This window comes from Pseudophryne corroboree, chromosome 3, assembly GCF_028390025.1.
Source record: "Pseudophryne corroboree isolate aPseCor3 chromosome 3, aPseCor3.hap2, whole genome shotgun sequence".
Lineage (NCBI taxonomy): Eukaryota > Metazoa > Chordata > Amphibia > Anura > Myobatrachidae > Pseudophryne > Pseudophryne corroboree.
The window spans coordinates 90453501-90597679 of record NC_086446.1 but is presented as its reverse complement, the minus strand read 5'-3'; the positions used below and the strand labels follow the sequence as shown (position 1 = coordinate 90597679).

General features: G+C 48.3%; 1 protein-coding gene across 2 annotated transcripts; it reads left to right on the top strand.

Annotated features, from left to right (window-relative positions):
- The first annotated feature begins 57437 nt into the window (after nucleotides 1-57437).
- LOC135054832 (zinc finger protein OZF-like) lies at nucleotides 57438-142176 on the top strand. Of its 2 annotated transcripts, none has more exons than XM_063958216.1 (7): nucleotides 57438-57532; nucleotides 67172-67295; nucleotides 67677-67862; nucleotides 68707-68770; nucleotides 83436-83533; nucleotides 83633-83741; nucleotides 140731-142176. In XM_063958216.1, the coding sequence occupies exons 2-7, from the start codon at nucleotides 67224-67226 to the stop codon at nucleotides 141717-141719; spliced, it is 1518 nt and encodes a 505-aa protein (XP_063814286.1). In that variant the 5' UTR covers nucleotides 57438-57532; nucleotides 67172-67223; the 3' UTR covers nucleotides 141720-142176. The 2 variants fall into 2 exon arrangements, with proteins under 2 accessions (XP_063814286.1, XP_063814287.1); XM_063958217.1 differs by lacking the exon at nucleotides 57438-57532 and adding an exon at nucleotides 57554-57634.
- Nucleotides 142177-144179: the final 2003 nt, after the last annotated feature.

Genomic DNA, 144179 nt, shown 5'->3' with positions numbered 1-144179 from the left:
AGATGCATTTTCATAAAAAAGGTGCCCAACGTTAGCATTGAAGCAAGATTTATGAGCACACATCTGTATCCAAGCAGAGGCAGAGGTCACAGTGTTAGTGTCAGTGTGAGTGCTGTGTGCATGTGAGTGGGTTGGTTGTGCAGTAGTGTTCGGAATATGTGTAAGGAGCATTATGTGTGTCATGTAAAAATGCATTCATAATGTATGTGTAATACATGTGTAAAGGGGCACTATGTGTGTCATTATGTGTATAAGGGCATTAATATTGGGGGTAATTCCAAGTTGATCGCAGCAGGAAATTTTTTAGCAGTTGGGCAAAACCATGTGCACTGCAGGGGAGGCAGATATAACATTTGCAGAGAGAGTTAGATTTGGGTGTGGTGAGTTCAATCTGCAATCTAAATTGCAGTGTAAAAATAAAGCAGCCAGTATTTACCCTGCACAGAAACAAAATAACCCACCCAAATCTAACTCTCTCTGCAAATGTTATATCTGCCCCCCCTGCCGTGCACATGGTTTTGCCCAACTGCTAAAAAATATCCTGCTGCGATCAACTTGGAATTACCCCCATTGTGCGGCATATGTGTAACAGGGTACAACCGTATGTGTGTCATTATGTGTATAGGGGCACTAATAATGTGCAGCAAATGTGTAGGGGGCACTATGTGTCATTATGTGTATAAGGGCATTAATAATGTGCGGCATATGTGTAAGGGACATTGGCCCTCATTCCGAGTTGTTCGCTCGCTAGCTGCTTTTAGCAGCATTGCACACGCTAGGCCGCCGCCCTCTGGGAGTGTATCTTAGCTTAGCAGAATAGTGAACGAAAGATTAGCAGAACTGCTACTAAATAATTCTTTGCCGTTTCTGAGTAGCTCCAGACCTACTCCTAGATTGTGATCAGCTTAGTTCCTGGTTTGACGTCACAAACACGCCCTGCGTTCTGCCAGCCACTCCCCCGTTTCTCCAGACACTCCTGTGTTTTTCCCTGACACGCCTGCGTTTTTTAGCACACTCCCGGAAAATGCTCAGTTACCACCCAGAAACGCCCCTTTTCTGTCAATCATTCACCAATCAGCAGTGCGACTGAAAATCGTCGCTCGAACACCCGCAAATCTACTAGGTTTTGTGTTAAATAACTTAGCGCATGCGCAGTTAGCAACAAATCGCAGCATAGCAAAAATTAGCAACGAGCGAACAACTCGGAATAACCCTCATTATGTGTAAAAGGGCATTAATAAAGGTTGTCATAATGTGTAAGGCGCATTATGTTTATAAGGACATTAATGTGTCTCATGTGTAAGGGGCATTACTGTGTGGAATTGTGTATAAATGCATTACTAATGTGTAGCATTATAGAAAGGTCACTACTGTGACGTCTAATGTGAATAAAGAGCAATAGGGTGTGGTGTAATGTGAATAAGGAGTAATTCATTGTGATGTAATGTGAATAAGGGGCTCTACTGTGAGGAGTAACGTTTATAAGGTAAAGTAATACTACTGTGGGATGTAATATGAATTATGGACACTATCGCATGATAAAATGTGAATAAAGTTGTGGTACTGTGTGGCATAATTGGAATTGGGGTTACTATTGTGTGGCCATGCCCCTTGCCAGCAAAAACACACCCCTTTCTGGGCTGTGCGCCAAATGTGCGAACTGTTCCTATTTAAAATATAGGGGGTACAAACGCCAAAATAAGGACTGCTATGGGTGAGGGGTGATGGTGCTGGGAATGAGGTGCAAGGTCAGAGGCGGAACCAGCAGTGGTGCTAGGGGGCACCAGCCAAAATCTTGCCTAGGGCATCATATTGGTTAGGGCTGGCTCTGTACATAGTGATATGTAAATTACTAGTCCAGTGCAGCTTTATTGTTTCTATGTAATAACTTCTGCATTGTTCATGTCACTGTGTGTGCCTGGAGCTATTGTGCGGGATTCCATTATCCTGTATCATATATTGCTATCACTATATTCTGTACTCTGAGGGCTAGGTGTGTCAGGGTCCCATATATACAGTGGTGGCCAGAATTGCGGACACTTTTTGAAATTTAAATGTTTTTCAACTTTTTTTTTTTTTCAAGTATAACAATTTTTTTATTAAAACATTGCTTCACGTTACAGAGTCTGTTGCATCTACAGTTAACAGATACCCATAGATAGTGTCACAACATGATGAAAAGAGAACATCAAATGATCCTTAGTAGGTCCTCTCCTATATGTTACACAATCTCACAGACATCATGTGAAAGAAAATGCAAAACAAAAATATATACTAAAGACCTGTCAGTCTAATCGCAGCAGAGATATGAGGAGGCTGAGGCCCCACGGAATCCCCAACCCCTAATCTGTCAGTACTATGGGAGGATCCCCAATTGCCATTCGTGTTTCAAACCATTCAGTGTTTTTTAGTGAATTTTGGATTCTAGTTTGGAAATCTACCGGAAGGGTAGCTACATAGCTTTCCCAGGATTCAAAAAATTGCTGTACTAGCTTGTCTTTTTGCAAAGATGTTTCTATCCAGTGCATCTGAAATATATGATGCAGCTTCCCTTTGAATAAAGATAGAGTAGGAGGATCCTTATGTATCCAAGATTGTAGGATCGCCTTACGTGCTGCTGCACTAATTGCCAGCAGCAGTCGTCTACCCCCCTTCGTTATTCTTTGTCCAGCTGGGATTATTCCAAACATTGCCCATTCTGAAGTAAAGGGGATAAAATTTACCAGATGCTCCATAGCATAATGGCGTATCAGAAGCCAAAAGCGACGAAGAAGTGGGCACGACCAGAAACAATGCAATAGGTCCGCTTTGGGAGCGTGACATTTCAAACAATTGTCTGAATCTATCATACCCGCCTTATATTGTTTATATGGGCAGAAGTAAGCTCTGTGAACTATATTATAGAACATCTCTTGGTATTGTGCTGAGGGCATAAGTTTGCAGGAGTGCAGCAAACTTTGTAATAGTATATCACATGTCAGTCCAGGGAAGTCTGATATCCATTTGCGCATTCCTGAGTCTGAATGGGAGTGATCTAGCTGAGTGTTTAAACGCTTATAATGTAGTGAAAGGGCCCTCTTCGTGGCTGGAGGTGTGCGCAGCAGGGTATCTAGTGCATTATTCAAGTCCTCCTTCGACAATGCCCTAAGAACCGAACAGGTATAATGTTGCAACTGGAGAAAGGCCAACGGATAATCTCGCAGGAACGGAATTTTTTCCTGCGATTGAGTAAATGTGAGAGGTTTCCCTGTGTCTGTATTAACTAGTTGTCCTATGTCCTGTAGACCCTCATCGTGGAACATCGTAAAGGGGAACCCCGCCTCCCCATGCTGGAAGTCAGGATTACCCAGAAACCGTAGAAACAAGGATTTATGTCTCCCCAAATTTCCGGATCTTCTCAAGGAGTGCCAAAGGCGATAGACCGACCACAGAAGGGGATTATCTTTCAGATCCTGATCGCAGTCCATCTCCATACAGTGGAGGAAGTTCATCAAGTTTTTACATTTTATGAATTGTGCCTCAAGGTGTGTATTTGCATAAGTGTCGGTATCGTTTAACCAGTCTTTCAAGAACCTTAATAAAGATGTGTGGTTATAAAGCAAAACGTTTGGGAAGTTAATTCCGCCATTAGATTTTGGTTGTTGTAGTTTATGCATGGCAATACGAGGTCTCTTGCCTTTCCATATAAACTGTCGGAACAGTTTAGTTATGTGGGACAGATCTGATCTACTAAGCAATATCGGGAGGGATTGTAAAATGTATAATAACCGTGGAAATGTACACATTTTTATCAAAGCAGCTCTCCCAAGATACAAAAGCATTAAGTGGTTCCATCCTTCAAGTTCTTTCGCAATAAGGGTTATTGCCGCCTTTAAATTCAGCTTATACAGATCCGAAGGATATTTCGGAAGGTTAATGCCCAGGTATGTTATGTAAGTGTTAGCCCAGTTTATAGGGATCTGTTTCCCCCATCCCGGGCGCCTCACCCCGTGTTTCAAATATAGCCCTATAGATTTTGAAAGATTAATCTGGAATCCCGAGATTTGTCCAAATTTGTCTAATAAAGCTAAAATATCCTGCAAGGAATCTTTGGGGTTCCCAATATAAACTAACACATCGTCCGCGAATGCCGACAGTTTTATCTCTTTATCCCCAATTGGGATACCTTGATAAATCCTCGAGTTCTGTAGTACCCGAAAGAGGGGGTCTATGGATAAGTTAAAGAGAAGGGGTGACAGGGGACACCCCTGTCTTGTACCCCTTTGCATCGAAATCCGAGGACCCCGTTTGCCGTTAACCAGCAAAGAGGTCGTCGGAGCGGTATAGAGATACTTAATAATATCTATAAAATTCTCTTCAAACCCTCTGTAGTGCAACACATTAAACAGATGATGCCATGACACGGTGTCAAAGGCCTTGTGTGTGTCTAGGCTTAAGAGCAAGTATTCCGAATTAGGGGTGTTTCTGGACGCCACTGTCGCCGCTATTGCTGTACGGATGGCCTTGACTGATTGGCGGCCACGCACAAAACCATACTGATGGTCTGTCAGTAAATCCGGGAGAATTAGTTGCAGTCTATTCGCTATGATCTTTGTGAAAATTTTAATATCAAAGTTCAAAAGAGAGATGGGCCTATAAGAATCTGCTAACAGTGGATCTTTGTCTGGTTTAAGGATAAGAGTAGTGTATGCTTGAGAGAACGTCGGATATATGGGGTGTTCCCGATAGATTTTGTTATAGAGTTCTAATAACGTTGGCATGAGTTCTCGCTGCATCAGTTTATAATAAGTCCCAGTAAACCCATCAGGTCCCGGTGACTTGTTGGGTTGCAATGACTTTATAACCGTTTTAATTTCGTCTTCCCGAATGTCCCCTTCTAATGTTTCTTTCTGTTCCGAGCTAAGTGTTGGTAAATTCGCCTGAGTCAGAAAAACCCTCTGCAACTCCTCCTGTGGGGCGATAGGATTATATAATTCAGTGTAAAAGTCACTCAGATGTGTCAGAATATCGGTAGTTTTAGTATGAGTTACGTTCCGTGTGATATCTCTGAGGGCCGCAATAAAGGAACGCTTCCTTCTAGCTTTGGACATAGTGGCCAGCAACTTCCCAGTTCTATTTCCCCATTTGTAGTAATGAAATTTAGTAAAATCTAAACGTTGTTGTGCCTGAGCCGTTAAAAAAGCATCAAGTAACTTTTTATCACGCAGATATATTTCCAAGAGGTTCTCAGAAGGGTCAGTTTTGTAAGCATTAAAATTATGGGACATGGCTGCATACAATGCATGATATTGTTTGGAACTTTCTTTTCTTTTTTTGGCTATGTATCCAATTACATGACCTCGCAGCACCGCCTTTGACGTCTCCCAGAACAGCACCGAGTTATCCCAATGCTCTATATTATCGTCCACAAAATTATTCCAAGAGTGCAGTAGAAATTTCCTGAATTCATCTGAAGTGCACAGGTAGTCAGGGAAACGCCAAAGGCAGTCCACACTCGCACGGGAGCCAGCATATATCTCCAATCGTACCGGCGCATGGTCCGAGATGAGTATGTCATCTAAAGCAGCGCTCTTGGTCTGATCTAGAAAGTGATCTGCCAGTAGAATGTAGTCTATCCTTGACAATGAACCATGCACCCTGGATAAATGGCTATAGGATCTGTCTGTCTGATGTAATAGGCGCCATGGATCACTCAAGTGCAGAACCTCCCTCATTTCCCGTAAATATTTCCAGCATGGGGAGGACGGCCTCGAGACGTGAGACGATTTATCTAGTGCAGGATCATCTACAGTATTGAAATCCCCACCCACCACTAGGGTGAAGTTAACCCTGCTAGCCAAGACCTGAGTGAGTTGGCGTAAAAATTCTCCAGTTGCCACATTGGGTGCGTATAGGTTTACTAGTGTGAATTTGTTACCCTCGATCAGTGTATCTAGTATTAAGTAGCGACCCTCAGGATCCGCTATAGAGTGTGGGATTTCATATCTCAGGTGTTTGTGAAACACAATCGCCACCCCTCTGGATTTAGAAGAGTAAGAGGCTTGTACACACTCCACTATCCAGGGGGCGCGCAGCGTAGACCCATCCCCCAGTCTCCAATGAGTCTCCTGTAAGAAGGCTATAGAGGGACGTTTCCTACGGAGGTGAGTGAGAATCTTTTTCCTTTTAATTGGGGTGTTCAGTCCTCCCACGTTCCAGGATAGTATGGAACAATGGGAGTCATCCCTAACGTTAGGGACGTCAGAGGTATCACCCGCCATCAGTATCAAGTGTGGGAGAGGAATAGCCATGCCCCAACCCCCCTCTCGCGGTCACAAGAAAAAACGTCCCCACATCTAGGAGGGGCCTTGGGTGAGTCTGAAGTGCCAGGGGGCGCAGGCCCCAGCCCCCTCCCTCCACCTCATATCTTCGAGTCCCTAACACATAAAAAAGGCAGGCTAGTACAATTTGGCAGTGAAATTGAAGCAATGCAATAACTGTTTTTATATAAACATTTGAAACTGGGCCAACCAACAGACCCAAATTAAACCACTGAGGATCCCCAACTCTATCGGAAGGGATGCTCCGTCCTGTCAATAACCTTATTACAAGTAGTAAGAACTGCAGCAACATATTGTGAAATCGACAAAACAATATCAAATTAGAGTAGAAGAATAAAAAGCGAATTAGAAAACAGAAACATTCAAGGTCTTATATTATGACTTGGATGTATAGTAAGACTCAAGAACAGGGGTTCGAGGATTCATTCGGATACCTCCCAGGGAACCCTTTGGAGAGCATGGTAGAACAGAATTGTTGGCAGCGATAAGGGAAACTCTCCCCGAGTAGTAGGCCACAGTGCACCTAGACCCCCGTCAACTGGTAACATTCCCATATGTTAGGGGAAACCCATGGATTCAGCTGTCAGCGCAAACGTCGGTGAGGGAGGGCTGTTCCTTAAGAAGTGTGATTTCGCTTGTTGAGGGTCAGTGAACAACTGAGTGCGGCCATTCTCAACAACCCTCAGTTTGGCTGGGTAGAGCAGTGCGAATTTAATCTTTTTGTTTACCAAGAACTTACAGACCTCCGAAAAGGCCTTGCGTTTTTGAGAGACCATGACTGAAAAGTCCTGGAACACTAAGATTTTTTTGCCATCCACCCTAAGTTCAGGGGTAGCGCGCCTGCAACAGTCTCTCTTTGTCTCTATAGTCGAGGAATTTGGCAATAGTCGGCCTGGGTTGTGCCCTCCTGTCCCTGCGTTGCGCACCTAATCTATGTGCTCTTTCCACCGGCAACGGCGGGTCCGTATCTGGAAACCCCAGCGCCACCGGAACAAGAGTGCTGATGTAAGCCTGCAACTGTGTATCTGATACCGACTCAGGAATGCCTATAAAGCGTAAATTACATCTTCTATTTCTATTTTCTAAATCATCAAGTTTCTCCATCATAACGTGGATAGTTTGAGATTTAGTGGCAAGTTCCTGTTGCAGAGCATGCATCGAGTCTTCTGTGTCACTGGTCCTCTGTTCCAGAGTGTCAATTCTAGCTGTGTTTGCTTCTACCTTAGCCAAAGAAGTGTCCAGTCTAGCATGTAAGTCCTCAAATTTCTTATCTATAAGGGGCATTAGCATGTTAATAACCTCCGTTGCATTCTCCGCCGGCGATGGAAAGGTAATATTGCGAGGATATGACTGGGAAGTAGAGTCCTCCCCTCCAGATACCGGAGAGGGAGGAGTAGGCGGATGAGATGCATTCCCTTTTTGGGCGGTTTGGCATTTATAGGTTGATTTCGCATTAGAAGTAGGCATGTCTGCTGAGGAATTCTGATGTTTTTCTAGAAATTTGTCCATAACACTATTGACCCAAATAAAGAAAAGCCGTAGGGCAGGCCCACACTCACGGGTAGGTGGAATAACCCTAAGGAATGCGTTATAGTCTTACTAAAATGTGCAGAGTAGACCTTGTTGTTTAGCTCTAATAGCTACATTTCACATAAAGAAATAAATTAACAGTGAGACGTATCTCTCAGAATAGCATAACAGAAGAGGGATCGCTTACTGCTCTCTAGAATCCTAGAAGAATCACGGGCAATTCAACACATCAACAATTGCAGCACAGTAATATAAGAATCATGTGAATACAGAATTGGAATATAAGCAGTTAGAAAGAATAAATGAAAGGTGATATGAAAAATTCACAATTTAACCACCAGGTGGCAGCGCAAGTATCAATATAGAAATCTCTCGATTCCCAATAAGAAATACCTGTACCAAAAGATAGAGGAAAAATAAATAAAAGCAAAATAAAATAACAGTTATTTAGGTACCGGTAAATTCGCCCTGGGGAAGAGGCGTGTTGGGTTAGATAATTGAGAAAGCAGTCCTCATATAAACAGTCTGTAAATAAACCACGGACAGCTACAGTGCCGCTCTTCAAAAGCACAGTGGAATTAGCTCAGGGGCAAGTCCAGCAGTCTGGTAGGAGCCAGCCACCTCGCCTTTTCAATCGTGACACACAGAAGAATGTGTGCAGTTGTCCCGTATCACATAAGCACCGTTGCCCAGAAGGGTATGAGGAGAGAAGTAGTAAAAGAGCAGAGAGGGGAAAAATGGAATGGGTAGGGAGGAAGGATGGTGAGGGAGTGGGAGACACACTAGGAGGGAATGGATCTAAGAAAAGGGAGAGAATGGATATCAGAGGCTGTTAGTAAGGGAAGAAAAAGGAGGGGGGTGACGTACAGTATTAGTACCTGGGGAAGAGTGTGTCGGTCACTCCGTGTAGAAACGCAGCATCCGTGTCGAAGTCACAGCAGGGGCTGCAGGATTCACTGGATCAAGGCCATTGGTAGGTCCTCACATCAGCCGCCGATAGTCTGGGGGTTAGTAGATCCCTCCTGCCTCACAGAGCGCACCGCTGGGCCACACAGTGTCGGATCTTCGGTCCACAAGGCAAGAGGGTAGTGTCCGAGGTGCCGCCTCAGGATCCGTCCTCCGGATCAGAAACACCCAGCTGCCTACAGGCAACTGAAGGAGTGTCGTCGCGCACCGGGTCCCCCTCTCCACAATCAGGTAGGCGGGCGTTTGGGTAGTGCAGCGGCCAGAGAGACTCAGCCGCGTCCCGGGCTATCGCACACAGCCCAGAGCAGAGCGTCCTCCCCCGCAGCAGCCGTGCGTGTCAGGGCGGCATCAGATCCCCGCAGCCATATCAGAAGCAGGGCGAGCGCCGGACCGAGGAGCGGCAGGGTGAAATAGGCTGGAGGCAGCTTGCGCCTCGTCACAGCAGCCCGCAGTGATGATTGTAGGAAAGGGCGCGCGTCCAAGCAGCCTCCCAAGCGTCACACTTCCAGGAGTGAGCTCTGGGTCCAGGATCAACGAGCTGCAGGTAAATGGCAGCAGCTCCCTCCAGCGCCAGCGGCTCACAGCAGAAGTCACTAGCACAGGCAAAATCACGCCAACGCCATGCTGGCGGTCATGCCGGCCATCCAGCCCGATGGCCTGATTCCGGGGCAATCCACCACTTTTTCCCACAATATAAGGTTCCCTGCCGTCAGGGGAGTTTCAACAGCAAAGGGATGCAGTTTTTGTGGAAGCTAGATCCACCAAAAAGGGGGATTCAGAGGGATTCTCTACACAGCGTGGAGGAGCCAAGTTAAAAAGCGGCCATACTAGCTGGCCACACCCCCGGAACTCCTAAATGTTTTTCAACTTTTAATGCTTATAAAAACTTACACTTCATGCAGTGCAATGATTCATCAAATGAAAGGAAATTTAATGCTGAATTCGACACAAGAAACAGAGGACAGATATTTGCATTACATGGGAAGTTATGCAGTGAAAACAACACTTAGGACAGTGACATCATAAGTACACAGGGATTTTCACCCTATCAGTATTTCGTTGGGTATCCTTTATTTTTCATGACAGCAGCACAGCAACGTGGCATTGAGCCAACCAATGTTTGGAGCTCTTCCTTCTTTATTACATGGTGCCATGAGACAATTATACCCTCAATTAATTCTCTTTTATTGGATGGACGCCTCACATGTACCAGTTTTTTTCAAACAGAACCACAAATGTTCTATGGGGTTCAGGTCTGGGCTGTTTCCTGGCCATCTCAGCACCTGTATGTCATTCTCCGTGAACCACTGTTTGCATATCCGTGCAGTGTGGCAGGGAGCTGAATCCTGCTGGAAAACAAATGGGGCATTATCTGGAAAAGATCCCTGATAGAAGGTAGAAGTTTTCATTGTAGGATGGTGTCAATGTACTTTCTGCTGCTCAGTGTGCCACATATGACATGAAGGCGGCCTACAGCATCTGCTGTCATACATACCCCGATCATAACACTTGTAGGATTATTTGTTGTCGCTTGCATGCAATCTGGATGTACCTCTTCCCCGAGGCGAAAACAAGACATGCCTGCTGCATGACAGGGCGGGCCTCCCCCCTGGGTGACCCCAGGGTGGGAGGCCGACTTCTGCAGTTCACCCAGGCCTGGTTACAGACCACTTTGGATGCCTGGGTACGGGAAGTTGTCTCTCATGGGTACGCAGTCTATTTCAGGAGATGTCCCCCTCGTCAGGTTATCCCTGCAGATCCGTTAAAAGTGCAAGATCTACACTTGGTTGTACAATCCCTCCTGGACACAGGAGTGGTAGTGCTGGTACCTGTGTCTCAGAGAGGCAGGGGATACTATTCGACCCTGTTTCTAGTTCCAAAGCCAAATGGTTCCTTCCGGCCTATCCTCAATCTCAAAATCATTGAACAAATTTGTGAGAGTGTGCAAATTCCGTATGGAAACGCTGCGCTCTATTGTACTGGCCATGGATCCCGAAGACTGTATGGTATCCCTGGACATACAGGATGCTTACCCGCATATACCTATTGCCATGCCGCATCAGCAGTATCTGCGGTTTGCTATTGGCAACCTACATTATCAATTCAGGTTCTGCCTTTTGGATTGAAAACGGCCCCTCGGGTATTCACCAAGGTAATGGCCGTGATGACGGCTCATCTACGTCGTCAGGGAATCAGGATCCTGCCGTATCTGGTTGACTTGGAAAGACACACACACTGCTGATGGGGGGGGGGGGGCATGGAGACACACTGCTGGAGGGGGGCATGGAGAGACACACACACTGCTGATGGGGTGGGGGCATGGAGACACACTGGTGGGGGGAGAGGGCCATGGAGACACATACAGTCGGGGTCACACACAAACACAGATAGAGGTGCCCCTCACCTTAATGTTGTAGCTCCAGCAGCTGATCCCTCATCTTCCACGCTGCCAGCCAGGGCACAGGAGAAGAGCTGAACATGCTGCTGTAGCCTCGCCCCCTGCTCGAGCCATATGAGCATGTGCTGGGCTCAGCACACGCTCCTCTGCCCCCCCCCTTCCCTGGTGTCGGCAGGATACTCTCTGCTGCTGATAAAGCTGCACTTCCCTAATGCGGTTCACCCAAAATCGGGAGAACCGCATGACTTCAGAGAGTGGGCTAGCGGTGAACAATGCCTACAAAACAAAACAAAAAGTCCGGCGGCAAGCATGCCCCCCAGGGTCCACTGAGCCCTAGGCGCCCACTTGTGTTGCCTTTTGGAAAATCCGCCTCTGCCTAGGGGTATAGCCTGCAGGATGAGGACAATCTCCTGGAGACAGAGTTACACCTATTGTCCCCCCCAATATAACACATAATTATGTCACAACAGCCCTGATGTACCTGATCATCCGTTGGGGTGCTCTGGTCTTCCTATGTAGAGTCCTGTGAGTAATGGAGACTGCTGCTAGAGCTATCACACACATAGAGCAATTAACAAATCACTTTTAATTGCACTCAAACTCTCCTATTGGCTCACCTTGGGCAATAAAGCTGCACAGCCACACCACGGACATTGGCCCTCATTCCGAGTAGATCGCTTGCTAGCTATTTTTTGCAGAGCAGCGATCAGATAGTCGCCGCCTATGGGGAAGTGTATTTTTGCTTTGCAAGTGTGCGAACGCTTGTGCAGCCGAGTGGGACGAAAACGTTTGTTGCAGTTTCTGAGTAGCTCTGGACTTACTCAGCCCTTGTGATCACTTCACTCTTTTTGGACCCGGAATTGACGTCAGACACCCGCCCTGCAAACGCTTGGACACACCTGCGTTTTTCCAAACACTCCCAGAAAACGGTCAGTTGACACCCACAAACGCCCTCTTCCTGTCAATCTCCTTGTGATCGGCTGTGCAAATGGATTGTTCGTTAAATCCATCGCCCAACACCGATCCACTTTGTACCCGTACGACGCGCCTGCGCATTGCGGTGCATACGCATGTGCAGTTTTGACCTGATTGTAGCGCTGCAAAAAATAGCTAGCAAGCGATCAACTCGGAATGACCCCCATAGAGCCTAATTCAGACCTGATCGTAGCAACAACATTTCTCTTACGTCCTAGAGGATGCTGGGGACTCCGTAAGGACCAAGGGGTATAGACAGGCTCCGCAGGAGACATGGGCACCTATAAAGAACTTTTAGTATGGGTGTGCACTGGCTCCTCCCTCTATGCCCCTCCTCCAGACCTCAGTTAGATCTTGTGCCCAGAGGAGATAGGGTGCATTACAGGGAGCTCTCCTGAGTTTTCTGTGTAAAATAATTTTGTTAGGTTTTTTATTTTCAGGGAGCACTGCTGGCAACAGACTCCCTGCATCGTGGGACTGAGGAGAGAGAAGCAGACCTACTTAAATGATAGGCTCTGCTTCTTAGGCTACTGGACACCATTAGAGGGAGTCGGAACACAGGTCTCACCCTGGGGTTCGTCCCGGAGCCGCGCCGCCGTCCTCCTCGCAGAGGCGGAAGATAGAAGCCGGGTGAGTATGAGAAGAAAAGAAGACTTCAAGGCGGCAGAAGACTTCAGATCTTCATGAGGTAAGTTACTCCCACACAACACACAGGCACAGATGGGCGCAGGGGGTGCACCCTGGGCAGCAATAAACCTCGTTTTTGGCACAAATATATATATTAGGCTGCGGAGGCAGCAAATAGACGATCCCCCGCCATTTTTATGAAATTGAAGCGGGACCGAAGCCCGCCGCTGGAGGGGGCGGAGCTTGATCCATCAGCACTAACCAGCGCCATTTTCTCCACAGAAGCTGCAGAGAACGCTGGCTCCCCGGACTCTCCCCTGCTGAACGCATCAGAGGGCTGAAAAAAAGAGGAGGGGGGCACATTTCAAGCGCAGTGAGTGGGAATAGCAATGGTATTATATATATATATATAAAAGCGCTATCTGGGTTTTCCAGTGTCAGTTTGGCGCTGGGTGTGTGCTGGCATACTCTCTCTCTGTCTCTCCAAAGGGCCTGGTTGGGGAATTGTCCCAGTATAGTTATATCCCTGTGTGTGTGGGGGGTCGGTACGTGCGTGTCGACATGTCTGAAGCGGAAGGCTTATCAAAGGAGGAGGTGGAGGAGATGAGTGGTGTGTCCCCGTCGGTAGTGCCAACTCAGGAATGGATGGATATGTGGCATATGTTAAATGCAAGTGTAGCATCATTGCATAAGAGGCTAGACAAAGCAGAATCCAGGGAGACATCAGGGGGTCAATCCACGGATTAGACCGACTCACAGGGCCCGTCAGGGTCTCAAAAGCGTCCCTTGTCGGGGGTGTGGCCTATCTGTGTGTGGAGGTGGACGTGCTGGGCCTGGGCTCCTGCTCAAGATATTTAATTAGCCTCCCTTTGGCCCTTCCAGCTGCGGCTTGCGCCCCACCAGTGGTTCACTTAGGCTCCCCTGCACTGGGTAGGTGGGTTTGCGGAGCCGGCGGGTGCCCCCTGTGCCCGTGCGGGTTGCGGCCTGCCTGCCTGGTTGGAGCCGGGGACTCCAGCCGGGTGCCATCCCGGACCGGAAGTGACGCGACGGAGCCCTGATCGCGGACTACTGCGGACTTTTTCCGACCACAGTGGTGCTTTCTCCACCTGCCTCCTGCTCGACCCCACTGTGCAGCGTTCCGCCCGCTGGCCGCGGCGCCCTCTGTGTGGCTCGGTGCGGCGGGAGAGGTGCGGAGAGGTGCCTGACGGGACTCCCGGCGCTGACCGCGGCTGGCGCCGCCTCCTTCCCTCCTCCGCTCTCCACTGCCCGGCTGAGAGGGAGGCCCTGTGACGGACGGGACACTCACCGCTTCCACCAACGAGTTCTCCCCCGCTGGCTGGGACACCGGTACCAGCGCTGCTGCGGCTCAGGATTAGAGCCCGGCGGCGCCATCTTGAAGCCTGGCAGGCTTGTAATAATTGGAGGCTGCAGTTCTGTGGGGTGACACTGCCTGCTCTTACTGTGCTGCAGGTGGTGGGGGCTGTTGGGAACCCTCTCCCCTTTGCTTTTGGGGGATATTGACTGCCCGGGCTGGGCTCTGTCAGAGGAAACAGTGACCCTTGGAGTGGCCTGCAGCTGCCCTCACCTCACTTCTCACTATTCCCACCCTGTGTTATATGCACTACGGAGCCTGAATACGCTCTCTCTGCCTGACCAGGGGAACCGAAGCTGTGGGACCCTGATGAATCTCACTCCCTTGGTGCTGTTGTCTCACTTCCTTGTATTATAACAAATCATCTCGCCTATTGGAGTAGGCACTGCCATGTGAACTTATCCCCACCTTCCTGGGAGTGGATGCTCCCTTCAACCACCATGTGCGGCCATCTCGAGGAGTAATGGCTGACACTTTCTGACACATACATCCGGCATAGCGACCACGGGTTTGTCTTACTACCCCTACACTCTTCTGCTAGACCCGACACGGCAACGCGACCAATCCGATATGTACGCGTTCCACGACCATGCAACCTGGTTTCTATAGTCTCAGCTGCACCTGTCCCTCTCCTTTACAGGATTGCTGCGTAGTGCTCTTCAAATATTTGTCCCCAGCTGCGTGAAACAGGAACGAGGGAGTGGACTTCGTGCGATCAGTGGCGTCCAGTAATCCTGTGCTTATGTTTCCGTTCTTGTCATAAAGGTGTTGTCGCTTACATCCTCTCCCTGCTACTCTTCACTGGATTACCCTCTCCGGATTCAAAAGCCGCCCTTTCATGAGTCGCAGGAAACGTAAGGGAGTAAGAACCTCAGTCCGCCTGTCTGAAGTTCCCCCCCGCTCGGACCTTCGAAGATATCTCAATATCCAAAAAGACACGGACATGTCGGCCCCGTCGACGCCCACCTCCCCCGCTCACTCTGAGGGGTCTGGGACACAAGTCGAATCCAGAGCGATCACACCGGCCCTGGGCTCCACTGGACAACAGGATATGCAGAAAGTCCTGAAACTCTTGCAGTCCTTGCCCACCAAGGCAGATTTCACATCCTTGGAGAGTAGGCTTCGGGACGTAGTACACTCTGAAGTGTCCACACTTCGGTCCGAATTGACTCAGCTGGGCTCTCGCATCGAAACGCTGGAGTCTACTGGAGAGGAATCCAACGCTTTCCATCATGCACTGGTGGATACCATTAAACTCCAAGCAGAGGAGATTCAGAACCTTCACGACCATCTTGACGATTTAGACAATAGGGGACGCAGAAACAACCTGCAGGTGAGGGGCGTCCCAGAGGACATACCCCAACATAACATCCCAGATGTCCTAAACAAAATCTTCGGTACAGTCCTGGAGACCGATCCAAACGACCCCATTGTCTTCGACAGAGCACATAGGGCACTGCGTCCTAGAGGCCTGCAGTCTGACCGGCCACGAGATATTATCTGTCGCCTACACTACTATAGCCAAAAAGACGAGATAATTAGAAAACTCCGGAACTCCGGCGACTTAGACTTCAATGGCTCGCCCATTCAGGTCTTTCAAGATTTTTCTCGTCACACCCTGCAATCTAGACGTCAATTGAAGCCCTTAACGGACATCCTTCGTAAGAATAACATCAAATATAGATGGGGATTTCCCTTCAGCATTACAGCCACTAATGAGGGTCGGACGGCCACGATTCGGACCCCAGAGGATATCGCTCTCTTCTGCTCCACTCTGTCAATTGATCCAGTGCAGACCCCGGAGTGGCAATCCGTACGCTCGAGGATCCGCCCCCCTCAACCCCCACGGGTCGACCCTCCTTTTCAAACAGTGGGCTCCCCCCCAGCATCGCAAAAGCGGAATCGCTCCTCCCCGTCCTCTGCATCTTCCTCACTGGCTGCGAAGACCTGAGTATCCCTCTATTTGATTTGTGACTTTTGTTTATGACATGGGAACTTTCAGCCCACAGACAGCTTTGTCGCCACGCAGGGACTCTGCGGAGGGGGCCGCTACCTATTGGATGGATTTCCGCAGTGAGATTCTTTGCAGTCGGAAGGCGCAATGCCTCCCAGGCCCTGTTTGTTTCTTTCTTTCTTTCTTTGATAATAGCCTTAGGCTTGAGGGGTCTGAACATTGTATAACTCGTTTAGGGAGATGACCCCACATCTCTACCAAAGTATATACTGCTTTAAATTAGTTTGGGGTGCGTATTGATATCATTATGTTGATCAGTTGGGTCTGCATTCCTGTGGTCGCTAAAGAGAAGAGAAAGAAAAAAAAAAGGGAAAACATTGTATTTTTATTTTTTTATTTTCCTTTTTTTTTTTTCCCCTCCCTTGTATTTGTATTATTATCATTATTATAGGTGGTTTGTGTCGGAGGGTGGATCCGTTCCTCCCTTGTTACCCTGTTTGCACCGCAATGTCTGGTCCCAGACCGATCGATGGCTATTGTCTCTGTCGCTCGAACAACTGGGAGCGGTGTTTTGTTTCTTTTTTGGTTTCTGGTTCGTTTGTTCTATACTGTTATGTCTTCTTGTTCTGCTGTTCTACTACCCTCTTCTTCTCTCTCCTCTTTTTTCCTTCTGGTTCTCTCCTCCCTTCCCGCGCTAGCTGGATTTACTTGTGCTCGACCCCTGCCCCATTTTGTTGGAATCTTTATGAGGCTAGATCCGACATTTTTTCTGTTTTTTTCCTTTTTTAAGCCAAAAATATGGCGCTGATAAAAGTGGTTTCTATTAACGCCCGGGGACTCAACATTCCTGAGAGACGGTCAAGGGCCCTGCGAGAACTTAAGGCTGAGAAAGCAGATGTTGCCTTTGTGCAAGAAACCCACTTTAAAGAGGGGGCAGCCCCTTCTCTCAGGAATAGGGACTTCCCTACAGGTTATTTTTCTAATAATACTGACGGTAAAACCCTAGGGGTAGCAATATTGTTCGCCAAACATGTAGCCCTTGCTGATGTTGTATGTCATCAACTTATTCCCGGCAGGGCTCTGCTTTTTAATTGCAATGTGGCCAATAGGGCTCTCACCTTTCTTAACATCTATGCCCCGAATAAGGCACAGCCGGACTTTTTAGAAAGGGTCCTTACCCTAGCCCAGCCCCATATTAACGGAATTTTGCTCTGCGGTGGGGACTTAAATTGGTTTCTGGAACCTCGTTTAGACTCCTCTAACCCCTCGCCTAGGTACTCTGATAAACTCCATCGTAGGGTCCGGAGAATTCTACATAACTTCCAACTCATTGACGTATGGAGGGTACAACACCCCTCTACTCGTGACTTCACTTTCTACTCACACCCGCACAACACTTACACTAGGATTGACTACTTATTTATCACGCATAGGTTTTTACATTTGGTTGAAGTCTCTGCTGTGGGTAACATATCCTGGGCTGATCATGCTCCAGTCTCTTTGGGGGTTCGTTTGTCCCCTCCTCGCCTCAATTCTTACACATGGAGATTGAATGAGCTGATCCTTCAGGATCCGTATTGCCAGCAGCAGATTAGGGAAGCTATCACTGAATATATTGACGTGAACGACACTGATGAGATCTCTAAAGTGGTGATCTGGGAGGCCCATAAGTGCGTTATAAGGGGCAAACTCATACAACTAGGTGCTCTAAGGAAAAAACAACACATGGCGGCTCGGGTGGCCTTGATCCAAAAAAATTCAGGCCCTAGAACTTCTCCATAAATCTGCTTTGTCAGAGGATACCCTTCAACCTCTATTATTGGCTCGGAAGGAACTAGACTCACTTATGTCTCACAGACTGAAATTGGAGGCGAAGAAATGCCGTAGTCGGTATTTTCTATGGGGGAATAAACCTGGGAAGCTGCTGGCAGGGGCACTCCAGGCCCAACGGGCAGCATCTTTTATATCCAGGGTTAAATCACATGCCGGACCAACACAGAATACCACGACAGAGATAGCAGCAGCCTTCCGAAGTTATTACACCGAGTTATATAACCTCAGAGGCTCTACTGAAGCAGGGATTGACCTCTCCAGAAAGGCCTCTATTGCAGAGTTCCTACGTGAAATTAATTTTCCCACACTTTAACCAGAGGAAGTTGAATCACTCGAGGCCCCCTACACTCTTTCAGAGCTTGAGGAAGCTATTAAAACTACCCCTAATGGCAGAAGTCCAGGCCCCGACGGGATCCCGCTGGCATATTATAAGACATTTGGTGATGTTTTGTTGCCACTGATGCTTAGAGCCTTTAATCAGGTCTCGGACCGGTCCCCCTTCTCTCCCCAGTCTCTGCTTGTACACATTACGGTGATCCCTAAGGAGGGTAAGGACCCGGCCCAATGTTCCAGCTATAGACCCATTTCCCTGTTAAATGTAGATTTAAAGCTCTTCGCCAAATTAATGGCGAATCGCCTAAAACTCTTTCTTCCGACCCTAGTGCACTCGGACCAAGTGGGGTTTGTCCCGGGCCGTGAGGCTAGAGATAATACCACAAAGGTCCTGGATTTAATTTCTTACGCCTCAACCTGTAAATCTCCTTCTATTCTTCTCTCCACTGACGCGGAAAAAGCGTTTGATAGAGTTGATTGGGATTTTCTGTTGGGGGTAATGGAACACTTGGGCTTGGGCCGAATAAGTCTCCAGAGACTTAGGGCCCTGTATTCTAGGCCCGCGGCTCGTGTCCGTATAAATGGGGAGCTGTCGGACCCATTCCAGATACGGAATGGCACTCGTCAGGGCTGTCCTTTGTCACCGCTTATCTTTGTGCTATGCATGGAGGCCCTGGCGAGGGCCATTCGTCAGAACGTGAACATCACGGGGCTGCAGGTGGGAAAGACGGAATATAAGCTCGCCTTGTTTGCGGACGATCTCCTCGTAGTGATATCCAACCCTCTGACCTCAGTACCCAACCTCCTTAAAGAGTTTAAACGTTTTGGCACTCTCTCCAATTTCAAAATTAACTTGCAAAAGTCCACGGCTTTAAATTTAACATTGGATCAGACGAGTCTCCAGGTTCTCCAATCCATTTCGCCCTTCGCATGGCACCCAACACAATTAAAATATTTAGGGGTGATCCTCCATAGGGATCTTTCTCAGATTTACCACTCAAATTTCCCCCCACTTTTATCCAAACTCCAATCTGACCTTACCAAATGGGGTGGGGAAAAAATTTCATGGATAGGTAGAATAGGAGTAGTTAAGATGAATATCTTACCCAGAATCCTGTACCTGTTGCAAACATTGCCCATCGCCATCCCTCGAGCATGGTTTACCTCTCTACAACGTAAGATTAGAGACTACGTTTGGGCGGGACGTAAGCCACGATTTAAGAATGACATTCTTTTTAGACGAAAATACCAAGGAGGTCTCCAACTTCCCCACTTTTTCTCATACTACCAAGCAGTACTCCTTACGAGAGTAATGGAGTGGAGCCGCGAGCTCCATAGGAAACAATGGGTAGATATCGAATTGGCCTCTCTTCCCTCCCTTAGCTCGGATTCCCCTTGGCTCTCTAAAGTCCCCCGGGTAATGCATCCACTGGCTGGCCCTATATTTCTGTGTTGGCGTCTTCTACGTACCCTTCCTCACGTTTCCGCGCCCCTTTCTCCACTTTTGCCATTGTTTGGGAATCCTGAGTTTCCCCCAGGATGCCACTCCTTGTCGTTTTGTTTATAGCGAGAAAGAGGCATCCTGAGAGTAGATCAGCTGCTGGATGCGTCTGGCATAATACCCTTCCCCGAACTGCAGGCTAAATGGAATCTACCTAACAAAGAAATATGGAGGTATCTTCAAATTAAACATTACCTAATGACTCTTTGCTCTTCTGGGAGAGGTAAACGAGCTATGACTTTGTTCGAGCAGCTGTGTCTCTCCCAATCCTATCCCAGACACACTCTATCTACGTTTTATAAATGGATAATAGACCACAGATTTTCTACCCAACCTAAGTATGTCAAGGATTGGGAACTAGATCTCGCAGGTTTAGTAACTACAGAGGATTGGGAAGATATATATAATAATACCTTTTTTCCTTAACTACCAATGTTTTGGCCCTGGAGACTCACTACAAAGTACTCACAAGGTGGTATAGATGCCCAAATCTCCTTGCGAAAATCTACCCCGGAGTACCCAACACATGTTGGCGATGTGGGACAGCCGTGGGTACCCCCCTACATATATGGTGGGAATGCTCTCTTCTTCAACCATATTGGAACAAAGTGGTGGAGGCAACTAACATTATTCTTGGCGAAGATATACCCTGTTGTCCTAGTTTTTGGCTATTAAATCTTACTCGTACACCCAGACATCGACTTAAGAAATCACTATTACGCCACATTTTAAGTGCCTCCAAGGCAATCATTCCAGTACACTGGAAATCTACAGTGATTCCTACTATGAAGGAGTGGAACGCCCGCCTAGATCATTATATGGCAATGGAGGACTTCATTGCGTCTTTAGAAGTGGGAAACACATCCTTTACTGCCACTTGGAGCCCTTGGCTCGTATACAAAGAGACAATACATTATAAATCTTCCCTTTGAGGATAAAATCTTATTTTCTCTTACATTTAAGTAGCCCCCTACTATCGATGTGGCTGGGATCCATGAGTTGGGAGGAGAGAACCCCCCCCCCCCCTTTTTTTTTTCTTTCTTTTTTTTCTTGCTCTGAATCTTTTTCCTTGGGATACCCTTTCCCCTCCTCCCCCTTTCTCGGGAGTAACTTTACTCCTTTTCTCTGGGCCCTTTCTCTATTGTTCTTTATCTTCCCTCCCCCTCTTCTGTTTTCTGCTTTTTTACATATCTGAGTAGTTGTAACCCTAGACGTGTTTCTGGAGACACAATATGCTAGCCGAAATGCAGCATTCCCTCTACGGATCCTGTTAATGCTTACATCTCCGGGCTCTTTTTGATGTTGTATCTCGATTATGACTACTCGTTGTTTATATTTTTGAAATTATCAATAAAAATCAATTTGCAAAAAAAAAAAAAAAAGCGTCCCTTGTCACAAATTGTGGACACAGATACCGACAAGGACTCTGAATCCGGGGTGACTATGATGATGCTAGATTGCACCTTAGGGTGCCAAAAACTATTCAGTATATGATTATTGCAATAAAAGATGTTTTGCATATCACAGACGACCCCTCTGTTCCCGACACGAGGGTGCGCATGTATAAGGAAAAGAAACCTGTGGTAAACTTTCCTCCATCTCAGGAACTTAATGAGTTATTTGAAAAAGCTTGAGAATCTCCAGATAAGAGACTGCAGATTCCCAAAAGGGTTCTTATGGCGTACCCTTTCCCTACACAGGACTGGGCACGTTTGGTATCCTCTCCCATAGTGGACAATGCTCTACCACGCCTGTCCAAGAAGGTGGCGCTGCCGTCTCCAGATACAGCGGCCCTCAAGGACCCTGCGGACCGCAGGCAGGAGACTACATTAAAGTCTATTTATACACATACTGGTACTTTACTTAGACCGGCAATTGCGTCGGCATGGGTATGTAGTGCAGTTGCAGCTTGGACAGATACCCTGTCAGCTGACCTTGATACCCTAGATAGGGATACTGTTTTGCTAACTTTAGCACATATTAAAGACGCAGTCTTATATACAGTATGAGAGACGCTCAAAGAGACATTGGATTGTTGGGTTCCAGAGCCAATGCCATGGCTATTTCAGCGAGACGATCCTTATGGACGGGTGGTCTTCAGTATGCCGGCGGTCGGGCTCCCGGCGACCAGCATACCGGCGCCGGGAGCCCGACAGCCGGCATACCGACACTTATTTTCCCTCGTGGGGGTCCACGACCCCCCTGGAGGGAGAATAAAATAGTGTGAGCGCGCCACCGTGCCCGTAGCGTGGCGAGCGCAGCGAGCCCGCAAGGGGCTCATTTGCGCTCGCCACACTGTCGGTAAGCCGGCGGCCGGCCTCCCGGCGCCGGTATGCTGGTCGCCGGGAGGCCGGCCGCCCGCAGATCGTAGTGAACCCTTATGGACAGGTGATGCGGACTCAAAAAAGCATATGGAGGTCTTACCATACAAGGGTGATGTATTGTTTGGGGATGGTCTCGCGGACCTGGTTTCCACAGCTACCGCGGGTAAGGGAAGTAGTGTTATCTGCAATTCAAACGCTGTGTCAACAGCAAGTGATCGTCAGGGTTCCCCTGAGCCAACAGGGAAAAGGATATTATTCGACCCTGTTTGTGGTCCCGAAGCCGGATGGTTCAGTCAGGTTAATTTTAAATCTAAAATCCCTAAATCTGTACTTGAAACATTTCAAATTCAAGATGGAATCACTCCGAGCTGTAATAGCCAGCCTGGAAGGGGGGGATTTTATGGTGTCACTGGACATAAAGGATGCTTACCTTCATGTCCCCATATATCCCGCTCATCAGGAGTACCTGAGATTCGCGGTACAGGATTGTCATTTCCAGTTTCAGACGTTGCCGTTTGGGCTTTCAACGGCCCGAGGATTTTCACCAAGATAATGGCAGAAATGATGGTGATCCTGCGCAGGCAAGGAGTCACAATTATCCCATACTTGGACGATCTCCTGATAAAGCCGAGATCAAAAGATCAATTACTGAAGAACGTGTCACTCTTTCTGAGAGTGCTCCAGCAACACGGTTGGATTCTCAATCTACCAAAGTCACAGTTGGTTCCAACAACTCGACTATCGTTCCTAGGCATGATACTAGACACGGAACGAAAATAAGAATTTACTTACCGATAATTCTATTTCTCGGAGTCCGTAGTGGATGCTGGGGTTCCTGAAAGGACCATGGGGAATAGCGGCTCCGCAGGAGACAGGGCACAAAAAAGTAAAGCTTTTACCAGATCAGGTGGTGTGCACTGGCTCCTCCCCCTATGACCCTCCTCCAGACTCCAGTTAGGTACTGTGCCCGGACGAGCGTACACAATAAGGGAGGCAATTTGAATCCCGGGTAAGACTCATACCAGCCACACCAATCACACCGTACAACTTGTGATCTAAACCCAGTTAACAGTATGATAACAGAAAGAGCCTCTTAAAGATGGCTCCTTAACAATATAACCCGAATTTGTTAACAATAACTATGTACAGTATTGCAGATAATCCGCACTTGGGATGGGCGCCCAGCATCCACTACGGACTCCGAGAAATAGAATTATCGGTAAGTAAATTCTTATTTTCTCTATCGTCCTAAGTGGATGCTGGGGTTCCTGAAAGGACCATGGGGATTATACCAAAGCTCCCAAACGGGCGGGAGAGTGCGGATGACTCTGCAGCACCGAATGAGAGAATTCCAAGTCCTCTTTTGCCAGGGTATCAAATTTGTAGAATTTTACAAACGTGTTTTCCCCCGACCACGTAGCTGCTCGGCAGAATTGTAATGCCGAGACCCCTCGGGCAGCCGCCCAAGATGAGCCCACCTTCCTTGTGGAATGGGCCTTAACAGATTTAGGCTGTGGCAGGCCTGCCACAGAATGAGCAAGTTGAATTGTGTTACAAATCCAACGAGCAATCGTCTGCTTAGAAGCAGGGGCACCCAACTTGTTGGGTGCATATAGTATCAACAGCGAGTCAGATTTTCTGACTTCAGCCGTCCTTGAAATGTATATTTTTAAGGCTCTGACAACGTCCAACAACTTGGAGTCCTCCAAGTCGCCAGTGGCCGCAGGCACCACAATAGGTTGGTTCAGGTGAAACGCTGATACCACCTTAGGGAGAAAATGCGGACGAGTCCTCAGTTCTGCCCTATCCGAATGGAAGATTAGATAAGGGCTTTTATAAGATAAAGCCGCCAATTCAGATACTCTCCTGGCGGAAGCCAGGGCCAGTAACATAGTCACTTTCCATGTGAGATATTTAAAATCCACCTTTTTCAATGGTTCAAACCAATGGGATTTGAGGAAATCTAAAATTACATTTAGATCCCACGGTGCCACCGGAGGCACCACAGGAGGCTGTATATGCAGTACTCCTTTAACAAAAGTCTGTACCTCAGGAACTGAGGCCAATTCTTTTTGGAAGAATATTGACAGGGCCGAAATTTGAACCTTAATAGATCTCAATTTGAGACCCATAGACAATCCTGATTGTAGGAAATGTAGGAAACGACCCAGTTGAAATTCCTCCGTCGGAACACTCCGATCCTCGCACCACGCGACATATTTTCGCCAAATGCGGTGATAATGTTTCGCGGTGACTTCCTTCCTTGCCTTAATCAAGGTAGGAATGACTTCTTCTGGAATGCCTTTCCCTTTTAGGATCTGGCGTTCAACCGCCATGCCGTCAAACGCAGCCGCGGTAAGTCTTGAAAGAGACAGGGACCCTGTTGTAGCAGGTCCCTTCTCAGAAGTAGAGGGCACGGGTCGTCCGTGACCAACTCTTGAAGTTCCGGGTACCAAGTCCTTCTTGGCCAATCCGGAGCCACTAGTATTGTTCTTACTCCTCCTCACCGTATAATCTTCAATACCTTTGGTATGAGAGGCAGAGGAGGAAACACATATACTGATTTGTACACCCAAGGTGTTACCAGTGCGTCCACAGCTATTGCCTGTGGATCTCTTGACCTGGCGCAATACTTGTCCAGTTTCTTGTTGAGGCGAGACGCCATCATGTCTACCATTGGTCTTTCCCAACAGTTTACTAGCATGTGGAAGACTTCTGGATGAAGACCCCCCTCTCCCGGGTGAATATCGTGTCTGCTGAGGAAGTCTGCTTCCCAGTTGTCCACGCCCGGGAAGAACACTGCTGACAGTGCTATTACGTGATTCTCCGCCCAGCGAAGAATCTTGGTAGCTTCTGCCATTGCACTCCTGCTTCTTGTGCCGCCCTGTCTGTTTACATGGGCGACCGCCGTGATGTTGTCCGACTGAATCAACACCGGTTTTCCTTGCAGGAGTGGTTCCGCCTGGCTTAGAGCATTTTAGATTGCTCTTAGTACCAGAATGTTTATGTGAAGAGACTTTTCCAGGTTCGTCCATACCCCCTGGAAGTTTCTTCCTTGTGTGACTGCTCCCCAACCTCTCAGGCTGGCGTCCGTGGTCACCAGGATCAAATCCTGTATGCCGAATCTGCGGCCCTCCAATAGATGAGCCTTTTGCAACCACCACAGAAGATATACCCTTGTCCTTGGCGACAGGGTTATTCGCAGGTGCATCTGAGGATGCGACCCTGACCATTTGTCCAACAGATCCCTTTGGAAAATTCTTGCATGGAATCTGCCGAATGGAATTGCTTCGTAAAAAGCCACCATTTTTCCCAGGACTCTTGTGCATTGATGTACAGACACCTTTCCTGGTTTTAGGAGGTTCCTGACAGGTCGGATAACTCCTTGGCTTTTTCCTCGGGAAGAAAAACCTTTTTCTGAACCGTGTCCAGAATCATCCCTAGGAACAGCAGACGTATCGTCGGAAAACAGCTGCGATTCTTGGAATATTTAGAATCCAGTCGTGCCGTCGAAGAACTACTTTAGATAGTGCTCTTCCGACCTCCAACTGTTCTCTGGAACTTGCCCTTTTTAGGTCGTGCAAGTAAGGGATAATTTAGATGCCTTTTTTCTTTGAAGAAACATCTTTTCGGCCATTACCTTGGTAAAAAGGCCCGGGGTGCCGTGGATAATTCAAACGGCATCGTCTGAAACTGATATTGACAGTTCTGTACCACGAACCAGAGGTACCCTTGATGAGAAGGACAAAATTTGGACATGGAGGTAATCCTTGATGTCCAGGGACACCATATAGTCCCCTTTTTTCCGGTTCGCTATCACTGCTCTGAGTGACTTTATCTCGATTTGAACCTTTTATGTAAGTGTTCAAAACATTTTAGATTTAGACAATGTGTCACCAAGCCGTCTGGCTTCAGTACCACAATATAGTGTGGAAAAATAATACCCTTTTCCTTGTCGTAGGAGGGGTACTTTGATTATCACCTGCTGGATATACAGCTTGTGAATTGTTTCCAATGCTGCCTCCCTGTCGGAGGGAGCCGTTGGTAAAGCAGACTTCAGGAACCTGCGAGGAGAAGATGTCTCGACTCTCCAATCTTTACCCCTGGGATAATACTCGTACGATCTAGGGGTCAACTTGCGAGTGATCCCACTGCGCCCTGAGACTCTTGAGACTACCCCCCCACCTTGAGTCCGCTTGCACGGCCCCAGCGTCATGCTGAGGACTTGGCAGACGCGGTGGAGGGCTTCTTTTCCTGGGAAAGGGCTGCCTGCTGCAGTCTACTTCCCTTACCTCTATGTCTGGGCAGATATGACTGGCCTTTTGCCTGCATGCCCTCATGGGAAAGGAAAGATTGAGGCTGAAAAGACGGTGTCTTTTTTAGCTGAGATGTAACTTGGGGTAAAAAAGGTTGGATTTCCCAGCTGTTGCTGTGGTCCCCAGGTCCGATGGACCGACCCCCAAATAACTCCTTCCCTTTATACAGCAATACTTCCATCTGCCGTATGGGATCTGTATCACCTGACCACTGTCGTGTCCCTGACATCTTCTGGGAGATATGGACAACGCACTTATCTTGATGCCAGAGAGCAAATATCCCTCTGTGCATCTCACATACATATATATAGAATGCATCCTATTAAATGCTGTACATGAATAAAATATTTTCAGTCAGGGAATCCGACCAAGCCAACCCAGCACTGCATCTCCAGGCTGATGGCGATCGCTGGTCGCAGTATAACCACCGTATGTGTGTATATACTTTTTAGGATATTTTTCCAGCTTCCTATCAGCTGGCTCCTTGAGGGCGGCCGTATCTGGAGACGGTAACGCCACTTGATAAGCGTGTGAGCGCCTTATCACCCTAAGGGGTGTTTCCCAACGTACCCTAATTTCTGGCGGGAAAGGGTATAACGCCAATATTTGCTATCGGGGTAACCCTACGCATCATCACACACTTCATTTTATTTTTTATCTGATTCAGGAAAAACTACAGGTAGTTTTTTCACTCCCACATAATACCCTTTCTTGTGGTACTTGTAGTATCAGAAACACGTAACACCTCCTTCATTGCCCTTAACGTGTGGCCCTAATGAGAAATACGTTTGTTTATTCACCGTCGACACTGTATTCAGTGTCCGTGTCTGTGTCTGTGTCGACCGACTGAGGTAAATGGGCGTTTTTTTTTTTTTTTTAAAAACCCCTGACGGTGTTTCTGAGACGCCTGGACCGGTCCTAATAGATTGTCGGCCGTCTCATGTCGTCAACCGACCTTGCAGCGTGTTGACATTCTCACGTAATTCTCTAAATAAGCCATCCATTCCGGTGTCGACTCCCTAGAGAGTGACATCACCATTACAGGCAATTTCTCCGCCTCCTCACCAACATCGTCCTCATACATGTCGACACACACGTACCGACACACAGCACACACACCGGGAATGCTCTGACAGAGGACAGGACCCACTAGCCCTTTGGGGAGACAGAGGGAGAGTCTGCCAGCACACACCAAAAACGCTATAATTATATAGGGACAACCTTATATAAGTGTTTCTCCCTTATAGCATCTTTTATATATATACAATATCGCCAAAATCAGTGCCCCCCCTCTCTGTTTTAACCCTGTTTCTGTAGTGCAGTGCAGGGGAGAGCCTGGGAGCCTTCTCTCCAGCTTTTCTGTGAGAGAAAATGGCGCTGTGTGCTGAGGAGATAGGCCCCGCCCCTTTTTCGGCGGGCTCGTCTCCCGCTATTTTTGAAGTTAGGCAGGGGTTAAATATCTCCATATAGCCTCTGTGGGCTATATGTGAGGTATTTTTTGCCTCTAATAAGGTTTTTATTTGCCTCTCAGAGCGCCCCCCCCAGCGCTCTGCACCCTCAGTGACTGTTGTGTGAAGTGTGCTGAGAGGAAAATGGCGCACAGCTGCAGTGCTGTGCGCTACCTTTATGAAGACTCAGGAGTCTTCAGCCGCCGATTTTGGACCTCTTCTCTCTTCAGCGTCTGCAAGGGGGCCGGCGGCGCGGCTCCGGTGACCATCCAGGCTGTACCTGTGATCGTCCCTCTGGAGCTAGTGTCCAGTAGCCAAGCAGCAAATCCACTCTGCACGCAGGTGAGTTCACTACTTCTCCCCTAAGTCCCTCGTTGCAGTGATCCTGTTGCCAGCAGGACTCACTGTAAAGTAAAAAACCTAAGCTAAACTTTCTCTAAGCAGCTCTTTAGGAGAGCCACCTAGATTGCACCCTTCTCGTTCGGGCACAAAATCTAACTGGAGTCTGGAGGAGGGTCATAGGGGGAGGAGCCAGTGCACACCACCTGATCTGGTAAAAGCTTTACTTTTTTGTGCCCTGTCTCCTGCGGAGCCGCTATTCCCCATGGTCCTTTCAGGAACCCCAGCATCCACTTAGGACGATAGAGAAAGAAGGTTTTTCTCCCGTTGGAAAAAGCCCAGGACCTCCAGAACATGGTCAGAGACCTGCTAAAGCCAAAAAGAGTGTAAGTTCATCAATGCACTCGAGTTCTGGGGAAAATGGTGGCAGCCTACGAGGCCATTCCCTTCGGCAGGTTCCATGCGAGGACGTTTCAATGGGACCTTCTGGACAAGTGGTCCGGGTCCCATCTACAAATACATCAGAAAATAACACTGTAACCCAGGGCCAGGGTGTCTCTCCTATGGTGGCTGCAAAGTGCTCACCTTCTAGAGGGTCACATGTTCGGCATTCAGGACTGGGTTCTGGTAACCACGTACGCGAGCCTCCGAGGATAGGGAACAGTCACCCAAGGAAGAAACTTTCAAGGACTATGGTCAAGCCAGGAGTCCTGTCTACACATCAACGTGCTGGAATTAAGGGCCATATACAACGGCCTTCAACAAGCGGAGGGTCTTCTTCGCAACCTACCGGTTCTGATTCAATCAGACAATGTCACAGTCGTGGCTCATGTGAACCGCCAAGGCGGGACGAGGAGCAGAGTCGCGATGGCGGAAGCCACCAGGATTCTTCGCTGGGCGGAAAATCACGTAAGCGTTCTGTCAGCTGTCTTCATTCCGGGAGTGGACAACTGGGAAGCAGACTTCCTCAGCAGACACAATCTCCATCCAGGAGAGTGGGGACTTCATAAAGAAGTCTTTGCAGAGATAACGGGTCTCTGGGGAGTTCCTCAAATAGACATGATGGCGTCACGCCTCAACAAGAAGCTTCGGAGGTACTGTGCCAGGTCCCGGGACCCTCAGGCAATAGCAGTAGACGCTCTGGTAACGCCATGGGTGTTCCAGTCGGTCTATGTGTTTCCTCCTCTGCCTCTCATCACAAAGGTGTTGAGGATCATAAGACGGAAAAGAGTACAGACAATACTCATTGTTCCAGACTGGCCTCGAAGGGCCTGGTACTCCGATCTTCAGGAGATGCTCGTAGAAGATCCTTGGCCACTTCTGCTAAGGGAGGACCTGTTACAGCAGGGACCCTGCACGTTCCATGACTTACCGCGGTTACGTTTGACGGCATGGCGGTTGAACGCCGGATCCTAGCTGAGAAGGGTATTCCGGAGGAGGTCATACCTACTCTAATAAAGGCTAGGAAGGAGGTGACGGAGAAACATTATCACCGTATCTGGAGGAAGTATGTATCTTGGTGTGAAGCCAAGAATGCTCCTACGGAAGATTTCCATCTGGGCTGTTTTCTCCATTTTCTACAGACAGGAGTGGATATGGGCCTGAAGTTAGGCTCTGTTAAGGTACAGATTTCGGCCTTATCGATATTCTTTCAGAAGGAATTGGCTTCTCTTCCAGAAGTCCAGACTTTTGTGAAGGGAGTGCTGCACATCCAGCCTCCTTTTGTGACCCCAGTGGCGCCATGGGACCTGAACGTGGTGTTACAGTTCCTTAAGTCACACTGGTTTGAACCCCTTAAAACGGTTGAGTTGAAATTTCTCACCTGGAAGGTGGTCATGTTATTGGCCTTAGGTGTCTGAATTGGCGGCATTGTCTCACAAGAGCCCCTACTTGATTTTTCATGTGGATAGAGCAGAATTGAGGACTCGTCCTCAATTTTTACCTAAGGTGGTGTCTTCATTTCATATGAACCAACCTATCGTGGTGCCTGTGGCTACGAGTGACTTGGAGGATTCCATGTCCCTGGATGTAGTCAGGGCCTTAAAGATTTATGTAGCCAGGACGGCTAGAATTAAGAAAACAGAGGCTCTGTTTGTCCTGTATGCAGCCAACAAGATTGGCGCGCCTGCTTCAAAGCAGACTATTGCTCGCTGGATCTGTAACACGATTCAGCAGGCTTATGTTATGGCTGGATTGCCGTTACCACATTCAGTAAAGGCCCATTCCACTAGGAAGGTGGGCTCTTCTTGGGCGGCTGCCCGAGGCGTCTCGGCATTACAACTTTGCCGAGCGGCGACTTGGTCGGGGTCAAACACTTTTGCTCAATTCTACAAGTTTGATACCCTGGCTGATGAGGACCTAGCATTTGCTCAGTCGGTGCTACAGAGTCATCCGCACTCTCCCGCCCGATTGGGAGCTTTGGTATAAACCCCATGGTCCTTACGGAGTCCCCAGCATCCTCTAGGACGTAAGAGAAAATAAGATTTTAAACCTACCGGTAAATCTTTTTCTCCTAGTCCGTAGAGGATGCTGGGCGCCCGTCCCAGTGCGGAAAATCTGCAAGACTTGTATATAGTTATTGCTTACATAAGGGTTATGTTACAGTTGGAATCGGTCTTGGACCGATGCTGTTGTTTGTTCATACTGTTAACTGGTTGCGTATATTCCAGGTTATACGGTGTGATTGGTGTGGGCTGGTATGAATCTTGCCCTTAGATTAACAAAATCCTTTCCTCGTATTGTCCATCTCCTCTGGGCACAGTTTCTCTAACTGAGGTCTGGAGGAGGGGCATAGAGGGAGGAGCCAGTGCACACCCATACTAAAAGTTCTTTATAGGTGCCCATGTCTCCTGCGGAGCCCGTCTATACCCCATGGTCCTTACGGAGTCCCCAGCATCCTCTACGGACTAGGAGAAAAAGATTTACCGGTAGGTTTAAAATCTTATTTTTTCTCTGATGGGCAAAACCATAGAGTTGATCGCAGCAAATTTGTTAGCAGTGGGGCAAAACCATGTGCACTGCAGAGGGGGCAGATGTATCGTGCAGAGCGAGTTAGATTTGGGTGGGGTATGTTCAAACTGAAATCTAAATTGCAGTGTAAAAATAAAGCAGCCAGTATTTACCCTGCACAGAAACAATATAACCCACCCAAATCTAACTCTCTCTTCACATGTTACATTTGCCCCACCTGCAGTGCACATGTTTTGCCCATTAGAGGAAGATTTTGCTGCTGCGATCAGGTCTGAATAAGGCCCAGAGTAGCTGCCCCAGAAACCAATCTGCACAATTGCAGGTAGAACTGTGTAAAGCTGGGGTATTCAACGCACAGTCCTTCAGCTGCTGTGAGACTATACATCCCAGCAGGGCCGTAACTACGTGTGTGCCAAGTGGGCTTGGCACACAGCGCAGTTGCCCTGAGGGCGCACGGCCAGCGGCATGTAATGAGTCAAATTGACTCATTACATGCCGCCTCTAAGTCTCTGCGCCGTGCTGTGAAGATAGAAGACATCAGCGTCGCCGCCGGGCAGCGGAGAAGGAGGAGGGAGGGGGAGCAGGGAGCCGCAGCAGCGCTATGTTATTGGTAGTAAGCGCCGCTGCAGCATCCCCCTCTCCTTCCGTATTGGCTGCTGGGCAGCCAATACGGAAGGAGAGGGGGATGCTGCAGCGGCGCTTACTACCAATAACATAGCGCTGCTGCGGCTCCCTGCTCCCCCTCCCTCCTCCTTCTTCTCACCTTACTGCCTGCACCGAGGGAGCTGCACAAGGAGCCCGTCAGCGGGGAGAAGGTAAGTATATCCCCCCCCCCCCCTCTCTCTCTCTCTCTCTCGAACACCGCCTGCCGCAATGTGTAAAAAATGGGACTGGCTGCCGCAATGTGTAAAAAATGGGACTGGCTGCCGCAATGTGTAAAAAATGGGACTGGCTGCCGCAATGTGTAAAAAATGGGACTGGCTGCCGCAATGTGTAAAAAATGGGACTGGCTGCCGCAATGTGGGACTAGCTGCCGCAATGTGTAAAAAATGGGACTGGCTGCCGCAATGTGTAAAAATTGGGACTGGCTGCCGCAATGTGTAAAAAATGGGACTGGCTGCCGCAATGTGTAAAAAATGGGACTGGCTGCCGCAATGTGTAAAATGGGACTGGCTGCCGCTATGTGTAAAAAAATGGGACTGGTTGCCGCAATCTGTAAAATGGGACTGGTTGCCGCAATCTGTAAAATGGGACTGGTTGCCGCAATGTGTAAAAAATGGGACTGGCTGCCGCAATGTGTAAAAAATGGGACTGGCTGCTGCAATGTGTAAAAAGGGGGACTGGCTGCCGCAATGTGTAAAAAATGGGACTGGTTGCCGCAATGTGTAAAAAATGGGACTGGCTGCTGCAATGTGTAAAAAGGGGGACTGGCTGCTGCAATGTGTAAAAAGGGGGACTGGCTGCTGCAATGTGTAAAAAGGGGGACTGGCTGCTGCAATGTGTAAAAAGAGGGACTGGCTGCCGCAATGTGTAAAATGGGACTGGCTGCCGCAATGTGTAAAAAATGGGACTGGCTGCTGCAATGTGTAAAAAGGGGGCCTGGCTGCCGCAATGTGTAAAAAGGGGTCCTGGCTGCCGCAATGTGTAAAAAGGAGGACCGGCTGCCGCAATGTGTTAAAAGGGAGATTGGCTGCCGTAATGTGTAAAAAGGGGGACTGGCTGCCGCAATGTGTAAAAAGGGTCTATCTGCTGCAATGTGTAAAAAGGGGGACTGGCTGCCGCAATGTGTAAAAAGGGTCTATCTGCCACAATGTGTAAAAAGGGGGCCTGGCTGCCGCAATGTGTAAGAAGGGGTCCTGGCTGCCGCAATGTGTAAAAAGGGAGACTGGCTGCCGCAATGTGTAAAAAGGGGGACTGGCTGCCGCAATGTGTAAAAAGGGGGACACTGTCTGTTGTAATGTATAAAAGGGGCTCTACCTGGTGTAGTGGCGCTACTGTGCAGCGTAATTTGAATAATGTAGACTACTGTGCACCGTAGTATGAATTGCTATTATTTTGTGGCCACGCCCCTTCCCCGTGAAGCCACGCCCCTAGAATTTTTTTGCGTGCCTGCTGCGCGCACTACCCCAATCTTTCATGGGGGGGGGGGGGGCGCCACTGTCGTTTCTCGCACACAGCGCTAAAATGCCTAGTTACGGCACTGCATCCCAGCATGCCCAGCCACAGGGTTGCTATTAGGGCATGCCAAAACTGTGGCAGGGCATGCTGGGATGTGTAGTTCCGCAGCAGCTGGAGTGCCACAGATTGCCTACCCCATGCTCAGGAGGTATCCAGACTCTAGGTCGACACATAATTGTTGACATTGGTTAGGTCAACACATGAAATAGGTCGACACGAACAAGATCAACATGAGATTTCACATTTGTAAAAAAAAAATGTTTCACTTTTTCATACTTTACCATCCACGTGGACTACAATTGGGAATGGTAACCTGTGCCGAGCGCAGCGAGGCACCTTGGCTGCAGCATTGCGAGCGAAGCAAGCCATGCAAGGGGACACGATGCACTAATTGGGGTTCCCGGTCACTTTACAAAGAAAACAGCACAAAAAACCCCATTAAAAACTCATGTCGACCTTTTTCCATGTCGACCTTGTTAATGTTGACCTAATGGCCGTGTCGACCATTAGGTGTCGAGTTAATGTGTGTCAAACTAGACATATTCTTATATGGAGGCCTGGAGCTGTAGCTCCATCCGCCCCATTATTAATCTGGCCCTGCCCATGCTCAATTCCCTCTTTTTTTATGTTCTATTGCTAATTGTGTATCCAAACGGTGTTTATGTGTCGCATGTTTTACCAGTATCAACATAGAAGCACCAAAGTAAAAATGCAATCAATCAATGAGATCTACAGAAGCCATGAAGTTCTGAACTTTTTGACATTGTAGTTCTTAGCAGCACACCAGGTGAAGTAAGAATTCCAGACCCTGTAGTAAATCCGAGCTGAAGCAGGTTTTCGGGCCTTCGGCATAGTTTGGCCCACAGAAGTGATGCTTCAAGAGCCACACTGTCAAAGCCAGTCTGGTCAGGTCTGGGTAGACACAAGGGCCCTGAACGAGGAGGTCTGGGCATTGAGAAAGAAGTAGAGGACGCTCCATCGATAGACCCTGCAGGTCTGAGAACCAATGCCGTCTGGGCCACGCCAGAGCGACTAGAAGTAGGGCTCCTCCTTCTTGCTTGAACTTCCTTAGAACCCTGGGCAGGAGTGACACCGGAGGGAACACGTACGGCAGCTGAAAGTCCCATGTAATTGCCCGTGCATCCACGAACGCTGCTTGTGGATCCCTTGTCCTTGATCCGAAGACCGGAACCTTGTGATTGTGTCGAGACGCCATCAGGTCTACATCTGGTAGGCCCCACTTGTCCACTAGGAGTTGAAAGACTTCCGGATGAAGGCTCCATTCTCCTGCGTGTACGTCCTGACACCCAGAATGAACATTGCCGATATTGCTGGCAGATGGCGTTCCACCCAGTGAAGAATTCTGGACAGTTCCATCATTGCTGCGCAGCTTCGAGTGCCGCCTTGATGATTTACGAAGCCACCGTGGTTGCGTTGTCTGATTGTACTTGAACAGGCCTGTTCCTTATCAGAGGTAGGGCCAGTGTCAATGCATTGAACACTGCCCGCAGTTCCAGAATGTTGATGGGGAGGAGAGATTCCTCCTCGTACCAGCGACCCTGGAGAAAGTGTTGCTCGAACACCGCGTCCCAGCCCCTCAAGCTGGCATCCGAGGTCAAGAGGACCCAGTGGGGTATCCAGTAGGGACGGCCCCTGCTCAACTGTTGATCCTGGAGCCACCAGGCTAAAGACAAGCAGATCTCCGGAGTCAGGGATATCATTTGAGACCTGAGCCGATGAGGCAGACCGTCCCACTTTGACAGGATTAACCGCTGGAGAGGGCGAGAATGGAATTGAGCATACTCCACCATGTTGAAGGCCGACACCATCAGGCCTAGTACTTGCATTGCCGAGTGTATGGACACTGTTAGGTGAGAGAGGAAGTATCTGATCCTGTCCTGAATTTTCAGGACCTTCCCTGGAGAAAGAAACAGCCTCTGGCTGTGTGTATCCAGTAGAGCCCCCAGGTGCACCATGCGCCGAGCAGGGACCAGGGAGGACTTTTTCCAATTGATCAGCCACCCGTGGGCTTGTAGAAATTACACAGTCAGCTGGAGATGACTCAGGAGGACATCTTGGGAGCTTGCCAGGATCAGCAGGTCGTCCAGATATGTCAGGATCCTGATTCCCTGTTGATGGAGAAGAGCGGTCATCATGGCCATGACCTTGGTAAATAGCCGAGGTGCTGTGGTCAGTCAAACGGCAAAGCCCTGAATTGATAATGGAGGTTGCTAATAGCAAACTGCAGATATTTCTGATGTGAAATGGCAATAGGAATATGCAGGTAAGCATCCTGTATAGCCAGGGATACCATGTAGTTTCTGGGTTCCTTGGCCAGTACAACTGAGCGCAGTATTTCCATACAGAACTTGGAAACTCTCACAAACTTGTTCAGTGATGTTAGGTTGAGAATAGTTCGGAAAGACCCATTGGGTTTCTGTGCTAGAAACAGGGTTGAGTAGTAACCTCTGCCTTTCTGAGAGGTAGGCACCGGCACCACCGCTCCTGTCTCCAGGAGGGATTGCACAACCAAGTATAGAACTTGCACCTTCAACGGATCCGAGGGGATGACCATTGTGCAGAACTGGCGAGGGGGACGTCTCCTGAACGAGACTGCGTACCCATCAGAGACAATTTCCTGCACCCACGCATCTGAAGTGGTCTTTAACCAGACCTGGGTGAACTGCAGGAGTTGGCCTTCCAACCTGGGGTCCCCCAGGGGGAACCCGCCCCGTCATGCTGCAGGCTTGTTTTGTTTGGAAGCAGGCTGACGGGCAGCCCAGGATTGTTTAGATTTGGGCTTACTGGTCCTGGTAGTACGAGGCTGTCTCAAGTACACCTGACCATTTGATTTACCTGAGGTCTGAAAGGAACAAAAAGTAGTACTCTTGGCCTTCGGAGCAGAAGGAGTAGTATTAGGCAGGCACACAGTCTTAGCAGAGGCTAAGTCAGTCACGATCTTGTTTAGATCTCCTCCAAAAAGGATGTCTCCCTTAAAAAGGAGCACCTCCAGAGTTTTCTTGGAATCCAGGTCCACCTTCCAGGACCGCAACCATAGAATACAGCGAGCCAAAATAGACGTAGTGGCCGCTTTGGAACCATGATGCCTGCCTCAGAGGACGCCTCTCGAATATATTGGGAGGTGGTGGTAATGTGAGACAGACACTGTCTGGCAATGTCCGAAATATCCGAAGGTAGCTCATCCTCCAATACCTTGACCCATGCTTCAATACCTTTTGCAGCCCAGGAGGCCGCAATAGTAGGCCTATATATTGCCCCATTTAGGGAATAAATACACTTCAGGCATCCCTCCACACGCTTATCTGTCGGTTCCTTCAAGGAGGTGACAGTGGTGACAGACAGAGGACACCACAATCCGGGCAACATGAGAGTCTACCGGGGGTGGAGTTTCCCACTTGTTACTCAACTCCGCAGGAATAGGATAGCGAGCTAGCATCTTCTTAGAGAGGGAGAATTTCTTCCCTGGTGAAGCCCATGCCTCCTGACGTATGTCAATTAAACTGTCAGAATGAGGGAAAACAACTTTAACCACCATCTGACGCTTGAATTTATCAGGCTTTTCTTGACACAGTAGAGGGATCTATTTCAACATCAATCTGGAGAACCATTTTGATAGCTTCCACTAAGTCAGGGACATCAATCTGAGTTGCAGGCTCCCCATCAGAGGCCACTGAATCAGAGTCAGTCGTGTCAGTATAAGCCCCCTCCTCATCCGAAGAAGTGTCTGAAATATGTGTGGACTGAGAGGAGGAAACTACACGCTTGGGAGGAGCCCTTCGCCCCAGAGGGCTGAGGTGCAGCTGTTTACTCAAGAATTTATTTACATTTTGAATCTGAGTAGACAGAGTGTCCGCCCAAGGCGGATCCGCTACAGGGACAATTTGTGGCTGTAATGGCACAGGGAGTCTCACAGGGGGCGTAAGATGTGTCACAAGTGTATTCAGCATACAGGAGAAGGCAGCCCAGGGTGGCTCTTGACTGACCACAGGAGCTGCAGGCTGACAGGGAGAGGTATGGGACCCAGCACCCAGGTCCCCAGTTGCAGTCCCCCCCATCCCTGTTAAATCCGTGGGAACAGCACTGCCTGAAGCAGGAGCGTCCGTAGGAGCGTCCGCGGAATTCCCACCCTGCGTGGCAGACATTATGAGGAATGTAGCCGTGGGGCACAATAGTAGAATATAGCAGACAAAATAATACAGTGGGTTGGTTTATGCGCTATGAAAGGTAGGACACAAACAGAGAATCAAATCGGTATGGGGTGACTGAAATACACAGTAAAATACACTGAGCTGTATATGCTGTGCAGCACTATATATACATCCTAGATCTGAATGAATGAAATATTCATATTAAATACTTTGTTCTTTACATAGTTGAATGTGCTGACAACAAAATCACACAAAAATGATCAATGGAAATCAAATTTATTAACCCATGGAGGTCTGGATTTGGAGTCACACTCAAAATTAAAGTGGAAAAACACACTACAGGCTGATCCAACTTTGATGTAATGTCCTTAAAACAAGTCAAAATGAGGCTCAGTAGTGTGTGTGGCCTCCACGTGCCTGTATGGCCTCCCTACAGCGCCTGGGCATGCTCCTGATGAGGTGGCGGATGGTCTCCTAAAGGGATCTCCTCCCAGACCTGGACTAAAGCATCTGCCAACTCCTGGACAGTCTGTGGTGCAACGTGGCGTTGGTGGATGGAGCGAGACATGATGTCCCAGATGTGCTCAATTGGATTCAGGTCTGGGGAACGGGCGGGCCAGTCCATAGCATCAATGCCTTCGTCTTGCAGGAACTGCTGACACACTCCAGCCACATGAGGTCTAGCATGGTCTTGCATTAGGAGGAACCCAGGGCCAACCGCACCACCATATGGTCTCACTAGGGGTCTGAGGATCTCATCTCGGTACCTAATTGCAGTCAGGCTACCTCTGGCGAGCACATGGAGGGCTGTGCGGCCCCCCAAAGAAATGCCACCCCACACCATTACTGACCCACTGCCAAACCGGTCATGCTGGAGGATGTTGCAGGCAGCAGAACGTTCTCCTTGGCATCTCCAGACTCTGTGTCATGTCTGTCACATGTGCTCAGTGAGAACCTGCTTTCATCTGTGAAGAGCACAGGGCGCTAGTGGCGAATTTGCCAATCTTGGTGTTATCTGGCAAATACCAAACGTCCTGCACGGTGTTGGGCTGTAAGCACAACCCCCACCTGTGGACGTCGGGACCCTCATACCACCCTCATGGAGTCTGTTTCTGATCGTTTGAGTAGACACATGCACATTTGTGGCTTGCTGGAGGTTATTTTGCAGGGCTCTGGCAGTGCTCCTCCTGTTCCTCCTTGCACAAAGGCGGAGGTAGCGGTCCTGCTGCTGAGTTGTAGCCCTCCTACGGCCTACTCCACGTCTCCTGATGTACTGGCCTGTCTCCTGGTAGCTCCTCCATGCTCTGGACACTACGCTGACAGACACAACAAACCTTCTTGCCACAGCTCGCATTGATGTGCCATCCTGGATGAGCTGCACTACCTGAGCCACTTGTGTGGGTTGTAGACTCCGTCTCATGCTACCACTAGAGTGAAAGCACCGCCAGCTTTCAAAAGTGACCAAAACATCAGCCAGAAAGCATAGGAGCTGAGAAGTGGTCTGTGGTCACCACCTGCAGAACAACTCCTTTATTGGGGGTGTCTTGCAAATTGCCTATAATTTTCACCTGTTGTCTATTCCATTTGCACAACAGCATGTGAAATTGATTGTCAATCAGTGTTGTTTCCTAAGTGGACAGTTTGATTTCACAGAATGTGATTGACTTGGAGATAAATGTTCCCTTTATTTTTTTGAGCAGTGTGTGTATGAATCCTGACCCACTTATCCTCTTCAGGGCACAGAATATAGTGATAGCAAGGGTGTGATACACTAAATGAAAAATCACACAGCAGCTACAGGCACAATTCAGTCACAGGTACAGAACAATAATACTGCACTGGACCAGTAAATTTACATATAACATTAGATATGTATATGTAGAGAGATATAACAATGCACAGTAGCTACTGGATATATATCCAGTGGTGCAAGTAGAAAAAATGTCTTATAGGTACTGTGAGCGCACGCCTAAGGCGCGCGTGCCAAATATGGGCGTGACCAAATGCCACATGGGTGTGGCCAATGAAAATGGGGACATGATACACATATGGGGAGGCCAGATACACATATGACCCCAATAGTGCCAGATACACGTTGCCCCACAGTGCCAGATATACATTGCCCCACAGTGCCAGATATACATTGCCCCCACAGTGCCAGATATACATTGCCCCCACAGTGCCAGATACACAAATGCCCCCACAGTGCCAGATACGCAAATGCTCCCACTGTGCCAGATACGCAAATGCCCCACTGTGCCAGATATACATTGCCCCCACAGTGCCAGATACACAAATGCCCCCACAGTGCCAGATACGCAAATGCTCCCACTGTGCCAGATACGCAAATGCCCCACTGTGCCAGATATACATTGCCCCCACGGTGCCAGATATATACAGTATTGCCCCCACAGTGCCAGATATACAATGCCTCCAGTGCCAGACATACAATGCCCCCACAGTGCCAGATATACATTGGCCCTCAAACCCCCCCACCGCCAACCGCCCGCCCCCCCCCCCCTTCTGGCTCTGTTTCCTCTATGTATGACCAACATTCGGTGACCAAATACAGCAGGGAAGCCCTCCTAAGTTGGAGCAGTCGCCTGGGTGCTTATCCACACGTTCGGGCCCGTCGGCGGGTGGATCAGCGGCCCTTGCAGCCCTTGCTGTCCTGTGTGGCAAAGATGCAGACGTTGTGGACACCGAAGTGGATGACCGAGCGGCCGCGCCCCCCGCAGCCCGGGTGGCGACTGGCGGGTGGATCGCCGGCCCCGGAAAGAGAATGACCGAGTCCCTCATGTCGGCCCTAGTAGAAGGACCTGGGCTCAGAGGAGAGGCTGTCATGCAGGCGCCCTAGTGAGGTGGCGGCGGCGAGGGCACCGGTCTGCACTTCCCGCGATCCTGCTTTTGAATGTGCGCTCACTGGCAAACAAGTTCGACGAACTGTCCCTCCTCCTGGGCAGCGCAGGGTCAGGCATTACAGGGTCGTCCGTCGTCTGCTTTACGGAGATGTGGCTGGACGACCATATTGCAGACAACCCGATGTCTCTGCCGGGCTTCAGCCTCTTTAGGGCCGATCGCTCCAAGGTTCTCTCAGGAAAAAATAAGATTTTACTCACCGGTAAATCTATTTCTCGTAGTCCGTAGTGGATGCTGGGACTCCGTAAGGACCATGGGGATTAGCGGCTCCGCAGGAGACTGGGCACAACTAAAGAAAGCTTTAGGACTACCTGGTGTGCACTGGCTCCTCCCACTAAGACCCTCCTCCAGACCTCAGTTAGGATACTGTGCCCGGAAGAGCTGACACAAATAGGAAGGATTTTGAATCCCGGGTAAGACTCATACCAGCCACACCAATCACACCGTATAACTCGTGATACTATACCCAGTTAACAGTATGAAATATAACTGAGCCTCTCAACAGATGGCTCAACAATAACCCTTTAGTTAGGCAATAACTATATACAAGTATTGCAGACAATCCGCACTTGGGATGGGCGCCCAGCATCCACTACGGACTACGAGAAATAGATTTACCGGTGAGTAAAATCTTATTTTCTCTGACGTCCTAAGTGGATGCTGGGACTCCGTAAGGACCATGGGGATTATACCAAAGCTCCCAAACGGGCGGGAGAGTGCGGATGACTCTGCAGCACCGAATGAGCAAACTCTAGGTCCTCCTCAGCCAGGGTATCAAACTTGTAGACTGTTGCAAAAATGTTTGAACCCGACCAAGTAACAGCTCGGCAAAGTTGTAAAGCCGAGACCCCTCGGGCAGCCGCCCAAGAAGAGCCCACTTTCCTTGTGGAATGGGCTTTTACAGATTTAGGGTGCGGCAGTCCAGCCGCAGCATGTGCAAGTTGAATCGTGCTACAGATCCAGCGAGCAATAGTCTGCTTAGAAGCAGGAGCACCCAGCTTGTTGGGTGCATACAGGATAAATAGTGAGTCAGTTTTCCTGACTCCAGCCGTCCTGGAAACATATACTTTTCAGGGCCCTGACTACGTCCAGTAACTTGGAATCCTCCAAGTCCCAAGTAGCCGCAGGCACCACAATAGGTTGGTTCACATGAAAAACTGATACCACCTTAGGAAGGAATTGGGAACGAGTCCTCATTTCCGCCTTATCCATATAAAATACAGATAAGGGCTTTTGTATGACAAAGCCGCCAATTCTGATACACGCCTGGCCGACGCCACGGCCCACAGCATGACCACTTTCCACGTGAGGTATTGTAGCTCCACGGATTTAAGTGGCTCAACCCAATGCGACTTCAGGAAATCCAACACCACGTTGAGATCCCACGGTGCCACTTGAGGCACAAACGGGGGCTGACTATGCAGCACTCCCTTAACAAAAGTCCGAACTTCAGGCAGTGAAGCCAGTTCTATTTTGGAAGAAAATCGATAGAGCCGAAATCTGGACCTTCATGGAACCCAATTTTAGGCCCATAGTCACCTCTGACTGTAGGAAGTGCAGAAATCGACCTAGCTGAAATTTCTCCTTTGGGGCCTTCCTGGCCTCACAGCACGCAACATATTTCCACCATATGCGGTGATAATGGTTTGCTTTCACTTCTTTCCTAGCTTTAAATAGCGTAGGGATAACTTCCTCCGGAATGCCCTTTTCCTTCAGGATCCGGCGTTCAACCGCCATGCCGTCAAACGCAGCCGCGGTACATCTTGGAACAGACAGGCCCCCTGCTGCAGCAGGTCCTGTCTGAGCGGCAGAGGCCATGGGTCCTCTGAGATCATTTCTTGGAGTTCTGGTTACCAAGCTCTTCTTGGCCAACCCGGAACAATGAGTATAGTTCTTACTCCTCTCCTTCTTATTATTCTCATTACCCTGGGTAAGAGAGGCAGAGAAGGGAACACATACACCGACTGGTACACCCACGGTGTTACCAGAGCGTCCACAGCTATCGCCTGAGGGTCCCTTGACCTGGCGCAATATCTTTGTAGCTTTTTGTTGAGGCGGGACGCCATCATGTCCACCTGTGGCCTTTCCCAACGGTGTATAATCATTTGGAAAACTTCTGGATGAAGTCCACACTCTCCCGGGTGGAGGTCGTGTCTTCTGAGAAAGTCTGCTTCTCAGTTGTCCACTCCGGGAATGAATACTGCTGACAGTGCTAACACATGATTTTCCGCCAATAGGAGAATCCTTGTGGCTTCTGCCATCGCCATCCTGCTTCTTGTGCCGCCCTGTCGGTTTACATGAGCGACCGCCGTGATGTTGTCTGACTGGATCAGCACCGGCCGGTGTTGAAGCAGGGTCTAGCCTGACTTAGGGCATTGTAAATGGCCCTTAGTTCCAGAATATTTATGTGTAGGGAAGTCTCCTGACTTTTCCATAGCCTTGGAAGTATTTTCCCTGTGTGACTGCCGCCCAGCCTCGAAGGCTGGCATCCGTGTATGCCGACTCTGCGGCCCCCTAGAAGATGAGCACTCTGCAGCCACCACAACAGCGAAACCCTGGCCCTTGGAGACAGGGTTATCCGCCGATGCATCTGAAGATGCGACCCGGACCACTTGTCCAACAGATCCCACTGGAAAATCCTTGCATGGGACCTGGCGAATGGAATTTCTTCGTAAGAAGCTACCATCCTTCCCAGGGCTCGCGTGCATTGATGCACCGACACCTGTATACGTATTAGGAGGTCTCTGTCTAGAGACGACAACTCCTTGGACTTCTCCTCCGGGAGAAACCCTTTTTATCCTGTTTTGTGTCCAGAACCATACCCAGGAACAGTAGACGCGTCGTAGGAACCAGCTGCGACTTTGGAATATTCAGAATCCAGCCGTGCTGTTGTAGCACTTCCAGAGATAGTGCTACTCCGCCGAACAACTGCTCCCTGGACCTCGCCTTTATAAGGAGATCGTCCAAGTACGGGATAATTATTTCGGCCATTACCTTGGTAAATACCTCGGTGCTGGGGACAGACCAACGGCAACGTCTGGAATTGGTAATGACAATCCTCTACCACAATTTTGAGGTACTCCTGGTGAAGAGGGTAAATAGGGACATGCAGGTAAGCATCCTTGATGTCCAGTGATACCATGAAATTCTCCAGGCTTGCAATAATCGCCCTGAGCGATTCCATTTTGAACTTGAACCTTCGTATATAAGTGTTCAAGGCTTTCAATTTAGAATGGGTCTCACCGAACCGTCTGGTTTCGGTACCACAACATTTTGGAATAGTAACCCCGGCCTTGTTGAAGGAGGGGTACCTTGATTTCACCTGCTGGAAGTACAGCTTGTGAATTGCCGCCAGTACTACCTTTCTCCGAAAGCAGCAGGCAAGGCTGATGTGAGGTAACGGCGAGGGGGAGTCGCCTTGAACTCCAGCCTGTATCCCTGTGATACTATTTGCAGAACCTAGGGATCCACCTGTGGGCAAGCCCACTGGTCCCCGAAGTTCCCGAGACGCGCCCCTACCGCACCTGTCTCCACCTGTGGAGCCCCAACGTCATGCGGTGGACTCAGAGGAAACGGGGAAAGATTTTTGATCCTGGGAACTGGCTGCTGGTGCAGCTTTTTCCTTCTTCCCTTGTCTCTGTGCAGAAAGGAAGCGCCTTTGACCCGCTTGCTTTTCTGAAGCCGAAAGGACTGTACCTGAAAATACAGTGCTTTCTTAGGCTGTGAGGAAACCTGAGGTAAAAATTTTTCTTCCCAGCTGTTGCTGTGGATACGAGGTCCCAGAGACCATCCCCAAACAATTCCTCACCCTTATAAGGCAGAATCTCCATGTGCCTTTTATAGGCAGCATCACCTGTCCACTGCCGGGTTTCTAATACCCTCCTGGCAGAATGGACATTGCATTAATTCTGGATGCCAGCCGGCAAATATCCCTCTGTGCATCCTTTATATCTAAGACGACGTCTTTAATATGCTCTATGTTAGCAAACTATTATCCCTGTCTTAGAGTATTAATATTATCTGACTGGGTATCAGACCACGCTGCAGCAGCACTATTTATGCTGAGGCAATTGCAGGTCTCAGTATATAACCTGAGTGTGTATATACAGACTTCAGGATAGCCTCCTGCTTTTTATCAGTAGGCTCCTTCAAGGTGGCCGTATCCTAAGACGGCAGTGCCACCTTTTTTGACAAACGTGTCAGCGCCTTATCCACCCTAAGGGATATCTCCCAACGTGACCTATCCTCTGGCGGGAAAGGGTACGCCATCAGTAACTTTTTAGAAATTACCAGTTTCTTATCAGGGGAACCCACGCTACTTTACACACTTCATTCATTCATCTGATGGGGGAACAAAACACTGGCTGCTTTTTCTCCCCAAAAATAAAACCCCTTTTATGTGGTACTTGGGTTCATGTCAGAAATGCGTAACACATTTTTCATTGCCGAGATCATGTAACGGATGTTCCTAGTGGATTGTGTATATGTCTCAACCTCGTCGACACTGGAGTCAGACTCCGTGTCGACATCTGTGTCTGCCATCTGAGGTAACGGGCGCTTTTTTGAGCCCCTGATGGCCTTTGAGACGCCTGGGCAGGCGCAGGCTGAGAAGCCGGCTGTCCCACAGCTGTTTTACGTCATCCAGCCTTCTATGTAAGGAGTTGACATTGTCGGTTAATACCTTCCACCTATCCATCCACTCTGGTGTCGGCCCCACAGGGGGCGACATCCCATTTATCGGCCTCTGCTCCACCTCCACGTAACCTTCCTCATCCCACATGTCGACACAGCCGTACCGACACACAGCACACACACAGGGAATGCTCTGACTGAGGACAGGACCCCACAAAGTCCTTTGGGGAGACAGAGAGAGAGTATGCCAGCACACACCAGAGTGCTATATAATGCAGGGATTAACACTATAACTGAGTGATTTTTCCCCCAATAGCTGCTTGTATAAACAATATTGCGCCTAAATTTAGTGCCCCCCCCTCTCTTTTTAACCCTTTGAGCCTGAAAACTACAGGGGAGAGCCTGGGGAGCTGTCTTCCAGCTGCACTGTGAAGAGAAAATGGCGCCAGTGTGCTGAGGGAGATAAGTCCGCGAAAAAGGGGCGGAGCTTTCTCCCGCTTTTTTATGGATTCTGGCAGGGGTATTTATCACATATATAGCCTCTGGGGCTATATATTGTGATGATTTTGCCAGGCAAGGTGTTTATATTGCTCCTCAGGGCGTCCCCCCCCAGCGCCCTGCACCCATCAGTGACCGGAGTGTGAGGTGTGCATGAGGAGCAATGGCGCACAGCTGCAGTGCTGTGCGCTACCTTGGTGAAGACTGAAGTCTTCTGCCGCCGATTTTCCGGAACACTTCTTGCTTCTGGCTCTGTAAGGGGGCCGGCGGCGCGGCTCCGGGACCGAACATCAATGGCCGGTTCCATGCGGTCGATCCCTCTGGAGCTAATGGTGTCCAGTAGCCTAAGAAGCCCAAGCTACCACCAGTTAGGTAGGTTCGCTTCTTCTCCCCTTAGTCCCTCGCTGCAGTGAGTCTGTTGCCAGCAGATCTCACTGTAAAATAAAAAACCTAAAATATACTTTCTTTCTAGGAGCTCAGGAGAGCCCCTAGTGTGCATCCAGCTCAGCCGGGCACAAGAATCTAACTGAGGTCTGGAGGAGGGTCTTAGTGGGAGGAGCCAGTGCACACCAGGTAGTCCTAAAGCTTTCTTTAGTTGTGCCCAGTCTCCTGCGGAGCCGCTAATCCCCATGGTCCATACGGAGTCCCAGCATCCACTTAGGACGTCAGAGAAACGAAAGGTGGTGGCATCTGCTTCTACATCAACGACGGATGGTGCACCAATGTCACGATCCTAGGCAAATCATGTAGCCCTCACCTGGAGATGCTAAGTATCAACTGTAACCCCTTCTATTCCCCCCGGGAATTTGCCTCTATTGTCCTTGTGGGAGTGTACACCCCCCCCCCCCCCCTCGCCTGCGCGAACGAAGCCCTGCACCACCTGGCCGTATGCATATCCGACATAGAACAAAAACACCCAGAATCTCTGCTTATAGTACTGGGTGACTTCAACAGAACTAACCTGAGCAAGGAGCTACCTAAGTACAAACAAGTCACGTGTCTCACTAGAGAAGGGCGCACCCTTGATCACTGCTACACTAACCTCAAGTCTGCCTTCCGGTCTATCCCGCCTGCTGCACTCGGCCTATCTGACCACTGCCTCGTCCACCTACTCCCTACCTATACACAGAAGCTGAGAGCGGTTAAGCCTGTCGTCAAGACTGTTAAGAAATGGACCAATGAGGCCAAGATGAAGCACCAGGCCTGCTTTGACTGCACGGAATGGGGGGTCTTCGAAGCCTCTGCAACCAACCTGAATGACTTGACAGACACTGTCACATCCTACATCAGCTACTGTGAGGACATGTGTGTACCTACCAAGAGTTACCGCATTTACAACAACAACAAGCCCTGGTTCAATGCCCAGCTTAGGCGACTTCGTCGAGTCAAAGAGGAGGCCTATAGCAGCGGTGACAGAGCACTATACAACTGTACTAGGAACTCTATGACTAAAGGAATCAGGCTAGCAAATACGCGGTTCTCGGACAAGCTGACAAACGATCTCTCCACCAATGACCCCGTATCTGTATGGAAAGGAATGCAATCCATAACCAACTATAGGAAAACATCGAAGTCCACCACCATGCACCAAGACCTAGCAGACGAACTGAACCACTTTTATTGCAGGTTTGCAAAAGAAGTCCCCTGCAACCCAAACAATCACCTCTACGATGCCCCGAACACCGACGGCCAACCCCAGGCACTGCAGGTTGCCCAAGAAGAGGTGAGGCATTGTTCAAAAGGGCCAAACCCAGGAAAGCTCCGGGTCCTGACGGAGTGTCACCATCTACCGTAAGAGCATGTGCGGGTCAGCTCGACCCCATATTCACCAAGATCTTCAACAAATCGCTGGAGCTACAGAAAGTCCCTTCCTGCCTCAAAAGGTCGACTATCGTCCCGGTCCCCAAGAAACCGTATCACGAACCTGAATGACTACAGGCCGATAGCACTGACGTCTGTGGTCATGAAAACGTTCGAGCGTCTGGTCTTGAATCACCTGAAAACTGTGACTGGCCCCCAACTGGACCCCCTGCAGTTCGCCTATCGATCGAATCGGTGTGTCGAGGATGCAGTCAACCCTGGGCCTGCACTACATTCTACAGCACCTAGACATTCCTGGTACCTACGCGAGGGTCATGTTTGTCGATTTCAGCTCGGCCTTCAATACAATCATCCCCAGCATCCTCCACCCCAAATTACTTCGCCTAGGGGTCCCAGAAGCTACCTGTTCCTGGATAGTAGACTTCCTGACAGATAGGACACAGGTGGTGAAAGCGGGGGAATTCACCTCTCAAGCGCGGTCGATTAGTATAGGGGCCCCTCAGGGCTGTGTCCTCTCACCCCTGCTCTTCTCCCTGTACACAAATGACTCTACCTCAGAGGCGCAATCAGTAAAGATCATCAAATTCGCCGATGACACCACCGTCATCGGCCTCATCAAGGACGGGGATGAATCGGCCTATAGACGGGAAGTAGACCGGTTGGCCCAGTGGTGCATCCACAACAACCTTGAGCTCAACCCCCTCAAAACTGTCGAGATGATAGTGGACTTCAGGAAGAAGTCATCTAGTGCACCTCCGCTAACGATTGCTGACAGTGTGGTATCGCTAGTGGACTCCTTCAAGTTTCTAGGGACCACAATCTCCCGTGACCTTAAAAGGGGGTCCAACGCTGATGCCACTGTTGGGAAAGCGCAGCAGAGGTTGTTCTTCCTCAGGCAACTAAGGAAGTTCAACATCCCACAGAAGCTTCTGCTCCTCTTCTACTCCGCGATTGTGGAGTCGGTACTGTGCTCATCGATACTCGTTTGGTACAGCTCCGCCAGCGCGAGGGACAGATGCAGGCTCCAAAAGGTTGTCAGAACCGCAGAGATCATCATCGGGGTCGACCTTCCCTCAGTCCAGGACCTGTACCTGCCCAGAGCTAAAAAGCGGGCAATGAAGATAGTAAAAGACCAGCTCCACCACAGCATGTTTAACTTGCTTCCTTCAAGCAGGCGTTACAGGGCCGTCCCCGCCAGGTCCACCAGAAGCCTCAAAAGTTTCTTTCCCCAAGCGGTCCGCCTGCTGAACTCCTAAACACTGACTGACTAGACGTACATGTAACTAACTTGTGTCCCTACGATATACCTATCTGTGTGACTTTACTTGCCCCCCCCCCCCCCCCACACACACACACACACACACCTGCTTATCTGTTACCTACTTGGCAGTTGTATAGCAAACCGAAGACAAATTCCTAGTATACGCAAGTATTCCTGGCCAATAAAGCTGATTCTAAATTCTGATGTGAGGGGAGGAGAGCACAGCGTGTGCTCTCTCTCCTGCCCCTCAATATTCCAGAAATCCAGTGAGGTCTCTGGCGGCGGGTATCTCAAATGAGGCACCGGTTCGTTAGCCAATCAGAGCTCGCGGACCGGCAGCGAATCAGGATCCGGGGCTGCCGGTCCGCGAGCTCTGATTGGCTAGCAAACCAGTGCCTTATTCAGATTGACCCCGCCGCTGCCGCTGGAGAGTGAGACCGGGTACTACAGAGAATTGAGGCACTCTCCTCCCCTCACACAGAACGAAGCCAGTGGGATGCAGTATGGTGGACGGCCCGGCGGTACGGCGTACCGGCTGGGATTTTTTTACCGGTATGCTATACCACACCTGTACCACCATACAGCAGAATATTTGTACAACCTATACTGAAGTAAGCTCACTTGTTCTTAACTAACACTGTCTAAAATGACATGTAGAATACTTAAGTGTCTATAATAGCACGGTGCTGTGACAGGCGGCTTTACAGAGGAGACAGAACCCAGCAATCCTATTGAGAGCGGCCCAGCTAAGGATATAGCGCCAGATCTCTTCAGGGAGTGCGGGAGAAAGTGAAAGCAGCCCCAGGGCGGGAACACCTGCCGGAGATGGCGCCCGGAGCTAGGGGAGGGGCTACAGGTCAGCGCCTTATCCCCTCTGCTGGACTTCACCACCGGGTACTATGGCGCCTGTGACAAACGGTTTTTAGTAAAAATAAGATTTTACTTACCGATAAATCTATTTCTCATAGTCCGTAGTGGATGCTGGGGACTCCGTCAGGACCATGGGGAATAGCGGCTCCGCAGGAGACAGGGCACAAAAGCAAGCTTTTAGGATCACATGGTGTGTACTGGCTCCTCCCCCTATGACCCTCCTCCAAGCCTCAGTTAGGTACTGTGCCCGGACGAGCGTACACAATAAGGAAGGATCTTGAATCCCGGGTAAGACTCATACCAGCCACACCAATCACACCGTACAACTTGTGATTTGAACCCAGTTAACAGTATGATAACAATGAAGTAGCCTCTAAAAAAGATGGCTCACAGCAATAATAACCCGATTTTTTTTGTAACAATAACTATGTACAAGTAATGCAGACACTCCGCACTTGGGATGGGCGCCCAGCATCCACTACGGACTATGAGAAATAGATTTATCGGTAAGTAAAATCTTATTTTCTCTAACGTCCTAGTGGATGCTGGGGACTCCGTCAGGACCATGGGGATTATACCAAAGCTCCCAAACGGGCGGGAGAGTGCGGATGACTCTGCGGCACCGAATGAGAGAACTCCAGGTCCTCCTCAGCCAGGGTATCAAATTTGTAGAATTTAGCAAACGTGTTTGCCCCTGACCAAGTAGCTGCTCGGCCAAGTTGTAAAGCCGAGACCCCTCGGGCAGCCGCCCAAGATGAGCCCACCTTCCTTGTGGAATGGGCATTTACAGATTTTGGCTGTGGCAGGCCTGCCACAGAATGTGCAAGCTGAATTGTACTACAAATCCAACGAGCAATAGTCTGCTTAGAAGCAGGAGCACCCAGCTTTTTGGGTGCCTACAATATAAACAGCAAGTCAGACTTTCTGACTCCAGCCGTCCCGGAATTATATATATATATATATATATATATATATATATTTTTTCAGGGCCCTGACAACGTCTAGCAACTTGGAGTCCTCCAAGTCCCTAGTAGCCGCAGGCACCACAATAGGTTGTTTCAGGTGAAACGCTGACACCACCTTAGGAAGAAACTGGGGACGAGTCCGCAGTTCTGCCCTGTCCGAATGGAAAATCAAATATGGGCTTTTGTAAGACAAAGCCACCAATTTTGACAATCGCCTGGCCGAGGCCAGGGCCAACAGCATGGTCACTTTCCATGTGAGATATTTCAAATCCACAGATTTGAGTGGTTCAAACCAATATGATTTGAGGAATCCCAACACTACGTTGAGATCCCACGGTGCCACTGGAGGCACACAAGGGCTGTATATGCAATACTCCCTTGACAAACGTCTGGACTTCAGGAACTGAAGCCAATTCTTTCTGGAAGAAAATCTATAGGGCCGAAACTTGAACCTTAATGGACCCCAATTTGAGGCTCATAGACACTCCTGTTTGCAGGAAGTGCAGAAATCGACCTAGTTGAAATTTTTTCGTGGGGCCCTCCTGGCCTCACCCACGCAACATATTTTTACCACATGTGGTGATAACGTTGTGCGGTCACCTCCTTCCTGGCTTTGACCAGGGTAGGTATGACCTCTTCCGGAATGCCTTTTCCCTTAGGATCCGGCGTTCAAACCGCCATGCCCTCAAACGCAGTCGCGGTAAGTCTTGGAACAGACAAGGTCCCTGCTGGAGCAGGTCCTTTCTTAAAGGCCGATGCCACGGTTCCTCTTGGAACAGACATGGTACTTGCTGAAAGCAAATCCCTTCTTAGCTCCCGAGGCCATTAGTCCTCTGTGAGCATCTCTTGAAGTTCCGGTTACCAAGTCCCTCTTGGCCAATCCGGAGCCACGAGTATAGTTCTTACTCCTCTATGTCTTATAATTCTCAATACCTTGGTTATGAGAAGCAGAGGAGGGAACACATACACCGACTGTTACACCCACGGTGTTACCAGGACGTCCACAGCTATCGCCTGAAGGTCTCGTGACCTGGCGCAATACCTGTCCCATTTTTTTTGTTCGGGCGGGACGCCATCATGTCCACCTTTGGTCTTTCCCAACGGTTCACAATCATGCGGAAAACTTCCCGATGAAGTTCCCACTCTCCCGGGTGGAGGTCGTGCCTGCTGAGGAAGTCTGCTTCCCAGTCGTCCACTCCCGGAATGAACACTGCTGACAGTGCTATCACATGATTTTCCGCCTAGCGAAAAATCCTTGCAGTTTTGCCACTGCCCTCCTGCTTCTTGTGCCGCCCTTTCTGTTTACGTGGGCGACTGCCGTGATGTTATCCCACTGGATCAATACCGGCTGACCTTGAAGCAGAGGTCTTGCTAAGCTTAGAGCATTATAAATTCGCTCTTAGCTCCAGTATATTTATGTGGAGAGAATTCTCCAGACTTGATCACACTCCTTGTGTGACTGCTCCCCAGCCTCTCAGGCTGGCCTCCGTGGTCACGAGCATCCAATCCTGAATGCCGAATCTGCGGCCCTCTAGAAGATGAGCACTCTAATCACCACAGGAGAGACACCCTTGTCCTTGGATATAGGGTTATCCGCTGATGCATCTGAGGATGCGATCCGGACCATTTGTCCAGGAGATCCCACTGAAGAGTTCTTGCGTGAAATCTGCCGAATGGAAGCGCTTCGTAATAAGCCACCATTTTTACCAGGACTCTTGTGCAATGATGCACTGACACTTTTCCTGGTTTTAGGAGGATCCCGATTAGCTCGGATAACTCCCTGGCTTTCTCCTCTGGGAGAAACACCTTTTCCTGGACTGTGTCCAGAATCATCCCTAGGACCAGCAGACGTGTCGTCGGAACAACTGCGGTTTTGGAATATTTAGAATCCACCCGTGCTGTCGTAGAACTACTTGAGATAGTGCTACTCCGACCTCCAACTGTTCTCTGGACCTTGTTCTTATCAGGAGGTCGTCCATTTTCTTTGAAGACGAATCCTCCTTTCGGTCATTACCTTGGTAAGGACCCGGGGTGCCTTGGACAATCCAACGGCATCGTCTTGAAACTGATAGTGACAGTTCTGTACCACGAACCTGAGGTACCCTTGGTGAGAAAAGGCAAATTTTGGGACATGGAGGTAAGCATCCCTGATGTCCCGGGACACCATATAGTCCCCTTGTTCTTTGCTATCACTGCTCTGAGTGACTCCATCTGGATTTGAACCCTTGTAAGTGTTCAAATTTTTCAGATTTAGAATAGGTCTCACCTAGCCTTCAGTACCACCATATAGTGTGGAGTAATACCCCTTTCCTTGTTGTCGGAGGGGTAAATTTATTATCACCTGCTGGGAATACAGCTTGTGAATTGTTTTCAATACTGCCTCCCTGTCGGAGGGAGACATTGGTACAGCAGACTACAGGAACCTGCGAGGGGGGAAACCTCTCGACATTCCAATCTGTACCCCTTGGATACTACTTGTAGGATCCAGGGGTCCTGTACGGTCCCAGCGTCATGCTGAGAACTTGGTAGAAGCGGTGGAGGGCTTCTGTTCCTGGGAATGGGCTGCCTGCTGCAGTCTTCTTCCCTTTCCTCTATCCCTGGGCAGATATGACTCTTATAGGGACGAAAGGACTGAGGCTGAAAAGACGGTGTCTTTTTCTGCAGAGATGTGACTTAGGGTAAAAAACGGTGGATTTTCCAGCAGTTGCCCTGGCCACCAGGTCCCATGGACCGACCCCAAATAACTCCTCCCCTTTATACGGCAATACATCTTTGTGCCGTTTGGAATCTGCATCACCTGACCACTGTCGTGTCCATAAACATCTTCTTGCAGATATGGACATCGCATTTACTCTTGATGCCAGAGTGCAAATATCCCTCTGCGCATCTCGCATATATAGAAATGCATCCTTTAAATGCTCTATAGTCAATAAAATACTGTCCCTGTCAAAGGTATCAATATTTTTAGTCAGGGAATCCGACCAAGCCACCTCAGCTCTGCACATCCAGGCTGAGGCGATCGCTGGTCGCAGTATAACACCAGCATGTGTGTGTATACTTTTTAGGATATTTTTCAGCCTCCTATCAGCTGGCTCCTTAAGTACGGCCCTATCCGTAGATGGTACCGCCACTTGTTCTGATAAGCGTGTGAGCGCCTTATCCACCCTGAGGGGTGTTTCCCACCGCGCCTTAACTTCTGGCGGGAAAGGGTATACCGCCAATAATTTTCTATCGGGGGAAACCCACGCATCATCACACACTTCATTTAATTTATCTGATTCAGGAAAAACTACAGGTAGTTTTTTCACCTCACACATAATACCCTTTTTTGTGGTACTTGGAGTATCAGAAATATGTAACACCTCCTTCATTGCCCTTACGTGTGGCCCTAAAAGAAAATACGTTTGTTTCTTCACCGTCGACACTGAAATCAGTGTCCGTGTCTGTGTCTGTGTCGACCGACTGAGGTAAATGGGCATTTTACAGCCCCTGACGGTGTTTGAGACGCCTGGACAGATACTAATTTGTTCGCCGGCTCTCTCATGTCGTCAACCGGCTTGCAGCGTGTTGACATTGTCACGTAATTTCCATAAATAAGCCATCCATTCCGGTGTCGACTCCCTAGAGAGTGACATCACCATTACAGGCAATTTGCTCCGCCTCCTCACCAATATTTTCCTCATACATGTCGACACACACGTACCGACATACAGCACACACATAGGGAATGCTCTGATAGAGGACAGGACCCACTAGCCCTTTGGGGAGACAGAGGGAGAGTTTGCCAGCACACACCAAAACGCTATAATTATCCAGGGACAACCTTTATATAAGTGTTCCTCCCTTATAGCATTTTAATATATATACATATCGCCAAATCAGTGCCCCCCCTCTCTGTTTTAACCCTGTTTCTGTAGTGCAGTGCAGGGGAGAGCATGGGAGCCTTCCCACCAGCCTTTCTGTGAGGGAAAATGGCGCTGTGTGCTGAGGAGAATAGGCCCCGCCCCCTTTTCGGCGGGCTTCTTCTCCGGAGTTTTAGATATCTGGCAGGGGTTAAATACATCCATATAGCCTCAAGGGCTATATGTGATGTATTTTTCGCCATACAGGTATTATACATTGCTGCCCAGGGCGCCCCCCCCCCAGCGCCCTGCACCCTCCGTGACCGCTGTGTGAAGTGTGCTGACAACAATGGCGCACAGCTGCAGTGCTGTGCGCTACCTGATGAAGACTGAGAGTCTTCTGCCGCCTGGTTCCGGACCTCTTCATCTTCAGCGTCTGCAAGGGGGGTCGGCGGCGCGGCTCCGGGACGAACCCCAGGGCGAGCCCTGTGTTCCGACTCCCTCTGGAGCTATGTCCAGTAGCCTAAGAATCCAATCCATCCTGCACGCAGGTGAGTTGAAAATCTCTCCCCTAAGTCCCTCGATGCAGTGAGCCTGTTGCCAGCAGGACTCACTGAAACTAAAGAACCTAAAAACTTTTTCTAAGTAACCCTTTAAGAGAGCCACCTAGATTGCACCCTTCTCGGCCGGGCACAAAAACCTAACTGAGGCTTGGAGGAGGGTCATAGGGGGAGGAGCCAGTACACACCATGTGATCCTAAAAGCTTGCTTTTGTGCCCTGTCTCCTGCGGAGCCGCTATTCCCCATGGTCCTGACGGAGTCCCCAGCATCCACTAGGACGTTAGAGAAATCGACCTGTGCTCCTTCCCTAGTGGATATAGTGGGGTCCCTGTGCGAAAAACAGTGTCCACGCCAGCCGCACGATCCGTCTCCCAAGGATCACGCCGGACCGCAATATACCCAGTGGCTCCCACCTGGGGGACCTTCTTACCTCCTCCCTGATGTTTTTGCAGCCACGCAACCCTGGAGAGCAGCAGCGATGGTGTGCTGATGAACCGGTGCGTCCCCGCTGTAAGTACCCGGGAACTAGGCCGCGGGAGTATACAGCGCCGCAGGAGGGAGGTGATGGAGCCGCAGCACAGCATGTCCCCAGAACATAAGAAGTGCTACGGCCCTTGAAGTCTTCATAAAAGATCTTTTCAGGGCTGCCTAGTGCAGCCCTCCTGTTAGTGACCTGCACTGCAGGCACCAACTTCAAAACTGAGCTCCTATGCACAGAGGCGGTGCGGTGCATCCTGGGAACAGCCAAAGCTTTTAGTCTGTTGGTGCCTCGGATCAAGATCCAACTCTACACCCCAATGTTATTCCCTGTGGAATCCCAGTGTACCCCGCTGCAGAAAGCCAGATAACACAGACTAAGGACACTGGAAACACTAGTATAGAGATGCAGTAAATAAGCTTGTGCACTATAAGGGGCACAGCTACGGGCACTTTTCCACTTGCCCACTGATGCGATGCGATGTCCCCACTACTCCTTCCTTGGACTTTCCCCTGACTCCCCTCTGTCTGGTCTCCCAGCACTGTCACCACTGCTACTTCCCTGGACTCTCCCCTGACTCCTCTCTGCCTGGTCTCCCAGCACTGTCCCCACTACTCCTTCCCTGCACTCTAACCTGACTCCCCTCTGCCTGATCTCCCAGCACTGTCATCACTACTCCTTCCCTGCACTCTCCCCTGACTCCCCTTTGCCTTGTCTCCCAGCACTGTCCCCACTACTCCCCATAGTTGCCTACCCTCCCTCATTCAGCAGGAGACTCCCTGAAATAGCAGCCATCTCCCTCACTCCCTGAAAAGTCCAGCAATCTCCCTGATTGCTCCTTACCCCCATTATGCAGCTATTAGATTATTGGGGGAAAAATAAATGAGAGATACATACATTCAAATGGGATCATTAGTGCCATTTCCCTGCATTGGTTATAAGGCACAATTATCCCTATGGCCACTTACAGTATATGGAACCTCTTGTAAAACACAATACACTAACAAATCCTGCAAAATATCAGTGTCTTTTCTTCAACAAATAGATCTTACAAACTTTGGGGGCTCATTTATATTTGGATGTAAAGGCCCGTACACACTGGTCGATATATCGGCCGTTCTCTTGAACGGCCGATATATCACGGGACCATCGGCCAGTGTGTACGGCCGATAACGTCGGTGAGCTCCGTCGTTCACAGACGTATCGCCTCGGCTGCGCAGCACAGCCGACGGCCAATACATCTACCGATATATTGGCGCGTCGCTGTGTGCGCACGGGGCGGTCAGCCGACCGCCCGTACACATGCTGCGGCGGCTGGCGGTGATTGACAGCTGAACTGGGCGGGCGTGTGTACACGTCCGCCCAGTTCATGACGTCAGTCCCCGACGGATCGGGCAGTGTGTATGCACAGCACACTGCCCGATCCGACCATAGATATATCTGCAGATCAATTGATCTGCAGATATATCTACTAGTGTGTACCCACCTTAAGTCATTTTCATGACACGCTTCTCCGATGTAGCAGTGCACGCCCGCTCTGATAGGTGACACTTTCACAATCTCCCTGAAATGCTTTTTCAAAAGTAGGCAAGCATACCTCCCAACATGACCCTCTCCAGGAGGGACGGAATGCTCTGCTCCTGGACGTTCCTCTTAATTTCTGATTGTCATCACCTGTGCTGAAACACCTTTGTTATACATTAACCTGTTCAACACAGGTGCTGGCAATCACAAATTAAGAGAAAAGTCCATGAGCAGAGCATTCTGTCCCTCCTGGAGAGGGTCATGTTGGGAGGTATGGGCAAGTATGCTACTCCCTCCCTGCACTCTAGTTATAGTCATAGTACCTAAGCAGCGCATCAGCCCTGCAGCTCTGCAGGGAGACATGTTACAGGAAGGATAATAACCAGGTTTGTAAAACAATGTCTATAGAATCGGAGCCAAATTTTTTGAATGCAGGTATCCTCTTAGGTCTTCAACAAAATGGCCGCTTACTTGGCATGAAACGTCATATACAGTTTCAGCTCTAGTGTCTATCTGTGTAAACTACGTTTCCCTTCTACATTGCACTCGGCCACTGTTGATGACGCCACAACTCAGCCTGCTGCTGGCTTTGTATAGGAGACTGAGAGGTACAGTGCTTCACTGGCATGTCATGCTTTCCCTATACTCACTATCGGGGATTAAAAAGAGTAGTGTGGACAGTACTAGGAGACCAGGCAGAGGGGACTCAGGTGAGAGTGCAGGGAAGGAGTAGTGGGGACAGTGCTGAGAGACCAGGCAGAGTGGAGTCAGGGGAGAGCACAGGGAAGGAGTAGTGGGGACAGTGCTGGGAGACCAGGCAGAGGGGAGTCGGGGGAAAGCGCAGGAATGGAGTAGTGGGGACAGTGCTGAGAGACCAGGCAGAGGGAGAGCGGAGGGGAGTCAGGGGAGAGCGCAGTGAAGGAGTAGTGGGGACAGTGCTGGGAGACCGGGCAGAGGGGACTCAGGGGAGAGTGCAGGGAAGGAGTAGTGGGGACAGTGCTGAGAGACCAGGCAGAGTGGAGTCAGGGGAGAGCACAGGGAAGGAGTAGTGGGGACAGTGCTGGGAGACCAGGCAGAGGGGAGTCGGGGGAAAGCGCAGGAATGGAGTAGTGGGGACAGTGCTGAGAGACCAGGCAGAGGGAGAGCGGAGGGGAGTCAGGGGAGAGCGCAGTGAAGGAGTAGTGGGGACAGTGCTGGGAGACCGGGCAGAGGGGACTCAGGGGAGAGTGCAGGGAAGGAGTAGTGGGGACAGTGCTGGGAGATTAGGAAGAGGGAAGTCAGGGGAGAGCGCAGGGAAGGAGTAGTGGGGGCAGTGCTGGGAGAGCGCAGGGAAGTAGTGGAGACTGTGCTGGGAGACCAGGCAGAGGGGAGTCAGGGGAGAGCGCAGGGAAGGAGTAGTGGGGACAGTGCTGGGAGAGCGCAGGGAAGTAGTGGAGACTGTGCTGGGAGACCAGGCAGAGGGGAGTCAGGGGAGAGCGCAAGGAAGGAGTAGTGGGGACAGTGCTGGGAGACCAGGCAGAGGGGAGTCAGGGGAGAGTGCAGAGATGGAAGGGAGTCAAAGGAGAGTGTAGAGAAGGAAGGGAGTCAGGGGAAAGCGCAGTGAAGGAGTAGTGGGGACAGTGCTGGGAGACCAGGCAGAGGGGAGTCAGGGGAGAGCGCAGGGAAGGAGTAGTGGGCACAGTGCTGGGAGACCAGGCAGAGCGGAGTCAGGGGAGAGCGCAGGAAAGGGGTAGTGGTGACAGTGCTGGGAGACCAAGCAGAGGGGAGTCAGGGGAGAGTGCAAGGAAGGAGTAGTGGGGACAGTGCTGGGAGACCAGGCAGAACGGAGTCAGGGGAGAGTGCAGGGAAGGAATAGTGGGGACAGTGCTGGGAGACCAGGCAGAGGGGACTCAGCGGAGATCGCAGGGAAGGAGAAGTGGGGACAGTGCTGAGAGACCAGGCAGAGGGGACTCAGGGGAGAGTGCAGGGAAGGAGTAGTGGGGACATTGCTGGGAGACCAGGCAGAGGGAAGTTAGTGGAGACTGTGCTGGGAGACCAGGCAGAGGGAGAGCACAGGGAAGCAGTAGTGGGCTTATTGCTGGGAGACCAGGCAGAAGGGAGTCAGAGGTGAGCACAGGAAAAGAGTAGTGGGGACAGTGCTGAGAGACCAGGCAGAGGGCAGTCAGGGGAGAGTGCAGGGAAGGAAGGGAGTCAGGGGAGAGCGCGATGAAGGAGTAGTGGAGACAGTGCTGGGAGACTAGGCAGAGGGAAGTCAGTGGAGACAGTGCTGGGAGAGCGCAGGGAAGTAGTGGAGACTGTGCTGGGAGACCTGGCAGAGGGAGAGCGCAGGGAAGGAGTAGTGGAGACAGTGCTGGGAGACCAGGTAGTGGGAATTCAGGGGAGAGTTCAGGGAAGGAGTAGTGGGGACAGTGCTGAGAGACCAGGCAGAGGGGAGTCAGGGGAGAGTGCAGGGAAGGAGTAGTGGGGACAGTGCTGAGAGACCAGGCAGAGGGGAGTCAGGGGAGAGCACAGGGAAGGAGTAGTGGGGACAGTGCTGGGAGACCAAGCAGAGGGGAGTCAGGGGAGAGTGCAAGGAAGGAGTAGTGGGGACAGTGCTGGGAGACCAGGCAGAACGGAGTCAGGGGAGAGTGCAGGGAAGGAATAGTGGGGACAGTGCTGGGAGAGCAGGCAGAGGGGACTCAGCGGAGAGCGCAGGGAAGGAGTAGTGGGGACAGTGCTGGCAGAGCGCAGGGAAGTAGTGGAGACTGTGCTGAGAGACCAGGCAGAGGGAGAGCACAGGGAAGGAGTAGTGGGGACAGTGCTGGGAGACCAGGCAGAAGGGAGTCAGGGGAGAGCATAGGAAAGGAGTAGTGGGGACAGTGCTGAGAGACCAGGCAGAGGGAGAGCACAGGGAGACCAGGTAGTGGGAATTTAGGGGAGAGTGCAGGGAAGGAGTAGTGGGGACAGTGCTGAGAGATCAGGCAGAGGGGACTCAGGGGAGAATGCAGGGAAGGAGTAGTGGGGACAGTGCTGAGAGACCAGGCAGAGGGAGAGCAGAGGGGAGTCGGGGGAGAGTGCAGGGGAGTCAGGGGAGAGCGCAGTGAAGGAGTAGTGCGGACAATGCTGGGAGGCCAGGCAGAGGTGAGTCAGGGGAGAGCGCAGGGAAGGAGTAGTGGGGACAGTGCTGAGAGACCAGGCAGAGGGAAGTCAGGGGAGAGTGCAGGGAAGGAAGGGAGTCAGGGGAGAGCGCGGTGAAGGAGTAGTGGAGACAGTGCTGGGAGACTAGGCAGAGGGGACTCAGGGGAGAGTGCAGGGAAGGAGTAGTGGGGACAGTGCTGGGAGACTAGGCAGAGGGAAGTCAGGGGAGAGCGCAGGGAAGGAGTAGTGGGGACAATGCTGGGAGAGCGCAGGGAAGTAGTGGAGACTGTGATGGGAGACCAGGCAGCGGGAGAGTGCAGGGAAGGAGTAGTGGGGACAGTGCTGGGAGATCAGGCAGAATGGAGTCAGGGGAGAGTGCAGAGAAGGAGTAGTGGGGACAGTGCTGAGAGACCAGGCAGAGGGAGAGCACAGGGAAGGAGTAGTGGAGACAGTGCTGGGAGACCAGGCAGAGGGGAGTCAGAGGAGAGTGCAGAGAAGGAGTAGTGGGGACAGTGCTGAGAGACCAGGCAGAGGGGACTCGGGGGAGAGCGCAGGGAAGGAGTAGTGGGGACAGTGCTGGGAGATCAGGCAGAATGGAGTCAGGGGAGAGTGCAGAGAAGGAGTAGTGGGGACAGTGCTGAGAGACCAGGCAGAGGGAGAGCACAGGGAAGGAGTAGTGGAGACAGTGCTGGGAGACCAGGCAGAGGGGACTCGGGGGAGAGCGCAGGGAAGGAGTAGTGGGGACAGTGCTGAGAGACCAGGCAGAGGGGAGTCAGGGGAGAGTGCAGGGAAGTAAGGGAGTCAGGGGAGAGCGCAGTGAAGGAGTAGTGGAGATAGTGCTGGTAGACCAGGCAGAGGGGATTCAGGGGAGAGCGCAGGGAAGGAGTAGTGGGGACAGTGCTGGGAGAGCGCAGGGAAGTAGTGGAGACTGTGCTGGGAGACCAGGCAGAGGGAGAGCACAGAGAAGGATTAGTGGGGACAGCGCTGGGAGACCAGGCAGAGGGGACTCAGCGGAGAGCGCAGGGAAGGAGTAGTGGGGACAGTGCTGAGAGACCAGGCAGAGGGGACTAAAGGGAGAGTGCAGGGAAGGAGTAGTGGGGACAGTGCTGGGAGACTAGGCAGAGGCAAGTCAGTGGAGACTGTGCTGGGAGACCAGGCAGAGGGGACTCAGCGGAGATCGCAGGGAAGGAGAAGTGGGGACAGTGCTGAGAGACCAGGCAGAGGGGACTCAGGGGAGAGTGCAGGGAAGGAGTAGTGGGGACATTGCTGGGAGACCAGGCAGAGGGAAGTCAGTGGAGACTGTGCTGGGAGACCAGGCAGAGGGAGAGCACAGGGAAGCAGTAGTGGGCTTATTGCTGGGAGACCAGGCAGAAGGGAGTCGGAGGAGAGCACAGGAAAGGAGTAGTGGGGACAGTGCTGAGAGACCAGGCAGAGGGGAGTCAGGGGAGAGTGCAGAGAAGGAAGGGAGTCAGGGGAGAGCGCGGTGAAGGAGTAGTGGAGACAGTGCTGGGAGACTAGGCAGAGGGGACTCGGGAGAGTGCAGGGAAGGAGTAGTGGGGACAGTGCTGGGAGACTAGGCAGAGGGAAGTCAGTGGAGACTGTGCTGGGAGACCAGGCAGAGGGGAGTCAGGGGAGAGCACAGGGAAGGAGTAGTGGGGACAGTGCTGGGAGACCAGGCAGAGGGGAGTCAGGGGAGAGCACAGGGAAGGAGTAGTGGGGACAGTGCTGGGAGACCAGGCAGAGGGGAGTCAGGGGAGAGCACAGGGAAGGAGTAGTGGGGACAGTGCTGGGAGACCAGGCAGAGGGGAGTCAGGGGAGAGTGCAAGGAAGGAGTAGTGGGGACAGTGCTGGGAGACCAGGCAGAACGGAGTCAGGGGAGAGTGCAGGGAAGGAATAGTGGGGACAGTGCTGGGAGAGCAGGCAGAGGGGACTCAGCGGAGAGCGCAGGGAAGGAGTAGTGGGGACAGTGCTGGCAGAGCGCAGGGAAGTAGTGGAGACTGTGCTGAGAGACCAGGCAGAGGGAGAGCACAGGGAAGGAGTAGTGGGGACAGTGCTGGGAGACCAGGCAGAAGGGAGTCAGGGGAGAGCATAGGAAATGAGTAGTGGGGACAGTGCTGAGAGACCAGGCAGAGGGAGAGCACAGGGAGACCAGGTAGTGGGAATTTAGGGGAGAGTGCAGGGAAGGAGTAGTGGGGACAGTGCTGAGAGATCAGGCAGAGGGGACTCAGGGGAGAATGCAGGGAAGGAGTAGTGGGGACAGTGCTGAGAGACCAGGCAGAGGGAGAGCAGAGGGGAGTCGGGGGAGAGTGCAGGGGAGTCAGGGGAGAGCGCAGTGAAGGAGTAGTGCGGACAATGCTGGGAGGCCAGGCAGAGGTGAGTCAGGGGAGAGCGCAGGGAAGGAGTAGTGGGGACAGTGCTGAGAGACCAGGCAGAGGGAAGTCAGGGGAGAGTGCAGGGAAGGAAGGGAGTCAGGGGAGAGCGCGGTGAAGGAGTAGTGGGGACAGTGCTGGGAGACTAGGCAGAGGGAAGTCAGGGGAGAGCGCAGGGAAGGAGTAGTGGGGACAATGCTGGGAGAGCGCAGGGAAGTAGTGGAGACTGTGATGGGAGACCAGGCAGCGGGAGAGTGCAGGGAAGGAGTAGTGGGGACAGTGCTGGGAGATCAGGCAGAATGGAGTCAGGGGAGAGTGCAGAGAAGGAGTAGTGGGGACAGTGCTGAGAGACCAGGCAGAGGGAGAGCACAGGGAAGGAGTAGTGGAGACAGTGCTGGGAGACCAGGCAGAGGGGAGTCAGAGGAGAGTGCAGAGAAGGAGTAGTGGGGACAGTGCTGAGAGACCAGGCAGAGGGGACTCGGGGGAGAGCGCAGGGAAGGAGTAGTGGGGACAGTGCTGAGAGACCAGGCAGAGGGGAGTCAGGGGAGAGTGCAGGGAAGTAAGGGAGTCGGGGGAGAGCGCAGGGAAGGAGTAGTGGGGACAGTGCTGAGAGACCAGGCAGAGGGGAATCAGGGGAGAGTGCAGGGAAGTAAGGGAGTCAGGGGAGAGCGCAGTGAAGGAGTAGTGGAGATAGTGCTGGTAGACCAGGCAGAGGGGATTCAGGGGAGAGCGCAGGGAAGGAGTAGTGGGGACAGTGCTGGGAGAGCGCAGGGAAGTAGTGGAGACTGTGCTGGGAGACCAGGCAGAGGGAGAGCACAGAGAAGGATTAGTGGGGACAGTGCTGGGAGACCAGGCAGAGGGGACTCAGCGGAGAGCGCAGGGAAGGAGTAGTGGGGACAGTGCTGAGAGACCAGGCAGAGGGGACTAAAGGGAGAGTGCAGGGAAGGAGTAGTGGGGACAGTGCTGGGAGACTAGGCAGAGGGAAGTCAGTGGAGACTGTGCTGGGAGACCAGGCAGAGGGGACTCAGCGGAGATCGCAGGGAAGGAGAAGTGGGGACAGTGCTGAGAGACCAGGCAGAGGGGACTCAGGGGAGAGCGCAGGGAAGGAAGGGAGTCAGGGGAGAGCGCGGTGAAGGAGTAGTGGAGACAGTGCTGGGAGACTAGGCAGAGGGGACTCGGGAGAGTGCAGGGAAGGAGTAGTGGGGACAGTGCTGGGAGACTAGGCAGAGGGAAGTCAGTGGAGACTGTGCTGGGAGACCAGGCAGAGGGAGAGCACAGGGAAGCAGTAGTGGGCTCATTGCTGGGAGACCAGGCAGAAGGGAGTCAGAGGAGAGCACAGGAAAGGAGTAGTGGGGACAGTGCTGAGAGACCAGGCAGTGGGAGAGAACAGGGAAGGAGTAGTGGAGACAGTGCTGGGAGACCAGGCAGAGGGGAGTCAGTGGAGAGCGCAGGGAAGGAGTAGTGGGGACAGTGCTGAGAGACCAGGCAGAAGGGAGTCAGAGGAGAGCACAGGAAAGGAGTAGTGGGGACAGTGCTGGGAGACCAGGCAGAGGGGAGTCAGTGGAGAGCGCAGGGAAGGAGTAGTGGGGACAGTGCTGGGAGACCTGGCAGAGGGGAGTCAGGGGAGAGTGCAGAGAAGGAAGGGAGTCGGGAGAGTGCAGAGAAGGAAGGGAGTCAGGGGAGAGGGCAGCAAAGGAAGGGAGTCAGGGGAGAGCGCAGTGAAGGAGTAGTGGGGACAGTGCTGGGAGACCAGGCAGAGGGGAGTCAGGGGAGAGCGCAGGGAAGGAGTAGTGGGGACAGTGCTGAGAGACCAGGCAGAGGGGAGTCGGGGGAGAGCATAGGGAAAGAGTAGTGGGGACAGTATTGGGAGACCAGTCAGAAGGGAGTCAGGGGAGAGCGCAGGGAAGGAGTAGTGGGGACAGTGCTGGGAGACAAGGCAGAGGGGAGTCAGGGGAGAGTGCAGAGAAGGAAGGGAGTCATGGGAGACGGCAGCGAAGGAAGGGAGTCAGGGGAGAGTGCAGAGAAGCAGTAGTGGGGACAGTGCTGAGAGACCAGGCAGAGGGGAGTCGGGGGAGAGCATAGGGAAAGAGTAGTGGGGACAGTATTGGGAGACCAGTCAGAAGGGAGTCAGGGGAGAGCGCGGTGAAGGAATAGTGGGGACAGTGCTGGGAGACTAGGCAGAGGGGACTCAGCGGAGAGTGCAGGGAAGGAGTAGTGGGGTCAGTGCTGAGAGACTAGGCAGAGGGAAGTCAGTGGAGACTGTGCTGGGAGACCAGGCAGAGGGAGAGCACAGGGAAGCAGTAGGGGGGACAGTGCTGGGAGACCAGGCAGAAGGGAGTCAGGGGAGAGCACAGGAAAGGAGTAGTGGGGACAGTGCTGAGAGACCAGGCAGTGGGGAGTCAGGGGAGAGTGCAGAGAAGGAGTAGTGGGGAGAGTGCTGAGAGATCAGGCAGAGGGGAGTCGGGGGAGAGCACAGGGAAAGAGTAGTGGGGACAGTATTGGGAGACCAGGCAGAAGGGAGTCAGGGTAGAGCGCAGGGAAGGAGTAGTGGGGACAGTGCTGGGAGACTATGCAGAGGGGAGTCAGCGGAGAGCGCAGGGAAGGAGTAGTGGGGACAGTGCTGGGAGACAAGGTAGTGGGAATTCAGGGGAGAGTGCAGGGAAGGAGTAGTGGGGACAGTGCTGGGAGAGCGCAGGGAAGTAGTGGAGACTGTGCTGGGAGACCTGGCAGAGGGAGAGCACAGGGAAGGAGTAGTGGAGACAGTGCTGGGAGACCAGGTAGTGGGAATTCAGGTGAGAGTGCAGGGAAGGAGTAGTGGGGACAGTGCTGAGAGACCAGGCAGAGGGGAGTCAGGGGAGAGCGCAAGGAAGGAGTAGTGGAGACAGTGCTGGGAGAGCGCAGGGAAGTAGTGGAGACTGTGCCGGGAGACCAAGAAGAGGGAGAGCACAGGGAAGGAGTAGTGGGGACAGTGCTGGGAGACCAGGCAGAAGGGAGTCAGGGGAGAGCATAGGAAAGGAGTAGTGGGGACAGTGCTGAGAGACCAGGCAGAGGGAAAGCACAGGGAGACCAGGTAGCGGGAATTTAGGGGAGAGTGCAGGGAAGGAGTAGTGGGGACAGTGCTGAGAGACCAGGCAGAGGGAGAGCAGAGGGGAGTCAGGGGAGAGCGCAGGGAAGGAGTAGTGGGGACAGTGCTGAGAGACCAGGCAGAGGGGATTCAGGGGAGAGTGCAGGGAAGGAAGGGAGTCAGGGGAGAGCGCAGGGAAGGAAGGGAGTCAGGGGAGAGCGCGGTGAAGGAGTAGTGGAGACAGTGCTGGGAGACTAGGCAGAGGGGACTCAGGGGAGAGTGCAGGGAAGGAGTAGTGGGGACAGTGCTGGGAGACTAGGCAGAGGGAAGTCAGGGGAGAGCGCAGGGAAGGAGTAGGGGGGACAGTGCTAGGAGAGCGCAGGGAAGTAGTGGAGACTGTGCTGGGAGACCAGGCAGAGGGGAGTCAGGGGAGAGTGCAGGGAAGGAGCAGTGGGGTCAGTGCTGGGAGACCAGGCAGAAGGGAGTCAGAGGAGAGCACAGGGAAGGAGTAGTGGAGACAGTGCTGGGAGACCAGGCAGAGGGGAGTCAGGGGAGAGCACAGGGAAGGAGTAGTGGAGACAGTGCTGGGAGACCAGGCAGAGGGGAGTCAGGGGAGAGCACAGGGAAGGAGTAGTGGAGACAGTGCTGGGAGACCAGGCAGAGGGGAGTCAGGGGAGAGTGCAGAGAAGGAGTAGTGGGGACAGTGCTGAGAGACCAGGCAGAGGGGACTCGGGGGAGAGCACAGGGAAAGAGTAGTGGGGACAGTATTGGGAGACCAGGCAGAAGGGAGTCAGGGGAGAGCGCAGGGAAGGAGTAGTGGGGACAGTGCTGGGAGACCAGGCAGAGGGGAGTCAGGTGAGATCGCAGGGAAGGAGTAGTGGGGACAGTGCTGGGAGACCAGGCAGAGGGGAGTCAGGGGAGAGTGCAGGGAAGTAAGGGAGTCAGGGGAGAGCGCAGTGAAGGAGTAGTGGAGACAGTGCTGGGAGACCAGGCAGAGGGGACTCAGGGGAGAGCGCAGGGAAGGAGTAGTGGGGACAGTGCTGAGAGACCAGGCAGAGGGAGAGCAGAGGGGAGTCAGGGGAGAGTGCAGGGAAGTAAGGGTGTCAGGGGAGAGCGCAGTGAAGGAGTAGTGGAGACAGTGCTGGGAGACCAGGCAGAGTGGATTCAGGGGAGAGCGCAGGAAAGGAGTAGTGGGGACAGTGCTGGGAGAGCGCAGGGAAGTAGTAGAGACTGTGCTGGGAGACCAGGCAGAAGGAGAGCACAGAGAAGGAGTAGTGGGGACAGTGCTGGGAGACCAGGCAGATGGGAGTCAGGGGAGAGTGCAGGGAAGGAGTAGTGGGGATAGTGCTGAGAGACAAGGCAGAGGGAGAGCACAGGAAAGAAGTAGTGGGGACAGTGCTGGGAGACCAGGCAGAGGGGAGTCAGGGGAGAGTGCAGGTAAGAAGTAGTGGGGATACTGCTGGGAGACCAGGTAGATGGGAGCTTTTTAGCAGAATTTGCAATCCGTACTGAATAACCCCCAGAGCCTTTTTTCACAAATCTGTTATACAAAAAAATAATTCAAAGTCTTCGCTCATTTTTGTACTTTGTTAATCATGTATAGCTTCTACTATTATTTTTCACTATTTTCAAATTTATGTGTGTGTGTGGGTACAGATACATATATAATTTGTAAAATGTATTTATTTTGTCGGCAGGTCACTGGTCAGTGCCTTCTGCTTGGCCCATAGCAAATTGGCGGTCATCAGGATGGAGAACGCCAACATGACTAAAACAATATTCGGTCTCACCCTGGAGATTATCTACCTGCTGACTGGAGAGGTGAGGGACCCCGGGAATGTCCAGGTGTCATCACTCTTATCTCTGCTAATAAAGCTAACCCCTGACTGGTGAAGTGAGGGATTCTGGGAATATCACCAAAGTATCTCTGTTACCTGTAGACACAACAACAAATCATAGACTGCTTATACAAGCAATGCTATAGGTGCAGCGTTGGTAGGTTGTTATGGAGAGGCCAGTGATGGTATTCCTTTATTGGTAGATCTGAATCTCTTATGTGCTAGTTATTGAGGAATGTAAGTCCAGTGTTTGAAGAATGATGCTCAACCTTTGTGTGACTGATCCAGCGAGCGATTGGCTGTTGGTTTAGGAACACAGTATTTACTTGTACGTTGCATAACAAATTGTGTCTTTGACATACAGGATCTCATAGTCGTGAAGAAATCCGGTGAACCGGTTGCTTACAGGATCAGTCCCAGTGTATCAGAAGGAACCAGGGAGAGCCGAGGCAGCAGTACGGCGACTGTGTGTGACTCGGTGGTGCCTGAAGACAGCGACAGGAAGATTCTGAAGCTTAGCAATAAAATCATTCACCTTCTGACCGGAGAGGTGACTGCTGGGGATGGGGCATTATACAGTAACACCAGGGGAGGTGTCTGGGTGATGACTGGAGAGGTGACTGCTGGGAATGGGGCATTATACAGTAACACCAGGGGAGGTGTCTGGGTGATGACTGGAGAGGTGACTGCTGGGAATGGGGCATTATACAGTAACACCAGGGGAGGTGTCTGGGTGATGACTGGAGAGGTGACTCCTGGGGATGGGGCTTTATACAGTAACACCAGGGGAGGTGTCTGGGTGATGACTGGAGAGGTGACTGCTGGGAATGGGGCATTATACAGTAACACCAGGGAGGTGTCTGGGTGATGACTGGAGAGGTGACTGCTGGGAATGGGGCATTATACAGTAACACCAGGGGAGGTGTCTGGGTGATGACTGGAGAGGTGACTCCTGGGGATGGGGCATTATACAGTAACACCAGGGGAGGTGTCTGGGTGATGACTGGAGAGGTGACTGCTGGGAATGGGGCATTATACAGTAACACCAGGGATGTGTCTGGGTGATGACTGGAGAGGTGACTCCTGGGGATGGGGCATTATACAGTAACACCAGGGGAGGTGTCTGGGTGATGACTGGAGAGGTGACTGCTGGGAATGGGGCATTATACAGTAACACCAGGGATGTGTCTGGGTGATGACTGGAGAGGTGACTGCTGGGAATGGGGCATTATACAGTAACACCAGGGGAGGTGTCTGGGTGATGACTGGAGAGGTGACTGCTGGGAATGGGGCATTATACAGTAACACCAGGGAGGTGTCTGGGTGATGACTGTGTCACTGTGTGTCAGGTTCCTATAAGCTGTCAGGATGTCACTGTCTGTCTCTCCATGCAGGTGTGGAAGTTTGTAAGACACAAAGATTGTACCAAAGACATGACAATCAAGAATGAGCTACAAAGTAAGAGCACAGTATTCGGTGATACTATATTACATTATGCCAGGCCCTGGTGTGGGTATTGGCTTTGTGTCCAAACTCTGTATTATTAATATTATTACCAGTTATTTATATAGCGCACACATATTCCGCAGCGCTTTAGGGCAATGTTTGAATGCACAGCGAGGCGAAGAGTTTACATAACTGTGTTATTATGACCACCAGGCTATTTTATGCACAGTAGCGATTCCGCAGATAGGGTCAAATTCAGATCGCAAATGATCTGTGTCTGGATGCGCAAAGTACTGATGCGCAGGATCCGTTCTGCGTATGCGCGATGGCCTCCGTTTGTGAAAACCGATGCGTGTCACTGCCGTTTAGCGGAAGGGAAGAGACCTGGATCCCCGTCGTTGGACGGAGATTTCCTGGACTCTTACGAGGACATGTGATGGGCGGATTGCACAACCCAGTTTGTGCCGCCAGCCGCCCAATGGAGTCGCAGTGATCCGGTGCTGCATCCTAGTATGGAGCTCGGATCACTGCTGCAGCAGGAGGCGTCTACTTGTATTACAGAGCTATTACTGCTGCTTCCAAGGAAGCAGCAGTAATAGCTACTCCAACCATTAACTCCATAGTGTTGATATAGGAAGCCTGAACCTGTATAAGAACAGGAAGGTGAAGGTATGCAGAGACTAATGAACATAAAATGACTGTTACAGCTGAGATGTGAACATTACCAAACTGGCTGCGCTGGTGAGTTGTTCGAGGGCGGCAGCCGTTACAGTACACACACAGTGGCCAGCTGGCAGAAAACTGGGTCTGAGCGCAAGGGCTGTGGTTGTAAACGGCTACTGGATGCTGGAGCAGAACGGAGGGTGGGCAGACGTGTTCAGTCCCCACAGATTGGCAACAGTACATCAAATTATGGATAGTCTGAATCAGTGACCAATTAATTTTCGCACAGCGGGTGATCAGGTACTAATTGCGCATACGTATGCACCACAATGCGCATGCGCGTTGGGCATCAACAATGGGCATCGCCAGTCAGCGACGGGCTGGTGCGGAAAATCTGTTCGTGCGGGCGTTCACAAGGTGATTGACAGGAGGACGCCATTTGTGGGTGGTGCAAGAGTCAAATTAATTTCTAATAAATATTTAAAATGCCAGCGCTAATATATGTTGCCGACGCAAGGCGCATCCTTTTACCATATACGATAAAAGTGCGCTGTACATCGCAAACACTACATCCCCTAAGAGAAAACAAGTACTCACACACATTGTCTGATTGAGGTCCAACGCTCATTGTATGTTTTTGATATTTAAAAGGGTATGTATACAATATAACACATGTAGAGTATATATCATTCAGTTATAATGTTACATTTACACAGGAAGCAGATAGATACAAACGGATCAATTACAGTTACAGCCACAGCATACAATTACCATTCCCCTGTCCCTCTATGCTAACAGTTTTCTGGGGGGCTACCCCTGCGGCCTCCCTGCTCTCACTGCACCCCGCATAGGCACTCCCCGGCCCCTGTGGTGAATACTGTCAGGCCAGGGGCCTTTTGGTTAAGGCCCTTGGGCCATTCATCATATACTGCCCCTCCGTGAACTGATAAGGCCCCACCTGGGTCTACACAGGCCAGATCTACGGGGTTCCTGTCACTTCTATGGCCTCACTGCAACTGTAGAGGATCAGGAGATAGCAAGGCCACATAAGATTACATATTTACAGGGGAGTGGCTTGGCAGCCATTGAAGTGGGACAGGATTTGTGAGAGCGCCGGTTGTACAGCCCTAAAACTACATTACTATTGGGGCTTCATCCTGTTACACTGCCTCCCTGTGTGTCTCCTCAGCGCCTGAACACCTTCTTTGCTGTGGGACTCGGGTTCGCGGAGCCGGGAGGGGTCTCCTACCCCTCTGCGGGTTGCGGCCTGTTCCCTCTACTAAAGCCGGGGACTCCATTTCCCCCTCCACCCCGCCGGTCCGGCTCCTGGGGACACTCAAGGATAACCAGGTACGATAGTGGGGCCACCTACCCTTGTCACTCCTCCCTACACTGCCTGGTCCTTGCTCTCCCCGCCCCTGGAGTCACTCTACAGTCATTTGCTTAAATGCTGCTCGTTACCTGTTAACAGCCCTGAGAGGATAGAGATAGGGTCACTGGCCCTTATCACCCCCTCTGCACTATCTAGGATGCTGGCCTAGCTATACCATTTGTCCTACCTGGACCGTGATAGTTTTTTTATGTATATCTTTCCCTTTTCTACTTAACATACGTCCGACAAACAGCGTCTGTGTCTCTTTTTACATTTGTGATACCCCGCCTACCCTGTTCACTCTTCCATAATGGCGCAAAGAAACAAGAAAAATGCACAGGCCCCTACTAATTTTTTTGGACAAAAATCTAAGGGCCCCCCGACTCCTGCATTGCTCATGGACTCTACTTCCTCCCCCTGTTCATCGGAGACGGGTATTGACCCACAGATCCAAGCAGTCATGACCAGTTTACTTGAAGGGGTACAATCCGCCTTTAAGCGAGAACTCTCCACGGCTATTGCCGAGTTCAAGTCTGATCTCACGGCCCTTGGTAATCGTACAGACGCTCTTGAATCTAAGACGGATGACCTTTGCCGCTCTCAACAACGTCTTGATTTGGAACTTTCCAGATTCCATGATGAGCTGGAGGACTTGAAAGAACGTCAAGAAGATCAAGAGAATCGCTCCCGTCGTAACAATCTGCGTATCCGCAATGTGGCGGAATAAGTCCTTAGCTCTGCTCTACCATCCTTTCTGACTTTTTCCAACACGTCTTGCCTGACCTTTCGGATGCCGACTGTCTTTGTGATAGAGCCCACAGAGCGCTCCGAGCGAAACCTGCTCCGACACAACCGCCCAGGGACGTCATAGTCCGTCTGCATTATTTTCGTTCAAAGGAACGTATTCTGATGTCATTACGAGATTCTCCAGTGATCGATTTTCGGGATATGCAGTTGCAAGTTTTTCAGGATCTGGCCCCCTCCACCATTCAAAAGAGACGGGACCTCCAGCCCGTTACTAGGATACTACGCCAACATCAAATACGATACAGATGGGGATTTCCTTTCATGCTACAGGTTACAATGAACAATTCCACTCACTCTGTCAAAACCTTATCTCAAGGTCAAGATCTGTTGGCTAAACTTGGTCTCCTCCCTATACCGTCCTCTGATGGTGGGACTGCCTCTTCTTCTGGGCCACGACACTCCCAGATCCCACCGCCTGAATGGACGAGGGTAACACGTCATCGCAATGACACCAACGACCCTCCTTGATTTTGGCTGACTTTTTTTTTGTGCTATAATTGAATAGTCTCCTACACTTTAAGGATGTGTCTCCAGATAGGAGGAGAGACTATTATCTTACTTCTCTTAATGTGCATGTCATAGGTTCTTATATTGCTCGCCAAGCTTTAACGTTTGTTAAATGTTCTGCCTAGTTTTGTACTACTGCGCTGAGCTTATCTTGTTTACCCTGTTCCCCCCCCCCCCCCCCCCCCCCTTTATTTTTATTTTATTTATTTATTTTTTCTCTGTTGGATATGACACAGTACGCTTTTGTTTTTTGTTTTTCATATACTGGGTTGCGTAATTGAATTTTCGGCTCCGGCCGACTCAACTGTTGCGGTCCAGAGGGACCTGTTTCTTCTGCATTGGGTTGCTGTTCCTGCCACCCCTGTGCTCCCTTTATTTGTTACTTTGAAATATAATGTTTCACATTTGTGTAGCGGTCCTTGATTAGGACCCTATAATTCAGGGTTTTCTCCCGTATGGGTTCTCTATCACTTTCTCTTTTCCTACATCTCGGATTCTTGATTCTTACTGTTTCTCTTCTTCGTTCCTTTTCCTTCTTCCTCGGGAGGGGTTTCCATTGCTCCTCTTTTGTTCCTTTGTATCACATGGCACTTAAATTGGTTTCTATAAATGGCAATGGGCTTAATTCTCCCAAGAAACGTACAGTGATGTTATCCGCCTGTCGGAGAGAGAAGGCTGATATAGTTTTCCTTCAGGAGACCCATTTCACCGGTACACACTCTCAACTTCAGGGTAAGCAATTTTCCCAAACCTTTTTTGCTTCTGCTGACTGTAAGAAAAGGGGGGTGGCTATACTGATCCACCGTAACATTCCATTTGTACATACTACGACCATAGTTGATCCTGACGGCCGATACTTCATAGTGATTGGTACGCTCCGCACTGAAATTGTAACACTTGTGTCTGTATATGCCCCTAATCAAGATCCCGTTTTTTCCGCACATTCTTTTTGCGTCTTACTAGAGTAGCGCAGGGCCACATTATTTTAGGCGGGGACTTTAATACTGTGATTGATCCTTCCTTAGATAAATCTACTCCTCCCAAAAATAAGAAGGAAGCATCTCCGACTGAAGCCGCCCTCACATTAACATCCTCCCTCACACAGCTTGACTTACGAGACACCTGGCGTCTTAAACACTCCAACGCTAGAGATTATACCCACTGTTCTGCGCCTCATCAGCATTATTCTCGAATAGATATGATACATGTGTCCCACTCACTCTCAACATTGATTTCTGATACAGGCATCACTCCCTGTTCATGGACGGACCATGCGGGGGTTTATATCCTGGTAGATTTCTATAGCACCCCTAATAAGACCCGTACATGGCGTCTTGATGATACCCTTCTTTCGCACCCTCCACTCTCTCAGACACTAAACTGAACCTGAATTTTTTTTGTTGAGGAAAACGCCTCCCCAGAAGTCTCTTCTAGTTTAGTTTGGGAGGCACATAAAGCCACTATTCGCGGTCATTTTATGTCCAAGGCCTCAGCCATACGTAAGAAAGCAGCACAGGACGTTTCCTCATTGGAATCTCAAATTTCTGCGCTTTTAACCCAACATAAAACTGCCCCATGCGACTCCCTACTCTCCCAGATAAATACCCTCAGGGGTCAGTTAAATACCCTTTTATCGCGAAGGGCGGCAGCTATACTACAGAAGCTCCGTCAAAAATTTTACGATAAAGCGGATAAAATAGATAGCCTCTTAGCCAATAAGTTACGAGGTAAGCGAGCTATGGGAATGATAGAAAAACTACACTCTACCATGTTAAACGCACTCACTTATGATCCTAAATTGATGGTGGAGGAATTTCGGGACTATTATAGCTCCTTATATAATCTCCCTGCCCCCCCTCTTCCCTCCGATGGTCCGGAGGGAGCATGTTCATACTTATCCGATACCCCCTTGCCATGTCTGACAGAGCAGCAGATTTCTCTTCTTAATGCGGATATCTCGCTGGAAGAGACGGTTGCCGCTATCAAATCTATGCGGTCATCGGCTGCACCTGGCCCAGATGGCTTTACCGCTCAGTATTACAAAACATTCCATACGGAATTGGCTCCTTATCTTACCTCGCTCTTTAATAGTGTTCTGGAGGGAGCTTCATTTGCGCCAGCGACTGGACAAGCCGACATTATTGTGATTCCGAAGCCGGAAAGGGATCCAACGCAATGTTCTAACTATCGCCCGATCTCATTGCTGAACGTAGATCTTAAGATTTATGCTAAAATCTTAGCCAACCGCTTGGCTCCCCTACTCACGCAATTGATACATCCAGACCAAGTAGGCTTCATCTCTGGCCGCCAGGACTCCGATAATACCAGGAGAGCCATAGATTTGATTTACTCTATCCATAAACAAAAGCTACCCTCGCTGTTGCTAGCACTGGATGCCGAGAAGGCTTTCGACAGAATTTCCTGGCCCTTCGCTTTTTCAGTGTTACGGAAGATAGGCTTTTCTGGCAAATTCCTAGACGGTGTTTCAGCGCTTTACAGATCCCCTACTGCCACGGTTATCTGTTAATCGCCTCACCTCTTCCACGTTCGGTATCACTAACGGCACCAGACAGGGATGCCCGCTCTCCCCATTGCTATTTGCCCTGGTCATGGAGCCGCTGGCAGCAAGGATCCGAGCTAATACAGATATAGCTGGAGTGCGGGTTAGGCCCTTCTGAACATAAAATTGCGTTATACGCTGACGATGTTCTAATATCTTTGGGATCCCCATCTCAATCGATACAGCCGCTCCTTTCTGAGATAGACCTCTACTCTAAACATTCAGGTTATAAACTTAATACAGGTAAGACTGAAGTATTGAATTTTTATATCCCCGGACCGGTTAAGCTCTCTTTAGAAAATTCCTTTCCATTTCAATGGCACCGGCAAAAGATAAAATACTTAGGTATTTTTCTAACGCATAGCCATTATCAACTTTACCAAGCTAATTTCCCTAGGCTTTTAGATCGAATTAAGTCAGACTTGTCTTCTTGGTCTAGCCTTTTTATCTCTTGGATAGGTAGGGTAAACTCGGTGAAAATGAACGTGCTCCCTCGGATACTTTACCTATTCCAGACCCTCCCGATATTTATTCCTCCATGTTTCTCTGACGTCCTAGTGGATGCTGGGAACTCCGTAAGGACCATGGGGAATAGCGGCTCCGCAGGAGACTGGGCACAAAAGTAAAGCTTTAGGACTACCTGGTGTGCACTGGCTCCTCCCCCTATGACCCTCCTCCAAGCCTCAGTTAGATTTTTGTGCCCGGCCGAGAAGGGTGCACACTAGGGGCTCTCCTGAGCTTCTTAGTGAAAGTTTAGTTTTAGGTTTTTTATTTTCAGTGAGACCTGCTGGCAACAGGCTCACTGCATCGAGGGACTAAAGGGAGAAGAAGCGAACCTACCTAAGTGGTGGTAGCTTGGGCTTCTTAGGCTACTGGACACCATTAGCTCCAGAGGGACCGAACACAGGCCCAGCCTCGGAGCTCGGTCTCAGAGCCGCGCCGCCGGCCCCCTTACAGAGCCAGAAGCAAGAAGAGGTCCGGAAAAATCGGCGGCAGAAGACATCAGTCTTCAACAAGGTAGCGCACAGCACTGCAGCTGTGCGCCATTGTTACTCAGGCACACTTCACACTTCGGTCACTGAGGGTGCAGGGCGCTAGGGGGGAGCGCCCTGAGCAGCAATGTAAACACCTTGGCTGGCATAAATACACCACATATAACCCCAAGGGCTATATGGATGTATTTTAACCCCTGCCAGAACTCACCAAAAAGCGGGAGAAAAGGCCGCCGAGAAGGGGGCGGAGCCTATCTCCTCAGCACACGGGCGCCATTTTCCATCACAGCTCCGCTGGAAGGACATCTCCCTGACTCTCCCCTGCAGTCCTGCACTACAGAAAAGGGTAAAAAAGAGAGGGGGGCACTAATTTGGCGCAGTTTTAATACTAACAGCAGCTATAAAGGGAAAAGCACATTTTATAGTGGTATTCCTGTCTATATATAGCGCTCTGGTGTGTGCTGGCATACTCTCCCTCTGTCTCCCCAAAGGGCTAGTGGGGTCCTGTCCTCTATCAGAGCATTCCCTGTGTGTGTGCGGTGTGTCGGTACGATTGTGTCGACATGTTTGAGGAGGAAAATGAGATGGAGGCGGAGCAATTGCCTATTATAGAGTTGTCACCCCCTAGGGAGTCGACACCTGAGTGGATGAGCTTATGGAAGGAATTGCGTGACAGTGTCAGCTCTTTACGACAGACAGTTGACGACATGAGACAGCCGGCTACTCAGCTTGTGCCTGTCCAGGGGTCTCAAACGCCATCAGGGGCTTTAAAACGCCCGTTACCTCAAATGGCAGACACAGACACGGATACTGACTCCAGTGTCGATGATGAGGAGACAAACGTGACTTCCACTAGGGCCACACGTTACATGATTGAAGCAATGAAAAATGTATTGCATATCTCTGATAATACAAGTACCACTAAAAAGGGTATTATGTTTGGTGAGAAAAAACTGCCTGTAGTTTTTCCTGTATCCGAGGAATTAAATGAAGTGTGTGATGAGGCGTGGGTTTCCCCCGATAAAAAACTGATAATTCCTAAAAGGTTATTGGCATCGTACCCTTTCCCGCCAGAGGATAGGGCACGTTGGGAAACACCCCCTAGGGTGGATAAAGCGCTCACACGCTTGTCTAAACAGGTAGCACTACCCTCTCCTGATACGGCCGCCCTAAAGGAACCTGCCGATAGAAAGCTGGAGAATATCCTAAAATGTATATACACTCACACGGGTGTTATACTGCGACCAGCAATCGCCTCAGCCTGGATGTGCAGTGCGGGCCTGGCGTGGTCGGATTCCCTGACTGAAAATATTGATACCCTAGATAGGGACAGTATATTACTGACTATAGAGCATTTGAAGGATGCATTTCTATATATGCGTGATGCACAGAGGGATATTTGCCGACTGGCATCAAGAGTTAGCGCGCTGTCCATTTCTGCAAGAAGAGGTTTATGGACGCGGCAGTGGTCAGGTGATGCGGATTCTAAAAGGCACATGGAAGTATTGCCTTATAAGGGGGAGGAGTTATTTGGGGTAGGTCTATCAGACCTGGTAGCCACGGCAACTGCTGGAAAATCCACATTTTTACCCCAGGTAGCTTCTCAACCTAAGAAGACGCCGTATTATCAGGCGCAGTCCTTTCGGCCCCATAAGGGCAAGCGGGCAAAAGACGCCTCATTTCTGCCCGTGGCAGAGGGAGAGGAAAAAGACTGCAACAAACAGCCAGTTCCCAGGAACAAAAGCCCTCTCCCGCCTCCGCAAAGTCCTCAGCATGACGCTGGGGCTTTACAAGCGGACTCAGGCACGGTGGGGGCCCGTCTCAAGAAGTTCAGTGCGCAGTGGGCCCACTCGCAAGTGGACCCCTGGATCCTTCAGGTGGTATCTCAGGGGTACAAATTGGAATTCGAGACGTCTCCCCCTCGCCGTTTTCTAAAGTCTGCTTTACCGACGTCTCCCTCAGACAGGGAGGCAGTATTGGAAGCCATTCACAAGCTATATTCCCAGCAGGTGATAATCAAGGTACCCCTCCTACAACAGGGAAAGGGGTACTATTCCACACTATTTGTGGTACCGAAAACGGACGGCTCGGTGAGACCAATTTTAAACCTAAAATCCTTGAACACTTACATACAAAGGTTCAAATTCAAGATGGAGTCACTCAGAGCAGTGATTGCAAACCTGGAAGAAGGGGACTATATGGTGTCTCTGGACATGTCCCAATTTACCCTTCTCACCAAGGGTACCTCAGGTTTGTGGTACAGAACTGTCACTATCAGTTTCAGACGCTGCCGTTTGGATTGTCCACGGCACCCCGGGTCTTTACCAAGGTAATGGCCGAAATGATGATACTCCTTCGAAGGAAGGGAGTTTTAGTTATCCCTTACTTGGACGATCTCTTGATAAGGGCAAGATCCAGGGAACAGTTGGAAGTCGGAGTAGCACTATCTCAGATAGTGCTGCGCCAGCACGGTTGGATTCTCAATATTCCAAAATCGCAGCTGATCCCGACGACACGACTTCTATTCCTAGGGATGATCCTGGACACAGTCCAGAAAAAGGTGTTTCTCCCGGAGGAGAAAGCCAGGGAGTTATCCGAACTAGTCAGAAATCTCCTAAAACCAGGCCAAGTCTCAGTGCATCAATGCACAAGGGTCCTGGGAAAGATGGTGGCTTCTTACGAAGCAATCCCATTCGGCAGATTCCACGCAAGAACCTTCCAGTGGGATCTGCTAGACAAATGGTCCGGGTCGCATCTTCAGATGCATCAGCGGATAATCTTGTCACCAAGGACAAGGGTGTCTCTCCTGTGGTGGTTGCAGAGTGCTCATCTTCTAGAGGGCCGCAGATTCGGCATTCAGGACTGGGTCCTGGTGACCACGGATGCCAGCCTGAGAGGCTGGGGAGCAGTCACACAGGGAAAAAATTTCCAGGGCTTGTGGTCAAGCCTGGAGACATCACTTCACATAAATATCCTGGAGCTAAGGGCCATCTACAATGCTCTAAGCCTAGCAAGACCTCTGCTTCAAGGTCAGCCGGTGCTGATCCAGTCAGACAACATCACGGCAGTCGCCCACGTAAACAGACAGGGCGGCACAAGAAGCAGGAGGGCAATGGCAGAAGTTGCAAGGATTCTTCGCTGGGCGGAAAATCATGTGATAGCACTGTCAGCAGTGTTCATTCCGGGAGTGGACAACTGGGAAGCAGACTTCCTCAGCAGACACGACCTCCACCCGGGAGAGTGGGGACTTCACCCAGAAGTCTTCCACATGATTGTGAACCGTTGGGAAAAACCAAAGGTGGACATGATGGCGTCCCGCCTCAACAAAAAACTAGACAGGTATTGCGCCAGGTCAAGGGACCCTCAGGCAATAGCTGTGGACGCTCTGGTAACACCGTGGGTGTACCAGTCAGTGTATGTGTTCCCTCCTCTGCCTCTCATACCCAAGGTACTGAGAATCATAAGAAGGAGAGGAGTAAGGACTATACTCGTGGCTCCGGATTGGCCAAGAAGGACTTGGTACCCGGAACTTCAAGAGATGCTCACAGAGGACCCGTGGCCTCTACCTCTAAGAAAGGACCTGCTCCAGCAGGGACCCTGTCTGTTCCAAGACTTACCGCGGCTGCGTTTGACGGCATGGCGGTTGAACGCCGGATCCTGAAGGAAAAAGGCATTCCGGATGAAGTCATCCCTACCCTGATCAAAGCCAGGAAGGATGTAACCGTACAGCATTATCACCGTATTTGGCGTAAATATGTTGCGTGGTGCGAGGCCAGGAAGGCCCCCCTACAAAGGAATTTCAACTGGGTCGTTTCCTGCACAAGGGGGTACTGCATATACAGCCTCCTTTTGTGCCTCCAGTGGCACCTTGGGATCTCAATGTAGTTTTGGGGTTCCTAAAATCACATTGGTTTGAACCACTCACCACTGTGGACTTAAAATATCTCACATGGAAAGTGGTAATGCTGTTGGCCCTGGCTTCAGCCAGGCGTGTCTCAGAATTGGCGGCTTTATCCTATAAAAGCCCTTACCTAATTTTTCATACGGACAGGGCAGAATTGAGGACTCGTCCTCAATTTCTCCCTAAGGTGGTTTCAGCGTTTCACTTGAACCAGCCTATTGTGGTACCTGCGGCTTCTAGGGACTTGGAGGACTCCAAGTTGCTGGACGTAGTCAGGGCCCTGAAAATATATGTTTCCAGGACGGCTGGAGTCAGAAAATCTGACTCGCTGTTTATCCTGTATGCACCCAACAAGCTGGGTGCTCCTGCTTCTAAGCAGACTATTGCTCGTTGGATTTGTAGTACAATTCAGCTTGCACATTCTGTGGCAGGCCTGCCACAGCCAAAATCTGTAAAAGCCCATTCCACAAGGAAGGTGGGCTCATCTTGGGCGGCTGCCCGAGGGGTCTCGGCTTTACAACTTTGCCGAGCAGCTACTTGGTCAGGGGCAAACACGTTTGCTAAATTCTACAAATTTGATACCCTGGCTGAGGAGGACCTGGAGTTCTCTCATTCGGTGCTGCAGAGTCATCCGCACTCTCCCGCCCGTTTGGGAGCTTTGGTATAATCCCCATGGTCCTTACGGAGTTCCCAGCATCCACTAGGACGTCAGAGAAAATAAGAATTTACTTACCGATAATTCTATTTCTCGTAGTCCGTAGTGGATGCTGGGCGCCCATCCCAAGTGCGGATTGTCTGCAATACTTGTACATAGTTATTGTTACAAAAATCGGGTTATTATTGTTGTGAGCCATCTTTTCAGAGGCTCCTCTGTTATCATGCTGTTAACTGGGTTCAGATCACAGGTTGTACGGTGTGATTGGTGTGGCTGGTATGAGTCTTACCCGGGATTCAAAATCCTTCCTTATTGTGTACGCTCGTCCGGGCACAGTATCCTAACTGAGGCTTGGAGGAGGGTCATAAGGGGAGGAGCCAGTGCACACCAGGTAGTCCTAAAGCTTTACTTTTGTGCCCAGTCTCCTGCGGAGCCGCTATTCCCCATGGTCCTTACGGAGTTCCCAGCATCCACTACGGACTACGAGAAATAGAATTATCGGTAAGTAAATTCTTATTTTTTAAATTCTTACAATTTCACACGTCACAATTCATATGGGCTAATAAGCGCCCCCGAGTACGATTGAAACTTCTACAGCGCCCCACATTTAGTGGCGGCCTAGGCATCCCAGACTTCAGAAGATATTATTTAGCCACACGGCTCTCACACTGCGTACAATGGTGCAACCCCGAATCTCGCAGAGTCTGGGTATCTATAGAAGCCGCCGAACTAGGTCTCTCTACCCTCTCTTCTCTTCTCTGGCTTTCGAAATCCTCCCGCCCTAGAAATGTAGCATCTCACCCCATAGGTTACCGCTCACTAACGGTTTGGGACTTTGCTAATAGGAAATTCGGCTTGGCCCCAGCCCCATCCCCTATCATCCCAATATTACACAACCCTGCATTCCCTCCTGGTACAAATAGATCATTGTTTGCCCCTTGGCATCTTATATCTGAATGATATCACCAGGGATACCAGTTTTCCTCAATTTACTCAGATTCAAGAAAAAAATTGATATTCCCTCTAGATACTTTTATCAGTTTTTACAACTCAGACACTTTCATTCCTCACTGGGCCGCGTCCTCTCTAGCAGACCCCTGACCATGTTTGAGACTATATGTTTCAGACGCCACTCAACCAAAGGCCTTATTTCCTTCTTATATACTACTCTCACTGGGGACCCTCCCTCTCAGCGTGATCCTCATGAGAGAGCATGGGAAATGGACCTAGGCTCGGCTTTAGATGATGAGGAATGCGTTAGAATCAAAGAGAATATCTATAAATTATTATATAGATGGTATTATGTACCGTCTCTCTTGAGCAAAATGTACCCGGATACGTCGGATAGGTGTTGGAGAGGATGTGGCGCAGAGGGCTCTTTCCTACACATATGGTGGTCATGTCCTAAAATAGTGCATATGTGGAGGGAAGTGATACATTTTATTTCTAGCTTATTGCAGATTCCTATTCCTTCCGACCCTAAATACATTCTCCTCCCCTTAAACCTGCCAATGCTAACAAAATTTCAAAATAAACTGCTGCGTCATATAGTCTCTGCAACGACATGTCAACTAGCTGCAGATTGGAAAAACCCTATCCCGCCTTCCATGCAATCTATAATTGCCCGTATCTGGTACGTTTACCGCATGGACTACATGACTAGCATCATAAACTGCTCCTCTAAGTCATTCGATACAATATGGAGTCCATGGCTGGCTTCCCAGCTTTCCCCTTCACCTTTCAACTTGTAATACCCCGTACTATATTTGATGGGACCCTCCCGGGGACTCTACCCCATCCTATTTTGTTTATTTCTCTATTTTTCTTTCTTCTCTGTCTTTCTTTCTACTCGACCTCTCTCTATTTTTACTTATTAATGTCAGTCTGTCAGCTGCGCTGCTGACTGCCACCTTTTCTGTTTTATACTACCCGCTCTCTGGGTCAAAAATGGATCACTGTTCCTTTTTTTGGTTATCTTTATAATTATCAACTATTATACTGTATTTGCAATGTAATATGCTGTAACCACTGTCTATTGGTATCTGTTTGTTTTTGTGATCCCATGAATAAAAATTATAAAAAAAAAAAAAAAAGAGTGACTTCATATTCCTACATTTAATCATAACTACTCATTGCAATGTGCTACAACCTAATCACAGGCATCAAATGAATCCACACATTCCATTGATCATTTTGACACCAAGCACGACATTTCCATCTTGCTCCGCTCCAACAATACACATACATGATGTTATACTCCATTATATAATTTAAAACCTTATAATGTCTAGTGCTTGACATGTTTAATTTATGTGCTGTATGAAATATGTGTTAAATATATCTTTGTGGCAGATATATGTCTGCGTGAGTGCGTATGTTACCATATATTGCTGTGCTCACGCGTATTCGCAAGCATAGCGACTCATAATGTGTGGAGTTTGTATGTTTTCTCTATGTAATATTTTTGACTTCGACAGTGGTAACTGACCGTTTACTGGGAGTGTCCGGGAAAATGCAGGTGTTCCCAAGCGTTTTCAGGAAGGGTGTCTGACGTCAGCTCCAGCCCCGATCACCCTGATGTGATCGCACGCGCGCAAATTTACACTCCACCTGGGGGCAGCGACTATCTGAACGCAGGGCTGCAAAATTATCAGCCCAGTCTGAATGACCTCCCCAAGGACTAACCCACTGGTCATAATCATTTGGACATTTAGGGCTCGATTCAGTAAGTATTGCAGTTTCTGCTTAAAGGCAGTTTCTTCAGTCAAAAGGTTGCCTCCCAGAAATAGAGAAAAAACGCCCATTGTAAAAACTGCAAATGCATCGCAGTATGTGAGCTGATCGCAAAACCATATGCAATTACCGGAACATAGAAGAGTTTTCTGCACCAGGCAAGGTCGGCCACATTTTTTGCTAAACAAGAGGCTAAGAGTGGTCATCGCTGACATCAGAGGCCCTCCTTAAAAACGCCTGGGCATGCCTGCGCGTTTTTCCGCCATGAAACACCGGATTCGTGTCACTCAAACAGCGGCTGCATTGCGATTACAATGTTTACGCATTTTCTGTCACTGATTTTGCTAGCGCATGCGCAGTCGTTTGATAATCGTCCAGATTGCGAATTGCAAATTTTGCAATCCTTATTGAATCGGGCCCTTAGTGTATAATACTCTACACATTTCTCTGGTCCTTTAGTCATCCAGTCACTATGTGTTTCCTGCAGTTGGATCCTCTAACAGGAATACACCGGAGAGCGGTCCCAGTCCTCGTTATTCCCTGGATACTGCAGAGGAAGATCAGAGTACCTTAGAGAATTGCCAGGTACATGTAGATAGGATTATCCATCACTGCGTATCATACTGTAGTATTATACAGGGCAAACAGGGAAGTATTTATGTTCTTTTCCCATTTATCATCTAGGTTGATACTTTGGGGGATGTGAAAGAGATTGTTGTACCAACGCCAAAAGATGAAGCCGACTTATATGTCAACATTAAGAAGGAGGAAATACCTGTAGATATCAGCACAGGTGAGCAATAACCACTAGATATAGAAGAGTCACACATTCTACTTTTTTCTCATACGTCCTAGAGGATCCTGGGGATGCTTCAAGAACCATGGGGTATAGACGGGATCCGCAGGAGACATAGGCACACTTTAAGACCTTGATTGGGTGTGAATGCCCCTCCTCCAGACTCCAGTTTAGATTCTGTGCCCAGAGAGACTGGTCACACACAGGGGAGCTCTACTGAGTTTCTCTAAAAGACTTTATGTTTGTTTTTTTATTTTCAGGGAGACCTGCTGGCTACAGGCTCCCTGCATCGTGGGAGTGAGGGGAGAGAAGTCAGACCTACTTCTTCTTAGTTAAAGGCTCTGCTTCTTAGGCTACTGGACACCATTAGCTCCAGAGGGTTCGATCACTTGGTACGCCTAGCTGCTTGTTCCCGGAGCCGCACCGTCACCCCCCTCACAGAGCCGGAAGAAAGAAGCCGGGTGAGTATAAAGAAGAAAAGAAGACTTCAGTGTTGAGGTACCGCGCAGCGCGCCATGCTCCCACACACACAGCGGCACTGGCAGGGCGCAGGGGGGGCGCCCTGGGCAGCATGGACACTGAAGCTTCTAAAACTGGTATTATAAGTGCCTAGGCACTAAAATATAGACCCCCACCAGTATAAAGATGTAAATTTGAGAGGGACTGAAGCGCGCCGGTGAGTGGGCGTGGCTTAGCCCTCACAGCACTTTCAGCGCCATTTTCTCCTCACAGAGACGCTAAACACTGCTGCATGGATCAGAGTGGAAAATGGGGGGGGGGGGGCACAGTGGTTTGGAGTGATATAAAGTGAAATAAAAACACTATATCATGGGCGCTGGGGAAAATGAGCTGATAAACTCCTGTGTTTCCATGACAAAATGTACTGGGGTCTGTCCCTTTATAGCCAGTGAAATGTCGGTGGGTGTTTGGTACACGTGTGTCGGAATATTTGAGGCTGAGGGCTCTGCCACAAAGGGAAGGACTATGTCGGTGCTGTGGACTCCTAATGGTACTTAGTACATGTAAATATGTCAACATGTCAGTAGAGGTATATTTATCCCAAGAGAAAACTATATGAGAGACACAGACGTGGGGGGTGTCCCTGTCGGCACCAACAATATCTGACTGGGTGGATTTGGACATATAATATGATGCATATCAGATAGATCTATACCTATATGTAATATGTATGTATAGTATGATTATATTGGTCTGTGGCACAATCACAGACGTGATAATTTTATGGTGGGAGTCATATTCATAGAATAGATTTCTCTCAGACCCTTCAGGGTCGCAAAAATGTTATTTTGCCAAGTTATTACTCCCTGAGATCGACTCGAAAATCTTTCTTAGGTCGACCATAATGTTTCCTGATCAGATCCTCAAAAATTGGCATTCAGTACCTGTTCATACACATTAGAACGTATTAACGTCACTAGGGATCTTGCTGTTCCTGACAAAAAATATGTATATGTAGATATATATATGTTTAGTTATGTGTGTGTGTGTATGTATATATATATATATATATATATATATATATATATATATATAGATATATAGATAGATAGATAGATAGATGTGTGTATAGGTGCATTGGAAGGTATATATGTATGTATATATGTATATAAAGATATTTATAATGAATGCTGAGGTAAAGTTTGTCCTTCTCAATGGATAGAAGGTGAGAGTCACCCCCTGTTCTGCACGGGGACCTGTCACAAAGGATCGTATGCAGGAAGATATGTGATACTCTAATTATGTGTCCGCATGTACGTTGTTTTATACTTGCATTACATGCGCATGGGTGAGTAGTTGTATGCAACTTAAGTTGAGTTATGTCTATGTCATTGCAGCATACCGCCGTGCGACTACAAGGGATATAGTACTCTTGTGGATTCACCAATGGAAGGCTGAGACTGACTCCGAGAAGAACTGGAGTATCTTCCCTATGAAGGTGAAACCTGGTTTGGGGATGGCTTTGTTAAGTTGATCTCGGCAGATACCACTGGTAAGTCTACCTTCTTGACCTATGTTCCCTTACAACGGTTGGTGACGCATTTTGGTACGATGTAGTCATTTAGACCGGATGGATACGGTTTTTCCCCTTTTTTGCAGGTAGAGTAAGGTGAAAAGGTAAGAGGTTAGCAGCCTTTTCAAGTTCGCTGAAACAGAAATCATCCTCTGTTTCTACCACATCCACCGCATGTCGCTGGGTTTATCTTGCGGGAGCCCACACCGATGGGACCACGTCTAATACTCCTAATACTCCTCAGTCGGTCCTGGTACGGACTTGGACCAGTGAGTTTGAGAATAGAGTCCCTAGGGGAACATACTGGAGTTTCCAGACCATTCCCCTCACTGATTTTTCAAATATACCTTTCCAATTCTCCCCTGGACGGGGAGGTAGTAGGCGACGCCATACAAGAGTTGGGTCAGGATCAGGTCATTGTCCTGCTGTCCCGGTCACTAAAAAAAAAAAAAAAAAAAGGATAAAAGCTGTTATTCAAGCTTTTTCGGGCTTCTGAGGCCAAAAGGCTCGATCAGAACATTTCCAAACAATTTCTACTTAAGAAGTTGAACTACATGGTGGAATCTCTCTGGGCAGGGATCTCCAATCTGTTAAGGAGAAAGAAGGTCTAAATACGGTTCTTCCGCATTAGGCTTACCTGGTTTGCTATTCAGGATTGTCAGTGCCAATTCACCGTGGTGATGGCGGTATGATGGTTTTCTTTTAATAGTACAAGAGTCATTATTACTCTGTACTGGGATGCTCTCCTGCGTACGGGGAGGGCAAGAAACAAGTGGTGCAAAACGTTGTTTTATTCCTGACGGAGCTTCAACAAAGTGATTGGCTCCTAAACTTACCAGAATCACGATTGATCCGAACGACGCGGTTGTCGAAGTTGGGAAGAAGGTTAGATACAAAACTGTTGAGAGTTTGTTTTCTTTCAATGGAAAGAGCTCTGAAGATCCAGAGTCGGGTCAGCTCTACAACAGTGTCAATCCATCACTACGTTCCATTGATGAAAAAGAGGATTGCGGCCTACGAGGCCATTCAGTAAGCAGGTTAACTGCCAGAGTGTTTTGTAGCGGGACCAATTGGACATGTGGTCCGGATCTCACCTGCACATGCACCGGAAGATAATCTTATCTTCCAAGACCAGAATTTCTCTCCCGTGGTGGCTGCTCAGTTCTCACCTCCTAGAGGGATGACGGTTCGCGATCCAGGATGGGATCCTGGTGTCCGTGGATGCAAGTTTCCAGGGCTGGGGAGCAATCATTCAGGGGGAAACGAATTTCCAGGGAAAATGGTCAAGCCAGGAAGCTTGTCTGCACATAAACGTTCTGGAACATTTTGTTCGTGGTCTGCCCGTCTTAATTCAGTCGGACAACATACAGCAGTGGCGTACGTAAACCGCCAGGGCAGATCGGAGAGCAGAGCGGGGATGGCAGAAGCCACAAAAGTTTTCCGCTGGCGGAAAGGCATGTAAACGCGCTGTCAGCGATCTTCATTTCGGGTGTAGACAACTGGGAAACAGGCTTCCTCAGAAGACACGATCTCCATTCAGGAGAGTGGGGTCTTCATCAAGAGGTCTTTGCAGAAATGTCAAGTCGTTGGGGAATTCCTCAAATAGACATGTTGACGTTTCGCCTCAACAAGAAACTTCAAAGATATTGTTCCAGGTCGAGGGACCCTCAAGTAATAGAGGTGGACGCCCTGGTGACACCGTGGGTGTTTCAGTCGGTCTAGATGTTCCCTCCACTTCCGCTCATTCCAAGGTGATAAAGATCATAAGAGGAACAAGGGTTATGGCGATACTCATTGGTCCAGACTGGCCAAGGAGGGCCTGGTATCCAGATCTTCAGGAGTTGCTCATAGAAGATCCCTGGCCTCTTCCTCTTCGAGAGGTCCTGTTGCAACAGGGGCCATGCGTGTATCAAGACTTTCTGCGGCTGCGTTTGACGGCATGGCGGTTGAATGCCAAATCCTAGCCCGGAAGGGTATTCCTAGTGAAGTCATTCCCACACTTCTACAGGCTAGAAAAGAAGTAACGGCAAAGCATTACCACCGTATTTGGAGAAAATAGGTGTCTTGGTGTGAATCCAAAAAAGCTCCTACGGAGGATTTTCCGTGAGGGCGGTTGCTCCATATTTTGCAAGTAGGTGTGGATGCGGGCCTAAAGTTAGGGTCGAAATTTGTACTTTAATGGAGCCTATCAATTTTCTTTCAGAAGGAATTGGCCTCCCTTCCAGAAATACAGACCTTCTTGAAAGGCGTGTTGCACATCCAACCTCCCGTTGTGCCCCCTGTGTCTCCAGGGGATCTTAATGTGGTGTTGCAGTTCCTGCAATCTCATTGGTTTGAACCTTTACGTAAGGTTGCATTAAAAAATTTTACTGGGAAAGTAGTCATGATGTTGGCCTTAGCATCCGCGAGGCGGGTATCTGATTTGGCGGCTTTGTCTCACAAAAGCCCCTTTTTTAATCTTCCAGGCTGATAGAGCGGAGTTGAGAACTCGTCAGCAATTTCTGCTAATAAAGTGGTTTCACGTAAACCAGCCTATTGTGGTATCAGTGACTACTGGCAGCTTGGCGAAATCGAAGTCTCTCGATGTGGTCAGAGCTTTGAAAAACTGTCGCCGGAACGGCTCATGTTAGGAAAACAGAGGCTCTGTTTGTCCGATGGGCTCCCAACAAGATTGGGGCTACTGCTTCCAAGCAGACTATTGCGCGCTGGATCCGTACTACGATTCAGCAGGATCCTTCTACGGCAGGATTGCCATTACCGAAATAGGTGGAGGCCCATTCTAGTAAAAAGGTGGGCTCATCCTGGGCGGCTGGCCGAGGGATCTCGGCATTACAGCTTGGCCAAGCTACTACTTGGCCTGGATCAAACACCTTTACGGAGTTTTACAGGTTTGATACCCTGGCTGATGAGGACCTCTTGTTGGTCATTCGGTGCTGCAGTCGTCCGCACTCTCCCGCCCGTTCTAGAGCTTTGGTATAAACCCTATGGTTCTTGAAGCATCCCCAGCATCCTCTAGGACGTATGCGAAAAAATAGGATTTTAATACCTACCGGTAAATCCTTTTCTCTTAGTCCGTAGAGGATGCTTCAAGAACCATGGGGTATAGACGGGATCCGCAGGAGACATAGGCACACTTTAAGACCTTGATTGGGTGTGAACTGGCTCCTCCCTCTATGCCCCTCCTCCAGAGTCCAGTTTAAGTAACTGTGCCCAGGGAGACGGACATTTCGAGGAAAGAATTTATTGTTAAACCACGGTGAGCATCTTACTAGCTCACACCTCAGTATGCCGCAGAACTTGGCATTCAATAGAACACCAGCCGACGGAATGAAGAATATGCAGCATTACGCTGACATAAAGCATAACACAACCTGTGTGTGTAAACACAACCAATAACAGCATAACGCATGCCATGGCATGAACCTCATCAGCAACAGGCTGACTGAAACACAACACACCATGTGTGTAAACATACCCAATAACTGCAGATACAGTACGCACTGGGACGGGCGCCCAGCATCCTCTACGGACTAAGAGAAAAGGATTTACCGGTAGGTATTAAAATCCTATTTAGTCACTACAACAGTCTGCACCCTCCTCTGTTATTACAAGTAACTGTATGGTCCCAGTGGTGGAGTCGGGAGCCTATTACACTCCTGTTCTCTGTCACGATTGGGACTGAAATGTCCTGATCGCTGGGCAGTTGGGAGGAATCTCCGGTCATTGCTGCCCTGCACAGTCTTCCACATCCTGGTCTAAGACCAGATGCTAAGTTAGCTTGCTACATCCTGGGTCTCAGCAGTGCACATGCTGTGGCCGAAAGTGTTATAAAAAGTTGATGTAATGCCGGTAGTGAGTCACCGACCCCCCCTAGCAAGCGGGGGTCGGTGTGAAGATGGCAGCTACAGGGTAGGAGCGCAGTACTAACTGCGCTCCGGGGGAGGCTCAGCAGTACTTAGGTGCGGCGCTGTGAGGGGTGCCCTGAGCCAGCGCCTTAACCCTACAGACCAGAAAGCCTGTCGGGGTGTGCGGATCTCAGCCAACACAAAATCCTCAGGCCAGTATTATCTTGGAAGAGTGGGAAGACAGCGCCATTAAGAGGGCGGAGCTTCTCAGAGCGGACCCAGCAGCGTTCAGCGCCATTTTCCTGCCTGCAGACATGCTGTCAGTGGAAGAGCAGTTCCTCCAGAGCAACTCCAGCTATCTGTACGGTACCAGGGGGTTGTAGAAGGGAGGAGAGGCTGTGTAAGACTGTGTCACCTATTAAGGGTCACGGTCAGCGCTGGTTAAGGGTCTCCCTATACCTATATAGTGCTGTGTGTGGGTTGGCTCCAATCTCTGTGTCTCTCTGCCATTCTTGGGGGGGAAACTCTGTCTGCCCTGTACCCTGTGTGTATGTGGGGTGTACAAGCAAACATGTCTAGAGACTCTGTCTCATATGCTGCAGAGGATTTATCTTCTCAGGAAGATCCCATCCCATGTAATCAGGATTGCACTGTTGTAGCGCAGATCCCAGCTAGGGAACCGGAGTGGATAGCCTCTCTTAGGGGGGCTATTTCTCAGATTTCTGAAAGGGTTGCAAGGACTGAGTATGCAACTCAGGTATTGCAATCCTCTATGGCAGTATGGTCTGATACTGCTCCCTTGGGGCCCCCTGCGGTACATTCTCACAAACGTGCTCTTGCCCAAATTATGCAGGATGACACGGATACCAATTCTGACAGAGCAGACGGTGATGGGGATGTGTCGAGGGGGACGGCATCACTTGCTAAGGGGGCGCAGTTGATGATTGAGGCCATGCGGGATGTGTTACATATTTCTGACACACCTCCTGAGCAGGTTGTGGAGGCCTTTTTTACGGACCGTAAGAAAGCCCCTCTCACCTTCCCGGCATCTAAAGAATTAAATGCTATATTTGAAAAAGCTTGTGAAAACCCGGAGAAAAAATTCCAGATCCCTAAAAGGGTCCTGGTTGCTTTTCCCTTCCCGGAAGACGATAGAAAAAAATGGGAGTCCCCGCCTATAGTTGGCGCCTCTGTCTTCAGGCTGTCAAAACAGGTGGTCTTACCAGTCCTGGGTTCTGCCGCGTTGAAGGACCCGGCAGATCGCAAAGTGGATGCTATGCTCAAATCCAGATACACAGCTTCAGGGGCTATACTGCAGCCTACTATTGCCTGTGCATGGATTTCTAAAGCTATAGCCAAGTGGTCAATCACTCTACGATGGATAAAGGTCACGTTGATTTGTTTTTCTATAACGTCCTAGTGGATGCTGGGGACTCCGTAAGGACCATGGGGAATAGACGGGCTCCGCAGGAGACAGGGCACTTTAAGAAAGAATTTGGATACTGGTGTGCTCTGGCTCCTCCCTCTATGTCCCTCTTCCAGACCTCAGTTTGAATCTGTGCCCGGACGAGCTGGGTGCTACTTAGTGAGCTCTCCTGAGCTTGCTAAAAAGAAAGTATTTTGTATGTTTTTTTATTTTCAGAGAGATCTGCTGGCAACAGACTCTCTGCTACGTGGGACTGAGGGGAGAGAAGCAAACCTACTCACTGAAGATAGGTCATGCTTCTTAGGCTACTGGACACCATTAGCTCCAGAGGGATCGTACACAGGATCGCACCCTTGGTCGTCCGATCCCGGAGCCGCGCCGCCGCCCCCCTCGCAGAGCCTGAAGACAGAAGCCAGTGTCAGAAGCAAGAAGACGTCGAAATCGGCGGCAGAAGACTCCAGTCTTCATATGAGGTAGCGCACAGCACTGCAGCTGTGCGCCATTGCTCCCACACTAAACCCACATACTCCGGTCACTGTAGGGCGCAGGGCGCAGGGGGGGGGGGCGCCCTGTGCAGCAATTAGGAACCTCTTGGCAGAAAGTAGCATATATACAGTTGGGCACTGTATATATGCATGAGCCCCCGCCATTATTTTACACACAAACGCGGGACAGAAGCCCGCCGCTGAGGGGGCGGGGCTTCTTCCTCAGCACTCACCAGCGCCATTTTCTCTCCACAGCTCCGCTGAGAGGAAGCTCCCCAGGCTCTCCCCTGCAGAATCACGGTAGAAGAGGGTAAAAAGAGAGGGGGGGGGGCACAAAAATTTGGCGCAAAAACAATATATACAGCAGCTACTGGGTTAACACTAAGTTACTGTGTGACTCCTGGGACGGTTGGTTCTATATCGGAGGGGCTGAAGGGACCTTGTGACGTATTGAGGGGAGGAGCTACGTTACCAGGGGGAGGAGCTACGGACGAACAGGGTACCCGAAAAGTACCCTCGCGGGCTCGCTTCGCTCGCCACGCTTCGGGCACGGTGGCTCGCTTCGCTCACCACCTAATTACTATAGGTAATAGTTGGTGGCGTGGATAGTAGAGGAACTATCCCGCTGGCCTAGCTCCTCCCCCTTGCGTCGTAACTCCTCCCCCTTACGGAAAAGGTCCCTTAGCCCACTTGATTCTAGCATCTACCCTCCTGGGACATATAGCGCTGGGGTGTGTGCTGGCATACTCTCTCTCTGTCTCTCCAAAAGGCCTTGTGTGGGAACTGTCTTCAAAAAGAGCATCCCCTGTGTGTGTGGTGTGTCGGTACGCTTGTGTCGGCATGTTTGACGAGGAAGGCTATGTGGAAGCAGAGCGGGAGCAAATGAATGTGGGGTCGCCGCCGACACCCGATTGGATGGATATGTGGAAGGTTTTAAATGATAATGTTACTTCCTTGCATAAAAGGTTGGATAAAGCTGAAGCCTTGGGACAGCCGGGGTCTCAGCCCATGCCTGATCCTATGTCGCAGAGGCCGTCAGGGTCTCAGAAGCGCGCACTATCCCAAATTATTGACACAGATGTCGACACGGATTCTGACTCCAGTGTCTATGGCGATGATGCAAAGTTACAGCCTAAAATGGCTAAAGCCATCCGTTACATGATTATAGCAATGAAGGATGTGTTGCACATCACAGAGGAAACCCCAGTCCCTGACAAGAGGGTTTATATGTATGGGGAAAAAAGGCAAGAGGTGACCTTTCCCACTTCACATGAATTAAATGAGTTATGTGAAAAGGCTTGGGAATCTCCAGATAGAAAACTGCAGATTTCCAAACGGATGCTTATGGCGTATCCTTTCCAGCCAACGGACAGGTTACGCTGGGAATCCTCCCCTAGGGTAGACAAAGCTTTAACACGCTTATCCAAGAGGGTAGCCCTACCGTCACAGGATACGGCCACCCTAAAAGATGCTGCGGATAGAAAGCAGGAGGGTATCCTGAAGTCCATTTATACACATTCAGGTACCCTACTAAGGCCGGCGATTGCGTCGGCCTGGATGTGTAGTGCTGTAGCAGCATGGACAGATACCTTATCTGAGGAACTTGATACCTTGGACAAGGATACTATAGTGCTGACCCTGGGGCATATAAAAAACGCTGTCCTATATATGAGAGATGCTCAAAGAGACATTAGCCTACTGGGCTCTAGAATAAATGCAATGTCGATTTCTGCCAGAAGGGTCCTGTGGACTCGGCAATGGACAGGCGATGGCGACTCAAAAAGGCACATGGAGGTTTTACCTTACAAGGGTGAGGAATTGTTTGGGGACGGTCTCTCGGACCTGGTCTCCACAGCTACGGCTGGAAAGTCAAATTTTTTGCCATATATTCCCTCACAACCTAAGAAGGCACCGTATTATCAAATGCAGTCCTTTCGATCACAAAAAGGCAAGAAAGTACGAGGTGCGTCCTTTCTTGCCAGAGGCAGGGGTAGAGGAAAGAAGCTGCACAATACAGCTAGTTCCCAGGAACAGAAGTCCTCCCCGGCTTCCACTAAATCTACCGCATGACGTTGGGGCTCCACAGGCGGAGCTAGGCCCGGTGGGGGCGCGTCTCTGAAATTTCAGCCACAAGTGGGTTCACTCCCAGGTGGATCCCTGGGCTATAGAGATTGTGTCTCAGGGATACAAGCTGGAATTCGAAGAGATGCCCCCTCACCGTTACCTCAAATCGGCCCTGCCAGCTTCCCCCTTAGAGAGGGAAATAGTGTTAGCTGCAATTCACAAATTGTATCTTCAGCAGGTGGTGGTAAAGGTTCCCCTCCTTCAACAGGGAAGGGGTTACTATTCGACCATGTTTGTGGTACCGAAACCGGACGGTTCGGTCAGACCCATATTTAATTTAAAATCCCTGAACATATACCTGAAAAGGTTCAAGTTCAAGATGGAATCGCTCAGAGCGGTCATCGCAAGCCTGGAAGGGGGGGATATTATGGTGTCTCTGGACATAAAGGATGCTTACCTTCATGTCCCCATTTATCCACCTCATCAGGCGTACCTCAGATTTGTGGTACAGGATTGTCATTACCAATTCCAGACGTTGCCGTTTGGTCTCTCCACGGCACCGAGAATATTTACCAAGGTAATGGCAGAGATGATGGTGCTCCTGCGGAAGCAAGGGGTCACAATTATCCCATACTTGGACGATCTCCTCATAAAGGCGAGGTCCAGAGAGCAGTTGCTGATCAGCGTAGCACGCTCTCTGGAGGTGTTACAACAGCACGGCTGGATTCTAAATATTCCAAAGTCGCAGCTGATTCCTACGACTCGTCTGCCCTTCCTGGGCATGATTCTGGACACAGACCAGAAGATGGTTTCTCTCCCGATGGAGAAGGCTCAGGAGCTCATGACACTGGTCAGAGACCTATTAAAACCAAAACAGGTGTCGGTGCATCACTGCACGCGAGTCCTGGGAAAGATGGTGGCATCATACGAGGCCATTCCTTTCTGCAGGTTCCATGCGAGGACCTTGCAATGGGACTTACTGGACAAGTGGTCCAGATCACATCTACAGATGCATCGGTTGATCACCCTATCCCCCAGGGCCAGGGTGTCTCTCCTGTGGTGGCTGCAGAGTGCTCACCTTCTCGAGGGCCGCAGATTCGGCATTCAGGACTGGGTCCTGGTGACCACGGATGCAAGCCTCCGAGGGTGGGGGGCAGTCACACAGGGAAAAAAACTTCCAAGGTCTGTGGTCAAGTCAGGAGACTTGCCTTCACGTCAATATCCTGGAACTAAGGGCCATATACAACGCCCTACGTCAAGCGGAGACCCTGCTTCGCGACCAACCGGTGCTGATTCAGTCAGACAACATCACCGCAGTGGCTCATGTAAACCGCCAAGGCGGCACAAGGAGCAGGGTGGCGATGGCGGAAGCCACCAGAATTCTTCGCTGGGCGGAGAATCACGTAAGAGCACTGTCAGCAGTGTTCATTCCGGGAGTGGACAACTGGGAAGCAGACTTCCTCAGCAGGCACGACCTCCACCCGGGAGAGTGGGGACTTCATCAAGAAGTCTTCACGCAGATTGCAAGTCGGTGGGAACTGCCACAGGTGGACATGATGGCATCCCGCCTCAACAAAAAGCTACAGAGGTATTGCGCCAGGTCAAGAGACCCTCAGGCGATAGCTGTAGACGCACTAGTGACACCGTGGGTGTTCCAGTCGGTCTATGTATTCCCTCCTCTTCCTCTCATACCCAAGGTGCTGAGAATCATAAGAAAAAGAGGAGTGAGAACAATACTCATTGTTCCGGATTGGCCAAGAAGGACTTGCTATCCAGATCTGCAAGAAATGCTCATAGAGGACCCGTGGACTCTGCCTCTAAGACAGGACTTGTTGCAACAGGGGCCCTGTCTGTTCCAAGACTTACCGCGGCTGCGTTTGACGGCATGGCGGTTGAACGCCGGATCCTAGCAGAAAAAGGCATTCCGGATGAGGTCATTCCTACGCTGATAAAGGCTAGGAAGGACGTGACGGCTAAACATTATCACCGTATATGGCGAAAATATGTTGCTTGGTGTGAGGCCAGGAATGCCCCTACGGAGGAATTCCAGCTGGGCCGTTTCCTTCACTTCCTACAGTCGGGAGTGACTTTGGGCCTGAAATTGGGTTCCATTAAGGTCCAGATTTCAGCCCTATCCATTTTCTTTCAAAAAGAACTAGCTTCTCTTCCTGAAGTTCAGACGTTTGTAAAGGGAGTGCTGCATATTCAGCCCCCTTTTGTGCCTCCAGTGGCACCTTGGGATCTTTACGTGGTGTTGAGTTTCCTGAAGTCACACTGGTTTGAGCCACTCAAAACGGTGGAGTTAAAATATCTCACGTGGAAGGTGGTCATGCTATTAGCCTTGGCTTCGGCTAGGCGTGTGTCAGAATTAGCGGTTTTGTCACATAAAAGCCCCTATCTGGGGGGCGTGGCCTGGAGGCTGACTAGAGTGGCAGCACGAACAGGGAGCTCCGCAATCCCTGAGGAGAATTTTCCCCTGTTTTCCTCCCCCTGTTCCCTAAAAGCCCCATAACCTCAGCCACTGCACTAACGAGGCCCCCTCACAGTGGTGGACTTGTGCTGCGGAGTCGGGAAGCCGGTATACCGGCTTCTGCGGATTGCGGCCTGCCCACCCACCTGAAGCCGGGGCCTCGATTTTGGACCGGCGCTGCTTACCGCGAGGGGCGTCTGCCCCTGGAGACCCTGAGGAGACTGCTGAGGGCCCCTGTCCGGACCCCCACGCCTGGCTGCTGAGGTCGGCGGCACTGCGGGAGGAAGGAGAGCCCGGCTAGACGCAGGTGCGGGCGGCCCGGAGTCCCGGCGGCGGCGGCCTTCTTGGATCTCGGGATCCGGAGGGGGAAGCGGAGGACGTGCGGCCCGGGGATCCCCCCTTCGATGAGGTGAGCCGCTCCCTTAGCCTAGTCTCCCAGCGGTGGTCCCCTCCTCTGAGGCCCAGCGCTTACTGCCCGCGGACCGCCGCCGCCAGCAGCCCTGATCTGGACGAAGGGCTGGATGCAGCTCCACCCCCCCCCCTTCCCCGTGAGCTCACCCTGGGACTGGCTCTGTATCCCCCCTGTGACTGTGTGGATCTGCTCCACCTCAGTCACTTCTCTGGATCCCCTGCACATTCTTGTCTTCTGAAGCAGGGTAGTATCGTACTGGCTCCCGGTCCCGCGTTCCCTGGCCCCACCAGACGCCGGAGACCCTCCTGAGGAGCACCAGCACAGTTCTCTCTCATCCCCCGGCTCCCTGCAGCCTGCGCCAGCAGCGGCCATTTTGTGGGCCTCCAAGACCGCAACCTCCTCTGCCTGCAATTACTTAAAGCTCACTGGGGCATACACTGGGGCCCACCCGAGGGCCGTCTTCATAGCTGTCCGCGGACCTCTCTCCCCGCCGGGGCCCGGCCGCGGTGCTACCCCGGTCACTGGCTGGTCCGTGCCCAGGGCGCGTCCCCGTGGTCCCTGAACGGCGGAGATCATATACAGGGTCCCCCCTCCTGCGACTTCTGATTACCTGCTTCCACTCCGGGGCCGGGTGGCCCCCCCCCTGCTCTCTTGGGCCTCCCTGGGCCGGCTCCGTCTGCCGGGCTCGGCCAATAACCACACCATGATGCCTCCTTAAAGCCCTCGATTTACCTTCCCTGGTCCTGAGCCTCACTGCAGGGGCGCCACCTCCATTTCCCACCCTGCTTCCCACCCACTCCCCCATGCCCTCAAGATGACCAGGGGCAACAAAAAATCTCAGGGGTCCGACCTCACACCATTCCTAACTAAAAAAAAGCACCCCAGCCACGAACAGGCCTGATAATCCCGGGCCCTCCCAGGGTCCCTCCGAATCGGAGGCCGAAGATGACGATCTCACACCCCTCACCCGCAAGGACTTTATCTCCCTCCTCAAGGAGATGCGGGACATCAAGTCCTCAGTCCAGGCTCTACACTCCCTGAAATCCGATATTGCCGACATCGGCTCCAGAACCGACCAACTTGAACGAAGGGTAGAGGAGGTGGTGTCGTTCCAACAAACGGTCGAGACCGATTTTCATCAACTCCGCCAAGATGTTGCCCACCTTCGGGAGGAGCATGAGGACCAGGACAATAGGGCAAGGAGAAATAACCTGAGGATCTGGGGTATCCACGAGGAGGTCGATCATCTTGATCTCTACCTCAAACGCCTCTTCGCACACCTGTCGCCTGACACCCCTGAGGAACATCTCCTCCTGGACCGAGCGCATCGAGCCCTGCGGCCTCGCTCTCAGGACTCCTCCCAGCCCAGAGATGTCATTCTCCGACTACATTATTTCACTGCGAAGGAGGCCGTCATGAGGGAGGCCCGACGGCTGGGGTCTGTGACTTTCCAACATACCCCGCTTCAGATTTTTCAGGACTTATCTCCGCTCACTCTAGCTAAACGCAGGGACTTCAAACCCATCACTTCCCTGCTCTCCCGTCACAACGTGAAGTACCGCTGGGGTTTCCCTTTCCGTATCCTGGTGTGGCATCAAGGGAAGCTCCTCACGGCCAGAGACCAACCTGAGGCCCAAACGCTCCTCTCCAGGTTGGGCATCCCCGCCGCCGACCAAGATGCTCATACTCAACGCCACCCACCACGGACACAGCGGGACTCACTCCAATCTCCTCGCTCTGAGTGGTTCACGGTGCCGTCTTCTGCGGTCCCCCAGGCTCCACCTCCAGTTCCCTGATGAACTTTCAGCTCTCTACGTTAATGCTTCCTACACAGAATTGGGGCGATCATTCCTGGTCGCATTCCCCCATCAGGGGAGCTGCGTTAACTTAGGTTCCCTGTAACCTGATCTCGTGACCCCTTAGTTGCTTTACAACTGCTTTGTTGTTGCCCCCTGTTTAAAAATGTTTAAAAGTTTAAATGCTTAAATGTCTAAATATCCAAATGTTACTCTGCTGCTATGTTACCATGCTGAAACCTGATCTATTCCTTTCCATCTCCCCCCCCCCCCCCCTCTCCTTTGCCCCTTGGGGCTGGCGCTCCTGCTATTTTCTCTTCCTGTCTTCTATCCAGCTTTCCCCCTCAGGTACCTCCAGGGGAGGCTTGCCTCCTGCCCTTTCCCGAGCGGCTCGTGATCCGCGTTCTGGGCCCCATGCCGCGCCCCCACAGGGCTTCGTGCCCTACCGCTGACCTAGGTGCTCCCCCGACACCTAGTACTCCTTCCCCTTGTCAGCTCCACCGGTCCTGGCCTCTACTGCCAGACGACCAACCACCCTCCCACCCCTCCCGGTCTTCTTCCCCTCCCCCCCCCCTCTGACCACACTCTCTCTTGCCTCATATAACTCCGTTCGGTCTCCCTCTCCCCCCTCTCCACCTTCAACCACCTCCGCTCTTTCTAACCTGCTTACCTCGCTGTTACTTGCCCATGGGTCTCCGGGTACTCTCTCATAACGTGAAGGGCCTGAATAGCCCTCAAAAGAGAGGTAAGCTCTTTGCTTCCCTTAAACACCATAGGGGCGATCTGATCTTCCTACAGGAGACTCACTTCGTGCATGACTCTCACCCTACCCTACAATGTAAGCCATACCCCGTTTCCTTTCATGCCTGCGACCACTTAGCCAAAAAGCGGGGAGTAGCGATTTTATTTGTCCGCCACCTCACCTTTGAACTCCTGACTCTTATACCAACAAAGACGGCCGATTCCTTGTCCTGGTGGGGAAACTCAATAACAACCTGTGTACCCTGGTTAACGTTTACGCCCCTAACCAACGACAGGAACGGTTCTTTACAAGGTTAGATAATCTCCTTACTCGAGTCCGGCAGGGAGACCTCATACTTGTAGGGGACTTTAATTCCGTCCTGAACCCACAGATAGATCGCTCTACCTCCTCCCTTACTCCCTTCCCATCGGACTCCCTCCGCTCTAGAGCCCTTCTCCGTCTCATGCGATCTCAACTCCTCTACGACTCCTGGAGGATAAAAGATTCCTCTGCCCGCGATTATACCTTTTACTCTGCCCCTCATAACTCCTACTCCCGCATTGATATGGTCCTGTGCAGTCATGACCTTGCCTTGAATCTCCGCAATGCCCATATTCACCCACTAATTTGGTCCGACCACGCCCCCATCTCCTGCGACCTAGCAGGTTTGGTTTCCCGTCCTCGCCCCATGACATGGCGCCTCAACGACTCCCTCCTTCACAACCCAGAGATAAGGTCCCATCTTCAGGACAAGATCTCAGATTACTTCACCCTAAATGATTCCCCCGATATCTCCAGGTCCACCCTCTGGCTGGCACACAAGGCTGTCCTTCGAGGACACCTCATCAGCCTAGCTTCAAAAGCTAAAAAGCAATCCCTCTCCCAATACAATAAGCTCTCCATCAAACTCCACGCACTTGAGACCCAACATAAGGCGTCCTCCGACCAGACGGTCTTGTCCGAACTTCGTACTATCAAGGCGGAACTTGATCTCCTCACTACACGGGTGGCCAAGTGTCTTAAGTGGCTTCGCCAGTCCTTTTACGAGAGGGGTGACAAGGCGGACAAGATCCTGGTGGCACGACTCCGCTCCACGAGAGCCAAAACCAACATTGTTACTATCAGAAATTCTCTCAATCAACTTGTTCAGGACCCCATTGCCATTAGAGCCGCCTTCCAATCCTATTACGCGGACCTATACAATCTCCCGCCCCCCCCCCACGGGCTCTCCCCCCCCCATCCCCAATCCGACCTTATCTCCCATTTTCTCTCTGCTTCTAAATTACCCAGACTCCCCCAGGACGCCATGGACCTTCTTAACAGTGAGATTACGGTGGAAGAAATCACCCAGACTATACTCATGCAAAAAATTGGCAAATCTCCGGGCCCGGACGGGTTCACGGCTCTCTACTACAAAAAAATTTCTGCCCTCCTCTCCCCCCACCTTCACTCCCTGTTCAATAGGATTGTCCAAGGCGACCCTTTTCCCCCTGAGATGCTAGAGGCTAGAATTGTGGTGATCCCCAAAGAAGGTAAGGATCCCCTTAACTGCGCTAGCTATCGCCCCATATCTCTCCTGAACTTAGACCTGAAAATCTTTGCTAAGATCCTGGCCAACCGCCTTAACCCATACCTCCCTTCCCTTGTTCACTACGACCAAGTGGGATTTATCCCGGACCGCCAGGCGAGAGACAACACCAGACGTGTTATTGACCTTATACATATCTCGAACTCCAGGAGATCCCCCACTATCATGCTCTCCTTAGATGCCGAAAAAGCATTTGACCGGATCTCCTGGGGATTTCTGAGACCCGCCTTGGAGGCCTATGGCCTGTCCGGTGGCTTTCTCACTAGCATCCTAGCATTATACTCCACCACCACTGCCACCGTCCTAATCAATGGTATCCCATCTGCCCCACTTAGTATTTCCAATGGCACACGTCAGGGCTGCCCCCTCTCCCCCTTAATATTTGCCCTCATCATAGAACCCCTTGCCTCTCAAATTAGAACACATCCGGATATACACGGAATACAGGTAGGCCCCACAGATCCTAAAATCTCCCTCTTCGCAGATGACATTCTACTTTCCATTACCCAGCCTCTCATCTCACTCCCAAACCTATTCTCAGTTCTACAAGCCTATAGCCTTATATCAGGATACAAGATCAACTACTCCAAATCTGAGGCCATGATACTCCATATCCCCCAACATGAGGCTGAGTCCCTTCGCGCCAACTTTAATTTTAAATGGCAGCCCACGAAGATTAAATACTTAGGGATATACTTAACCCCTCGTTACGGCTCCCTCTTTCGGGAAAATTTCCCACCCCTCCTTGCCAACACACTTGCCGGCCTGACCTCTTGGAACAGTCTCTTCATCTCGTGGCTGGGCAGGATCATAGCAGTTAAAATGACCATAATCCCCAAATGGCTCTATCTTTTTCAGACCCTCCCAGTGGCGGTCCCGGCCTCCTTTCTCCGCACTATCCAACGAGACCTTGTACGCTTTATTTGGAACCACAGACCTCCCCGCATTGCTGCCAACACTCTGAAAAGACCAACCTCCGCGGGAGGCAGAGGTCTTCCCGATGTCAAACTCTTACTACCTAGCCTCCCATCTATCCCACATTGTCACTTCATATGCTCCTCCAGGATCGGTATCCTGGTTAGACATCGAGGCAGCCTTCATTGGCATCCCAGACCTGACCCCCTTATGGGGCCTCTCCTCCGCCTCCCGACCCCCAACCTCTAAACTTCTCCCCACCATTAAATTCAACCTTAAAACCTGGGACACCCTCTTTCTGAAGAGGGGTCTCACTACTACACCCTCACCCTTGACCCCCATCTGGCAAAATCCCATGTTTCCCTCGGGACTCTCGATTACGAGGTCCCGGACGTGGATAACACTGGGCCTCAAATTCCCAGTCAACTTTGCCGATCGGGGCCAATGGTTGTCCCTACCTGATCTCCAACAGAAAACCCCCTCACAACCACTTAATCTCTTTCAATTCCTACAAATACGCCATTTTCTAAGCTCTCTCCCCCCCACCGCCTTACTTCGTGCCCTCACTCCCTTTGAAAGCCTATGTATCTACTCCCATTCCTCCAAAGGCATAATCTCCCAACTTTACTCTCTCCTATTAGAATCCTCCCTTCCCCTTTCCCGGCCCCATGAACTCGCATGGGAACGGGACCTCGGGCCCCCACCAGAAACTGAAGACTGGGAGGACATGAGACTAGGGATTGCTAAATGTTCCATTGCCACCGCTTTTATGGAAACGGCCTACAAAGTTTACTACCGCTGGTACTACACCCCCGACTGCCTTAACAAATTTTTCCCGACTTCCTCTCCGGCTTGCTGGAGGAACTGTGGGGCTAGAGGCACTATGCTCCACATATGGTGGACCTGCCCGGTCATCGTGCCCTTCTGGGACCTAGTGCACTCCCTCCTCAACTCGCTCCTAGAATCCCCTGTGCTGAAAGATCCTTGGATCTCCTTACTGTGTTACCCCCCCCCACCCTCTCCTCAATAAATTCTCCCAAAAACTGACCTCACACATTCTAACGGCAGCAAAATCACTGATCGCCCTTAACTGGAAGAGCCCCTCCCCACCTTCCCTACTGTCCCTTAAAACTAAAATTTGGCACATCGCCTCAATGGAAAAGATCACATACTACCTCCACGACCGGGGCCACATCTTCGAGCAGGTCTGGGGCCCCTGGCTCGCCGCCGAACGTAGTTAGCCATACCCCTCCTCCTGCTCCTGGCCCTCTCCGTAGACCCATGGGCACCACCTACCATCCCTCTCTCCGGCATACCTCTTTCTCCTACCTCCTCTCTTTCTCTATCTTCTCTTCTTCCTTTGTCTTGTCTGTTCTCGCCTCCTTCTTGATTCCCCTTCCTCCCCTTATTCTGATCTTGTTGTTCTCACGATATATATTATGTACAGACGCTACTGTGGTTCCCCCCCTCCCCTGTTCCTCTCCTCCTCCCTCCCTCCTCCCCCTCGAACCCCATGTTAGAACTCTATTGTTCTTTCTACACCGATTACCCTGTTGTTTATTTGAAAATGTGTGGTCTATTCTGGACGCTGGCTATGTTGGGCGTCTGTCCCATGTACTCCTGTAATGTCTTCTCTATGTGCCTGACCACGTACAAATAAGGAATAAAAAAAAAAAAAAAAAAGCCCCTATCTGGTTTACCATATGGACAGGGCAGAATTGCGGACCCGTCCACAATTTCTGTCAAAAGTGGTGTCATCTTTTCATATGAACCAACCTATTGTGGTGCCTGTGGCTACTCGGGACTTGGAGGATTCCGAGTTAATAGATGTGGTCAGGGCTTTGAAGGTTTATGTAGCCAGAACGGCTAGAGTCAGGAAAACTGAGTCGCTGTTTATCCTGTATGCATCCAACAAGCTGGGTGCTCCTGCTTCAAAGCAAACTATTGCTCGCTGGATCTGTAACACGATTCAGCAGGCTCATTCTGCGGTTGGATTGCCGCTTCCAAAATTAGTAAAAGCCCACTCCACAAGGAAGGTGGGCTCTTCTTGGGCGGCTGCCCGAGGGGTCTCGGCATTACAGCTTTGCCGAGCGGCTACTTGGTCAGGTTCAAACACTTTTGCAAAGTTCTACAAGTTTGATACCCTGGCTGAGGAGGACCTTGTGTTTGCTCATTCGGTGCTGCAGAGTCATCCGCACTCTCCCGCCCATTTGGGAGCTTTGGTATAATCCCCATGGTCCTTACGGAGTCCCCAGCATCCACTAGGACGTTAGAGAAAATAAGATTTTACTTACCGGTAAATCTATTTCTCGTAGTCCGTAGTGGATGCTGGGCGCCCGTCCCAAGTGCGGACTTCTTCTGCAATGCTTGTATATAGTTATTGCTTAAATAAGGGTTATGTTTGGTTGCATCAGGGTTGATCTGATGCTCCGTTGTTGTTCATACTGTTAACTGGGTAAATTTATCACGAGTGATACGGTATGATTGGTGTGACTGGTATGAGTCTTGCCCTGGATTCCAAAATCCTTTCCTTGTACGGTCAGCTCTTCCGGGCACAGTTTCTCTAACTGAGGTCTGGAGGAGGGACATAGAGGGAGGAGCCAGAACACACCAGAATCCAAATTCTTTCTTAAAGTGCCCTGTCTCCTGCGGAGCCCGTCTATTCCCCATGGTCCTTACGGAGTCCCCAGCATCCACTACGGACTACGAGAAATAGATTTACCGGTAAGTAAAATCTTATTTTAAGCAACATACAGGATTCTGCAGGGTTTCTGGTAGAATCCATGAAGGATCTGGGTTCCATGGCTGTGGGGATCTCCTCCATGTCTGTCTCGGCTCGCAGGGGTCTCTGGCTGTGCCAATGGTCTGCGGACACGGACTCCAGGAAAAGTGTGGAGAGCCTACCCTATACAGGTCAGGCTCTGTTTGGGGAGGCACTGGATGCGTGGATTGCCACGGCTAACGCGGGTAAGTCTCCTTTTCTCCCCTCAGCAGCACCGGCTACGAAGAAGCCTTTTACTCCCACCACGTCACAGTCCTTTCGTCCCGCGAGGCTTAGAAAGAACAAGCCGCCTCGCACCTTCTTTAGAGGTGGTCGTGCCAAAGCCAAAAAGCCTTCTCCCGCAGGTTCCCAGGACCAGAAGCCTGCTTCTGGTGCCTTGAAGTCCTCAGCATGACGGTGGACCACACTGCTGGAGGTAGGTCAGGTGGGAGCAAGTCTCCGGCATTTCAACCACGTCTGGGTATCGTCTGGCCTGGACCCTCGGATACAAGATTTAGTGTCCAGGGGGTACAGGCTGGAGTTTCAAACTCTCCCACCTCACCGTTTCTTCAAATCAGGCTTGCTAGCTTTTCCGGCAGACAGAGCGATTCTTCTGGACGCTATCCGAAAATTGGTAGTGTCCGAGGTCATTGTTCCAGTTCGCCTCATCAGTTGAGCAAAGGTTACTATTCGAACCTTATTGTGGTACCGACGCCGGATGGTTCGGGACGGCAAATTCTGAGCTTGAAACTTTTGAACCCTTATCTCAGGGACTTCAATCTCAGGACTGACGGAGGGGGAGTTCCAGGTGTCCCTGGACATCAAGGATGCGTACCTCCACATTCTATCTGAAGGTACTCTGGGGGAAAATGTGTCTGCATTTTACTGTGTGTGTGTGTTTGTATAGCTCACATAAACATGTCTAGGAACTCTGTATCTTGTGCTGCAGAGTGTGTGTCTTCTCCTGAAGAGTCTATTCCATGTACTCAGGACTGTAATATACTGTCTCAGCCTTTTAAATCCGAACCCCCATGGGTGGATTCTATTAGGGGAATGATATCCCAGATTTCATCTCGGATAGCTCAAAATGAGACTGAAACACAGGTTTTGAGAAAGTGTGTTGAGGTTTTGTCGTATTTAGCTCCCACTACCTCATCAAAGACCCCAATTGTATCACCCTGAAAAGCGTGATCTTGCCCAGATAATGCAAGCTGACACGGATACCGACTCTGATACAGGAGATGGTGATGGGGATATGTAGGGGGAAGATGCATCCCTTGCTAAGGGGGTGCAACTAATGATTGAGGCTATTAGGGCCATTTTACACATTACTGATAAGGTACCTGAGCAAGTAGAGGAGGCTTACTTTACTGACAATAAGAAATCCTCCATTACATTCCCTGCGTCTAAGGAACTAAACGCATTGTTTGAAAAATCCAGAGAAAAAATTCCAGATCCCAAAACGGGTTCTCATTTCTTTTCCTTTCCCTGAGGACGACAGGAAAAAGTGGGAAATTCCGCCTGTAGTAGACGCTTCTGTATCTAGGTTGTCAAAGAAGGTGGTTTTACCTGTCCCTAAGTCCACTGCTTTAAAAGAGCCAGCTGATCACAAGATTGAGACTACGCTCAAATCCCTATACACAGCTACTGGCGTAGCTTTAAGACCCACTATTGCCTGTGCATGGCTTTCTAAAGCCATAGTAAAGTGGTCAGGCACGTTACTAGAGGAATTGGATTCTATGGATAGAACTGACATTGAATTGTTTTTACGTCACATACAGGATTCTGCAGGTTTCATGGTGGAGGCCATGAAGGACCTTGGCCATCTTAATGCGAGGGCTTCTTCCATGACTGTCTCGGCACGCAGGGGACTCTGGCTGTGCTAATGGTCTGCGGATGCTGAATCCAAGAAAAGTGTGGAGAACCTGCCCTTCACAGGTCAGGCTCTGTTTGGGGAAGCATTAGATGCGTGGATCTCCACGGTAACTGCGGGTAAGTCAACCTTCCTTCCCTCAGCAACACCGCCAATTAGGAAATCTTATCCTACGTCTACTATGCAGTCCTTTCGGACTGCGAAAGTTAAAAAGTCCAAACCCCCTTCCACTTTCTTTAGAGGAGGTCGGGGAAAATCCAGAACCTGCTCCAACAGGTTCCCAGGAACAGAAATCTGGTTCTGCTTCCTCAAAATACTCGGCATGACGGTGGACCTCCCAGCCTGGAGATCGGGCAGGTGGGAGCAAGACTCAGAAATTTCAGTCATGTCTGGGCGTCACCATGCCTAGACTCCTGGGTACAAGTTATTGTTACCCAGGGGAACAGGCTGGAGTTTCAAGAACTCCCACCTCACAGATTCTTCAAATCAGGCTTACCAGCTTTGCTGACAGGAAGTGCTATCCTACAGGAAGCCATTAAAAAATTGCTAAAGTCAAATGTCATTGTTCCAGTTCCACCTCACCTAACAAACATGGGTTATTACTCAAACCTGTTTGTGGTACAGAAACTGGATGGTTCGGTCAGGCCAATATTGAACCTAAAGTCACTGAACCCTTATTTGAGGGAATTCAAAGTCAAGATGGAGTCTCTGAGAGCGGTGATCTCAGGTCTGGAGGAGGGGAAAGTTCTGGTATCCCTAGATATCAAGGATGCGTACCTTCACATTCCGATCTGGCCACCTCATCAGGCTTATCTAAGATTTGCGCTGCTGGACTGTCACTATCAGTTCCAGGCACTACCGTTTTGCTTCTCCGCGGCACCGAGGGTGTTCACCAAGGTCATGGCAGAGATGATGCTACTCCTCAGCAAGCAGGGTGTGAACATAATTCCTTATCTGGACGATCTGCTGATAAAAGCGTCTTCCAGGGAGAAGCTGTTACAGAGCATTGCTCTCTCAACTCAACTACTCCAGGATCATGGATGGAGTATTTGGAACCGACAAGGAGACTGTCCTTCCTGGGGATGATCCTCAACATGGAAGTACAGAGGGTGTTTCTGCTGGCGGAGAAAGCGTTGGTGATACAAACAATGTTCTGGGATGTCCTGAAGCCAGCCTGGGTATGTGTTCATCAGTGCATTCGCGTTCTGGGGAAGATGGTTGCCTCCTACGAGGCTCTCCAGTACGGAAGATTTCATACACGGTCTTTCCAACTGGAACTCCTGGACCAGTGGTCAGGATCTCATCTTCACATTGTAAAGTTCGATTACCTTACAAGGAAAAGTAGTACCTTGTTTCACTAGAGTTATAGCCGCTGCGGCCGCTAAACATAAGTAAATAACCGCTAACATATGTATGCACGTTGCGTATACACGCTAACACACTGTGCGCACAATGCAGTGACACGTGTGGCTGAATACACCTTATTCCCCAAACAAGAATGGAATGTGACACCAATAGTTACATTTTATGTTGTGGTCCAAAGCATCAACAATATTTACTCAAAAGATACAACAATATTACAGAGAAGAGCTACAACAAATAGTACATACGGAGCGCTCCCGGATCCAGGCCTCAGTCAGTCTTAGCAAGATGACCTTCAGAGAATAGACTGAGCCTGGCCAGGAGGACTCTCTTATATACAATGAGTCCAAATACGATACAATGGGATATGTAAGCTCTTCTTCCATAGGTCAAGGGGCAGGTCATTTACAGTACATGAGGGGTCATAGGTTGGCTTGAATGAATGGGCGATGCTTGGTCCAGGTGTGCTTGCAGGTGTTAGCCACTGGGTTCCCGCCGAATATCCTGAGTACAGTATCATAACAGTTTGCTAATATATTTCTGTGTATATCTACACGCAGATACATGCGATCAACTGCAAATAGCAACCAGAATGTAGATCACAAAATACTGCACATCTGGATACCAAACACTAAGTCCTAACCTTGCTCTGTCCCCTCACATCCTGTAAAGCTGAATAACTCTATTGTTCTACCTTTTAAGTGTATGTAACTTGCTGGCAAAGTGTGTGGAGACTATGTGTAAATTATGCACTATATAAATAGAATATGGAATATGACTTTGTGGCTTTTCTGTGCGAATGCGTATGCTACCATATATACTCATACCACGTGGCACTACGCAAGGCTGGTGAACGAGTGTACGTAGCGTGCGTGTATGCGTACGCACTGCGAAAACATGTACGCACAGAGGCCAATCTGTTTGGTGTTTGCATGTGGGGTGTATGTAATATTTTTGACTTTGACAGTCCACCCTTTGACAGTAAACAACTGTCATAAATTACTAACAAAATAATTCAAAACACATAACAGGTGACCTAGACACACATATGTACTTTTTTAGCAAATCAAACACTGACTATGGTTGGGGAAGACAGGGAGGAGGACGAGACATTCTCTATATGCACTCGGCGATCAAGGGACCACTGGTTGGGTGTGGGACGACATTCAACCTATAGAGTATGCTGAGAGAGTGCTATAGCCTAAGATGTCTGATTTGAACGAACGTTGGATACATACATGTACCTATGTCTTTGCACACTGATGTCCGGATTCAGTAGAAGTTTTGCTGGGTAGAGGGTGAGAGAAACACAAAAAGATGGTGAAAGAAACAGGCTATGAAATTCATTTACATTCCTATCACAGCACTGTCTCTATCGTCGGATCGTATACCAGATCTGCCGCATTTAAAAACGCACCTGCTCCTTAGACTCATCAAATTTGTATTATGCCTTTTTCGCCGCGTCAAAATACGAACACATCTAAATATCAGGCCGATGATTATGACAACACCCAGGATACAGAGGAGAAACTTTCCCACATTAGCAATCATACCTTGTGCCCACTCTCCTAACCCAGAGAACCACTTGAGTGGGTTTAACCATGAGGCCCATCCAGTCAATTCATTACCCATAGCCGCTAAAGTGAGATTGTGTTTCCTTCTAAACTCCCATTTCAACTGCAAGATCTCGTCCATCTTTTGATCAATGATCTCCGTTGGGTCCTCAGTACTGTTCGTAATATACGTGCAGCACTTCACACCATATTGAGTCGCCAAAGTAACACAACACCCACCTGTCACGGCCGTGACGTAATTTAAGACCATCCTGTGTTGGACCAGTTTTTTCTTGTAGGCCTGTAGTTCCCTACCCGTATACCTGAAGGTGTCATCATACATCTCAGTGATATTATCTATCAAGTTTGCTAGCGCATGGATATACCTATAATTTATAATTTCTCTGGCAGTATGGGTGATATCTAATGCAAGAAGAATCTGAATCCCGGTGGATTCATGAATCAAATTAGAGGCTGCGAGCTCTCTCCTGTCTATGAGGTGTCTCTTGAAAATGTGTTCGTAGTGGGTGTGAGTATAAGGAGGCGGAGCGCTGCGGTGAATGTCTTTCATTTTGTCATGTGCAATGGTCATGACCTCTGGTAGTACTCTGCCTATGTAACACAACCCTTCAGAGCTCGGAGTAAGCCACTTGTACGCCTTCCTTCCACATATGAAATTAGCATCACCTGGGAGAACATAGGGGACAAAATGCATCAATATCATATCACAAATAATCCTTACAAAGAAACCTGTCCCCAGTTTTTCCATCTGTTTGACACAAGTATCTGGCTGGATGATGTGCACACAATATCCCTGTGACACTTTTCCAGCCCACGTGGTTTTGATCCCACGTGTATACTTGTATCGGAAGTACCTCCCACTTGTGGCTATCCCACGTACTAGTTCAGAGTTGATGGGTTCTTTATCTGCTCTATGTGAGAATGTCATTATCTGATTGTTCCAAGTCACTTCCCAATTTCCTGGTTTACGGAAATTGGTTACGTTAAAACACAGTAGTGATCTATCTGCGTGGTACTGGTGGAGCTTTAGGATAGGGGGTCAAGATATATTGAATTTTCTGTCCACCGGTCTCCCCCCATGCAGTTCGAGTACCTCATTTACTGTTAATGGGTATGGCACTAACCCCGATTTACTCTGTCCTTGAGGTATTTGTGAGAGCACCCAGCATTCCGTTTGGTTTAAGACCGTACCCACTAATGAGTGTTAGTCACTCAAAGGATGTCCATCAATATTGATATTATTGTTTGACTGACATCTCTGAATGCACCCATCTTCGACTGTGTTATCGCAGTACTTACATATGCAGTAGTCATCAGACAATAACCCTTCACATTGCCTCCGAGCTCCGTGACTACCAGATCTCATACTTATACCAGCTTTGACCAAAGTGATTGACTGATCCTGGGGTCCTACAAATTCATCCTCTCCACCAGAACCCATTCCAGATCCTTGCTCGACTTCACGAGGGCCCTCACAAAAACAGATTGTCCTGATCAAAAAAATAGAATCACAAGAAAAATCCGGAATACAGTCTCTTGATGTGGATCCATTTCGGTAGGGAAAAAAAGGAGGGGAGGAAAAAATGAAGAGGTGGGCTATTTGGAGAAAAAAAATTAAGATAACAGTCCTTGATTTTGCTTTTCACCACGCTCAGGTGCTGTTCAACAGTCCTGCCTTTCAGCTTTTTCGGAACAGATTCTCCAGTGATATCAGGTTTTCTTCACCTTTCTCATGAGTTTTCTCCGGGTCAGCGACCTTCTTTCACTGGGACGAGTGGACCCAAGTCTCTCTCTCGGCAACCTTCAGTGCTGTCGTGCTGGTCAACAAAACATGATACGGTCCTTCCCACCTGTCTGTGGGGCAACCTGAGCGTAGAAAATTTTGAATCATCACATAATCCCCAGGTTCACTTTCATGACAATTACTGTTTGGTAGGTCAAGAATTGCCAGTTTCAGATTCCTTTGCTGGTTTCTCAGTTGCTGGCTCATCCTAACCAAGTATTGCACAGTCATTTCATTATTGCATTTCAGATCATCTTGGGGATCTATCATTACATGGGGCTGTCGTCCAAAAAGAATTTCAAAGGGTGATAGGTTAAGCGGTGACCTGGAAGTGGTTCTGATGCTGTACAACACTAGTGGCAATGCTTCCTGTCACAACAGACCAGTTTCAGCGATCACTTTGCTTAGCTTGTTCTTAATAGTGCTATTCATTCTCTCCACCTTCGCACTGGCCTCTGGCCGGTAGGGAGTATGTAGCTTACTATTAATACCCATAAGTTTGCACATGACCTGAAAGACTTCACCTGTAAAATGGGTACCCCTATTACTTTCAATAATCTTAGGGATACCATATCTACACACAAATTCCTGCACAATTTACTTAGCGGTAATACAGCAGTATTTGTAGTGGCAGCGAATGCCTCTACCCAGTTTGAGAAGACATCAGTGCATACCAAAACATATTTCAAGTTCCTACAGGGTAATAGCTGTATGAAGTCGATTTGTATTACCTGGAAAGGTCCGTCTGTAGGAGGGATATGGGATGGCTCCGTCGGTATTGTCTTACCAATGTTCTTCCTCAAGCAAGTAAGACATGTCATTGCTTTCTTGCTCGCCTGAGAAGAGAACCCTGGTGCACTCCAGTAGGCTGTTACCAATTAGCCCATACCTTCCTTGCCCAGATGAGTCGGACCATGTGCCGCCTCAGTTAGGCTTGGGAGATATGCCCTGGGGGGCCACTGGCTTACCTTGTCCATCTCTTCAAAGTTCTGAGGACAACTGACTATGGGGGTCATTCCGAGTTGTTCGCTCGCAAGCTGCTTTTAGCAGCTTTGCACACGCTAAGCTGCCGCCTACTGGGAGTGAATCTTAGCTTCTCAAAATTGCGAACGAAAGATTAGCAGAATTGCGAATAGACACTTCTTAGCTCCAGACTTACTCGGCATCTGCGATCAGTTCAGTGCTTGTCGTTCCTGGTTTGACGTCAAACACACCCAGCGTTCGCCCAGACACTCCTCCGTTTCTCCAGCCACTCCCGCGTTTTTCCCAGAAACGGTAGCGTTTTTTCACACACACCCATAAAACGGCCAGTTTCCGCCCAAAAACACCCACTTCCTGTCAATCACATTACGATCACCAGAACGAAGAAAAAACCTCGTAATGCCATGAGTAACAAACCTAACTGCATAGCAAATTTACTTGGCGCAGTCGCACTGCGGACATTGCGCATGCGCATTAGCGACTAATCGCTCCGTTGCGACAAAAAAATAACGAGCGAACAACTCGGAATGACCCCCTATATCCCTTAACCTTCCAGACCGCCTTCTCCTGTAGGGAACACAAATCTTGCATTTCAATTAACTGTTGTGTATTTACCGTACTGAATGTCATCAGTTGTGTGGTGTTAATTTGATTTGTGTGGTGGTGCTTGCTGCCAATTTTAGCATCTTCGTCCCCGCGCGGCTGTTACCAAGTGAAATTGGTTCTTGGTTGTAAGTGTGTGCTTTACACTTGATAACAGCCACTCTGTGAGGTTCTTGTATGTCTGTCAGCAGTCTTTTGATGTGTGACGCATGCGCCACAGGTGTGCCAGCTGCCGTCATGAAATTTCTGAGGCGCCACAGGGCCCTAAAATCGTACACCACTCCAAAAGCATATCTGGAGTCCGTGTATATATTAGCTGACTTACCCTTTGCCAACTCACATGCTCTGGTCAGTGCTACCAGCTCAGCGACTTGTGCTGAGTGAGGTGGACCAAGGGGTTCAGCTTCTATGATACCTTCGTCATCTACAACTGCGTATCCGGTGCACTGGTCTCCTGAGTGCGTCTGTCTGTGACAACTACCGTCAGTGTAAAAGGTAAAGTCTACGTCTTCCAGTGGGTTGTCACTGTCAGGTCTCGCAGTGAAGGTCTGGTTCAAGTATTCCATACAATCATGCGTATCAGTGTCTGTACTAAATCCTCCTTCACCATCGTTCTCATCCTCCACCCTTTGTGCATTACAAGGCACACTCGGCAAATAAATTGCAGGATTTAGTGTGCTACATCTCTTTATGGTGATGTTTACAGGGGCCATCAGTGATAGTTCCCATTTTGTAAACCGAGCGGATGAGACATGTCTGGTTTGGGCAGAGTTTAGCAAGGCTGATACTGCATGAGGTGTATGGATTGTCAGGTCGTGTCCTAGCTTTACGTCTTCACTCTTACTTATCAACAAAGCTATGGCTGCAACACTTCGTAGGCAAGTGGGGAGAGACCGTGCTACAGTGTCCAGCTGTGCACTGTAGTAGGCTACCGGTCTGCTGGCATCACCATGTGTCTGTGTTAGGACTCCTGCCGCGCACCCAGCACTTTCGGTACCATATAACACAAAAGATTTCGCATAATCTAGCCAGTCTCTCAAACGCCAGTTCGGACTCCTCAGTATGAGAGACCCATTCTGGTTTGCTCGAAGAGACCATTTCTTGCAGTGGTAGTGCCAGAATAGTTAACCCCAGAATCCAATTCCGACAATACCCACACATTCCTAGAAATGTGCGAATCTGTTGCTGAGTCTGCGGCAGAGTCATGTCACGGATGGCCTGTATCCTGTGTGTGGTCAGGTGCCTTAGTCCTTGTGTCAAGTAGTGTCCCAAGTATTTAACCTTTGTCCGGCACAACTGTAATTTATCCGTAGAAACCTTGTGTCCGGTCTGGGAGAGGTGAAACAGAAGCTGTTTAGTGTCTGCCAGGGACGACTCAAATGAATCAGAGCATAACAACAAGTCATCAACATGTATCAGCACCGACCCATTCTGAGGTCGAAAGGATTGCAAACAGTCATGTAGGGCCTGGGAGAAAATACTTGGACTGTCAATGAAACCTTGGGGGAGAAAGATCCAGGTGTACTGTACTCCCCTGTTAGAGAAGGCAAAGAGGTACTGGCTGTCAGGGTGAAGAGGAACGGAAAAGAAAGCAGAGCAGAGGTCAATCACAGTGAAGTACTTTGAGGTAGAAGGAATCTGCATGAGGATGACAGCTGGATTGGGCACTATGAGGAATTGGCTGTTGACTATTTTGTTTATTCCACTTAAATCCTGCACTAGCCTGTAACCCCTCCCCCCACTCTTTTTTACAGGGAAGATGGGACTATTGGCTGTGCTGGACGTCTTGACTAGGATGCCCTGCTGTAGCAACTGTTCTTTGACAGGGTATACTCCTAATTCCACCTCTTGTTTCAGAGGGTACTGGGGGATTTTTCGAGCTATCCTGCCATCTTTTGTTTGCACTAGTACTGGGGCTACATTTGCCATCAATCCAGAGTCCTGTCCATCTTTGGTCCATAAGGAATCCGGTATATTTGAGATAATTTCCTCTACCTGCAGTGGACATGTGTCTAGAACGAAAACAGAATATATTGAACAAAATGCGCTACTTCTCAATGCAGCCTGCTTGATAAATGAAGGAATCCTCATTAAATTCCAGAAACAGTACAAGTAGAAAAGTATATTTAACAAGTGGGCGCAAAGAACCTACATGTATCAGATCCTCGAAATATATAATGATTCCAAAGTAGGTCCGGCACAGTTCGTTAACTTCCTAGGCCAAACCAGTAATCAGTTAGACGATATTTCTGAAGTGTCGTAGTCAGTGTTCATAAACTCCCAATGCACCTCATAGATCGGTAAAGTATAGATCTTTATCTCAATATAAAGAAAAACAGATCATGGTGCAGGTCGTATTTCAGGGATAAAACACGTTTAATAGACACAGGACACTTACAATATTAAAAAAACATAAAAGCATGTAACCAATTAAATGGTACAATAAAGGATGTAGATCTCTGTTTTCCTCACGTTACCCTCCCAGAATGGAAATGGGGATGCCACTGGTGGTTCCGGATACCACACCAGGTGGAACAGGCTTTCGGTCAGAAGTCAGGGTTACATCCACAGCAACAAACGTCACCAGCTTAACGCGTTTCGGATAATAATTATCCTTCTTCAGAAGCATGGTGGTCACTAAACATCCAGGCATATATATACTAGTACATAATGACATGATCTATTCCATGTGTGTTACATTTTCCCGCCACATAGCATTACTACTCGCGACCGGAAGTCACATTACCGGAACCGGAAGTATCCATGCGTTCCAGCAGTGACTTATGCATCCTACAGTTTAAAAAAACTATATACACGTAATGTAAACATAAATCATAAATAGCAATATACACAGTAGGCACAAATACTGGTACAGAATTTCATGATCTAGTCCATGTATATCATGTTGTTTCGCCGTATCATAACACCGCTCGCAGCCGGAAATCACAATGCCGAAACCGGAAGTCTCCATGCGTTCCAGCATCTCTTCCGGAAGTGTGCTATGCGTTCCATATTGTAAACGGACGGTACGAAATAGCGGAAGTCCTCATAATAAAAGTCCATATCCAAGTCATATGTAAAAAAAGACATAATAACATATAAATAGAAAAAACATGCAAATACAAGATAAAAATATGCTAAAAATAGGGGAGAATAAAATGAGCTAAAGAAACCATTTTAATTCAAAATCCCCATTTAAACCTCCCGGGGAAAGTGTTTTTAACATAAAAATCCACTTCATCTCTGCTTTAGCCAAAATACTTTCAATATCTTTATTTTTCCAGGTTGTAGTAATACCTTGTATGCCCCAAAATGCCTTAATGGCACTGGGATTGGAGTTATGCATTTTCTTGAAATGAGCCGACACTGTATGACTTTCAAGGCCTTTTTTGATATTATATGAGTGCTCTGCCAGTCTAGTTTTGAGACTTCTCGTTGTTTTTCCTATATACACTAGGCCGCATTTGCACTCAAGACCATACACCACATTCTTGGTATTACAAGTCAAAAATTCTCTGATTGGGTAGGATTTGTTTTTGACACAAAATTCTTTTATTTTGCTAGGGCCTTTTACTAATCTGCACATAGTGCATAAGCCACACCTATGAAAGCCTATTGATCTTATGCTGGTTCTCTTTGCTTCATCGATGGAACTTCTTACAAGTTTATCTTTAAGGGATGGGGCACGTCTATAAATAAAAACTGGATTTGTTGGAAGTTTGGGACCAATAATCGGATCCTGCCTTAATATTTTCCAGTTTTTTCTGAACACTGCTTCAATCTCTTTATGTTGAGAATTGTATTTGGTTATAAAAGACCAATTTAATTTCTCATTATTGGTTACTCTTGGTTTTTCCATTAATAAGTTATTTCTTTCTACTTTAAATGCTTTTTCTTTGGCTTTTTCTAAAAATACTTTCTCATAACCTTTTTCAGAAAAACGTTCCCCCATTTCATCAATTTGGTCCTTGCACACCTGAATTTCAGTACAATTACGTCTTGCTCTTAAGAACTGGCCATAGGGAATGCCATCTAGCCAGTTCTTATGATGGAGGCTATGTTTATCAATGTAGCTGTTGGAATCAGTACTCTTTCTATATATTTTAGTTTGCAAACTTCCATCTTTAACATATAAGCAAAGATCAAGAAAAGATAATTCCTCCCTGCTACAAACGAATGAAATAAATATATTAAAATCATTCAAATTTAAAGCCTTACAGAAATCAGTTAAATCATCCTGAGTGCCCTTCCATATAAATAACAAATCGTCGATAAAACGTTTCCATAGCACCAGACCCGCACCCAGCTGATCCTCATGCCAAATCATGGTGTCCTCCCAATAGGCCATAAACATGTTGGCATAGCTGGGCGCGAATCTGGTGCCCATGGCAGTGCCTACCATTTGCATATAATAGGAACCATTGTAGTAAAAGTAATTGTTTATCAGAATAAATTTAATACTCTTTAGTAAAAATTCCATCACAGTCTGTGGTAAAATAGATTTATCTAAAAAGTAGGAAACAGCTTTTAGTCCCAAATCAGTATCAATAATAGTGTAGAGTGTGGACACATCCCCACTAACAATAATATAATCCTCCTGCCATAAAACATTTTCTAAAATCCGTAAAACATCTCCTGTATCTTTTAAAAATGCTTTCGTTTCTCTAACAAGAGGTTGTAAATGGGCGTCCACTAATGCAGATAGATTAGACGTGATACTGTTAACTCCTGACACAATTGGTCTGCCAGGAGGATGGAGGGGGTCCTTATGGACTTTGGGTAAAACATAGATAGTAGGTACCGATGGATGTGGGATGTTAATAAAGTCTGATTCAGATTGGCTGAGTGCACCCATAGATACAGCCTCCATGGTGAGGTTGGATAACTCCTTTTGGATACGTGCCGTAGGGTCATTTTTCAACTTTTTATATGTGTTGCCACTATTGAGTTGTTTGTCAATTTCAGCCATATAATCCCCTTTGTCCATAAGGACCACACCTCCACCCTTATCAGCCGATTTGATAACCAAATCCTTATCATCTCTTAACGCTTTTAGAGCACTACGTTCTTTGTTGGATAAATTGCATTTTTTATTATTTTTCTGTAGAACTTTCTCTACCTCTTCATTCACTATCTTGCTAAAACAATCTATAAAACTTCCCTTACAGTGTGCGGGATAAAAAGTTGATTTTGGCCTAAAAGATTTTATAGGTAAAGTCTCATTTTCAGACTCCAAGGCCTTGTCGCCTTCTTTACTGAGGAAAAATTTCTTTATCGTCAGTTTACGGGAGAATTTCTCTAAATCGATGTAGAACTCAAAGGGGTCACTTTTACTCGTAGGGGCATATTTTAGGCCTTTCTTTAGAACACTCTCTTCATCCTTCGTAAGTTCCCTCTTACTTAGATTGAAGATTTTTGTTGAAGATAACTCATGTTGGGTGTTAGCCAAAACTTGAACTCTTTCATTATTCTTATTTTTATTTTTATTTTTATTTTTGGCACCTCCTCGCTTCCCTCTTTTCTTTTTCCTGGGGGGGTCATTTAGAACCTTCTTTTCAGAGGTCTTGGGCCCCAATCTAAAAAAGGAGTGTGTACCTCATCATTTCTCTGTAGAGGTTCGAATCTATTTCTATGAGTCGGGAAGGTCCTTCTAGGGGTAAAATATCTATCTTCCCTCTCATCCCTATTAGTCCACCTATTCGTAAAGTGGTCCATATCTCTTATTTCCTCTCTTCTATTAGATCTCCAGTTGTCCCTGATAAAAGGTTTCCTAAAATTAATTCTTTTCCTTTCTTTGTTATTTTTAACTTGTCTCCACTCTGTTTGGGGATTATTTCTCTTCTCAACAGGGGTATCAATTTTTGCTATTAGGGTGCTTTTCTCGTTCCCCAAATAGCCATCTTTATCTCTACGAAATTTTTTGACTTTCTTTTCCCTGAGCTCTCTTGTTTCCTTATTTAGTTTCCTAACTATCTCGATTTCAGCCTCTTTGAAATCTTCCAATTCTCTACATGGGTTTAATAATGACTGCATTTTGGAGATTTCATTACTTAATGTCTCAGCTGCAGTTCTACGCTCTTTGATTATTAAATCCATCAATCTAAGAGAGCATTGTTCTAAAATCATGTCCCAATCATTTTTAAAGTTCTCATTAGGACTATTGAAGGAGGATGGCTTGTTTATTTTTAACCCTTTTGGTACTAACTTCTCAGCTTGATATTTTTCCAGCGTGAGGATTTCCCAAAACAAGCGATTCTCCTTCAATACTGCTGTTTCCAGTCTATATAAAATTGAAGATAAATCTTCATCACAAATATTGGCATTATCATCATCAAAAATACTAGAGAGAATTTCTCTCCTATTTTCTCTAAAACTGAACATGGTTGCAGCAAATGTTCAACAAATGAGAAAGGTACAATGAAAACAGAATATATTGAACAAAATGCGCTACTTCTCAATGCAGCCTGCTTGATAAATGAAGGAATCCTCATTAAATTCCAGAAACAGTACAAGTAGAAAAGTATATTTAACAAGTGGGCGCAAAGAACCTACATGTATCAGATCCTCGAAATATATAATGATTCCAAAGTAGGTCCGGCACAGTTCGTTAACTTCCTAGGCCAAACCAGTAATCAGTTAGACGATATTTCTGAAGTGTCGTAGTCAGTGTTCATAAACTCCCAATGCACCTCATAGATCGGTAAAGTATAGATCTTTATCTCAATATAAAGAAAAACAGATCATGGTGCAGGTCGTATTTCAGGGATAAAACACGTTTAATAGACACAGGACACTTACAATATTAAAAAAACATAAAAGCATGTAACCAATTAAATGGTACAATAAAGGATGTAGATCTCTGTTTTCCTCACGTTACCCTCCCAGAATGGAAATGGGGATGCCACTGGTGGTTCCGGATAGCACACCAGGTGGAACAGGCTTTCGGTCAGAAGTCAGGGTTACATCCACAGCAACAAACGTCACCAGCTTAACGCGTTTCGGATAATAATTATCCTTCTTCAGAAGCATGGTGGTCACTAAACATCCAGGCATATATATACTAGTACATAATGACATGATCTATTCCATGTGTGTTACATTTTCCCGCCACATAGCATTACTACTCGCGACCGGAAGTCACATTACCGGAACCGGAAGTATCCATGCGTTCCAGCAGTGACTTATGCATCCTACAGTTTAAAAAAACTATATACACGTAATGTAAACATAAATCATAAATAGCAATATACACAGTAGGCACAAATACTGGTACAGAATTTCATGATCTAGTCCATGTATATCATGTTGTTTCGCCGTATCATAACACCGCTCGCAGCCGGAAATCACAATGCCGAAACCGGAAGTCTCCATGCGTTCCAGCATCTCTTCCGGAAGTGTGCTATGCGTTCCATATTGTAAACGGACGGTACGAAATAGCGGAAGTCCTCATAATAAAAGTCCATATCCAAGTCATATGTAAAAAAAGACATAATAACATATAAATAGAAAAAACATGCAAATACAAGATAAAAATATGCTAAAAATAGGGGAGAATAAAATGAGCTAAAGAAACCATTTTAATTCAAAATCCCCATTTAAACCTCCCGGGGAAAGTGTTTTTAACATAAAAATCCACTTCATCTCTGCTTTAGCCAAAATACTTTCAATATCTTTATTTTTCCAGGTTGTAGTAATACCTTGTATGCCCCAAAATGCCTTAATGGCACTGGGATTGGAGTTGTGCATTTTCTTGAAATGAGCCGACACTGTATGACTTTCAAGGCCTTTTTTGATATTATATGAGTGCTCTGCCAGTCTAGTTTTGAGACTTCTCGTTGTTTTTCCTATATACACTAGGCCGCATTTGCACTCAAGACCATACACCACATTCTTGGTATTACAAGTCAAAAATTCTCTGATTGGGTAGGATTTGTTTTTGACACAAAATTCTTTTATTTTGCTAGGGCCTTTTACTAATCTGCACATAGTGCATAAGCCACACCTATGAAAGCCTATTGATCTTATGCTGGTTCTCTTTGCTTCATCGATGGAACTTCTTACAAGTTTATCTTTAAGGGATGGGGCACGTCTATAAATAAAAACTGGATTTGTTGGAAGTTTGGGACCAATAATCGGATCCTGCCTTAATATTTTCCAGTTTTTTCTGAACACTGCTTCAATCTCTTTATGTTGAGAATTGTATTTGGTTATAAAAGACCAATTTAATTTCTCATTATTGGTTACTCTTGGTTTTTCCATTAATAAGTTATTTCTTTCTACTTTAAATGCTTTTTCTTTGGCTTTTTCTAAAAATACTTTCTCATAACCTTTTTCAGAAAAACGTTCCCCCATTTCATCAATTTGGTCCTTGCACACCTGAATTTCAGTACAATTACGTCTTGCTCTTAAGAACTGGCCATAGGGAATGCCATCTAGCCAGTTCTTATGATGGAGGCTATGTTTATCAATGTAGCTGTTGGAATCAGTACTCTTTCTATATATTTTAGTTTGCAAACTTCCATCTTTAACATATAAGCAAAGATCAAGAAAAGATAATTCCTCCCTGCTACAAACGAATGAAATAAATATATTAAAATCATTCAAATTTAAAGCCTTACAGAAATCAGTTAAATCATCCTGAGTGCCCTTCCATATAAATAACAAATCGTCGATAAAACGTTTCCATAGCACCAGACCCGCACCCAGCTGATCCTCATGCCAAATCATGGTGTCCTCCCAATAGGCCATAAACATGTTGGCATAGCTGGGCGCGAATCTGGTGCCCATGGCAGTGCCTACCATTTGCATATAATAGGAACCATTGTAGTAAAAGTAATTGTTTATAAGAATAAATTTAATACTCTTTAGTAAAAATTCCTTCACAGTCTGTGGTAAAATAGATTTATCTAAAAAGTAGGAAACAGCTTTTAGTCCCAAATCAGTATCAATAATAGTGTAGAGTGTGGACACATCCCCACTAACAATAATATAATCCTCCTGCCATAAAACATTTTCTAAAATCCGTAAAACATCTCCTGTATCTTTTAAAAATGCTTTCGTTTCTCTAACAAGAGGTTGTAAATGGGCGTCCACTAATGCAGATAGATTAGACGTGATACTGTTAACTCCTGACACAATTGGTCTGCCAGGAGGATGGAGGGGGTCCTTATGGACTTTGGGTAAAACATAGATAGTAGGTACCGATGGATGTGGGATGTTAATAAAGTCTGATTCAGATTGGCTGAGTGCACCCATAGATACAGCCTCCATGGTGAGGTTGGATAACTCCTTTTGGATACGTGCCGTAGGGTCATTTTTCAACTTTTTATATGTGTTGCCACTATTGAGTTGTTTGTCAATTTCAGCCATATAATCCCCTTTGTCCATAAGGACCACACCTCCACCCTTATCAGCCGATTTGATAACCAAATCCTTATCATCTCTTAACGCTTTTAGAGCACTACGTTCTTTGTTGGATAAATTGCATTTTTTATTATTTTTCTGTAGAACTTTCTCTACCTCTTCATTCACTATCTTGCTAAAACAATCTATAAAACTTCCCTTACAGTGTGCGGGATAAAAAGTTGATTTTGGCCTAAAAGATTTTATAGGTAAAGTCTCATTTTCAGACTCCAAGGCCTTGTCGCCTTCTTTACTGAGGAAAAATTTCTTTATCGTCAGTTTACGGGAGAATTTCTCTAAATCGATGTAGAACTCAAAGGGGTCACTTTTACTCGTAGGGGCATATTTTAGGCCTTTCTTTAGAACATGGATGGAAGTTTGCAAACTAAAATATATAGAAAGAGTACTGATTCCAACAGCTACATTGATAAACATAGCCTCCATCATAAGAACTGGCTAGATGGCATTCCCTATGGCCAGTTCTTAAGAGCAAGACGTAATTGTACTGAAATTCAGGTGTGCAAGGACCAAATTGATGAAATGGGGGAACGTTTTTCTGAAAAAGGTTATGAGAAAGTATTTTTAGAAAAAGCCAAAGAAAAAGCATTTAAAGTAGAAAGAAATAACTTATTAATGGAAAAACCAAGAGTAACCAATAATGAGAAATTAAATTGGTCTTTTATAACCAAATACAATTCTCAACATAAAGAGATTGAAGCAGTGTTCAGAAAAAACTGGAAAATATTAAGGCAGGATCCGATTATTGGTCCCAAACTTCCAACAAATCCAGTTTTTATTTATAGACGTGCCCCATCCCTTAAAGATAAACTTGTAAGAAGTTCCATCGATGAAGCAAAGAGAACCAGCATAAGATCAATAGGCTTTCATAGGTGTGGCTTATGCACTATGTGCAGATTAGTAAAAGGCCCTAGCAAAATAAAAGAATTTTGTGTCAAAAACAAATCCTACCCAATCAGAGAATTTTTGACTTGTAATACCAAGAATGTGGTGTATGGTCTTGAGTGCAAATGCGGCCTAGTGTATATAGGAAAAACAACGAGAAGTCTCAAAACTAGACTGGCAGAGCACTCATATAATATCAAAAAAGGCCTTGAAAGTCATACAGTGTCGGCTCATTTCAAGAAAATGCATAACTCCAATCCCAGTGCCATTAAGGCATTTTGGGGCATACAAGGTATTACTACAACCTGGAAAAATAAAGATATTGAAAGTATTTTGGCTAAAGCAGAGATGAAGTGGATTTTTATGTTAAAAACACTTTCCCCGGGAGGTTTAAATGGGGATTTTGAATTAAAATGGTTTCTTTAGCTCATTTTATTCTCCCCTATTTTTAGCATATTTTTATCTTGTATTTGCATGTTTTTTCTATTTATATGTTATTATGTCTTTTTTTACATATGACTTGGATATGGACTTTTATTATGAGGACTTCCGCTATTTCGTACCGTCCGTTTACAATATGGAACGCATAGCACACTTCCGGAAGAGATGCTGGAACGCATGGAGACTTCCGGTTTCGGCATTGTGATTTCCGGCTGCGAGCGGTGTTATGATACGGCGAAACAACATGATATACATGGACTAGATCATGAAATTCTGTACCAGTATTTGTGCCTACTGTGTATATTGCTATTTATGATTTATGTTTACATTACGTGTATATAGTTTTTTTAAACTGTAGGATGCATAAGTCACTGCTGGAACGCATGGATACTTCCGGTTCCGGTAATGTGACTTCCGGTCGCGAGTAGTAATGCTATGTGGCGGGAAAATGTAACACACATGGAATAGATCATGTCATTATGTACTAGTATATATATGCCTGGATGTTTAGTGACCACCATGCTTCTGAAGAAGGATAATTATTATCCGAAACGCGTTAAGCTGGTGACGTTTGTTGCTGTGGATGTAACCCTGACTTCTGACCGAAAGCCTGTTCCACCTGGTGTGCTATCCGGAACCACCAGTGGCATCCCCATTTCCATTCTGGGAGGGTAACGTGAGGAAAACAGAGATCTACATCCTTTATTGTACCATTTAATTGGTTACATGCTTTTATGTTTTTTTAATATTGTAAGTGTCCTGTGTCTATTAAACGTGTTTTATCCCTGAAATACGACCTGCACCATGATCTGTTTTTCTTTATATTGAGATAAAGATCTATACTTTACCGATCTATGAGGTGCATTGGGAGTTTATGAACACTGACTACGACACTTCAGAAATATCGTCTAACTGATTACTGGTTTGGCCTAGGAAGTTAACGAACTGTGCCGGACCTACTTTGGAATCATTATATATTTCGAGGATCTGATACATGTAGGTTCTTTGCGCCCACTTGTTAAATATACTTTTCTACTTGTAATGTGTCTAGAACGGTAGAGGGCAAAATTAGCCTTTGAGGGGTGTCTAACATATCTTGTAATTCCTGTGCATGGTTCTCAGGGATATCTGAAAACACACGCTCAGGGGTACAATATATAACACACCGCATTTTACATAATAAATCTCTGCCAAGTAGGTTAGTCGGAGCCGATGCAGCCAACAAGAAAGAATGTTTGGTATGCAAGGGCCCTATCGTAACCTCTGCAGGTGTGGTCAAAGGGTACTGTTGCACCTTTCCCGTTACTCCCATTGCTGAAATCGTTTTGCCCGTGGTCATTATTCCTGTTGAAGAGTTCAATAGAGATCTGGCCGCCCCTGTATCTACAAGGAAAGGTTGTCTTGTGCCAGCTACATTGACCTCAGGTTAATCTCCAAGGCCAGCAATCAGTTTCACTGGCTGCAGAATACAGGTGTGACCTGACCTTTATTGTAGGTTTTGGCCTTCCTGTAAGGCATTGGCAGCTACTATGTGTGAGGGAGATATCTGTGAGATTTCGGAGGCCTGCCAGTCCTTCCTTGGTGGGTACCTCCATGTTTCCACTCTATGGCTCATAATCCCTCCTATATGTTCCCTGATACTGTTTATGTGTTTGGTAACGTGGCTCGTGTTCTTGTCTGGGGGGTCTATATTTACTAAGTGTCCCTGTGTTCCTACATTCTTTGGCAATGTGTCCCTCCTTGTGGCAAACAACATCTTATTGTCCTTCTCCAGTTCTCTTCAGTGACCTGGGGTTTCGGTTGGTTGGTCATCCCTTCAAGTGCCTGTATACTTACCACCATCAACCTTTCCCCTTGCGATTCTTTGCGTTTGATGATTTTCCGGTCATGTTCAATAGCAGACTCCCTCAGGGCATCTACCGTAATCCCCCCTCCAATTAGGCAAAGAAGTCTGTACTCTGACTTTCAATGCCTCTTTGAGCCCGTCCATTAAAACAGAGAGAGCCACCTCCCTGTGGTTCACATCATCCTTTATATCCTCTATCCCAGTGTATTTAGCCATATCTTGTAAAGCTCTATGGAAATATTCGGATGCCAGTTCACTTTCTTTCTGTTTGATTGTGAAAATCTTATTCCACTATACGACTGTGGGAAAATACAATCCTAGTTGTATATTAATCTGTTTTACATTCTCCGGATTGTAGAACTACCAGAAATTTGAAATCTGTATTTATACCACAAGCGCTAAATCAAAATAAATCATAGAAAAAATATCACCATCACGTCCCTTTTTAGGGGTTTCTGTGGTTAGATCTTCAATGTAGAATATCTGATGTAGGATCTCCAGAGTATGAAAGCATGAAAAAAAAAATTAAGATAGAAAACAATGTGTAGTAAATTCTTTTCTTTATACACGTCAATGGATAGAAGTTACTTTTTAGAGGTCTGAAGGTGATTCTGAAGCGTACCCCACTCACACTTTAGTCAGATAATTACAGGCACATCAAGGTTTCTTTTTTTGGAGTACCGTAACCTCTCCCACTTGTAATGCACCCAGCGTGGTTATAGAGTGTATCTCGTGATATTTGTAGGTGATAAAATGAAGCGTACCCAAAAACTCACACTCGAGAGATGGGTGGTAAACACATCAAGGTATCTTTAGTTTAAAAGAGAAACAATGGTCCACTCATGCGTACCCCAACTCACAGTTCTTAATGTGGTGGAACTCCCACAACGGTATCTTTAAATTCGGTTCCTGGCAGTATACACTTTAGAGTAGCAGGTTTAGGTCCCCAGAAGAACTCAATACCCACAAAGAGGAGAAAGGGGGGTACACAAATGTATTAAAAAATACAGACAAAGCCACAAACATGGCAAAACTAAAAAAAAAAAAAACACATGCAGGGGAATTAAAACAGCAAATGGGATTCAAAAATCCACTTGAATAAATACAAAAATGGAAATAGAAAAAATTGAATAAAATCTTCCAAGAAGAGTAATGGCTACCTACACTCCTGCTGTCAACGCATTTCAGCCCTGGCCTGGGCCTTTATCAAGACATAATGGAGTGTGATTGTAGCTTGTGTTATGCACACCAGTGCCAGCAGGAATGTACTGGTGTCTGAACGGAGAGGGATGCAAAACAAATGAACTGACAGACAGACTGGGGAATATGACATTACATACATAGAAGTTGATAGGGTAACAAAATAAACACAAAGTGAACAGAGAAGCCCAAAGGCTAAGAAACTGGGTGTCTCCCTAGTATTAGGAATGCTCAGATGGAAAGAAGCGAGATGTTGTGATTTAATACGTAGAGAACCCGAAATGCTGTTGCTAAGGGCAACAGCAAAACCTAAAGGGTTACCAACGGGTGTGGCAGTAAACTCCTTGGTCAGAGATGGAGTAATAGACACAAGGAGAGTCTCCACAATCCTAGTCCTCACTTGCAGTGCACTGGTTCAGCTTACTGCCACTAAACTGACACCTGAACACCTTGCACAGTGAGAAAGGATTTTGGCAGGCAAGTCTGAGAATACAGCCGCAAACCTGCTAGGTTCACAGAGTAGCAAAAGAACCCCAGCAGGTTAAACGACTGACTCCAGTCTTACTGCTAGGTCTGGATTGGCAGAGTGTAATACCAAATCCCAAGGCCTATTTGCAGTAAGCAACAAACAAATACAAAGTTTACACAGTACTAGCTAGCTTTCAGGAACTGACTAACCAACAAAGATTCAGCAGCATCTGCCTAACCTGAGAAGAGGGTTTATATAGCAGGTGCTGTCCACGCCCCACTCAGACCACAGACTGTGAGCACAAAAACCAGCACCGGATCCCCTGCCGTGCACAGAGCCTGTAACCACTGCACAGCAAAAGACCCGAACCGGAGTATCAGCTACGCTCAGGTTACTCCGCTAGCACTTGTCTCCCGGTTGCCATGACGACGTGGCAGCACAGAGCAGGAGACCCTAACAGCTTGATATTTATAAGAGCCTGTGCCCAATCAGAAAATAGCAGTAAGTGACGTCAATATTGAATACTAAAAATGATAACTTTCTTAAAATCATCCTCTTTGCCGTTTTAACAAAAACTAAATAACCAACATTCCTATCTCTAAAGTTACAAATGAGATTATAAAAGAAAAATTAATAAAAGAAATTTAATAGCGATAGGTTAGATAAGGATAACACAATAGAAATTGAACAGGAGCCTCTACCTAAAATGAAATATGGCAATAGATTTCGTGGACATAAAAGAAATCCTTATAATGACGTACTGACTAAAAATTCCCCACACAGATATGAGAATAACAAGAGAAGTGCTGATCATAATTCACATCAGACACCATTTGGAACCTCCATTCCAAGGTATAAATATAGATCTGAGAATAAACGAGAGACTAGAAATCTCCATCAAAGAGATCATACACCAGAGTGGAGAAATACACCATCCAAAAATATAAGAAATCCTAGATATCAAGTGGGGTCAGAAAAACAAAACACTGAATTTAGGGATCAAAGACCAAGTCAAAGAACTCTACCAATTCGGCAGAGAAACACTGCGAGATATTCATCGGATAGGGTCTTTGCTACGACCTCCAATTATTTCTCTCCTCTGAAGAGTTTGAGCGATACGCCTTGTTTTTTAGGCGAGAGAAAACGGTCAACAAGGTACAGATAGCATCATATAAACCTAGGAGGGAAAAAAAAGGGGGGGGGGAACCAAACCGAGAAAACGGAAAAAGAAACCTGTTAAAGAAATTGTCCCAGTTATTGGAAGTGTAAATGCTGATTCTACTATATTACCTAATAGTCAAACTGAAATTACTGGTAATTCCGCAAGAAAGGTTAAAATACTCAATTTAAGTTCACATGTTCTTTCTGAAAACTAAACATCTGTACTTGAAAAGGGCTTGACATATGCCCCCAGTAATTTTGTTAATTCCTTTGACCTTTATGTAGATATTCAGAAATATGTCAGGTAAAAAAATTCTTCGCCAATCAAGAACTACAGAGCGATCAGGAACAGGTTTCCCTTACCCCCTTTAGACCTAAGTCTATATTTTTTCCCAGACATGTGCAAGGACCCTTTCTTGAATCCTTTGCGAAATTAGTCATGGATGACCTGAGTAAATTACAGGATCAACCCAAAAAATCCTTCAACTTGACAGCGAAGGAAAGGAAAGCACTAGGTGACCTTAGAAATGCTGACACCTTTATTATTAAACCTACGGAGAAAGGGGGAGGTATAGTCCTAATGGACGTAGAGAAATATGAAGGTGAGGTTTTGAGGTAATTGAATGATACTACTGTATACAAAAAACTTAGAAATAACCCCAGTGACCAGATTAATACCAAATTTAGACATCTCATAGAGAAATATGAAAAAAAGGGTATTCTAAGTAACAAGGAAGCAAGCTTCATTCTGGTAGAGAATCCCATTGTTCCTGTACTGTACATCCTCCCTAAGGTCCACAAAAGCCTTGTGGACCCTCCAGGGAGACCGATAATATCGGGCGTGGATTCTACTACGGAAAACTTGTCACAAGTCATTGACCATATCCTTCAGCCTTTGGTATTATCTAACAAATCCCATCTTAGAGACACCAAAGACTTCCTGTTAGCCTTGGAAGCCATTAAATGGGAGGAGGGAAATTATTTGGTCACCACAGATGTAACCTCCCTCTATACCATTATCGATCATAGACAGGGTATGGAGGCAGTTAGACACTTTTTAAATTTAGCAGACCTTTCAGACGATATAAAGGATTTCACTGTAGAAGGTATACAATTTAGTCTGGAAAATATATTTTTTCTTTTCAAAGACCAGTTCTATCTCCAGAAAACTGGAACAGCGATGGGCACCAGGTTCGGCCCGAGCTACGCCAACCTCTTTATGGGGCAGTGGGAGACCGAGGTCATCTGGTCCAGTGGAGTGCTCAGGGCGGACCTGGTGTCCTACGTTCGCTATATTGATAACATCTTCTTTGTCTGGCGTGGAGATGCAGATTCTTTAAGTGTTTTCAGTGACAACTTAAACTCCAATAATAGAAATATTAATCTATCCTTCAATATTGATCAATTGACAGTCAATTTTCTTGACATAAGTCTATATAAATGATGGAAAGATTAACACAAATACATTCTCCAAACCTACTGATTCTAGTACATATATTCCAATAGAAAGTCGTCATCATCATAGTTGGCTTAACTCTATCTCTGTGGGCCAACTAAAAAGGTTGAAAAGAAATTGTACTCATAATACGACCTTCCAACAACAAGCTACCATCCTAACACAAAAATTTGAAGCTTGTGGATACAAAAGAGATAACATAGCTAAGGTAATGGAAGAAGTTAGTACAGTGGAACAGCAGGACCTCCTTAAGAAAAATAACATGAAAAGGGAAAGGGATAAAAAATACGAATGGGCATTTATAACGGAATATACAACGCAACATGTCGATTGAAAAAATCCTCAACAAACACTGGAATCTTGTAAGAAATGATCCAGTTATTGGATCTCTTGTTCTGGAAAAACCTGTTCATATTTACCGTAGGGTCCCAAATTTGAGGTCCAAACTGGTATCCAGTGCCCTCCATGTTAAATCCTCGACGTCTGGGATAGTCCCAAAAGGCTTCTTCAGGTGTGGCAGTAGTATTGGCTGCAGAAATATTAAAAGTGGGGGTTGCCGCAAAATTGAAAAAATACCTATTAATGGGAAAATAATAGAAATAAGGGATTTCATCACCTGTGATACTAAAAATGTAGTGTACGCCATTAATTGTAAGTGCAATCTAACATACATAGGACGTACATCAAGACCCTTCATAACTAGGTTAGGGGAGCATATTAGAAATATTAAAAAAGGTCTGGAGACCCATTCCTTATCCGCCCATTTTAAGCTGAAACAGGACTGTCGTATTTCGGATATTACCGTTTTTTTATGGTAATAAAACACATAACACATAAAGGGAACCCAGCAGAATAATAATACAGCAATTAGTCTGGCATAAACGGAGATGAATTACATATTCAATTATAATACTTTGCATCCTTCAGGTTTAAACAGCGATTTCGAGTTAAAGTGGTTTTTGTGAATATCCTATTAATACCATCTAACATAGAGAAATAACTGTCACTAGGAATGTTCATTGTAGAAATTACTATATTTTGTTTATTTGTAGTTCTACGTCCGAAACTGTAAAAGGTTTTTGATTTTGATCAGCGAGATACAATTCTTGGTTTGTTAGCTTAAAGGTTTACTTTGTTTACTTATAGGCGGATTCTATTAAATCTCTACCAGTTTTAGCGATATGCTGCGGGACTCCACTTATACTGAGTGCTGTTTTTTGACCGAAAATCCTTCCTGAAAAACTACATCTCCCATGAATCCTGTAACCGGAACTGCTACACTTCCGAGTATGACGACTTCCGGTCGGACAGAAGGAAATAGTATGTCACCAGAGGACTACAATTCCCATGCATCCTGGGATCGGACTCCATTTTTACAACTTCCGCTCACCCTATACTAATAAGGACTCTATTTCCCAGGATTCCCGCAGCTGCTACTTCCGCCCGGCGTAAATGTCCGTGTACTAGTCTTTTTAGCACACTTTTATAATCTCATTTGTAACTTTAGAGATTGGAATGTTGGTTATTTAGTCTTTGTTAAAACGGCAAAGAGGATGATTTTAAGAATGTTATCATTTTTAGTAATCAATTATGATGTCACTTCCTGCTATTTTCTGATTGGGCACACGCTCTTTAAATATCAAGCTACAATCACACTCCATTATGTCTTGATAAAGGCCCAGGCCAGGGCTGAAACGCGTTGACAGCAGGAGTGTGGGTAGCCATTACTCTTCTTGGAAGATTTTATTCATTTTTTTCTGTTTCCATTTTTGTATTTATTCAAGTGGATTTTTGAATCCCCTTTGCCGTTTTTATTCCCCTGCATGTGTTTTTTTTGTGTTTTGCCATATGTTTGTGGCTTTGTCTGTATTTTTTAATAAATTTGTGTACCCCCCTTTTTCCTCTTTGTGGGGATTGAGTTCTTCTGGGGACCTAAAGCTGCTACTCTAAAGTAGAGATGAGCGCCTGAAATTTTTCGGGTTTTGGTTTTGGGTTCGGTTCCGCGGCCGTGTTTTGGGTTCGACCGCGTTTTGGCAAAACCTCACCGAATTTTTTTTGTCGGATTCGGGTGTGTTTTGGATTCGGGTGTTTTTTTAAAAAAAACACTAAAAAACAGCTTAAATCATAGAATTTGGGGGTCATTTTGATCCCATATTATTATTAACCTCAAAAACCATAATTTCCACTCATTTTCAGTCTATTCTGAATACCTCACACCTCACAATATTATTTTTAGTCCTAAAATTTGCACCAAGGTCGCTGGATGACTAAGCTAAGCGACACTAGTGGCCGACACAAACACCTGGCCCATCTAGGAGTGGCACTGCAGTGTCACGCAGGATGTCCCTTCCAAAAAACCCTCCCCAATCAGCACATGACGCAAAGAAAAAAAGAGGCGCAATGAGGTAGCTGACTGTGTGAGTAAGATAAGCGACCCTAGTGGCCGACACAAACACCGGGCCCATTTAGGAGTGGCACTGCAGTGTCACGCAGGATGTCCCTTCCAAAAAACCCTCCCCAATCAGCACATGACGCAAAGAAAAAAAGAGGCGCAATGAGGTAGCTGACTGTGTGAGTAAGATTAGCGACCCTAGTGGCCGACACAAACACCGGGCCCATTTAGGAGTGGCACTGCAGTGTCACGCAGGATGTCCCTTCCAAAAAACCCTCCCCAATCAGCACATGACGCAAAGAAAAAAAGAGGCGCAATGAGGTAGCTGACTGTGTGAGTAAGATTAGCGACCCTAGTGGCCGACACAAACACCGGGCCCATTTAGGAGTGGCACTGCAGTGTCACGCAGGATGTCCCTTCCAAAAAACCCTCCCCAATCAGCACATGACGCAAAGAAAAAAAGAGGCGCAATGAGGTAGCTGACTGTGTGAGTAAGATTAGCGACCCTAGTGGCCGACACAAACACCGGGCCCATTTAGGAGTGGCACTGCAGTGTCACGCAGGATGTCCCTTCCAAAAAACCCTCCCCAATCAGCACATGACGCAAAGAAAAAAAAAGGCGCAATGAGGTAGCTGACTGTGTGAGTAAGATTAGCGACCCTAGTGGCCGACACAAACACCGGGCCCATTTAGGAGTGGCACTGCAGTGTCACGCAGGATGTCCCTTCCAAAAAACCCTCCCCAAACAGCACATGACGCAAAGAAAAATAAAAGAAAAAAGAGGTGCAAGATGGAATTGTCCTTGGGCCCTCCCACCCACCCTTATGTTGTATAAACAAAACAGGACATGCACACTTTAACCAACCCATCATTTCAGTGACAGGGTCTGCCACACGACTGTGACTGATATGACGGGTTGGTTTGGACCCCCCCCAAAAAAGAAGCAATTAATCTCTCCTTGCACAAACTGGCTCTACAGAGGCAAGATGTCCACCTCATCATCACCCTCCGATATATCACCGTGTACATCCCCCTCCTCACAGATTATCAATTCGTCCCCACTGGAATCCACCATCTCAGCTCCCTGTGTACTTTGTGGAGGCAATTGCTGCTGGTCAATGTCTCCGCGGAGGAATTGATTATAATTCATTTTAATGAACATCATCTCCACATTTTCTGGATGTAACCTCGTACGCCGATTGCTGACAAGGTGAGCGGCGGCACTAAACACTCTTTCGGAGTACACACTTGTGGGAGGGCAACTTAGGTAGAATAAAGCCAGTTTGTGCAATGGCCTCCAAATTGCCTCTTTTTCCTGCCAGTATAAGTATGGACTGTGTGACGTGCCTACTTGGATGCGGTCACTCATATAATCCTCCACCATTCTTTCAATGGTGAGAGAATCATATGCAGTGACAGTAGACGACATGTCCGTAATCGTTGTCAGGTCCTTCAGTCCGGACCAGATGTCAGCATCAGCAGTCGCTCCAGACTGCCCTGCATCACCGCCAGCGGGTGGGCTCGGAATTCTGAGCCTTTTCCTCGCACCCCCAGTTGCGGGAGAATGTGAAGGAGGAGATGTTGACAGGTCGCGTTCCGCTTGACTTGACAATTTTCTCACCAGCAGGTCTTTCAACCCCAGCAGACTTGTGTCTGCCGGAAAGAGAGATCCAAGGTAGGCTTTAAATCTAGGATCGAGCACGGTGGCCAAAATGTAGTGCTCTGATTTCAACAGATTGACCACCCGTGAATCCTTGTTAAGCGAATTAAGGGCTCCATCCACAAGTCCCACATGCCTAGCGGAATCGCTCCGTGTTAGCTCCTCCTTCAATGTCTCCAGCTTCTTCTGCAAAAGCCTGATGAGGGGAATGACCTGACTCAGGCTGGCAGTGTCTGAACTGACTTCACGTGTGGCAAGTTCAAAGGGCATCAGAACCTTGCACAACGTTGAAATCATTCTCCACTGCGCTTGAGACAGGTGCATTCCACCTCCTATATCGTGCTCAATTGTATAGGCTTGAATGGCCTTTTGCTGCTCCTCCAACCTCTGAAGCATATAGAGGGTTGAATTCCACCTCGTTACCACTTCTTGCTTCAGATGATGGCAGGGCAGGTTCAGTAGTTTTTGGTGGTGCTCCAGTCTTCTGTACGTGGTGCCTGTACGCCGAAAGTGTCCCGCAATTTTTCTGGCCACCGACAGCATCTCTTGCACGCCCCTGTCGTTTTTTAAATAATTCTGCACCACCAAATTCAAGGTATGTGCAAAACATGGGACGTGCTGGAATTTGCCCATATTTAATGCACACACAATATTGCTGGCGTTGTCCGATGCCACAAATCCACAGGAGAGTCCAATTGGGGTAAGCCATTCCGCGATGATCTTCCTCAGTTGCCGTAAGAGGTTTTCAGCTGTGTGCGTATTCTGGAAACCGGTGATACAAAGCGTAGCCTGCCTAGGAAAGAGTTGGCGTTTGCGAGATGCTGCTACTGGTGCCGCCGCTGCTGTTCTTGCGGCGGGAGTCCATACATCTACCCAGTGGGCTGTCACAGTCATATAGTCCTGACCCTGCCCTGCTCCACTTGTCCACATGTCCGTGGTTAAGTGGACATTGGGTACAGCTGCATTTTTTAGGACACTGGTGACTCTTTTTCTGAGGTCTGTGTAAATTTTCGGTATCGCCTGCCTAGAGAAATGGAACCTAGATGGTATTTGGTACCGGGGACACAGTACCTCCAACAAGTCTCTAGTTGGCTCTGCAGTAATGATGGATACCGGAACCACGGTTCTCACCACCCAGGATGCCAAGGCCTCAGTTATCCGCTTTGCAGTAGGATGACTGCTGTGATATTTCATCTTCCTCGCAAAGGACTGTTGGACAGTCAATTGCTTGGTGGAAGTAGTAAAAGTGGTCTTACGACTTCCCCTCTGGGATGACCATCGACTCCCAGCAGCAACAACAGCAGCGCCAGCAGCAGTAGGCGTTACACGCAAGGATGCATCGGAGGAATCCCAGGCAGGAGAGGACTCGTCAGAATTGCCAGTGACATTGCCTGCAGGACTATTGGCATTCCTGGGGAAGGAGGAAATTGACACTGAGGGAGTTGGTGGGGTGGTTTGCGTGAGCTTGGTTACAAGAGGAAGGGATTTACTGGTCAGTGGACTGCTTCCGCTGTCACCCAAAGTTTTTGAACTTGTCACTGACTTATTATGAATGCGCTGCAGGTGACGTATAAGGGAGGATGTTCCGAGGTGGTTAACGTCCTTACCCCTACTTATTACAGCTTGACAAAGGGAACACACGGCTTGACACCTGTTGTCCGCATTTCTGTTGAAATAGTTCCACACCGAAGAGCTGATTTTTTTGGTATTTTCACCAGGCATGTCAACGGCCATATTCCTCCCACGGACAACAGGTGTCTCCCCGGGTGCCTGACTTAAACAAACCACCTCACCATCAGAATCCTCCTGGTCAATTTCCTCCCCAGCGCCAGCAACACCCATATCCTCCTCATCCTGGTGTACTTCAACACTGACATCTTCAATCTGACTATCAGGAACTGGACTGCGGGTGCTCCTTCCAGCACTTGCAGGGGGCGTGCAAATGGTGGAAGGCGCATGCTCTTCACGTCCAGTGTTGGGAAGGTCAGGCATCGCAACCGACACAATTGGACTCTCCTTGTGGATTTGGGATTTCGAAGAACGCACAGTTCTTTGCGGTGCTACTGCTTTTGCCAGCTTGAGTCTTTTCATTTTTCTAGCGAGAGGCTGAGTGCCTCCATCCTCATGTGAAGCTGAACCACTAGCCATGAACATAGGCCAGGGCCTCAGCCGTTCCTTGCCACTCCGTGTGGTAAATGGCATATTGGCAAGTTTACGCTTCTCCTCCGACAATTTTATTTTAGGTTTTGGAGTCCTTTTTTTACTGATATTTGGTGTTTTGGATTTGACATGCTCTGTACTATGACATTGGGCATCGGCCTTGGCAGACGACGTTGCTGGCATTTCATCGTCTCGGCCATGACTAGTGGCAGCAGCTTCAGCACGAGGTGGAAGTGGATCTTGATCTTTCCCTAATTTTGGAACCTCAACATTTTTGTTCTCCATATTTTAATAGGCACAACTAAAAGGCACCTCAGGTAAACAATGGAGATGGATGGATACTAGTATACAATTATGGACGGACTGCCGAGTGCCGACACAGAGGTAGCTACAGCCGTGAACTACCGTACTGTGTCTGCTGCTAATATAGACTGGTTGATAAAGAGATGTCGTAGTATGTATGTATGAAGAAGAAAGAAAAAAAAACCACGGTTAGGTGGTATACAATTATGGACGGACTGCCGAGTGCCGACACAGAGGTAGCCACAGCCGTGAACTACCGTACTGTACTGTGTCTGCTGCTAATATAGACTGGTTGATAAAGAGATGTCGTAGTATGTATGTATGAAGAAGAAAGAAAAAAAAACCACGGGTAGGTGGTATACAATTATGGACGGACTGCCGAGTGCCGACACAGAGGTAGCCACAGCCGTGAACTACCGTACTGTACTGTGTCTGCTGCTAATATAGACTGGTTGATAAAGAGATGTAGTAGTATGTATGTATAAAGAAGAAAGAAAAAAAAACCACGGGTAGGTGGTATACAATTATGGACGGACTGCCGAGTGCCGACACAGAGGTAGCCACAGCCGTGAACTACCGTACTGTACTGTGTCTGCTGCTAATATAGACTGGTTGATAAAGAGATGTCGTAGTATGTATGTATGAAGAAGAAAGAAAAAAAAACCACGGTTAGGTGGTATACAATTATGGACGGACTGCCGAGTGCCGACACAGAGGTAGCCACAGCCGTGAACTACCGTACTGTACTGTGTCTGCTGCTAATATAGACTGGTTGATAAAGAGATGTCGTAGTATGTATGTATAAAGAAGAAAGAAAAAAAAACCACGGTTAGGTGGTATACAATTATGGACGGACTGCCGAGTGCCGACACAGAGGTAGCCACAGCCGTGAACTACCGTACTGTACTGTGTCTGCTGCTAATATAGACTGGTTGATAAAGAGATGTCGTAGTATGTATGTATGAAGAAGAAAGAAAAAAAAACCACGGTTAGGTGGTATACAATTATGGACGGACTGCCGAGTGCCGACACAGAGGTAGCCACAGCCGTGAACTACCGTACTGTACTGTGTCTGCTGCTAATATAGACTGGTTGATAAAGAGATGTCGTAGTATGTATGTATAAAGAAGAAAGAAAAAAAAACCACGGTTAGGTGGTATACAATTATGGACGGACTGCCGAGTGCCGACACAGAGGTAGCCACAGCCGTGAACTACCGTACTGTACTGTGTCTGCTGCTAATATAGACTGGTTGATAAAGAGATGTAGTAGTATGTATGTATAAAGAAGAAAGAAAAAAAAACCACGGGTAGGTGGTATACAATTATGGATGGACTGCCGAGTGCCGACACAGAGGTAGCTACAGCCGTGAACTACCGTACTGTGTCTGCTGCGACTGGATGATAAATAATGATATAAAAAATATATATATATCACTACTGCAGCCGGACCGGTATATATATTATATAATGACGGACCTGCTGGACACTGTCTGTCAGCAGAATGAGTTTTTTATAGAATAAAAAAAAAAACACCACACAAGTGAAGTCACACGACGAGTGTTTAACTTTTTCAGGCAATCACAATATAGTATACTACTAACTATACTGGTGGTCAGTGTGGTCAGGTCACTGGTCAGTCACACTGGCAGTGGCACTCCTGCAGCAAAAGTGTGCACTGTTTAATTTTAATATAATATGTACTCCTGGCTCCTGCTATAACCTATAACTGGCACTGCAGTGCTCCCCAGTCTCGCCCACAATTATAAGCTGTGTGAGCTGAGCACAGTCAGATATATAATATATACATAGATGATGCAGCACACTGGGCTGAGCAGTGCACACAGATATGGTATGTGACTGTCTTGTACTCCTGGCTCCTGCTATAACCTATAACTGGCACTGCAGTGCTCCCCAGTCTCCCCCACAATTATAAGCTGTGTGAGCTGAGCACAGTCAGATATATAATATATACATAGATGATGCAGGCATGCAGCACACTGGGCTGAGCAGTGCACACAGATATGGTATGTGACTGAGTCACTGTGTGTACCGTTTTTTTCAGGCAGAGAACGGATATATTAAATAAAACAACTGCACTGCTGGTGGTCACTGTGGTCAGTCACTAAACTCTGCACTCTCTTCTACAGTATCAGCCTCAGGTCAATCTCTCTCTCTCTCTCCTAATCTAAATGGAGAGGACGCCAGCCACGTCCTCTCCCTATCAATCTCAATGCACGTGTGAAAATGGCGGCGACGCGCGGCTCCTTATATAGAATCCGAGTCTCGCGAGAATCCGACAGCGTCATGATGACGTTCGGGCGCGCTCGGGTTAACCGAGCAAGGCGGGAAGATCCGAGTCGCTCGGACCCGTGAAAAAAAACATGAAGTTCGTGCGGGTTCGGATTCAGAGAAACCGAACCCGCTCATCTCTACTCTAAAGTGTATACTGCCAGGAACCGAATTTAAAGATACCGTTATGGGAGTTCCACCACATTAAGAACTGTGAGTTGGGGTATGCATGAGTGGACCATTGTTTCTCTTTTAAACTAAAGATACCTTGATGTGTTTATCACCCATCTCTCGAGTGTGAGTTTTTGGGTACGCTTCATTTTATCACCTACAAATATCACGAGATACACTCTATAACCACGCTGGGTGCAGTACAAGTGGGAGAGGTTACGATACTCCAAAAAAATAAACCTTGATGTGCCTGTAATTATCTGACTAAAGTGTGAGTGGGGTACGCTTCAGAATCACCTTCAGACCTCTAAAAAGTCACTTCTATCCATTGACATGTATAAAGAAAAGAATTTACTACACATTGTTTTCTATTTTCAATTTTTTTTTTCATGCTTTCATACTCTGGAGATCCTACATCAGATATTCTACATTGAAGATCTAACCACAGGAACCCCTAAAAAGGGACGTGATGGTGATACAGGTTGAGTATCCCATATCCAAATATTCCGAAATACGGAATTTTCCGAAATACAGACTTTTTTGAGTGAGAGTGAGATAGTGAAACCTTTGTTTTTTGATGGCTCAACGTACACAAACTTTGTTTAATACACAAAGTTATTAAAAATATTGTATTAAATGACCTTCAGGCTGTGTGTATAAGGTGTATATGAAACATAAATGAATTGTGTGAATGTAGACACACTTTGTTTAATGCACAAAGTTATAAAAAAATATTGGCTAAAATTACCTTCAGGCTGTGTGTATAAGGTGTATATGTAACATAAATGCATTCTGTGCTTAGATTTAGGTCCCATAACCATGATATCTCATTATGGTATGCAATTATTCCAAAATACGGAAAATCCGATATCCAAAATACCTCTGGTCCCAAGCATTTTGGATAAGGGATACTCAACCTGTATTTTTTCTATGATTTATTTTGATTTAGCGCTTGTGGTGTAAATACAGATTTCAAATTTCTGGTAGTTCTATATGTTTTGAAATATGGTGACATTTCCTGAAGTCTGTTATTATGGTGGCCAATACCGGGATCGGGATCCCGGGAATTAGGGCCAAAAATGTCCGGGATTCAATCCAGGGATTGGAAGATCCAATCCCGGGGATTGAGGGATCAGCGTTGAGTGTCCACAGGACACGCTCTCCCTCCCGTACTGGGAGCTTTGGTACATCCCCATGGTACTAATGTGGACCCCAGCATCCTCTAGGACATAAGAGAAAATAAGTTTTTAATTACCTACCAGTAAATCCTTTTCTCGTAGTCCGTAGAGGATGCTGGGCGCCCGCCCAGTGCTTCGTTTTCCTACATTTGTTACTTAGTTAAGTACTGCATTGTTACTTGGTTAAGTACTGCATTGTTACTTTGTTAAGTACTGTTGTTCAGTCGTTGCTGACTTGTTTCAAGCTGGTTAGCTTGGTTTTCTGTTGTTAAGTGTGTGCTGGTGTGAATCTCACCACTATCTGTGTATTTCCTTCTCTCGAAGTATGTCCATCTCCTCGGGCACAGTTTCTAGACTGAGTCTGGTAGGAGGAGCCAGCCCACACTATTAAACTCTTAAAGTGCCCATTGCTCCCAAGGGATCCGTTTATACCCCATGGTACTAATGTGGACCCCCAGCATCCTCTACGGACTACGAGAAAAGGATTTACCGGTAGGTAATTAAAATCCTATTTTTAGGGTTATAGCGCTATTGATTATCACCCATCATTATTGTGTTTTTTATCTCCTTTGATTCTTTTTTTGTGTAGAACCTGGTTTTGATCAGGCGGCTAGAATAACCAAATAGAAGCTACACTTTCCAATACATACACTTTCCAATACCTCCAGGGAACCCCCCACTTTACTTTCCACTGAGTCAGTGGGACTGATGCAGAGGTCGACGCAATGTTGGACACAATCATCCTGTCAGTCTCTGCATGGGTCCAAGTCACACTATGCAGGTGTCCAGATGGTTAAGGCATAAGACGCAAATGGAAATTGCACGCATAGAAATGCAGTTTCGGTGGGCGTTTCTGGGTGGTAATGGGGGTGGCTAGCCAGACACGGGCATGTTTGCGGTCAGCAACTGCTTGTAAAGACTCAGTTGTATGGACGCCGCCGCGGCCATGTTTAGGCAGAATAGGTGCCCCCACATGGATTAGCATAACAGCCGGTGGATGGGGGGGGGGGGCATCTCAGTTGGAAAATAATTAGCTGTGACAGTAGCATAAAGACGCAGTACCGGTTGCGCCAAGAGATGGTAGTGGTTGCAACTGAATCTGGCCTAGTATATGTAACGTGAACTTTGTGGTTATATATAATACATCATTGCACTGTAATGAGGCTACTTTCATAGTAATTTAGTCCAGGGGCAAATGGGGTAACTCTAACTGACCTCCATATTCTCTCTTTTCTCTCCAGATTATGAAGAAAATGGTCCAAATGTAAATGAGAGTCCAGAGCCAATGTCTGGTCCCTCTGATCAAACAGCCTTTTGCGACCAGGCCGCCGATACTCAGGGAGCGGCAGAGGGGAAGATGCATGTGTGCTCCATGTGCAGGAAATACTTCGGTTACAGCGCCAACCTTGACATCACTCGGCAGACGTACAGAGATGAGAACATACATTTGTGCTCCCACTGTGAGAGATACTTTGTGCCTAAGCCCCAGCTCGCCGCACAGCAGGGAGCGCACAGCGACAAGCCGTTCTCCTGCTCCAAATGTGCCAAGTGCTTCGCCAGCAGAACTGTCTTCATGGCGCATCAGCGCATCCACACGGGGAAGAAGTCCTTCCCCTGCTCCCAGTGTGGGATGTCTTTCTCCAATAAGTCCATCCTTGAAACGCACCAGAGCATCCACACGGGGGACAGACCTTTTCCCTGCTCCGAGTGCGGAATGTGTTTCGCCATGAAGGCAAACCTCGTTAAGCACATGAAAATCCACAAAGGCGAGAAGCCGTTCTCCTGCCTCCAGTGCGGCAAAAGTTTTGGGATAAAGTCGAACCTGGTCAAACATGAAAGGATACACACAGGGGAAAAACCGTTCTCCTGCGCCGACTGCGGGAAGTGTTTCAGCATGAAGTCGAATCTAGTCAAGCATCAGAGGATACACACGGGGGAGAAGCCCTTCGCGTGCCTCGAATGTGGGAAGTGCTTTGCCAGCCGGTCCAACCTCGCTACACACGAAAGAATCCATACGGGGGAGAAACCCTTTTCCTGTTCCTACTGCAATAAAGGGTTTATCACCAGCTCTGACCTGTTCCGGCACCAAAAGATTCACACCGGAGATAAGCCGTTCATCTGCTTGGAGTGTGGCAAGGGCTTCATCAGTAAATCTGTTCTTGCTGCACATCTAAAGACACACGCAGGATCTACTGCACTCTTACTGGCCAAACATGGGACGTGTCCTTAGCGGGTTCCTTATCCAGGGGAGGGGTGCCAGCTTTTTGCCCCATGCAAGAGTCTTCCTACTTGTGGACCATTGTGGGCTCTTATCTGAAGGCGAGATGACCAGTCATAATGCTTCGGCAGCTGTGACCTCCGGTATAAGCGTGTTCTGCTGCATAACCGGTCAAATGAGCCAATCAATGGGTCCGTTACTTTTTAAATGAGCCAATCAACAGCCACTTACGTTCTATAAACAGAGAAGGATCCTTTCAGTGCTCGCCTGCCTGTATAATAAAGTAATTACCCTCTGCCCCGCTTGTCAGGCGTCTCCAGATGTAAGGCATAGGGCAGTGATTTTCAACCTTTTTCAAGTCGCGGCACGCCGACCAAGATTTGAAAATTGCCAAGGCACACCATCATTCCCCCTCCCTCCCCCTCAAAAAAAAAAGAAGAAAAAAAATCCACACATTGCCCCCCCCCCCCTCCACACAGTAATACCATACATGCCCCCCCCCCCCCCCCCCACAGTAATACCATACATGACCTCCCCACAGTAATACCACACATGGCCTCCTCCACAGTAATACCACACATGACCTCCCCACAGTAATACCACACATGACCTCCCCACAGTAATACCACACATTGCACCCCAACAGTATTTCCACACAGTGACTCCCACAGCAATTAAATATATACAAATTCACTGGGCCCTACATGGGAGTCAGTGGACATGAAGCTCCTGTTTCCCTCTCCCTGCCAGACACTGAAGTTTATGCAGCCGGAGAAGCAAGGAGCAGCACGGGGTGAGAGAACGGGCAGTTCATATTTCACTCTCCATGCCTCCACGTCTGCAGTGTATGCAGCCGGAGGAGCAAGGAGCAGCACGGGGAAGAGACAGCTGGCAGGTGAGCGGGCTGGCGGGAAGGTGACATGGCATGTGTGAGTCACGCTGCGTCTCATAGATTACGGGCCAGCGCAGTCAAAACCAGATAGTCAGCAGCTAGGCATCAGGCAACTGTGGCAGCACATCTGAGAACCGCAGGCGACACACTAGTGTGCCGCGGCACATCGGTTGAAAAACACTGGCATAGGGGGTAGATTTAATAAAACTTCTAAAAATTAAAAGTGGAGATGTTGCCTATAGCAACCAATCCGATTCTAGCTCTCATTTCTCTTTTGCAATCTATCTAGAAAATTATAGACAGAATCTGATTGGTTCCTACGGGCCAACACTTTTTTGTACATTTTAGTCAGTCGACCCCATATATATCGCCACGAAGCAAAACCATGCAGTGATGTTACATGTGACATCTGTGTTGCATTTAGACCTGGCACAGAAGAAAATTCCAGTCATTATCAGTATTTGTGCATCTCCCCCAGCAATCGGCCCACCGCCTTCATTTCCTTGCATAGAAAAGTTGAATCTGGTAGCAAAACAAAATATAGAGCATCACTCTTTGCATCCGACTGGAAGTGTTCCCATAATTGTTTATAATGAGCTGAACGCAATGCATTGCTGTACATCCAGAGAGTAACGATGTTAGTTTGAAGCATCTAATGGGGTAGATTTTGGTATGTGCTGGATGAGCAAGTTGAGAAGTGAAAAATATCCTCCTATGTTCACCATTGGAATCTGATGAAATCATGTATTCTGCTTGATGAAACGTGCCTCCATATCAGTATTAGTTTGGAGCTTATTTAATAACTGCCAGTTACATTTTTCCTTAGTTGTGATTGGATACGCTGGAGCTCTGAAGGCGGATGTGGACCAAGAAGTAGAACTGTTGGGTTAAGTGATAAGTGTAATAAATGCCAAATGTATTCACTTGAGATCGCTTACAGTATACCCATCAACACATAGGGGTATATTTACTAAAATTCGTATTTTTCAGAATGAGGTTAAAGTTCAAACACGAATGACATCGAAAGTGTAAATTTGCAACTTTTTGAATTTATTACGACTAATTTACTAAGCTGTCGTATTCTGCATTTTCGTGTTTTCCGATGTCGATGTCATTTTTTTGGCAGTGTTTTACGGGAGTGAATAGTAAAACACTGCCGACATTAACACAATGAATCTCGGCCGGATCTGTGAGATCCGTGCAGGGCTTCATTGTGCACCTTTCATTAAAAAAAAAAAAATTGTTAAAAAGCAAAAAAAAAAAATGCGTGGGGTTTCCCCCCCCCCCTAAGCAAAACCTGCCTCGGGATCTTTGAGCCGGTCCTGGTTGACAGAATATGGGGAAAAAAATGACAGGGGTTCCCCCATATTTCATCAACCAGCACCGGGCTCTGCGCCTGGTCCTGGTTCCAAAAATACGGGGGACAAAAAGAGTAGGGGTCCCCAGTATTTTTAAAACCAGCACCGGGCTCCACTAGCCAGGTACATAATGCCACAGCCGGGGGACACTTTTATAGTGGTCCCGGCGGCCCTGGCATTACATACCTAACTAGTCACCCCTGGCCGGGGTACCCTGGAGGA

What these genes read in the sequence shown, in the direction of transcription:
- LOC135054832 (XM_063958216.1), top strand. Translation starts at nt 67,224, where the DNA reads ATGGAGAACGCCAACATGACTAAAACAATATTCGGTCTCACCCTGGAG. An exon ending in TTCACCTTCTGACCGGAGAG is followed by an intron (nt 67,863 to 68,706) that starts GTGACTGCTGGG and finishes CTCTCCATGCAG; the next exon opens with GTGTGGAAGTTTGTAAGACA. An exon ending in AATCAAGAATGAGCTACAAA is followed by an intron (nt 68,771 to 83,435) that starts GTAAGAGCACAG and finishes TGTTTCCTGCAG; the next exon opens with TTGGATCCTCTAACAGGAAT.